This window comes from Channa argus, chromosome 2 (assembly GCF_033026475.1).
Source record: "Channa argus isolate prfri chromosome 2, Channa argus male v1.0, whole genome shotgun sequence".
In the NCBI taxonomy this organism is placed as follows: Eukaryota; Metazoa; Chordata; class Actinopteri; order Anabantiformes; family Channidae; genus Channa; species Channa argus.
In genome coordinates, this window is record NC_090198.1 from 21,209,055 (window position 1) to 21,330,950 (window position 121,896).

Genomic DNA, 121,896 nt, shown 5'->3' on the forward strand with positions numbered 1-121,896 from the left:
CCAGTGCCAAAAATAATTCTTTCTCAACTTAATTTACAGTAAAAGTCAAAATATTGTTTCTTTTGGAGATTACACTCGTTTCTGGCATTTTAAATATATTATTATAGTAAGGTTTCAGTTTTAGTATATAAACATAATCTTATTTGCAGTAGTTATAATACTTAGTCAGTCTAATCACCAAACTACAATAAAAATGACATAAATAAATAATCACCTATAGGGCAGCAACAAGGTCCTGGTTTTTATTAAATACAAATAAAAAAGTCTTATTAAAACATTTAAAAACCATAAAATGTAATAATAAACTGGTTATTAAACATAAATTACTTGTGCTCAGATCCACATAGGCCGCAGGCAGGGATAAACTAGCCAAAAAACTGAAGCCAATGCAGCTGAACCAACAGGTTGTCTGCTGCTCCCTTCAATATGGAAAACTGGCAACCCTTTTATTACATGAAGAGAGTGCTTACACCTGCTCTCCTGAAGGACTAGGTGGACTTTGAATCAAGTGATTATGATCAAAGACATGACTGACAGTATAAGCAGGAATAAGTGAGTTTTTGTGCTACATGTATGAGTGCGTTTTACATGTTGCAGTGGCTGTAAGGTACACATTGGTGTCCTTTATGGTTTTTGACTCATAATATTGAGCAGTTGATGCTGTGAAAAGAAACCCAGAATCGAATCCATGCCATTTACAGATTTTTTTCTCCAAGTGGTGGTGTCCTTCCATGTTCTCTCTGACAGCTTTTAATATTTACCTCAGCATATATATATATATATATATATATATATATATATATATATATATATATATATATATATATATATATATATATATATATATATATATATATATATATATATATATATATATATATATATATATATATATTTTCCCATGCTATTCTTTTTCCATTTAATACTAATAGCTATTGTTATAACACCCACTGCATTTATAAATTTCTCTCTATTCTAGTTTACACTTTACGCACTCGTATGGCAACATGGTCAATGAGCATCTATATCTGCCTTTGTGCAGATATCGAATGTAGTATACCTCAACATCCATGTTGGATTACACATGACCTTTCTTCAGGAGCTCTAATAATTTTTTAAAATTTAAAGTTGTTCTGCTCACACTGATTTCAAATGGCTAAATACATATGCGAAGCCCCTCAGGAGGTTATCAACCGTTAAAATCCTTGCCACAGACTTCAGCTATTCCATACTTTATTTATCACTGGCCACATCAGCTGGGATTGTACAAAAAGGCCGGAGAGGTCTTGATTCAATCTAAATTTGAGTCACAAGTCATTAACTGCAGTTTAGGCAGGAATAAACATGACACATATATAGTTTTCAGTAGAGCTGTCTTGATCCAGTACTAAGCATTGGTTATTGGTGCTTATCCAGACACATTTAAAAGAATCCATATTGGCCAAATAAGCCCGATTCACTTTTGATCCATTACATTTATTGTCATTTATTTGAGTAGGCTTTGCTTTGTATAGGTCTCTGAATCTATCCCTGACATGCTAACAGTCATTAACGTTCTGGGAGAGGATTTCTCAGACCAGCTAATTTCTGTGGTCTAACATGTTGAGTGTTATAAGAAGCCACCGTATGAAGTACTAAAAATGAAAAAGGAATAAATAAGGGATGTTAGTGATTCTTTTTGGAACTCCAAAACAAACTGAAATAAAGATACTACTAACGCGCTTGCAGCACGATGAATAGGTTAGACAGAAGAGTAGTTTCATCATTACAAAGGAGAGCCTATCAAAGTTTAGCAATGGCAGTATTTCTCAGTGTTATTGAGTTTATTTCAGTTTCAGCAGCACCATCATGTCAGTTTCAGATGTGATTTTTGCCTTCGTCTTATCAGTAGTTCAAGATGATAAACTTGATTTTGTTTTTTATTTTTAGTCTATTTTAAACCTAAAAAAAAAAAATACACATACATACATATATATATATATACATATATACACACACACATATATATATATATATATATATATATATATATATATATATATATATATATATATATATATATATATATATATATATATATATACACACACACACACATATATATATATATATACACACATATATATATATACACACACACACATATACATATATATATATATACACACACACACACATATACATATATATATATATATATATATATATATATATATATATATATATATATATATATATATATATATATATATATATATATATATATATATATATATATATATATATATATGTGTGTGTGTGTGAGTACTAGAGTTTGGTTCAAGTAAACCTTTGATCAGACACATATTTAATACCTTTTGCTGTAGTTAAGTATGAGATCAAAATTGAAGTTGGCCAATACTGTCAAGATCTCTATCGGTAAAACAACAACAAAAAACACAACAAAACAAACAAAAAATAAAAAGACAACAAATGGATAGGCACATCCGTAGTTTTCAAGGACAGAAATGTACGTTATAAAACAATAAATACTATCCAAAATAAAGCTTTTTAGCCTGTTATTTTCTTTTTTGTTGAAGTTTATAAGATGAAGTTTATAAATTTGATACTGAAAAAAGTATCATTCAAGTATTGAAGTCAAGGTATCAGTACTGTGACTGGTATTAAAATTGTCTTAATGTTACAGAGCCCAAGCAACCAGGCTGCATTCTCTAGCTTTTAAACTGTTTACTGTGCCATTTAGAATAAACATAAGCTGTTTGACTCTGACGCAGATTTGTAAAGAAAACAACCGTCTCTGACTGGTATGGTCATCTCTCTACTCAAGAAAATGCCATTGATAAAAGGAACCCCCCAAAAAATCTTGAATGGCTGGAAAACATGTTAAATGGGGACTGTCATTCTAGGTTAGAATAGTGGTAAGTAGAACTGCCAATTCCTTTCTCTGCAGTGCCAAAAACAAAACTTTGGAACCAAACATGAATATATTCCCCTCTGTCTTCCACTAAACACATCCTCTCCCTAAAAAGTAATCCAGTTCACGTACTAATTTACAAGGTAGTTCATGACAATTTAAAAGCTGCCCTAACTAATATTAAGACAAAAATCAGACAAAAGTCTTAACTATATTTGCGAAAACTGTCACAACTGAGTGATTTCTAAATACTTACTCATAGTAACCTAATGACGCATTATTAGTTCATATTATTGTGCAATAACAACATTACTTTCCCCTGAGACAATATGCCAACACACCCACACCTGTTACTGTTTTCCTGAAAGGCAGTAAGAACCACAACATTTTATGAGAGTTTATCATTAACTGTAGCTTTACATATGAGTACCGCTAGTGTTTCAACAGTTTATCATATCAGGTGTAAGTAAATATATGGACCTTGAGTGATAAACCACAGAGAAAGCTAATTCAGTAAAGGTTTTCTGATGCTTAGCCTGCTGTCTTTGCACTGTTAGCTATTGCTAATGAGTGTAGTGACCCCTGGCAACTTGGTCTTTGTGTAAAAATAAAACTAGGAGGACCTTCTTCCTATATTGCAATATTACAGGATATTTGTTCATGTGATAAATTCCCCTATGAAAACCTCGAGTGTTGCAGTTTTACTATGCTAACAAAGCGTTTTTTATTTTTTTAAAAATGTAAACAAAGTTGAATTATGACATATGCTAACACAATATTGCGTAGCATTTTGTATTATGTAGTATTTGTATTCAAGATAACAAGAAATAAACTGGACATAAAATGTATGGTTTGATATGGACAAGTGGAACAAAGAATAGATTTAAAAGAGGACAAGATACAGTCAAAAAAACATTTATGTGATCATGAGAGTTGTCTTCAAACTTCCTATCACTTCTACTTTACAAACCATAACAGTCAGCATGCTGGGCAGACACATTGACTTCTTCCAGTCCAACATTCCTATATTTACCTAACGATGCGTTCTCATTCATGCTGTACAAGTGCCCATTTTACCACAGAGACTTCATGAATGCTTTGCCGACTGGAGGAAAGGCACCCAGGAATTATGGTTTCAGTTTTATTTCAGAGCAAATGACTATCTTTCAAAGTCCTGCCAACTGTATAGGGAATAAAAAAACTAAAAAAAAACAAAAACACTAATCTCAATAGGAAACACCTGAATTACTAATAAGCACATAAAACAACTTTGGTTCATAATCAGCAAAAAGGACAATATAGCAGTACATTTTATGTCAAGGTGTGACCAAGGCCATCATAATCAGTACAGCATAACGTCACCCACTGACAAGGTTTCATCAAACTGGAATAACCGCCCAAACCTGAATATTAACAGACAAACACAGCACATTCCTCACTTGTCAGAGTGAAAATATTAAATCCCTCATGTAGAAAAAATAAAGTAAAATACTGAAAACACAGTAAATAAATATTCCACTCTAATATCTGGACTGACCCCGTGAAATTCAATTCATTTAATTAACACGTAAATTATTGTTATTAAATTCATTAATTTTAAAGTCATCACAGTGTCATGGTGGATACGTGGAGATGTAGACTTTACCTACTGTGAAAAAGTACAGTACATGCTTAAAGCGTTTTTCCCCCAATCATTTCTGCAAAAAAAGCTTAACTGATGACGCAGAATCTTAAATATATTAGAAACATTAGAAAATATGCAAAGCTTGATAAATATGCATCAAGCTATTTTTAAATGGGCAGCAATCCCACACACAGCCGGTAAAGCATTGTGACAAAAATGCACATTTTGAACTATCAAAAAGAATTTTGTGACCTGGCAGGAAAAAAATAATAGAGTGGTGTTTTGAATCATTATAATCACCGTAATAATACTAGTGTTTAGAGAATACAATATACAAGGAAATACGCCATAAAACGAAATATTCTCAATATTGGCTTCAGTAAGTTAACGTTCATCAAATGCAATTCGTGACCTGGGTGTCTGATATGCCAAACGTTGATCACTGCTGAGGTAACGTTACTTATTGGATTCGTACGTTTCCTGACTCTGCTTTAATAAACAATTAAGTCAGGGTATATCGATATCAACAGGTTGAGACCTACAATGAAAAGCTTTTCAATGCAGGATTATCTATGGTATCAACCAGTGTAAGGGAAATTACCTTGAAACTTTTTGAAAACAGCATGGCTGGGTTTTTGCCTATGTTACGTCTACGTGCATTTCAGGATTACACCGAACTACTATACTCTCACTCTCTCCCTCTCCCTCTCCCTCTCTCTCTCTCTCACACGCACACACACACACACACAAAACACCACCACCATTAGCCGTACTATATCACCACTATCTTGCCAATCGTCAATCTACACAGCTACTCTCCACTGCAGTTAACCACCTTTCGTATTTCAACCTTAGTTCGCTTTTTTGTTGATCACATGAACGTTACACGTTGTCCAGCAGCGTAATATTGGAACGAAACACTGCGATTGTACCCACCTTATTTGACGCTTTTGAGGACATTTCTCTGTGCTATTCCGCTTCAAAAGTGGCAGGTTCAAGAGTTGTTAGTGTCCTTATATTTATAATCACTTGGGTGAGTGCGCTTTGGTCCTTCCAGTTGAATTTTCGCCCAGCTGCCGCCACGCCGGGCTACGCTGTTATTTTATTTTATCCAGTACGACGGGAAACATGTCACGAAAAGCCGTGTGGAAAGTCCAAAGTTCATTATCTTATCGTCGCTGCCCGATACCCTAACGTTAGCCCAGGCAGGTGTCGAACCGTGGGACAAATTCAGGAATGAAAAAGTGAAATAAGACCACCTCGCTCTGTCTTTTAGTCGCAAACCGCTGGATGAAAAGTTGGAAATAGTAGGCATCCCTCGGACGGTGAACAGCAATGGAAGGCTGAGGAAACCTCTCCCTGCTCTCGCCTCTGTGGGCAACGGCCCTGTCGTGTCTATGCGGAGCGGACCATTTCACGGGAGGAGGGGTGTCTGCGTTTGATAAAATGGGGCCAAACTTATTTAACCCATAAACGTCTCCTCTGATAAGTATTTTTTTGCCGAACACGTCTCCACTATATAATAAGGTTTTTAAAAATTTTAAGCTTAAGTCCTATGTTATATTTTTCCCATGATGGCCAAAAACGCTCCACCCCTGTTATCCCGTGAAATAAACAGTCCAGGACACAATTAGGAGAAGCAACGCTGTCCCTCCTGATGCTGAATGCTCACTTTGACCGGGACGCGATACTGTATTGTGGGCTGGTATGTTACATTAGGACTACAGCAGAATTCAAAATCTCCAAAAGGGAGGGAAAAAATAAGCTGCATTGCCTTATGCTGCTTCTCTATCAATTCAGTTAAAAATATGTTCCACAAAGCATTCCCACAAAAACAAAACAGCATGAGGAGAATATTTTTGAAGTTACTAAACTCTTTCCAGAAACACTGCTACTGTAGGTCATTCTGGGTGTCGTGCATGTGGTAGATTACAAAAAAGGATTCACCACACCAAAGAGAGACCCTTTTAACATTTCTTAGAACAGAGAAATTGGTGTTTGTGGGTGATAAGTCCCCTCACAGGAAACCACAAAAGCCATTCAGTTAAGTTCCTATGACTTCCTAAACCAAATCCCACCCACAGGATGCAACAATTTCAGCTTGTATTGTTCCACAGCTTACTTCTGTTTCCAGAAAACAATGTACACACCATTAAACTGGACCACAGGAGAAACAAAATGATGAAGCACTGTGACCTAATGAAACTTAAAGTTTCATCCAAGCAGTATTACTTTGTAATACTGCTTGGTGATTGTATGCTTATAAACAGAGACACACCCTGTCTTTTCCAAATAAACTGAGCAATCACATTCCTTCAATCTAGCTCCTCTAATGAGTACTTCCTTCTTGCCTTACTAGCTCAGAGCAGCTTTGCAGCAATGTAGGTGGTCTAGGGGTTAAGTCCCACCAGCCGTAACTGCACAAGGCTAAAATAGTGCCAGTCAGGAGTAGTAGACATGTACTGAGGGTTGCAAGCAGAGGCTGACCTCCAGTAAGGCTAGTTCACGAGGAGAAGAGGATCAAGGCAGATGAACAGCCAAACTGAATCAAATCTAAAACCTGCAGCCATACAACCATAAAAATTCTAATATCTTAAGTATGTTTAAAGAAGACCTTGACTGGGTTATACTATTTTCATAGAAAGTGTTCACCAAAACCGTCTGAAACAAATGCATGGACAAAATGACAGAACACCGTGAAAAATTCTCTGGGAAATGATACATACTAGTATTGATACAAGTCGTTCGCTCCTCCTGAAGCTCCTCAAATGCCTCTCAGGATCAAGCAGTGCAGACAGCAGGATGTTTAACATGATCACTCAGCTGTTAACTAGCAATAATTTGCAAAATAACCAAACTTGGGCTCCAAAATATTGCTAATTACATTTAAAATTTACACTAAGCAGAAATTATTCCTTTGCGGCTCGCCTTTAACTCTCATCTATGCCTGTATTGGCACTTCAGATATTCTGACAGTGAGGAGCGAGACATTAGTGACACTCCAACATGATCAAAGCTGCTCTTGTCCTCTACGCTTGCATCCCTGCTCCTCTCTTTCACTCTTAACTCTCTCACAAAGACACACACGCGCATGCATATAGTCAAGCAGAGAGACACAGCTCTTTTGGGCATCGGGCAGCTTCAAAGATCAGGTGCGCTCATGGAAGAGTAGGCACATGAAAAACAAAGGCAAACATGCAGGCCCACATTTGGTTGGAGCACATCACAAGGTTCACTCAACCCATCTCTTCCTGCAGGGAAAAGACTAATGTGGAGTGAAACAGGATAATGTGCACAACTTTAACATGTAAAGCTGGTTGTTGATGCAAGATGTTCATGTAAGCAAACACACAAGATAGTATACATTGTATACATTGTTAAATGTGAATCAGTTCTGTATTGGTGGGTGTTTTAGGCAGATGTTTTCATCTGTCCTGAATTAGGTGTGTGAGGCTATGTGACCCTTCCTGTGTGCTTATGGCTGCCCCCGCAGATCTAGCAAAGGCTCTGTTTCTACTTACTAATAGAAACCTTCTGGAGGCACATGATCAACTGAAGTTCTAGATCAATCTTTGTCACATTATTGTAGACCAATAAAACTACACTGAGCAGCTATTCGTCTGCGAATTATCATTGTTCTGTATGCGAAACATTGGTAAACAACTTGCCTTAAACAGTCTAAATTATTAGGCCTTCTTATTATTCTACATTTCTTCACTGAAAGGTTAAAATCAACAATGACTTGACCATATTAATACTTTAAGACAACCCTCACCAACCCTACCTGTGTCCTACTTAAGATGTTGATCTATAAAAATGTACTTTCAATTACTCTTTTGAACAGCTGCATAACTAGGATTTGTTTACGATATGAATATTAAATATCATCAGCCTTACACTTTCCATGTAATTTTGACCTAGATTTTACCTTGAGAAACCTTCACTAATGGGAATGGCTGTGGTGTAACCGCTGTGGTTAGTATACACGTCACACCTTGTTGTTTAAGAGGCCAAGTGTTTGCGACCAGATTAGTATCATATAGCAGGATTAGCAGGCATGTCTCAGATTCACTCGTTACCTTCCAGGTCAATAGTGTTTGGGTTTTTGTGGTTTTTGGGATTTCAAGAAACACGGAGTTTACATGTGTTAAGATATATGTTTTAAAGCCAAGGTGTTGTATCTATAAAAATCAATCTATTATAGAGTAGAGGTCTCTCTTGAAACTGAGATCTTGTGTCACAATGAGGCTATCTGCATAAATAAAGATTAATAAAAACAATCACCAATTATAAATAAAAATGTATAGATCTACATTCCGCTATACAAACTGTGCAAGAGAACCTTTGCATGAAACATGGCCTGAAATTTTTAACTTAAATCTCAGGTTGAACATATCAGCTTCAGTACTGACTGTGCAAACATACTCCCTGAGTGCAACTTCACATCGGAGAGGGCTTTCAGGAAGTGCAAACATGGCCAGCAGGGTGGAGAATGTATGCTCTATGCTTATGATAATAACTCATGTCTCCATACTCTAAGAGAGCTTGTAAACCTGATCTTCCTCTAAACCTGTCAACTTCTGTTATGCAGTTGCTCTCTTCCATGTGCATTAATAGCACTGGTGAATTATCAATCATACCCCCTCACATTAAGCATCGCCGTTTTCAGCAGTACGAGTGCAGGTGAGCTGTTGAGCATCCTCTTGCTAAAATGAGGCTTGCAAATAGATTAAATAAAGAGGTTTAGAAAGCAAAAAAACAGACTGTCTACAGGCATTAGGTGGCTCTGACAGGCTGTACTTAGCTAAACACTAGTGTCAGCATGTTGATCTTTAGGAGATATATAACATTTACCATTATAAAGTTTTGATAAAATAGTACATAGTATAATATTGGGCAAATAAACAGACCTGATGAGGTCAGGAGTTTATTATAATTTAAACAGAATGGGACAAACATCAATCAGCACTCAATAAAATGTAATTATAAATAAGGCAAAAACAATTTTTTTTAAACCACAAATGTGAAATTTGCAGCGTTATTACGGTAGACAAAGTCTTTCACCACAGTTAAACGTTTGCACTTGAATTAAGAAAGTACATAATTCACAGCAAACCATTGAACCCTGGCACTATGTGGCTGATGGTGACAGAGGGAAAGTTACCAATGGCCAAAATTCAGTGGGACAGATCCACTTGGGACGAAGAATATCTGTACAAAACTTTATGGTAATGTTAACAGCTCAACTCACTAATAAAATCACTGGAGTCAAACTGCTAAAAAGGACAACTAGATTAGCATTTCCAAATTTAACCTTGCTGTGTGTCCTGTCTTTCACAGTTTCATAAATTGCATTAGCTATTTTGATTTTCACAGAGCAAACAAACTTCACATAGATAACATGCCAGTTACATTTTCAGGGTCTTATGTTTTTATGTGACTTTTACACAATTGCGGTAAAATTCCTTTTTTAAATAATTTGAGTTTATATTCTTGATATTGCATTTCTGTTCTTCCTAATTCATTCACAAACCCAGGGAATAAAGTAAGAATTGTTTGAAGTGTTGTTATTTTGGCGGGCGTTTATTTCCACTTAGATTTCATGACTAAGTGAGAGGCTTTTAGAGTACTAAATTTACCACAGTGATTCTTCGGTCACCGAAACCATTTACTCCAAGAGGCAGCCTGTGATCAGCCAACCAAAAGAATCTCTCATTTTCCTGTTTCTGTGCCTTTCTCTTCCTTTTTCTCTTCTCAACAGACAATGATTGCTGAGCCTTTTATATCAGAGAACAGAGACCATGCTGCTTTGAACCTGGCTGAACTCAACTCTGCTTCCCAGCGATATCTCAAGTAGCTTAACAAGTAATGACCACAGCTGCAGAGCAGCATAGCAGGTCTACTTGAAATTCCACCACTTTCCTACTTCTGTGATTATTTCTTATTAAAGTGAACAGCCTGCCACGATTTTCCCTTCTACGAACCAATCTGAATACTAAACGTTAAAGTTATTTTTTTTATGTTGCATGAAACCCACACCCATTAACAGTGAGCATACAGTAGGCTACAAATCTGGCAAGGAAAACCTAGCCATTACATCATGCTTTCCATCCACGTAATGACCCCATTGTCTGCTGCAGAATTAGACTGTAAATTAAAATATATTACAAATCCCAAGGTACAATCCAGAGTGCACCCGGCTCAATCTCAATCTTTGTGTGTATGAGTGTGTGATGTGCCAGTAAACACTTTGTGAAAAACTATTCAACCTTTTCCCTTCATTGCTGTCATGGCATATCACACAAGGCAAATGTAACTATTGTTGTTATTGTCTTATTCGTTTAGAAAGATAATTGTATTACACCATGTCAGGGCTGTGGTAGTGTGTCCTCCAACTCATGACACAGAAGACAAAGTACACACTGTTCTCCAAAGTTTTATATCGCTCTGTGCATAATCATGTTCTTTTTCCCACTGATGCTGATCCACTTTCTAGGACTGATAACAAAACCTTGCATAAATGATTACAACAAACTAGAGTTTGCAATATAATAAAGACATTTGGGATTTTCATTTGTAAGGAAAACAGAAAACAACTATTGCTATTATAGTTCTGTTAAGTAATCTGCGTCCAGGCTGCACTGATATGTGATTGTTATCACCCAATTACACCAATGTGCACTAAATGACAGACTGGTGAAAATATTTTGCTGGTATGTTAATATCAAATTTAACTAGATCTCTAACGTGCACTCTAACTTGATTAAATAGTGTTGTGTTTTCCCATTTGTCTTATTACATTACCAGATATTCACAATCACATGTTAAATAGCATTCAAAGGACAAATGCAATGTGCCTCAACTCACATATACAGTATGTAAAGGATGCTCGATTGAAAAAATGAGTAACAGATTTGCCACAGATAACAAGCATGTCCCAAAACACTGTAAAAGCACTGCTGTAGATATGGTTAGGAAACAATCCATACAAACTGACATTTCCCTGGGTTCAAGAAACAAACATTAAAAATAATTTATTCCAAAATTGGATCAATCCATGTAGTCATGTAATCTTTCCAGCATGAGTTAAAGAGATAATATTAGCCTTTGTTCAATCTGCTACAATGCATCCCAAGTAGTAGTAATAATAGTAATAATAGTCACACTGCAGGACATGCAATGTCAAGTAATCTCATTGTCCATGAGTCTGACACAGTACCCCTCCCTTGAGCATACGGAGAGTGAGTTCAGAGGACAGGTATGTGTCAGTAATGAGTTGTTGTTACAGCATTGTTTTAACTGTTCAGTTTTGCCTTGCTCTCATGATGTAATTGGCTCAGGAGCAACTGCACAGCCCCTGTATCCACACTACATAGATTTTTAAAACTGAGGCATTTTATATTTTAGCGTGAATGAAGGCAGGAGGACACAAAAGAAGAGGAGAATGCAACAGAAATATGAGTGCTATTATGTGAGTAATATCTTTATATTGTAATATACAGTATATCACAGGGAAAAAAACATTGCAATGACAATTTATTTCCCCATACACAGGAATGTATAGCAAGGTACTGTTACTGCTAACAGGACTATGTGTCACCTCAGACAGTATAAGCGAGGATGTAATAAAAGCAGAAGTTAAACTGTCTGGCAGTTCTTAAAGTAAATGTCCAGCTTATGCTATAATAACAGTACAGAGACACAATCTATAAAAGTTCACTGATGAAACCTTAAGTCTTCTAAACTACCATAAATCACAAGCTCACTCTCTAATACACAGTTGTGGACATACATAGAAAAGTTGGGGTTTCAGAGTATTAGGACGTGGTTCTAATACTTGTTGTTGAATTAAAAAAATAAAACAATAAAACGAGAGTCAATCTCCTGACTCTTAGGGCTGTGACACACCTGCATCAGATCATGTAAACTTGATCTTGGATGAAAAGTGGCGCTGAAACACACAGCAAAGGCAAGAACCAATGAGCACATAGAGTTATATTGTGTGCTTGACTTAGAGGAAGAGAAAGCAGAGGACCTGGGACCACATATACTGTATACAAACTAAACAGGACAGCAATGCCATTTTCACACCACTGTGGTTCACCAAATATGGTTTGTAACTACTTCTAATTGAGGATATGCCTGAAGTTACAACAACAGTATACGAGCTGTACTGGTATTGTTGATACCATGATGTCTTCTCAAGCATTGATTTGCTAACAGTCAATCAGTGTGTTCTCTCTTAACTGATGGACTGATGCTAACCCCTGCTGATTCAACATGTCAAATTGTCCAAAAAACCAACGACAGGTCAACTATCACCAAAAGGGTGCGACACACCACAACAACTCGGCCGACAGATATTCTCCAACAGGCGGCTGATGGCTGATTTTAAGTCTATTAAGAAATCTCTAGTTCTACAGTTTTCTTTACTGCTCTCTCTTATTATTGTATTTACAGCACATGTACACTGTATACAACCTTTTCAGCAGCAAAAAGCTGAAGAAGAGGAACATAGCAGAGCATTTAACAGCCAAATTGGGAATTGGGACCAAACTGAGATGTCTTGGTAAGCACGGCAGCTGCAGCTCAAGTTACAGTGTTGACAGCAAGCAGCAAGCACCCAAACACTATTTGACATATGCCGTAAGTGGCATGTAATTGATTTCCAAGGACAAGTAAAGATTTACAAGTCTTAACATGGGCAGCAACTGCAAATTTTAGGCTCAGGGAATACAATTAACTTCTGTCTGAAGGAAGATTTATTTTGCAGTGGTCTGAAAGCCTATACCTAAAACTCACACTATCACTTAGGCAATGTCAGCTCTAAAGCAATTTGGGCATCCACATAAGTCACAACCAGTATTCAGTCAAACTGGTGTTTTAATACTTTCTGACAATCCAGGTAAATAAAAATTATAGGTTTAACCCTACTTAAGGAAAAACTTGTCACTTGCTGACTTGCCAAGCTGACAAGCAATGTTTTAATTCGGTTCAATTCAACTTTATTTATATTGCACCAAATCACAACAGTCCTCAGACGGCACTTTACATTGTAAAGTCAAGACAAGTATGTGGAGGGAACCCAACAAATCCCCCTTTAGCAAGCTCTAGGCAACAGTGGAGAGGAAAAACTCCCTTCAACGGAAGAAACCTCCAGCACAAAAAGGCTCAGGGTGGGAGGCCATCTGTCTTGACCGGTTGGGGTGAGTGGAAAGTGAAGAGAAAAAAGAAAAGAGCGAAAAAGAAACAACACATTGGGCAGGTTGGTAGGACCAGTAGCTATGCACATGAAAAACACACAGAACTCCTGACTCCTGCAGAAATAGACAGAGAAAAGGAGATAGAGAGGGAGAAGCGCAAATAAAAGTGATGACGAATGTATAAAGAGAAAAGAGAAGCTCATTGTACTTGGGGGGGATCTTATTGTCGTCTTTTAGGTTTGTGATAGTAAGCTTTAATGTACAGACACTTCAGGCAAGCACAATCAAAAAAGGCTATGCATACAATACCTCTGCATTATCCAGTAAATACCTGACTCCATCTTGGTGCACAGGTAGAATTGTTAGTGTTTTATTAGGTCTTGTTAACACTACTGTTACCAAACACAAATTTATGAACTGGTAGTGGTGGCCAGTGTTTTTAGTAAGCTACACTGAACCCCTTATTTTAATGCCCCTGGGTCCAAAAACTAACATGGCACAAAAGATGCAATTTTGGACTTTAAACCAGCTTCAGTTCTAATGAATGGATCGTGATAAACCTTGTGTGTCTATCTTTTTGTATCATCTATGACTACATCACATGATCTGCAGTGTTTCCAGTGTAAACACTTGAGAAAGAACAACCCTGATGTCTTCTTTCTATACATAGCTTGGCAGTGATCTGTGCAGGTACATATGGAAAATATTTCAAAATAGACCTACCGTCAGGTACGGCTCAGCGTGAAATGCTCCTTCGTGATCTTCAATTTAGTGTAAGATTTGTTACTGAAAGTGTAATTACACATTGAGAGCTTGAGCCAAACAAATCACACAGTTTAACACACATGGAAACAAGTCAAGATACGTTTTTTACTACACTGACATGACAATCTTCTTTTGACAATACAGTATGAACAACTTGTCCCACATAAAAGCCACAGTCTATTAAAAAAAACTACTGGTCCAACAGAATTTTATTCTGATATTGCCACTTCTAAATCCCTAAATAAAGATAATGAGTTGCATCGGAGAAACAGCACTCATTTTTCCTACAGTGATAGATTGGGCAATGTGGGATTTCAATTATGAACGAGACAAGTTCATCTCTCACAAGCAGAATGTCTTGTTTTATCGAACCAAAAGTACAACGCCTGCCAAAATAATAACTTGTTCATGTTAGAAAAACAAAACAAGCAACTAATAATCAACTGACAAATAGTTACAAATGGCTGAAGAGAATCGAAGACGAGAGAAAATAACTTAACATAGGAACAAATGATCCAGGGAAAGGTTAATTTTTTGAGAACAACCCAGGATTACACACAGAAAAAGGTTTTCCTCGCTCACTCCACCTGGTATTACCTTTTAAAGGGTCAAAACGTATTTTCTTTTTACCTAGCACAACGGCAACTGCAGCATCACTGGCATCATTGTTCACATACTTCCTTTGTGCGCTTTGCGAGGATTTAAGAGTTTAGCCACAAGGGGCAGACTTGAACCCAACAATCCCTGACCATTAACAACATTTCTTCCTCATTAACTTTCCCAAAAACAATAGCTCAGCCAACACTTGAAAAGGTCAATTTTGACATCACAAAATAGAAAACTGTTATGACAACAGAAATGGGCATATATATATATATATATATATATATATATATATATACTTGAGCAGAGTCTCAGTACAAGTTTAACCAAAACTTTTCATTATTATGGTTGTGATTTGAAGGTCCTGCTGAGATTGTTTGATACTGCCCCACTGGCAGTAGCCAGAACTGCATCTCAGAAAGAAAGAAAGAAGTTTTAGTATGGAAGAAGAACGAGGGGGAATAGAATAAAAGAGAGAAAATTTGACTAGATAACAGGAAGGATGATTAAGCTAAACTACTAAAGTAAAGCTAAAAGTTTCTAAACTCCTCCGACCTCTGTGTTGGCTTGAATAAAGGACATGTATCTCAACCCCCCACTGTCAGAGACCCTTCCCATGGTACAGCCTGTTACTGCTACATTCCAGCAGTATGAAGCTGCTATAGCACTGGGAAAAGGAGTAAAAACAGCAGGAGCTTCCACAGAATCAGGCACTCAACACCCCAGGAGAGGGAAAACTAGTCCAGGCTGTGAAGTGCCAGAGAGACAAAAAACAGCTGTAATTCTGTAAAATAAAATTAATTCAGTTTAAAAGCAAAAGCTGTGGTTATTTTGTGTGCAGTAAATGTGGAGCGTACTTTAGCGATAATTTGGTAAATTGAGTTATAGTAACTATACAGAAAAATAATTTCAGTGATAAACCATCCCTTGTTTTCTTGCTGTATTCAACTGAGGTTTTGTAATTTTAAATATATACATCAAGAAAACAAGCAGTGAACTGAGTCATCATATCTAACATTTCCGTGTATGTGTATGCAGTTGGCAGTTGAAAATATATTTTTGGATCGACTTGCAAATATCACAATACTTTTCAATTTATTTAAAGATTTTCAGCACATATTATATTTCTCTGTGTTACAAAATAACAACTCAAAAAAAAAACAACTATGACACAAATAGATCAAATCCCTCCACTGCCATGGCAAGTTTGTAACATATATGCTCAGCCAATGACAGAAGATGTTGAACGGACGGAGGGGTGAAGGATGGGAACCGGACACAGCCGGCCATAGAAGCGGATGAAGACACAGCGGCCAGAGGGGCTGCCGCAAGCCTGGTGGTGATGAGATGCAATGGGACCCGACCCTGCAGAAGACCCAGCCACTGTGTTAGCTGACTAATCCTCCAGCCATCCAGTGCCAGGATCTAGACTCATGAGCTCTGGTGTTCTCTTGTCAGACTCATTTTTATAACGTCCCACTGGTCAGTTCCAACCACTAATGCCCAACACAATGACCCCTAATGCCAAGTGATTACAGAGTGCTGTTTTAGCACATTTGTCGCCTGAAAAGAAAGAAAGAGCCACAAGGCAGTGGGCTGGCTCACTGGGCAATAGACCAGCCTGATGAACTCAGCAGAAAGGTAGCAGACCTAAAAGCCAGTCTAAGCCACCTATCTTGGTACTGAGGGCACTGTGGGGCCTGAGCTAGGTCATGACTGAGCTGAGTGGTGGGGATGGATTTATGCTGCCCTATTCCACAGCATATAGACAGTTTTTGTGAGCTCATACATAGACTGAATGTGTACACCCAGGCCTGTGCTGCATGCCAGCCAGAGAGATGCAAGTGTAGGTTTGATTCTAAACTTGGTACAGAGGCTGGGACTCCATCATTTTGACTTTAATTGTACATTCAGCAATTAAGCTATAACTATAGCTACTATTACTTTGTGAGTATCAATGCATTTGTATATATAGGTGTATATATTTGGATATACTATCTATTTATTACTCAACATTTTAGTAAGTAAAAAAGATAATATTGGTCAGTATGTCCAGGTATGTGAAGTTTATTCACTGCTCTGTTCTCCATCACTGTTTAATACATTTTGAATCAAAATATAGGACAAATTATGTGGATAAATCTTGTTCCTTGTTATTTTAGAGGTGTTATGGAATAAACATTTATTCATTATTTCACATCCATTAACTATGAAGACAAATGCAAAGCACTGTGCCCCATTATGTTGCAATTTATTAAACTGCTTCCTATTTTAGTCTTGGGATAGCCATATAACAGTGACATCTCACATTAATGCCAACAGGATGTCCTGGTTTTTTGCTCTGGTACACACATCATGCAGTTTAGACAACCCGAGATCAGATTCACCACTAAAGTCTATTGCATGATTTTTGCCCTCTTTTTGTGTCTCTCTTCGAATAAATAAAACAAATTACCCAAACATACAGAATGAGTATTTTGAAATTCTCTTTGCTGCACCACCAACAGAGAACAGAGGTTTGGTAGAGATGTTATCTACTTTTGTTTGCCTACAGCCTTTCTATCACCTATAGGGCCAAACCACGTGACATGTACAGCAAACAACATATGGAAGCTACACTGCTGGAACAACAACAAGGAGAAAAAAATACTAATGCTGCATTACTGTTCAGCTAATGTTTATGCCAAGCAGTCAAGCCAGTTCAGTTTTGCAATCATGGTTATTATAGGTTTTATGCTGCTAATCTGAGCCAAAGTCAGACACACAGGGCAAAGTTGAAGAAGCCTGGCTTATTCAGATATGATATGACACAGTTATGCAATGTTAGAAACATATTTTCAGTTAGACACAAATAGTAGCTAGTAGAGATATAGTAGAGATAGTACAGTAGTAGATAGTATAGTAGAAATAACTGCAAATCCACATTTTCAACCCTATAAAAACTATTTAGAGAAAATTTGCTTGCAAAAAAACAATCGAACTTTTCATGGTCGTAATTTTGTCATAAATTTTCTAAGGTAAAAAATGTGACAAAACAAAAAAGAATATTTAAAAATATGCATGTTCTGTTAGAGTGTATCTGAGAGCTTTATGAAGACCACAGCTACAAGGTGGTGATTAGTTCTGTTGTCATGCTATTAGTCAGTGTGTAATGTGCAAGAGCAGCAGTCCTCCGGGAAGGTCAGACTATATGTCACATTAGGAATCAGCAGGACAACAACATTTTACAGAAAGTATCTGAATCACAGCTGATTCAGATGCTGAGTATATGTTTCACTTTGTGCGAGAAAAGGTGTGAAGAGCCTGAAATCCAGCTCCACCTCTGAGACCAGTGAGAAAATGGTTGGTTAAACAGTAGTATAATATCTGACATGCTTGTTTGTGGGGAGGAATCTGTAAAAACCCCATGCAAACATGGAAGGACATAAAGACTCACTTTTTGATCAGCTGCTGTGGGAAGCATTTGGCTCACCAGCCTGGAATATTTGTCTTTAATTCTTAGTGGATTCATTAATGTTGTGGTAATACGCTTGACACTAATTCCACTCTTATTCGCTATATCTGATCTCCTGCCATCACCAAAAACACTAACTTAACTGAATTAAAGTCAGTTCACATAGTTCAAGTCATACTACCTTCCTACTGTCTGTAATTCTTTTCAGGGCACAGAAAGAAACATCTATTTGTATTTCAGTAAACGTCAAGCACCACTTTTCATCTTTCGATTTTCGATTTGTGTAGCTTAAATGAAACAAGAACATTAAACACAAACAGATAATATATCCAGACAACAAAACTAAACAGTCTCCTTAACAGTGACCCCCTGCTAAACGGCATTTGATCAGCTCTTCGCTCATCATACATTAGCAAACTGTTCACTCACCACACTTGCGTGCATACGCCTTCACACAGTCTGACTCCAGCTACAGTTAACCCAGAGGGAGGCTTTTGTCCCTGTATGTGTCCCTCCTCATGCAAGAGCAGCGCGTTTGCATGTGTGAGTAAAGGCAGGCTGATCCTCAGCAGCACACACTGTGGACTGAGAGCAGAGCCAACCTGGTGTGACATCTATGAAGACCGTGAGATAATCTACAAGACACCGCCACTGATAGCAGAGGAGATATTGATTTAAAAAGCGGCAGTTCTAAAATTAGATTCCCATGCGTTGTGATTGGGCCAGAGGCATGCACCTCGGTGGTAATGTGATCCTGTGGGCAGAGCTGTGTGTAGTGATCAAAGCTTTGATGATGGAAACCCCTACAACTCCAGCAGTCTTGTAGGCCTTTCTGAACTGACCTGCTGTTGCTTTTCTCCCTCCATCCTCTCTCCCTGTGATAGCAGAGACATTCCTGAGCTCGTTCCCTGCCTAGCCAAAAGCCTCTCCCTTAATTCCAGTGGAGTGTGTGGAATGTTAGACTGGAAAGCCACACAGTAAGGAGGCCGGAGGCAAACACACGGGGGGAAATGAACAACATTATTAAGCTCAGGTCTGTTATGTCTCCTAATGTGGGAAGTACCTGGATACAAGCACATATGCCTAAACAACACACTTCAGCAAAAACACAAAAGCAGGGAACGCATCTGCCATAAAATATGCAAATCTGGAGAAACATTTTTCATACATGTGTGGCTAAATCAAATATGTAAATGAATCAGACAGCTGGATAAGAGGAAATGAGGGGATATTTTGAACATGCATCCTGCTTAGGATCCCAGCAATGGATAGTAAATTAATGTATTTTTCTCATAACGTTTTCAATGACGTAAAATGCTGGTTCCACAGTTCTAGATGCTCTGCCTGAAGTTGGAAGCACTGCTTTGATTATAACACTACTGTGATCTGTAGCCTGAGCCAGCAAAATGGAAAATTCCAGAAACTCACAGGGTGGTGTATTAGAGTCTGAGCAATTTTCTTTGGTAAACTAAAAGGTGTGTGTGTGTTAGTGTGTGTGAAAAAGTCAAAGAGAAACACACAGAGCAGAGAGAAATACAAAGCTGCTGCAGGCCAAGTGAGGAGAGCACATGGGTGAATAAAATGAGAAGATAAACCAAGAGAGGATCAAAGGAAAATATTTGGCAAAAGTCATAATCTCATTTTTTTTTTAAAGAGCAAAAAAGAAGGAACGCTTTGTTCTGAGCATTACAGTCAGGGGCATAGTTATGGGGTATAAAAAAGATAAGGGGGGATATAAGGCGCCAACTTCTCCGTGCTTCTGGAAATCAATTCTTTTTCATTGGTTGCTGCTTTATTTATGGGTCGCCATTAGGGATAAACCATCGGCAGCTATGATGGCTGTGAACTTTCGGGGAGCTTGGTGGGGCACAGGGGACTGTCAACAATATATCCAGTTGCAACATTCGACGTTGCAAAACTGAACCGCAACTGTTGCAACTGTGCAGGTTGTTAATCTTAAAGCTGGGACCCAAAGAGTCTAGAACTTCACATCACATTCACTTTTCTCTCTAAGTTAGTGACCCCTTGATTTGGAATTGAGGGACTCAACAGCAAAGGATGTTCACCATTCCAACCACTTTTGCTCCCGACTAAGGCAATGGCTTTCAGTGTGTACGTCTCTGTGTGTGTGGGCCTATGCACATGATTGTGTGAGCTGCTGCCAGTCAGTCTGACAAGACTGTAGACCTTCACAAAGAGAAGACAGGATCAAAAGCGACAATGTCACAGAGATGTCACGTTCACTGTGACTGCACCAAGCAGAGGGGTTTGTAGAACTGTGACCTTTCTCAGCACCTACCTGACATGTCTCCCTCACTCCCACCCATCCTGCCAAACACCATCTCTGCCTGTGATCCCCACCCACCTACTTAGCTTCTCGACTGCTTCTCTGCCAGCCTGCTTCAGAACTAAGGAGGCCAGCCAGTTTTATTAAAAGAAAACAAGCATAACAATAATAAGGGATTCAGGGATGAGGACGGTTAATCTGCTGGCAACGTCACTGAGGTGCTGAGAGAGTCAGAGATTGGTGTGGAGAAATACATAAACACCACTTTTATTCTCTGCAGTGCAACAGGACTGCCAGCTTAGTACAGATGGCACCATGCAGACTGCATTTAATGTTCAAAAGAAGCAAATAAAGGTAGGCCATGCTGTGTGGGCAACAAAACGGAACAGGATAAAACAGAATAGAAAAAAGTGTAGTTTTTGTCTGTCTTAGAGCCTTCTGCAGGCTCCAAGAGAAGGCGCTGACCCATGGACAACAAAATCCCTATCACCTGACTGATCAGTCATCCCCCGCTGCTTTCCTCTCTCCCCCCTCTCATTTTTAATGAAATATCTCCAGCAAAGACTCGACGCCTCCTCATAAATATGAGATTCCATGCTGGGGAGTTCATATCTCCCTTTTCAGTTTCATCAATAAGAAAAAACAACAGATCATTTTTGTACTTATTGTCCATGTAACATCCCTTTTGCATTCCTTTTAAGGGGTCATGCGGATGTTTGGCTCAGACAACATTTAGGTGCTTGATTCTGATCTGATTGCTAAGACTGGCTTTCTAATTAGTTCTCATCAGCCAGTAGATGGTACAGTATTTGATGGTAAAGTCTTCACAACACTGAAGTGCAGATGGATCTGTGTCTGATACTATCTGATACTAGACAGAGTTGCCACTCTGCTTCGCAGTGAGATCCCCAGTGGGCTTTTCTGGAATGTCGATTTCAGTTAATTACATTTTCTGGCTTCTGCTTTGCCCATGAAGTCACACAGGGAGACATAACAGCGCAGGCATCTGCAGAGGATCTGTCGCAAGTTTTACTGTGAGTGAAATATACATACACATGACATTAATCTGACTGCTTACTTGATTCGGTAACCACATATGTTATTCATATAAACATGCAACAGTCTAACAAAATGAAGAGATCCACCATCTTTTGACTCATGATTTATGGAAGCTCAGCTGACAATAAATCTCCAGTTATCTCTCTGACTCATCTTTATCTCTCCACATTGTAAAGTCGGTTCTGCTTGAAAAGCTTTTCATACAAATGTGAGAGGACATGAGCGTTAACTATAATGGCACACATATAACATATGGAAAACAATACAAACTCCATCTATGCTGAAGATCAAAATCACCTTCTTCCACTGAGACAGGTAGAGCGGAAACCAGTGTTGATGGGGCCCACTGGTGTTTTCGTCAGCAGAGTTAATATGGTTAGTGGTGAAACTCTGCCCTCTGCAGGACAAAGCCTCACATTGACCTGTTTTTCAGATAGACTGAATAGAGAGGAGCTTCAGCTCTCTGTTCATCATTTCAGTGTAGCAAAAGCACCAATAGTGGTCACACAGATGTACTGCACCATAAAAAGAATAAATAGTTTGTGTGTTGTCTTCATGCAAGGGATGCAACCAGCAGATACACTCACTGGCCACTTCATTAGGCACATCTGCATCAGCTCTGCCATGACTCTTTCTAAAAGGTGAATTCATGGCAGAGCTCCTGTATTGGATTTCAGTAGATTGTCCATGTGTACCTAAAAATTGGCTGGTGAGTGTATATAGTGATGTTTTCCTAGGCTTTGAGTTTCTAACACTATAAATTCTTAGTTCAGTATGTTGTACAAATATACCACATTATAATTGTAATAATTTATTTATAACTGTTACTAAACTTGTAGCCATTCATAAGACCTAAACAATATAAACAGATGAATGATGATATAGTTAAAACAGTTATAATACTATTAAGTAACTTCAACAATATAATACACTTACATACCTAAATAAATGTAATTACTATAAGTTTTTAAATGTGATCACAATAAAATAGATGGCATTTCATTGTATTTTGGATAAAGTCATACCACTCCTTTAAGTAAATATGTAAATAACTGAACTGACTTTGGCTGGAGATGACTTTTAACCCCAAAAGGCAACAGAGGTCAGATTGCATCCCTGTGCTGTGGAAGTCCAAAGGGTGCTGACTCATTTTTCTCAAAAACAAACACACACAAAAAAAGAAACACACACACATACACACACACACTTTATTGCTATGACATATACTCATTTTACCACCACATATATGAGGCAGCAGGTTACTTATTACCTAAAGATTATAAGAGCATTTTAGATGAAAATACTTTACTTCTTTATTGTTTTACTTCATTATTCAAAGCAAAGAAGTGAAAAAGTACTATAGCTTTGCTCTCTGTACTGTTGTTATAGGCTCACCTACACTATAAACAGTTGATACAAAACTTGATCAAACGTGTGAAAAAGTCTTTAATTGCCACACAATTCAATACCAAGTGACGTTGTGAACATATACACAGATCAGCCACAACATTAGCACATATTATCAGCATCAGCATTTATTAGTTTATAAATTTTACAAAAAACTGACAACATTCTTCAATAAATACTACATAGTGTTAATATCATGGCTGATGGGTGTTAAAGTGGTCAGTTTATGAAAATAGATTCCATCACAGTTACTCAGCAGAAGCACCAACAGGGCCTCTCTGCCTCTTTTAAAGGGACGTGGGCAGAGGGGGCATCAATACCGTGAGCAGAGTACATCTCTCAGCAGGTAGGATCCTGAAATAGCAGCCTTGATACTAATGGTGCACAGCACCACCCCTGGCTTCTGCTGAATCCATCCTGAGAGCCCCCCTATCCGAGAGCAAGCAGTCCTCTTGAGGAGCGTGCACACGCACACACACACACACACACACACACACATAATAATGGACAGAAACACACACATATCTCTATGCACCCATCGGCTCTGATTAACCTATTTCAACTTTTTTTTTGTCACTTGCTTTACTCTTTTCTGCAGACAGACGACACATAGCCAAGCTGCAGGTTGGCACCATGACTCCCCCTGAGGCATCTCGCTTTACAAAGTCTCACATTTCTGGTCGTCAATTTAGTCGCAAGGGAAAATAAAAGTCAAACATGAAATGAGAGCCTCTGGAGGTGCCTGCATGGAGAGGGAGGTTAGAGATGGAGAGATCTTTCTGTACACCACTCAGGAGAATGACACTGTTGAATGAAGTGCAGGGACAAAGGTGACACTAAAGTTTGAAATTCCGCTTATATGACAAAGACATTAGATAAGTGAGAACAACATTCAATTTATTACATTTTAAGATCTATGATCTGTTCAAGATGACTGACTTGACAAAACCAACCATCCTCTATACTTTAAAAGGCTACATGAAGATTTAATTGTCTCCTTTATCTATTGTCTATTGCAGCCTGTGGTTTAAGTATGAAGATGCTATTGTAAATATTATGAATTCAATGAACCTTTGAGACTCAGCACCATGTGTCTCTCACAACCATTGTAGTGATCACACAGATGATCTTAGGTGAGGTAAACATATTGCTCAACTAATTAATTAGTTGATACAGAAAACGAATCTGCAACTTTGTAAAATGAATATTTGTTAATAAATTAATACCAAATACTTGTTGGTTCCAGGCTCTGAAATGTGAGGAATGTGAGGACATGACACTAAGCTGAAAATATTTTGGTTTTACAATTTTAGTCTGACAAAATAATAATAACAATAATATAATATAATAATATAAAATAATAGGCCGCTGGAAATCACATTTTTTACAATTTTTTGACACATGTATTGACTGATTATTTGAGATCAATCAATAATCAGAAAATTATAATTAGTTTCAGCCTTAAATGGCTAAATTACATACATTCTGCTACATAATAGTCGTCCTTGATGCAGACATAGCTTGTAGTTTGAGGATAGAATTTGTTGGATGAGGAGAAAAAAGGCTCTCTACTGAAGCTATGACAAAGAAGACATTCACACACACACACACACAAAAAATGTTGATATACCTGCACACTACAACTTGTTTTGTTTGTCTGCCCTCTCAACATAAAATCTGCCCATTCACATTACTTTAACCTGTGTGCATTACCGCCCTAACCTCCCACACCCGGGGCAAAGTAATTGTGTTGCCATGGAAACAGAGGAGAGGGCCTAAATCCTAAGCTGCCAAGGATCCATGCCATTTCGTCAGACAAGGTTGCTGCTGCCGCTGCTGCCACGTGGTACGAGATGAATGTTGAAGTCATAATTTAACCCAATGTTCTCTTTCATAATCCAACACATCCTTACCAGGAGCCAAGAACCATGTGTTCACAACTGACACAAAAGGGTTTCTGTCACAGTCTATAAACCACAGCGCCCCCTCCCCCCCAAAAATAAATAAATAAAAATAAATAAATAAATAAATGCAAAAATCCACCACTATTACAGAAAATGGACAAGACTACAAGGTGTTGTAATTGCTTTTAAGTGTGATAAATTATTCAGACTAAAAACATTTCAGCACTGAGCCTTGCACTAGAAATCGAGCTGGGAACTAAACAGAGATGGGTGTGAAAGCAAAGCTAAAATTACATCACAACACCAGAGATGCTGAAAGTCAGTGAGAAAACACTGTCATTCAGTGAGGCTAAATGTCTATTATATCTCTAGTGATGGAATAACATGTTACCTTGACTAAATTCAAGCTCATTTGGCACAAGCACTTTGATATCCCACAGGACAGCAACAGGGCTACAGTATAGTTTAGTTGTTTCAGATGGTCTGATTTGATCAATAAAATCATTTCTGCTGCTCTTAACTAAACATCACGGAGTACAGTATGTAGTATTGACCGGTACTGTACCTACATAGTGGTAAACAACTATGAAGATAAATATAGTGTAAACAGCCTTGTAAACAATGAGCATGACGGCGAAAACAGGTCATCATCAACCAGCTGTGGCCCATTCAATCAATACTATAGGGTCATTATGACCATGTGAGTAAAACAACACCTCTGCCGCTACTTTTCTTCAATCAATCGTCCCATCAGTCACCTCTCTTTTAATTTTCCGTCCTTCCATTACTCCGGTAATTCCTGTCAGCCCTCCTCTTCTTCTGTCCCTGTTTGAGAAGTGCTGATCTGCACACTCCCTAATGACCAATCAATATCACATGGAGGACAGAGCCGCCAGACACACTAATATGACAGTTCACCTCCTGCAATGTATGCAGCCAGGCATCCCTGTAGCCACTTCTCCTAAGATCTTATACTCCACAAACCAAGAGTGAGCGATTCATTTAATTTAATTTCATGTGAACTGTTGCATTTTACTCTGTATTACACACGACTTCTCACTTATCAACGTGGATGTCACAGATCATTGCTTCATCTATCGATAGAACCACCATTGATCTGGCCTGCCCTTCCTGTCTGACATTACAGATGCATGGTGCAGGGGGATGAGCTAACAAAGAGAACAGCATCATTATGCAGAGAGTTCCATGTCTTTAAACAGCTAATGAATCACACCGATCAAAATCAAAGCCAGAGGGAACCTTAAAGCTCCCGCCTATAGATTTGCTGCTGGTTAATGGCGAATGCAATTAATGAGAGGCTTCAGCAGCTGTCTCCGGGGGGGTGAACCCGCAGCTCGTGTGACACATGGTAAGCACACAGAGCATGTAAAGTGCAGTGTAATACTTAATATTCCTTTACTTTATGCAACTTCATAAATGTATCCTTTTCACTACTTTTACTCTATCTACTCTATTAATGGTCGGTCACTGGAGTAAAAATACTCTTTACAAGTATGACCTCATTAATATTAATTTAATCTCATGATTTGTTCACATGAATTGTTTAATCTATGAACATTAAAAATGTTGCTGAGCTGATGTCTTCAAATTATGTTTTATTTATTTTTCATATTTTACTTCCTAAAAACACCCAAATAGTCACTTCACAATATGCATAAAAAACTAAATTAGCTGATGTCTTAACATTTTTTTTCTTGAAAGATTGATGAAAAAAAAAACAATGACTCCTTTATCCAAAAGCTCTTTAGTGGTTATTAGTTTTTTTGCTGTTGATGGATTAATGCTATACACTTATTGTTTCAGCTCTGGTTAATAGGACTCACGCATTTAAAATTTCACTTGTTATTATTAACAGCAAAATGTGTGCCACTTTTATGTCATTATATAGTATATTGACTTTTCTTCTTAAATGAAAAAAAAAAGATTAAATGAGCAGCAGTTTAATTTTGTGTTTAATGTTGTACACAAACTAATATCCTTATCCAGCATCACTGTTATCTGCTTTAAGTTTTACTTCTTATACATGGAAGTGGAAGTGAAACAATTCAACTTAGAAATTCAGCTACTTTTGGCTGATGTCTGATGTTCCTCTCCCACACTGACTATAAGTATGTGGATTTCATAACACAACATTCAGTATTATGTGCAACACAGTGTACATGTGTACTTCACGTTGAACCTTGAGAACCATGAATGAAGAGATGTGTTATAAGATGGCTGTGGGGCCTCTTGTCTATCCATGGAAAATATACTCATCTAATCAGAAGATCCTGCACACTGCTGTCAAACCATTCTCTCATCTGTCATACGGCCCATCCATGTCATAACCTACACTCCTCCCTCACATTTATCATTCTGTAGTCTCTCTTTTCCACTCTCACTGTCTGTTGGTGTTTGAGTGTCTGCAATTGCGACCATCAGCCGAGCGCTGAACTGAGAAGTCGGCCTCACCACTGAGTACATGATGAAGTAACACTACTCTGAAAATGTTTGGATGATGCATGTGAAGAGTGCAGCAAGACATTATGCCTTAAATACAACAAATTGTACTGATTTTTATATTTACTTAGACACACAACATTTACAAAAAAGCTTTCATTGTCCAACTTAACTGTACTTTGTAAATACAAGCAAATTTTCAGCTTGATGCTTGCAACACATTGCTATCTGGGACACAGGCAAAATATGACTTAAATACTTATAAAACATTCAAGGAACATTCAGCATTACAAAATTAGCAAGTTAAGGGGAAACAGGTGAGGGTATCATCCAGAGAGGTGTCACTAATATAACTGTAGTTATATGATTGATTTTTTTTTTTTAGCTACAGTATCAGGTATTCTCAGGTGAAGGTGAACCACAGACAAAATAAATATTCTGTAATCAAAATCAATATGTTCTGATTTCGTTTCTGAGCTCACTAATCATATAGAAATCCCACCTCTGAAGCGAGGTCACTTCATGTACTGAGTAGTTCTCCAAGGTTGACTGTATAATGAGTTGCAATCTTAGTGAATACAACACTGAATAAAGACGGTCGCAAACTCAGTGAAAACTGTAGTGCACATGTGCAAAAAAGCGTTTTTTTGCCCTTATGTACAATAAACTGTACAGGTCCCACTTTATATCAACATGCACACCCATCCACCTACATTACTGTAAAGAATCGATCATTTGCTCCACAGTGAAGTACACATCGGCAGCTATTTTGCATCAGGAGACAAACAGAAGAGAGCAGCTATCAGACTGTACTGAATAAATAATAGCTATAGTCCCAGATGAATTCACCCAATTTAACCACAGACTTTTTTTTTTTTTATTCTCAACAGCCTTCACTGTGTTGTTTTTTTTTGTACCACATAAAAATAGCTGCAAGTCAAGGAAAGAAAACACTGCATTATGAAGAAGATCATTTCTTACATGTATTATTCATGCTTCAGACTTTCACTCTTGGACATCTTGTGATAGTCCACAGCAGGGCAAGAGAAAAGGAGCTCATATATTTGTGTAACATTGTCTAAGCAGCTGATACTGTTACACAGAGTGAGAGCATGGTGAGGTCTTTTTTTCAGTCTGCATCTTACATGCTCTGGATGAAAAAAAAAAAGAAGCGTAATTAGGAATCAGTGCTTGAAAGTCACATGCAAGTTTTAACCTCAGTTGAATATTGTATAGGATTAAATCCATTGTTTATGTACTGAGATTTATTGCATCTGCTGCAATACTTCAGTTTGGCGAGAGAACGAGTGAGAAGTACAGTTACATCTGATTTCACAGGTTCTGTTAAAGCTATGTTTGATGAGTATCCTTACTGATGAATGGTCTTCAGAGATAATACTGTACAAGTATCACAGTGATGTTTAAAATGCAGTATTTACATTAAGTTATCATCGTAACATTGTATGTGAAACTGCACTCTTAAACATGTTTGACAAATTGCCAAGCTTTTAATTGCATCTTTCCTACAATTAAAATAGTTGTGTTTGTATTTATAATGGTGACAATAGTCAATTTTGATAACTGTGAGTCTGCCTGTAGATAAACAGTCTTGTAGATGACTTTACATCAGTTTAATAGGAGTAGAAACCATGTGGGGTGCTTACATTTACATTACATTTAGTCATTTAGCAGACGCTTTTATCCAAAGCGACTTACAAGTGAGGTACAAGGCAAGCAAAATTGTAGACAGTGTTAATTGTAGACAGAACTTGCCAAGTGGCTTGAAAACAATGCCGAGACTTCTATGTGTGGACAAAATGAAATCCCTCTCTTCTTGTCATAAGTGGACTTAATGTATGCCTTGCGCACTTGTTTTGGTGAAAGCCTTACGTTGTAGTTTAACTCTATATGAATGTGGCCTTAGCCATAAATATGACTATCAGACAATTTTCCTCAAACTGTTCAGCCCTGCTTTTATCCACGTACCAGTTATTCTATCAATGCATCTCCCTCTCAGCACAAAGTGCTCCATGTGTGGTACAAGTTTTTGTTCTCATAAATGACTTGGCAAAGTCATAAGGTATCTGCTTGTACAGCTGCAAGTATAATCCACCTCTACTATTGTCTAGTCTTAGCTCAATTACGTTTGTAAAAGTAGAAAAAGACAAGCCCAAACATCTTTTCTGATGTAGGCCAGATGGCTCACTGCCAAGTGTTACACAGCAGAGCACTCAAGGTTGTTTTAAAAATCTATGAGATATTTTTGCCTCTGTCTCAAAATTAGAGACTGACGGGAAACTTCATGCCAGCAGTCAATCAAACTGACAAACACGTCAAACAGATCTGTGTGTGTGCGTGTGTGTTTGTGTGTGCAAGCATCACTAGAGTTGCCAAGGCTGTGCTGTGTCATCTCAGAGCACGCGCCTGACTGTCACCCCCTCCCTGTGACTTTCTCTGTTAACCTTCAACCCTCCTTCACATCAATAATGGATTAACTTGTTTCAACTGCAAATGCTGCCTCACTTAAACGTAATCATAACAAGTCCCACTCCTGCTCTGACGACAGGCTGGCTGCTGTGCAGGGGAAGCATAATGACTCCTTACACAGACACACCAGGCAGCTCCCAATTAGGGCTCGCTAAAATACTGAACACCCAGCGAGCACCCACACAAACACACACTTTCGAGTGTCAACAAGGAGAGGAAGGACGGGGGTGGATGAGGAAACATCACACTGTGAACATTTATTAAAGGAGACATCTACAGAGGGTCAAGACATAAAGAAAGAAGTTGGCGTGAGATAATCAGTAGTTTGTTGCAGGAGGGAGGTTTATCTGTATTTGTGTGTCCACCGCATCCCATGCCATAAAAAAAACAGCCGTACCAAGTATGCATTAGTAGCAGGTTGGCATGATTTTATATAATAAACTCTTGGTTGGTTTCCCAAAAGCCACAATATTCACACACAAATACACACAGGAAAATGCAAGTACGCATGAGTTGAACAGTTGTGAGAGTGGGCCAAACGCGGTTCTCAGCTCAATGGACAATCCCAGAGTTAGTGAGGCTTTTTAGGTTCAAGCAGCTTACCCAATCATTTATCAGATTAATTCTTTACATGAGAATAAACCAGTCATAGAGAGAGACATATGGAACGTGTTAAACTGTGCTCATCTGAAAACTAAAGTAATATTGCGTAACCAAAGGTCATTCATCCTGTGTGTATGTGCGTGTGAATATTTCTGTTGTAGCCTGTGAAAAAATTAAATATGAATTAAACCTCTAGGATAAAAAATGTGTTGGATACTTCTTCCACATATATTCTCCCTTGAAATCGCAGTAACTGTAATTAGTAATGGTAAGCACAATAACTAAAATATCATTGCTGCAGCACTCAAACTAGAAAGTTGGTGAGATCTTACATTGGAATCGAGCAGATCGATGCTGTCTAGGCTCTTGCTGCGGTGAATGCGGCCTTTGATGCGGCGCAGAGAAGGTTTACCCTGGCTCATGGGCAATGAGAGAGTGGAGGTGGCAGGTATTGCCATAGCACCAGTGCCACCTGTAGCACCTAAAAGCCCATCTGAACAGCCGGGAGCACCTGAGGGAGATGTATCTCCATCTGGGGGAGTAACCCTGCAAAAATAAGACAAACACACATGACATTGAAAATGATGTAGGCAAAATATGTGAAAGCACTAATGGCAACAAGGAAATCTAAAATTCCTTCATTCTTAAAATTATTGCAGCAGCCATATGATCCACACCTCACATGATGAAAATCTAGTGGAGCAAACCAATTTCAACCACTAAATGTTTGAGATCTTCACCACCATGACAGAAAAACACAGTTAGCAAGTAGGTGGCAAACACTGTGGGGTTGGGGGAGGCTAAAACTGAGCTAAAAGCCTCGTCTTTTGGGTGCAGATATGGTATACAAAATCAGTTACTGCATGCTAATATACTGCACAGTATATCACCTAAATGCATCTGATATTTTTATTTAAAGCTGTAATCTTGAATATTCCTGGTATTGTGCAGCCTGTGGGTGCAGTACATTTGACATAACTGCATCCATTAAATACCAAACGATTCACAATGTCCACGTTTTCTCCAAAGAGCAATCCACATTGCATGCAGCACTAGCAGGCACTCCTGCATATTTAAGGGAAAACATAAAGATGCCTGGAGGATCAAAGTGACATAACTTTCCTATTGCTGTCTTTACTTTTGAAAGGACACCCTCTCCTGTTGGCTGTAGTGGCATTCAAGCAAGTGTGAATAATTGGGCTGAATGTCAGCGGGCAGCCTGCAGATGGAGACTAGGTATGGAGCACCCACTTGTCTTCTATTATTAAGCAACAATGAAGCTGGTTTGCCTCTTACATGCATGGCAGCAAAGAGAGAGGATTTCCAAAGTAATCTGGGGTGAACTGCCAGGGGAAATGACCACCCCATTGTAATTCGGATGATTAAAAGAAAAGTTAATAAGATACAAATAAAAACAAACAAGATGGAGCAAAGTTATTTGAAAGTGCAAAGAGAGAAAGGTTTTAAGATTAATGTGTACAGTATAATGCTACATACATTTGACTTAAAGACAAAAAATTTAATTTCACCAGTCATGTCAACTGAATAAAATGGCAATACAATTTCAATTTACAAGCCAAAATTCCCAAAATCTGTGAGTGTTTGTATTATTGGAAATCTAATAGAACTAGCATTTAGTTGCACGGGATGATTTTAAAAATTATTAAATCGGTAAATCTGACTATGGAAACTAAAACAATCATTAGCTGCAGCCCTGTAACTAGCTCGGCATTCCGTTGTGCATCATAAATGGGTTGACTTAGATGGGACTGGAAGTTTTACAAAGATGCCGAGGCTGTTTCCACGTTCCACTAACAGATCAACTTGATGAGTCATGATAGCTGATGAATTGACCCTTGGCAAAACAACTTCATCGTCATTTGTTACTGTTTTTTAAAAGTGCAGGGTGCTTAAGGACCCTTACTATTACCTGTAGCTGCTCACCTGTTGTCACTGCACGTATGGTTGTCTCCACCTGCATTTAACCTGACATTTGTCAATATTTATTACCTTTAGCTTTAATGTCCATTAGAGGACACAGATTTCAAAATGGCAACAGAAGGTTCAATTAAGGCGATGGAAACCATACTTCAATTGGAGCCTTTGCTTAGCTGGAAACTAGTTACACTTTCACTATATTTATCTAATTATGTTTTTCACTTTTTCCTCTGCTGTTTTGATGTGGAAAAGCATAGAAACTCAACATTAAACAACATTATGACCAATGTTTACAAACATTATAAACTAACAAGTTTAAGACATACTCAAATCTTAACCCCGCGATGGCCCTTAATGAACTGCTTATGGGGAACCAAGGTTATCAACACTTTATCCAAAGTAAAACAGGAATATCTGTGAACTTACCAATGCGATCCATCTATTTTACTCAAAACCCCAAATATATGTCCAGGGATCAGGTCATTAGTATTTATTCTCTGGGGATCATAAAAATTTGTACCAAATTTCACAGATATTCATCAAAAGTTGATCATTATTCCAGTCTCAACCAAAGCGATGGTCCACTGAGAACAAGGCAAAGCAATGTTGATCTCTTAACACTATAAATGAGAAATTTACAAACCACCTCTCTATTGTGACCTGTACACAAACAGCCAGGACCTCTACCACTGTAATCCTATAGTGTTATTTATACAAGAGGATTCCATTCACACATCCAGCAGCAGCTTATGAAGCTCTGTGGGTTTTAACAGCACCATTTCTAAGGATGAAAAGTTCAGTCATGGACTGTCTCAATATGACTTTAGGAGGGCGGTTCACAACCCGTAGTTCGCTCAGCCCATCCTACAGAAAACACCACAAAAGAGAAACATTAATTTGGCTCAATAAACTAGTGCTACCATGAGACTGAGGTCATGGAAAATGTGTTTATTAAGTTTCATTTTAAAATAACTACTTTCGTCTTTCTCTGTATTTTACAGTTAATGCACTATAATGAACATGCATCGGAGTTGAACTATCCACATGTGAAAATGGGTTTTTTTGGGTGTAGTCTGGTCTAGACAAGCAGTATAAACATCAGGCTACAAAAAACTGAAACTATAAAAAAAACACCAGTGGGAGCAAAAAGTATGACAGCTCACTTGCTGGTGGCCTATGAATGATTTATGATCTTTGATGCTTCAGGATTTGAGGAAGATATATACTTGGAAATGCAAGCCAGTGGATTAGACAGTCTGACTGACTGTGCAGACAGAAGTTTGTTTCATTTTTTTTACTGCCTCTGGATAAATATGGAGAAACTCGTAAACAGGCTGGAGTGCACTCACAGAGTGACCCTTCAGTGCAAGCAACAGACAATGCCAGCGTCTTACACAACACAAACAAAGAAATAACAAGAAACATTAGGCACTGGCTGCAGTGAGAAGTGAAGTTTATGAATATTACATGAGATTTCAGCCCAAAATAGAGAATTTCCCTCCTGCCCTGGATTTGTGAGGTCACAGGCAAATCGTTCTAGATTACCTCATCTCAGAATCCCAGCAATGTGCAAACATTGTCAGCTAATTATTAAAACAAATCATTGAAGTCAATACTTTACTGCAGCAAACAATCGCTATCTAAAAGCATCTTAAAAAACCAAATGCTATGCAAGGACCTGTGGAAGATCATTATTCTGCAGTAAAAATACATCATGGTACTGTGATTGGATATTTTAAAATATATACAAAAAGTATCAGGTCATATTACAATACTAATCCCATATCGTCATATAAATGACCTCAGAATAAGAGTTTTAAATGTCCATACTTTATCCACATTGATACGTATTATAGTGTGTATTATATAAAACCACAGTCAAATTAATTCAAACTTTGATTCAGGCCAATTAATATATATCTCTTACATATTTGAAAAAAAAGTTTAAATATAAACCAGTGAAATGCCACCAATTCATTTTTCCTCTTCTGCTGGTTTAAAAGGGGATAAGGTAGGGGTTGAGGGTCACCAGACTACATCCTCCTGGGTATTATGTTATGATAGATCTTCACATGGAAGCATTTTGCTGTTCAGTGAGGACTACAGGGCTAAAGCAGGTAAGGCATTTTCACCTAAGCAGCAGGGCTGCCAGTGTCACACACACACACTGTGTCTTGATACAAATCTTAAACACAGCCTAATCGGGCAACAACTATGCAACCAAAATAACTCCACAGACTTCTCTTCTTCCTATTTATAATGCTAGACCTTTTCAAAGAAGCTTTTATCCAGCCAGGATGTTATTCGCTTTCCATATAAGCTCACACGCTTGCCAAGGCCACTATCACAAAGGCAGGAATAATAAAAGTAACAGCAAAAAGACAAAGAGAGAGAAACCGCGTCCAAGCACTTGTCCTCAAACCAACTTAAGCGCTAAGAGATAGTAAAGAGAAGTTAAAACAAACAATTAAAACTGTGTTGGACCATAATTGCATCATGTGGCAAGCTTATTATCAATGTAAGTTCAACTTAAAATAAATACAAAACTAAAATACAAAAATGTAAAAACATTCCACAAAGAGTTTTTACACGTTTTGCCATTGTTGTTTCTGTGTGGTGTGTTGCGCCGCCTCTGTGCCTGAGATCTATGGTGCGGTGGAGAGGGAGCACTTTTAAAGTTTTAATTTATTTAAACAAAACATGCAGCACACTCAAGATACATGCAACGATACATGGAAGTATGCCTTCACGTCAGTAATGCACTGGGTTTGATCTTCTCTGATCAGTTGGAAGAACATTTAGCAAAGACTGTGTCATTATTGCTGTTTTGTGAGTTTGTGTCATGCAGCATCATATTTTCAAAATAAAAGTTACATCTGTAGCCTTAAGTATCTTTTTTTTTTCCATTTGTATCTAAGGCAATTTTAAAATAGATAATACTGTTTTAAAAAAAAATACTAAAATATCAGACATTAAAAACACACAATTTCTCAAACATGTTATAAACACGTTTCATGTTATATGTGATCCACACAAAGCCTTGATGTCATTTAGAGGAAGGTGAAAAAAGCATGACGACACATGGTGCTGAGGTAGAAGAAAAAGTGCCAAAGGACAGAAGAAGAAAATAATGCAAAGGGACAAAGGACAGAGGGACACTGTCAGCATATGCCTCGAAGGTTTCCTTGACTGCTTTGTAATGCTTGACTGTTCAGCCGGAAGTGATGGCAGCTGATGAACATGCATCATTCTGCTACTGGGCGTCCCCCGTCCTACTTCGGGGGACAAATGGTGACAAGAGGTGCATGACACATGAACTAAGTAACCTCACCGAACCTCCCAAACAGAAGAGTGAAACAATGACTAACATAATGGCTGGTTAAAAGCACCCTTGAAAATGTCTGAGGACAAAGACAACAAACACACGTTGTTTATTAGTTGCAGTCTGTAAAGCATTTGAAAGCCACCTGGGCAGAAGAAGTTGGGACTAAATATCTGTGTGAAGGATCAAGACTTTGATGAGTACAGACAGGCCTAACAGATGGACAGACCAGATTAGGCATAAACGGTAGACGTGCATCAAACAAGGCGGGACAATGGTTATGTCCAAATGTTGTCTGACCCCTGTGGAGATTGGGGTGGGGGGTAACAGACAGATCAACGGCTAGTTTCAAGATCCAATCCATCCACAATCAAGGAACATTTGATTCCAACCTTCAGGTTCATTACTTGATTCTATGACCCATGTTGGTCATATTATCCAAATTCTTCACACCTGGTCATACAAACTCAAGTTACCCTACGAGACAGATAATATACATCTGTCCGAAGCCTTAAAACCTCTTCAGGAGCAGTTGGTGGGAAATTTGCAATGTTGCAATTAAATAAAGCAAGTATCTTTTTAAAAGTTGTTATTTATCCCTAGGTATCTCAGTTTCAAAAGTCATCCTTAAAGGCCCCTGCTCACAGACAAACTTGCACTGGCACAGACACCCACAAATCTTTGCTCACACACAGACCGACAACACACCCACAGGACACTCGTGGAGGGGGTGGGAGTAAGGGGGTGAGCCACGAGTCAATAAACCCTGTGTAATCTGTTCCCTTTAGTGGCATAAACCATCTGAGAGGAGATTACAACCGTTCTGCCAAAGTAAGAACATGCGAGTTCCTAATGGACAGAAACACAGAATACAAACACAAACACAAACACACACACACACGTACGTGGACCTTCACATTTATTCAACAAAAAGGACTTTGAGGAGTAACAGTAGTACGTTACAAGCCTGTGAGACACTTGTGGCTGCTGTTTTTAGGATCTGACTTCATTACTTTAATACAAAAAGGCTTTTTGACTTCAGGGAGAGTGGGGCAGAGAGCTACTCAGAGAAAAGGAGAAAAAAAGACAGTATTTCTGGATTTTTTTTGGAAAAGTACTGATTATTATGACAGGCCAACCCTGGACTTAGGCTCCCACTGAGGTAACTAATGCGCTGCATTGTCAGTTTGTGTGAGATTATGCATCATGTCCTCCACAAGTGGAACTTGAAGGGGGGGTATACTGAATAGGAGTTACTGAATATGCTTGTGTCTGTGTGTCTGTGTTCCTCTGAAGAGCTGGGAGGTTGGATATGGGGACAAGTCAATCAGGGGCAGACGGGCTGCTACATGTTTGTGTATTTTTTGAGGTGGGGGGTCGCTGACTTTATATTGTGTCCAATTTTATGAAGATGGACTGAGAACACCAGGTGGAGCTGTCACTGGGGAGGGGAGCGGGGTAGACATCTGGTACACAATACAGGACAATACACCCACATGTTGGGAAGAGCCAGTTTAAAACACACGTCATCAGGCTAATTATTATTTATGGGTCATCTCAAACTAATTACAGATCATTGTGTGTTTTGTGTAATAATGTGTTCCTGTTTCATGCAGTGAATGGAGTCTTATACTGGAGAGACCTCTGTGATGTTTCAATTACATTATCTGCAGCAATAAATAAGTCACTGAAGATAATCTATGGAAGCACTGTATCTGTAAAGTATGTGTATTATATGTTGGGAGCACCTGTTCAGGATACACACTGAACACCTTTTAGCCTTAGTGAACTTAGTGAATGAATGAGGTTTTTATTATGTTAATCTAAAGAAACCACTAAACCTGCATCATCCTTCATGTATAAAATGCATGTTACACAAAGACGTGGTGACATTAATGATGTCAGGAGGAGACACTCATTTACTACATTGCCCATGCTATAAAGTGCTCTTTAAACATAACAGATGTATGGATGGAATGACGGAGATTATTAATGAAGGGGGCTGAATATTTGTAAGAGCATGAAACCATGTGGTGCACAACCACTTCATCATCTGTCACACGTCTCCTATCTGTGTCCGTGTGTGGACAGAGGGAACAACCCAGACAATTTGAGCATTATCACGCCATTTAATGGTAGTTATCAGTCACTAAAAGCCCAAAGTTATGGTTTGATACCTGATACCTACTGGCATAGCTCTTATAAGGGAAACATGCTGACATCCACTGTAGCAGTAACTTTGACACGCACCAGAGCTGCATTAAGGCGCAGCAATTTAAAGTTTAAAAGTCTTTGTAGGTAGGAGATCAGAAGGATGGATGAGTGACGAAGCACAGGACTTTGTCTCGTTCATCTCTGTATTTGTTCTCCAAACACAAACCATTGCAGAAAGTAAATTGGACATTTGCACCCAGTCTTACGCAACAGATAGTGAGAACAAGCCACATTTGACCCCAAACAAAATGTAGTATTTACTCAACAATTGGTACTCTGCTACTGTACCCAGTTTCTTTCTACTGCACTGATTTCATCAAAATGCCACATAAGTAGAGAAGAGAAAGACAAAGTTAAATAGATATCAGAGGCAAAAAGTCTTCTAGAACTAGCAATGATTGCAAAGATGCTCTGTTCTATCGAGTTGAATCTTGTCACACATCTGGATTTGAACTTGTACTACCAAACAACTGATTAGCACCTCAATTCGAGCATTCGGGTTAATTGAGTTGCATGCAAACCTCCTGATTCTGAGATCTGACTTCACACTGAATAAACACAGGCATTGCATGCAAGTGAGTGCAAGGGGTGACTCCATGAAATGCACACTGCAGGCACACGCTGGCTCAGCTTCGCTTCATTAGAGTGCCTGTCAGAGGCGATACAGTAATCCCGTTTTAATGGCCGTGCCTTTTCCCCCACCACGATATGATGGCCCTAGACATACCGCCCTGCCTCTCTTAAGGCAGATGTGTCAAAACTAAAACCTCGCTATGTCCTCTGCACATTTGCCAGCAGACACACAAAGAGGAGAAAACCTACACTGTGTGACTTCTCATTCAGTCAGGTGTGTTACTACGGGCAATGTTGTAGTTCAAGTTTTATAGTCTTTTATAGATCTATAGATAGGAAAAAGTCCCCAGAAATAGACATCCATTACAATAAACCCATGTTTGTCTTCTCACCAAAAGTAATGCCAATCTGGAAGGATTATGGTTCATGCTTAATGTTATCTGTGTGGATTACAGAAGAACAAATGAATGTCCCCATTGTAACAAGAGCCCATAATTAGACTGAAAACTACTCTGCTGTGTCATGGTTTTTGATTTTCCTATTTTTGTTTCTTATTAATGAAGCTCCTGAAATTACTGTAACCTATGCTGTCATAAGCTGCATCCCTGATATCAATGAACTATTTTACAAAATGCTTCACTTATTCCTTCATCTTATTTCAGTACGGCCACAACTAGTGATTGTTTTTATCATTGATTAATGGTTCTCTACTGACTAGTGTTTGGTCTATTAAACATCATAAAACTAACAAAAACTGCATCAGGTGTCTTGTTTTGTCTGACCAACAGTCCAGACCCCTATAAATACACACGTTATCATATACACCATGAAAAGCAAAAATCTTCCCATAGGCAAAGCTATTGTAGAACCAGAGATGTTTTGCTTCAAAAGCAAATGATGAGTGCATTACTATAACAGTTGTAGATTTCCTCTTCGTCACTGCGAAACGATGTGTTTGGATGTTAGTCTGTTAGCTGTAAAAACATTTTAGATATGGGCAACATTAAAAGAATGAAATGAGAGAACATATGCAACAAATATCCATGCCGGGACATGTGGTTGGTGGTGAGCACTTTAAACCCTTCTGTTTCTCTACAGGCTGATAATTTATGGACCAAATGACTTGCAGATTAGCTGCAAAAATATTTAGCAGTTTAAATGATGATCAAAATAAATCTCGGCAGCAATTGATGTGAACAGACCAATAGATATAATGTTAGTGTAAGTTTAGATGCAGGTAATGTGGATGCATGGTGAAAAATACTATATAGATTGATCGATAAATTAATTACTTTGACACAGACATAAGCAGACAATGGCAAGCAACCACTTAACTTACTCCTATATGATGCACTTTAAATGCAGGTGGCACGAGGCGACCGATAGTAGAGAAATAAGTGGACACTATTTTACTACACAAAATCCCAGAAAAAGAAACAAAACGGAGAAGCTTCACAGACAGGTCTGAATAGGGACAACATGTCAGCACTGTTTCCTACACTGTTGTTGTGAATTCACCTGCGCCGGGTTGCTGAAACTCACCCTCTCACCAGCGGATCACAACAAAAACACAGTCCACCGAGCCAAACATCAACACGCACGGCTGCACGCAGAGCTGCTGAGCTGCAGCCCCTGCTCTCTTCGGCCAAACGCCGGCTGTGTGTGGTTATCTGTCATCGGTGTGAATATGAAACAGCTTTTCTTGTGAGCAGAGAAGAGATGGAGGCGGCCGACCACCGCCAACAACTGCTCAGTCTTTTAACCTTACACGGGGAGAAGCAATAACAAAAAAAAACAAAAACAAAAAAAAAGGTGTGGGGGGGGTCCTCTCTAGTGACAGCAAAGCAACACGAGGGCGATTTGAAAGCAGTTTTCTCCACACGGAGTCAAGCCATGTTTACGCACGCACCCACACACGCTCCCATCCACGCGCGCACCTCCTCCTTCTTTTTACTTACCATAGCTGTCTCTTCACAGGGAGGCAGTCTTTGTTGGAGGCTGTCACTCCCATGGCCATCTGCATCACCGTGATATATTTCTGATACTTCATTGTGTCCCTCCTTTACTACTACAACTGCACTAACTACTGCTGCTTCTACTACTTCTAGGAATCTGCGCGCCACAGAAGCGGCACAGGTGAGCGTGCATTCAAATGTCTGTTATTGTCCCGTGGCATCCGCGGCATCTTCAGTATAAAAAAGCGTCATTTCCATGTCTGGAGGACCGCTGACAGGGAAAACGTTTTCCGAGAAGCTCAACGAAAGGTGCCTCGCCGCCGCGACCCATGTCTGCGCTGACTCGCTAATCTCATTAGAGCTCAGAATAGATTGGCTAATCCATTCATTTTTAGTCAGGACCGGGTCATTGTTGGGGTTCACCCCGAAGCGACCACTTTTCTCCCCACCCAACCTGTTTTTCACCCGGTTTGTCTCGGTGGAGTAAACGACAGACAGCCAGCGAAAGGATGCAGCGGCGGTGGCACCCAAACGTCTGCGAGGTAGGAAAGAGAGTGAGCGAGAGCAGGGAGCGACAGAGGAAGAGGGAGGAGGAGGAGCAGGAGGAGGAGGAAGAGGAGGGAGGCTTGAGAGGGGGGAACCTGACTGATGCTGAGAGAAATCTCAGTATTTTAAAGCTGGTCTCTAAACATCAGCGCGAGGAAGAGGAGGGAGAAACGCATGAATAAAAACTACAGATAAATAATAAACGTAGAGGAAATCACAAATACAGTCTAATAAACGTTCTTTAATGCCTGATGGTGAAGGGAAACTTAAAAATGTTCCAAAGCTGCTGACTGCAGAAGGTTACCACTACAAATTGTTGAAGCTCGGGCAGTGATGTTGATGCAAACGCACCTTATTCAGCTGTATTTTACATCACAAAAGACCTGTCTTTATACCTTTATATCCTTTTACTTGTGAAAGTATATGTATACATGTAAAGTATGCATATAACAAGCCAGTGTTTTCATTAAGATATCAGTTAATATACAACAGTTTAAATACAGTTGTTTGTGGTTTTCACCTGTGTGTACTTTCTACTGTATGTATATATTAATTTTACCTGATGTTTTGAGCATTTTGGGTACAAACGTTTCCTTCGGGAAGATTAAAGTATCTTGTCTCATGTAGGTGTATGTTATCTTCTCTACTGTAAAACATTACAGGGTTGTCTGTCATCTCATATACTCTAACTAGTGACCTATGGCTTAAATCGCAATCTCCTTAAGTAGCCCCACAGTCCTGATCTGCAGGTTTGACTGAACAGGGAGGCGAGTCAACATGATCTCACTGGCAGCTTAGTGAAACTGAGCCAAGCAAAGGTAATCAGGAAACAGTTATGAGAGGGAAAGTAATAGTAGTGTTTTATTTAAAAAAAATATAAACTCTCTCTGTCTCACTGATAAACCAAAGAGCAAAGTCTGGCTCAGGCTACCTTTAGAGTCCGGCAGGTCCCAGAGTCTCTGCAGATGCTAATTCAGGGATTGATTGGGTATCAAATTCAAATGGCCAGTAAACACAACTCTTAATTGAGTCCTCAAGGTTGATGGGGACATCAGAGGAGCCTCTGTGCACAAGCTAAAGTGACTCCCTGTCTGCTGGCATGTTTATGTCTGAATGTGTCCGTCAAAGAGTCAAATCAATGTTTTTGTTAAGACTGTAGAGTGATTAGGAGATGTAACAATAAAAATGTTTACAGGACCCTTCTGTATAAACCCCAATGGCAGGACTATTAACCTTTCAACACGTTGGCAGTGAAGCTGGAGACCATCTCACTTTTTTTTCCAGCACCATGAGGTGAAACAGCACATCACTGTCACTGTATTTACATATTTGTTCAGACTAATAAACATAACGAAGGAAGGGAGAACTCCAGTGTATAAAGCAAAGTCCTCTTGATATGGCCCATGCACTGGAAAAAGTAAGATCTAGATATAAACTCCATCAGGAGTGAATAACGCCACAATAAATTTGCCACGGAGAAACGTCAGAGAGCCAGTGCAAATGCAGGTAACTCTTGTTGGATGGGACAGGCTGTTGAGCAGCTGGTGGGGAAGGTCAGAGGCAAAGTGCTGTTATCAGCACTGTTTGATATTGGCAGCTATGAAAACAACAGAAATTTCACCAAAAATAATCTCAGCACAGCCCATTTCACCTTTTCTCCCACTCCTCTGATGTTTGTTAAGTGAGGTTTAAGTAAACACTCGCACACATGAGTGGCTTGAGGGAGACTAAGGTCAACTGATATAGTCTTAATGATGTCTACACACCATTCAGTGGGGCCTTATCAGTCATTCTCAGCCCATAATTAGGAAGCAGTAGGTGACCTTCCACCTTCCAGAGGCCTGATGAAGAGGCAACATCTAGCTGCAGTGATTATAGCAGAAGAACGGGGAGGTGGCAGGACCCGACATATTTAACAGACAGAAAAAGTCTGCTTAAGGTGGGAACAAGGTAAATGACTTTAGAGACACTTAGGAATGTGTTTTGCTTGTGACGACTGGTCAGATAAAGTTGGTCTGGCTCAGTGCTGAGAGTCGATAGAGAAAATCGTTAAGGGTGTGATGTGTGAAGATATTGGTCTTTATAGTCTTAACACCAAGCCGCTGCCAGTGAATCTCAAAGGCTTTTTAATCATGTTCAATATTTATGACCAATGTCAGTGATTGATGAGGTCACAACCAAGGAAGACCCACAATAACTACTGCTTTACCTCCTGAAGTCAACTTCCTTCCACAAAGCTATTTCACCTCCAATTTTCTCTATAATCTCTGTAGCCTGCATTGTGCTCATCTGTCCGTCCTGGCTCTTGCCACATTTTTCTTTTAGGGGGTTGTCAGCCGGTAGGCAAAGCATAGCATATTGTGAACCTACGGGTATGCCATAGGGCATCTACTAAACCAAAATTGTGGGCAGATGAGGACTGATAACTATTGAATAACTTCCCAGTCAGGTGTGATAACTAGCGAGAATGTGAATGGTGCACGTTCAGCAGATGGGCAATATCATTGGTATTAAAAAAATCACAAATACTTCAGAAATACTGCCTTGGCAATCACCATCATCATAAATACAGAAATACATTCTTTAGGATACGATTCTAAAGTTCTTTCTATTTAGCATGTGTCCACTTCTTCTGTGGTCAGTTTTTGGCCTCATTGTTCATACACAGGCTTTTGAGCCACAAGCAAATATCTTCATGGATTTTGAAACTTCACACATCTGCATAACAGAACTACAGCAAGAGTCTATTAAATCATCTTCATAGTCGCAGATTAAATGGTTGCCATGCCCAAAACCCAGCTGTCACACATGTGATATTACACTGAGTTAGGGAGATATGGAGAAGAATACTGGATTGGTTTAAGAGTGAGATTTCCCTCAGGAGCTGCAACCATCCAAATGTGTTGATCCCCCCTCGCCATAAATTACACTATCCCCTGGCCCTTGGCCACAATTAATCACATGACCACAGCAGCCAGATTAAATCTGTAGCCTTGGACGGTTCTCCTGTCTCACTCTTGCTCTGCCTCCTTTCCAAGCACAAGGCATACAAATGATCAACAAGCACACAACAAGAGTAGATGCATTGAAAACAAAAAGAAAAGTGAGTAATGGTAGCGTACACACACAGAGAGATTAAATATGACTGTACTAGAAATAAGTCACTGAGTGGCTGGTGTGTCCATCCACCTGTTATCTGTCACTACCCATCCTGAAGATTGTCTGTAGGCTACAGCTCTCAGTCAGTGATACATGGATGCTGCATGCATCCTGTAACTCAACACTTCACTGCAGAGCTTTAATGTCTCACTGCCAGACCTGCATCTCCACGGCAACACTGTCTCTGGGCTTGGCTATGGTGGCCCTGACACATGATATGCCTCCATATTCAAAAGGGCAATTATGTAGCCCAAAAAATTATAATGAAAAAAGACCTTTGCTTAAATGTAGAACTGAAACTGTTTCTCAGTTTAACAGCAAATCAAGAGAAAATTAATCAAAAACCATTTTGATAAATAAGATAAAAAGAATATTGGGGTCAGGATTTACTGATTAATCAATACAATAAAACAGTAAATGAATTGATAATGACCATCATATGCAGCCCGACTTTCGTGATTGTTCAACGGAAAAACATTTATAGTTGTGGAAAGAAATCTGTCAGAAACAAATATATTTGGACTAGTCTAATTTTGGAATAACATACATGGAAAACATCATAAAGTAATAATTACAAAAATAGTTTCAGATGCCTATCCAGAAACAACTAATTCTGTACATGAAGCTTATAAATTCAGTGTTACCATGAACTGTAGAAGCAGTAGCAGAATGTGACAATGGAGGACGTCCTGCTTTAATTTGGATTGTAAATGATGAGCTAAATTTAGATCTAAGACGGCACTGCGTCCATTTTCAAATAGATTTGGAATGTTTTAAATACTGTAGTATAACACAGAGGTAAATGTAGCACATATGGTTTATCATTTATGGTTTGTTATTTATTAATTAATAACAGACATTTACATAAAGGAACAGATGTATGGCATGTAGCTGGTGTAATTTGTGCTAATATGTATGGGTGCATGTACAAAATAAAGGAACATGTGAAGAAAATTGTTGATACTACAACAGAAAAACTGGAGCAGAGGTATGTGCTGCAATATACAGTTGAACCAGCTGTACATACCTGCATAACAACCCACCTGTGATGTGTGTAAAACCTGCCAGAGAGCAGTGGAGTGATAATAAGCTGCACACGGTCTGCCAAACATGCATCTGCAGAGGATGCATCAAGCATATGAATCCAACCAAGGGTAATGCAATATGTAAATGGAACAGTTGTTGAAATGAATTTGCCTGCTGCTGTTTCTACAAGATTGCACATAAAATGCACAGGACACAACTCTGGGAAAACACAAGCTCACGCTGTGCTGCGTTTCTCTGAGTTTACTTCTGTCTAGTTCCTGTCTGGGCTTTATCTCGGGTCATATCGACACAGAGGAATGTAAAAACATGGGGAAAACTTTCCTGTGCTGCTATGTTAGTTTTAAGTCCACAAGACAAAATCTGGTGCTAAGTAACAGGTGAAAACAGCTGGCTTGTTTTTAAAAAAGTCAGCAACGCAGATTTAGGGTAAGCTGAGCACCACGTGAAGTGGTGGAGGTTGAGCGGAGGACTAACAGAGAGATAGACGAGGAATGAGTACCGGGAGTCCTGGATACTAAATGACTGCTGCTGCTGCTCGGACAGTGATTTATGGTACAGCATCAGGGGCATGGGGGGTGTAAAGGAAAACAAGGACGATACTATGTGAAGAGGATCTACTGTTCATGTAGATATTGACATATGCATGGAAAACTGAATTTGAACATGTGAGTCCGTGTACTGGTATGTATTTACAGAAAGTATTACTTTACAGTCGTTGTGCTCCTGTGGCTGCAGTCAGCAGGGTTTGACACCAGCAGCTCCCTTCCCTCCTGCCCTCCCACTGTCACCTTTATTAACAGTCTGCCAGGTGGAGATTTCTTCTCCTAAGTATCCCGCTGTAGCATCAGATTTGTTGAGGAGCGTGATGAACAGAAGCACAGAGAGCCTGTGGGAGGGAGCAGCTATCACCTCCCGTTAAAAGGCCACTGTTTACCAGTAACACAAAGTAGCAAAATCCACACTACAATAAAAACACCAACATTTTGGGTGGTCTGCTCTGTATCTGTGATCCTGTTTAACGGATGATAACTTTTGACTAAGAAATGAATGGATATCTTCTCGATCACATGGTAATAATATCTACTAAGTTAATAGTTTAGACGAAAGCCTATACCAGATCGTGTACTTGAAGAAGCACAACTCTGGGGTCTGTCTAGCTAAATGAAGTATCATTTTTATTACTAGACCCTTGTGATGGATTTGACTTTACATTTTTGTACTGCCATTCTGCTTTTAAGTAGGTATGTCACAATACCACTTTTTCCCAAACTGAGTACAAGTATTAGTACTTACATTTTAGTACTTGCCAATACCGAGTATTAATACAAGTACTAAACTGTCTTGCTTCTAGTATGTGTTTCTGGACAGTATACTCCTCCAATGCAGTGTATTGTGGAAGACATATTCTTGCACGTCCTTCTACCAAAACATAAACGACGACTAGTGTTTAATAAGCAGAGCAACTATTGAGATCCAGGATGGAGAAGCGTAGATAACAAAGACTCCTGAATCTAAATGGAAATGGAATATGAAGGTAAAAGAACTTTTTAAAACACAGCGAAGTTCAGGTAACATTCAGCTTACTCGTTGTTGCAGAGGTCAGTTGCAAATAAGGTTTTCAAAATAGTTTTTGTGTATGAAAGTCTGCATTCGGCTTTACTTTTGTTGTCATCAATTATCTTAAAAACAGCCCAAAACCATAGACATTTTCGAAGCTTCACCTACCCATGGATGCTGGTATCGGGTCCAGTATAGAAGAAGTTTTACGAGTAAGACTACAAGTACACAAAGGCAGGATCAGGTCCACTGCCTGATACTGGTATCTGCCTCCCTGCTTACTTTTCAGATTCACATTAATAAAACAAAACACAGCATAATCCTCCATCCATCCATTATCTTCCACTTGTCTTGAGTCGGGCCTTGGTGCCAGCAGGTTTAGCAAGCCTTTCCAGTAATGTTTTCCAGCTCCTCTTGCAGGGTTCTGAGGCGTTCCCAGGCCAGATGGGATATATAATCTCTCCAAGGTGTTCTGGGTCTACCATGGGGTCTCTTACCAGTTGGGCGTGCCTGTCACCCCCCCACTCCTTCCATCACTGGAAGGTTAAAAAAGCTGTGTGAGTATGGGTATATAAATTTGTTTCTTCGACAGTTTCTTTTCAGTTGTCAGAGAGCTTGCTGCACATTAAGTTTATGGCCACAGTAATTTAACTCCTGATTGGGTTTTAATGATGCAGCACTTTAAATATAAAGTCATGACAGCTCCTTATTTAGTATCAATGTGCTGCTCCTGGGAGGTATATAAGATCTACACAAGCATGAGAAAAAAAGACAAGGGCTAGAGTAATAATAGACACATTGTAGGATAAGCTCCCCAGTCTTTAGTTAAACCCCCTTCAAATGACACTCATGAGGTATTAAACATCTGCTGAAAGAGAACATCTCAAAAGAGATCCATGGATTCTTGTTACTTACTGATGATCAAAATAGCAAACTTGCTTTTTCTTTTTAAATAATACCCACCATGGTATTCCCACAGCTTCACAGGTGCATACAGTATCTGGGAGATGCACATTAAAACTATAGTCTTCAGACGGCATGTAGTGTTTTCTTAAAGGGATTTTCGTAGAATACAGTATCGTTGTATTTTTGTCCAATTTTTTTTTTATTTGTTGCCATTTGCTTTAGTGTAAAATTATACAATAACCATGTTAATCATCAACATGAGATATTAATGTGGTTGGCTCTGTGTGTGTGTGTATGTGTGTGTATACAGTACAGTGTTGTAGGTGCTGCCATGCAGCATTACATGTGTGTGCCCTGTAGTCTGCATCAAATTACAGAAATCTCAGAAAAGAGTGAAAATAGAGTTTTATGCCATCTGTGCATGTCTACAGTTATCTATGAAATGCATATAGTGAGCAATCTGCTCTAATTGTGCTGTAGTGCTTCAAGTGTAAAGCAAGTAAAATATATCCTGGTCAGTTTGTGAAAATATATTCTATAGGAAAAGCATCAGTGCTCTGATTTTTTTACTATTCATTTACTGTGTCAAATCTCATTTAGAGACCTCCAAGCATCATGTCTTGAAGGCTTTATATGGTGGAAGAAGGACTCTACTTGAATTTGGCTGAATAAACTGGTGTTTGTCCAATACACTTTGTTGAACATTGCTAGATAAAATCATAATTCAACTAATAATTATACCTAAAACTAACTAGAGGCTTAAGGTAGTGGCAACCATTTAAGCAGCAGTTTTTGTTAAGGTGCATCACCCACTAAACTTGTGTTAGTATCATGTAATGACTTTTGTTGTAATTTCTTATATAAATCTAATGTGAAAAGCAAAATAAGTAACTGTAATAACAAATACAAACACCACTGCATATTGTGTTTTTCTCTTTTCAGAAAAGAAACAAACATAACATACAGGTCCACATTTTGCTTTCTTCCGAGAGTTTGCAAGCATATTAACAAAGTGGAGAGGAAAACCAAACCACAGAGAGCCCAGTCAGCCTGTGGGTCAGAAACACTGGACAGGAGTGGGCAAGCTTCTGAAGTATCTATGTGCATCATAGAGTCATTTGCCTTTTATTGCTATGGGTGCACTGTGTCATGCACTTCTTACATAACAACACTTTAAAATTACTCTTAAAGAGAGAAACACGCTTCTTTAAGAGCAGTGTTCTCAGGCCTTTGCTTATTTTCTTGCACATATGACTTCCCTGGGTCAAGTTAGTATTAAGATGCATTCCCATGTTCTTTTATTTGGTTTAAATTTACTTCATTCCTACATACAATAGAAACAGTCGGCTTTGGGCTGCAGCCACAACCAAATGCATTTTTGGCAAATATGATATACAATTTTCAAACTGCAAGTATCAACGCTATTGATTAATTATAATTCCCTGATTTAGGAAAGTCAGTGTAACCAAGTGAAAATGTGGGTGGATGTTTGCTACACCACATTTTAGGGTCTCCTCTTAGATCAACATATTTCAAATACAGGCAGGAAACTTCTAAATGTATATATGGGTGGGTAGTGGGTCAGTACATATGCATATATCCGCCATAGTGAGAACCATGCTGCACTGAGCAGAACTGCAGGATCAAGGTCAAGGTCACAGCAGGCTCACTTCCTGCCAGAGGCAGAGGTAACCTGAACCAACAACTGCAAAACAAGAGAGCACTCCCAATCCCCAGCAAGGTGTGAAATGAAGAGTAACAGTCCTTCTGCTGGTGTGAAGGGAGATATGAGAGGTGCTAATGCTAATTTAAAAAAAATTATAATAATCATACCACAAATGTCTACAGTCATATGTATATCACAAGAAGTACCCCACTTAAACATTTCTAAGCTCATCTATGTGCTTTCTGGATGGGCAGGCCACACCTGGTGGAGTGCGATTCAGACCTACGGCCATCTGCATCTCAACCCAATGCTCTACCCCCTACTAGTAAATGATTATTAAGGAGTTAAACCCAGAATATTAAAGTTTACATGTCAATGTTGCACCAAAGTGAATTATTCCCTCATAATAAAAAACATATATCCATATACTTTAAACAAAAAAACTAAAAAAAGGTGGTGCTTCAAAATAGCCTCACCATATTTCTTTATAAACCCTTTAAAAGAGTTTACAATGTGCCACCGATCCTACGCCTTTGTCCAGATGTGCTTCCAGACAAGCTTGAGGATATACACTAATCACTTTAGGCAAGGCTCTACCTTTATGAGACGGAGGCACATCATCCATCTCCTCTCAACTGGGGGAAACAGCTGCTACGCAACAAGGTTTCACTAAATCACTGAACCTGAACTCAGAGTGAGACTAGACATCCTGCTGATGGAATAATTTCATCTTCTATCTTATTCTTTTAGTTTGGTTATTGACCACAAGTGAGATTTGCCTGTGCTTTGCTGCAGGCGATCTATATGTTATACGAAGCATTAAGAAAAGCAAAGACAATGAGGACATGACAGCAAATACATTTGCGGTAAAAACTTAAAGCTACTATATGCAACTTCTGTTGGTGCTAACACAAGCCTTGGAATCAATCTCTGCACCTCCGAGCACCTCTTCTCCATGCTCTATTGTGCACCAACACAATTGGGCAGCACTTAAGAAAGTCATCCATCTATTATCTGTAACCTGTTATGTTGTTCAGAGCCAGGGGGTGGGGTAGGGGATAGAGACTATCCCAGCCATGAGGGTACACGCTGGACAGGTCACCAGTCTATCTCAGGGGCCTGAGATACATCTACAGACAATTAACCTGACAAGCATGCCTTCTGGACAATGCATGTGTGGTGTACACCAAGTACAGGAGAGAATCCCTCATATCTACTATGATGGGATCTGGTGGCTTTACACTGCGAGGGCCATTTTGGTGGCATGGGTAGGGTCAATGTGGTCCCTGCAAATTATTATTTGTACTTACAAATGAATAATTCCAATCCTGATGGGAGTGGTCTCTTCGGGCCATGACAATGCCCCTATGATGGAAATGAAAAGGATGTCAAACATATGTGATGGCCATTATAGTCATCAAATCTCAACCCAAGTGAATACAGCTGAGGGGTTTGAACCAATTGGTCAGACAGTGCCCTCCACCACCTTCAAATCACCAAATAATGGAATATCTTTTGGAAGAATGGGGTTACATCTTTCCAATAGCGGCCGAGAGACTTGTAGAATCTATGTCAATATGCTCCGAATGTGTTGTGAACTTATTGAAACACTTTAAGTTTTTTTCTTTAATCTGTCACCTGTGTGTATATAACAGACGCCTGCCAGTGTAGGTGTCAGCCTTCTAACTGATGAGCTTCCTGACGATCTCGGCACACAGGAAACAGGCAATGCCAACCTGCTGTCACATCTCTTTTTCTCACTCTTAAGTGTATGAGATACCTGGAAGCCTTTTGAGGTAGCAGTTAAATACAACTTGATGTAGGAAGGGACCTCAGGAACTCAGACTCTTGCTGACAGCCTCCCGCTCAACTACAAACAACCCCATCACATACTGGAGATGACAGAACTGTGTAGTAAAACCAAAAACAACATCATCAACGAATAGCAGTGATACAACATAAAGCTACTTGTCTCAAGGAGTGAACTGAGCCCCCTTGTTGAGACTCATCCTGCATATTTAGGACATGTTTGACTTCATGCAGAATGCAAACTTAAGTTGTCACAACAGATACAGCATCTCACTGGTTTGTAAATATAATCTTAAAACCCCCAAAACACAGAAATTATATAATTTAAAAAAAATTAAATCAGTTTAACTATTTTGTTATGAAATTATGTTGTATTTGTTGTTGTTTTCGTATATACCCTGATGTTTAATATTTTAGGTTTCGGACTAACAGTTGAAAACATCCCCATGGTCCCTTGGAAATTGTGTATTTCTTTCAAATTTTAATGGCACAAACCATTAAATTATTAATAGTTTAAAAACGTACACTCTAAGATTCTTGTGCAGAGGTAGATGAGAGGACTAAAACCACAGCCATGTCTCATTATCTCAACCACTTAGCGTTGCATGGAAAACAAGGAAACGCCAAGTCCAGGTCTGTCTGAACATGATAAAATCTAGCTCTTCTAAAACTACACATTAACATAACACAGTATGATTTATTAGTTTAATCTACAAAAAAAAAAAGCATCCCAACAATAAATGGATACCGATTTTAATTTTTAATCTAAATAATAATTTTTGAATACTAGAACACCAACAGAGCTGTCCTTACTGGAGTGTACCAACTTCTTCATCATCACTGAGGTCATCAACAAACAGACAGAGTGGCAGATTACTAATGAAATAATACATGACCCCAGGTAAATTAGTGGACCAATTCAGTCAGGGATTTTTCAGAGTGGAGTGACTCACGTTGTATGTTCATGCCCCGAAAAGGCACGCAGAGCAACATTCAAACACACAAATGGCATTCCGCTTTGCCAAACCCCAGTCGGCTTGTCCCCTACTTTCGCTGCCTCTTAGGGGAGATTTACAACAGTAACACAACCTGGCAGATTAGTCTCAACAGTTTACACTTTGCCACAATAATGATAGTCTCAGCCTTCCTACTATTTGGCCCTGGCAAGGAAGAGAAGAGTCATAAAATAAGCAGCCTTATGCACGCCAGAGCCCATTTTTAAACAATACATATCAACTTTTAATGTAAGCTTTGGACATTCCTTTTACATAACTGTGTTGCTGTTATTATAAATCATCTAGGCCCTTAAATGCTTGTGCCAGTTTCGCACTAATAGCCCATGGAAGACAGCTTAAACAACATGGACTGCAAATGAAGAGATTCCCTTTAGCTTGGTTTCCTTTCCTTTGTGACAGCGGTTTACAGAAAACAGAATTACAAGTTCGAGGGACACTGCCAAAACACAAGTTGTATGTGATTACTATAAGAAGAGGAAGGGGCCTGTGTTTAGACAGGGGCATCCTGAGCTGGTAAAACAAGAAGCCTAAGAACAAGAAGCTGTGATCCAGCAAAGAGAAAGAAGCCAGACATCCAGTAATATTCTTTAAGCTGTTCATGTCTGTCATGTGTTTACACTGTTTTATAATAAATGAAAAAAAAGACACTGACACTGTTTTGGTGATGTATGTAGACTTTTCAAATATTTACGTGGCTAGAAATTTATAATAAGGGTTACAATCCTCAAGCAGCCGATGTGGCTATGAATAACAGGAAAGTCAAGAAACACCAATGTAAAGATATATGTAATTAGCCCTCTGCGGTACTTGTACTTCACTTGGTTACCTGTATTTCATGTAATTTTATATATCACGCGCCTACATTGAAGAGGACAATATTTCAGCCTTAAAACTGACATTTTGATTAGTGGAATAGCAATGATGATAAATATCATATGTACAACTGACAAAAGTCATTCTGCTGCATAGTTTAAACTTTAAGGACAATCTTCTGATAACACATACTGTACAGTACTCCAGCAATTTACTAGGTTACTTGATTACAGCTGGGGAACACAGGAGACAAGTTACAAAAAGAAAGGTCAAAGTCAAAGCATTCAGAACATCAAAGAGAAACCATCACATCAATGTTCACTCCTCCCAGTGCAATGTGCAACACTGGTGGAGATTTTTAATTGTGACTTTTACATTGTAGTATTGCTACTATGTGGTGCACGTGGTTTGTCTTTTACCTGTTTCCTGCAAATGCAAAGGGATGCACATATGCATGTACGTGTAAGCGAGTGGCGTAATAAATAGACCTGCCAATGGTTTCACATTACTCCACTGATCAACAGGCGGTGGTAATGCACCAATATATGCTGCAAAGTGACCACATAGCAGTGAAAAGAAGATCAGATTCAATTAAACCATATTGTTCCCCTGTAGGAAAACTCACCATCAGAATACCAAAAAACGATCAGTAAAAAATACACTCACACATACACACACACAAAAAAAGAGAAACACAATTAAAATCTAGTATCCATTATTAGACTTATTTAGATGCTCCACACCAGACTGCACAAAAACAGTCTCTAATGAATGAGGAGTAAATTAAATAATAGAGCAAACCTGAATTAACTTGTTGATCCTATTCCTGTCGCCGGCAGTGATGGTATTACCCCAGCATGTGACTGCATAGAACAGGACTGAAGAGAGACCCACCGTGGTAACCAATTCCTTTGATAATGAGTTTCGGCTAGTTGTCATTACACCAACTGACAAATCTACTAAGTAAACGTTGGTGTAAACCATGCAGGTCTCAAAAAGAATAAAAAAAACAAAACAAACAAACAAAAACGAAATCAGCTTTGCAAATCATAAGAAGGACAATGTATTTAACATGTTTGCTGGATCTCAAGAATCAACACATTGTGTTTTGGTGAGAACCACTGCAAACGTAAATTTCTCTACATGAAACCTCCATGCCAGACATTAAAGTACAGGATATGAACACGACTGTCCACAGGGGAAAACGGACAAGCTTCATAAACTAACAGGGCAAACTTAGAGAAGGCAGTTAGGGAAGTGAAGGAACAAAGTCAGGTCATTAATCTAGATGTCTGGTGCTCAGCAGGATGCTGACCCCAGGGAGCAGTCATTTCTTAGTGATGACATTCTCCAAACTCCAAATGATGACTCACTGTGGACCCAAGTAACTCACAGGGCAAATAACACACACATAACATTCACACATCGTCTGGCTTAGCAGCACGACAGTCCTTGGTGAGACACAAACTTGGCCACAGTCATTCAAAACTTTGATTCTGTTGGCAGGTTTTGTCTCGCAGGTGTCCCCTGTTCAAGTTCATCTTTCACTCTGCGTGTTGCCTAACCGATACCTCTGTGCAGATTTTTGACTGCATAAACACATGTGTGTGCATGTGAATATGATGGCTATCTGAGTCTACAGAATTTACTCTTCTAAGACTAAGGCTGGTCCCCTAAAGGTAAGCCTGTGGACCCTGTGACATTTCCTCTTACCCCACTGTCAGATGCTGCTCAGCTGTTGCCTGCATGACTTCTTAACGGTCCAGGGAGCAATGTACCCTGCTGTCCCTCCTCAGCACACAAACACACCCCGGTGACCCAGTCGGGGTTAAAGGTCAGCGTAGGCCCTAAAGCTAGTACCAGAGCGGTCACTTTAGAGAAGTTCACTTGTCTCCTCTGATTCACCTTCACGGAGACACAAATGTTAGTTTACAGAGCTGTATATTTGTGATAATTTGCAGTGATAATTTGCAGTTTTACACATTTTCACATTTAATTTGGGTTTAATTCTTTATGAGATTAAGTATATAATTAGCTCAGAGTAGAGTGAATTAGGAAAAGAAAAAGATGTGTCTGTCCATGGCAGAACCTGATGTTGTGTTTTGCAGTGGTTTCCATGTTCTCATAGCAGTGTTTCTGCCATGCAAAAAAAGAATGTTCTCCGATTTAATTTGACCAACTGTCCAGTAAATCGTCAACAGAATCAAAATGGGTTTGATTTTGAAAGCAATTTGAAATTGCTGGGAGGACATTTTAGCGATGAAATGTGCATGTGCCTTGAAGAGACTGTTTTCAGAGCTCTGGCCTAAATATTTATCACGCCTTCGACACAAAGCCACCAACACCTCTCTGTAGCTAATGCTGTGCGGCAGCTGCCTTCCTACATCTTAATTTTTGTTTTAACACAACATAAACAGCAGGACACTAGTATTACAACGTGCAACATTACTATTATTACTACATCAATTTAAAAATGAGTTTTCAAATGAGCTCAACTGAGGCTATTACAGTAATTGTGAGACACATGAATCCCTGACAGCTCGCAATGGAAATCCTATAATATATAATGTCACGATACCGATATATATTACTATACAGGGATAACTAGAATCAGTAGGGAAATGGGTTTTCTGCTTATTTGGCAAATCCAGAAATGCAAATACCTCCCAAATCAAAGAACTTCATCAAGCTGGTGCAAAGATCATCTAACAAGTCGACAGCCTGCTAGTATGCTAACTACATCAAAGATAAGGCTGAGAATAAAACCCCATCCTGCGGTGGCCTTAATCCTTCAACACCTGAGATTTGAAGCGCGCTCCTTTGATGTTGTTGGTTCAGCTGGAGAGAAAGAGACGTAAAAGGGAGACAGAGAGAGAAATATGGAGATGACAGACTGCTCATTTAACACAGAACTAAACTGAAAGCAAGTTAACGTGACAGACTGGTGCAGATAGCAAATCGTCTCTTCTATAACTCTTATATAATTTTTCTCTGATATGTTTTACTGCTCCATTTCGCTGACAAAGTACTGTATGAAAATGCTGATTTGTTCTCTTGTCATGTCTAGAAGCAGTAAATTCAAAGACATGGGTTGCCATTGAGCACGTTGTGGAGCACTGGACATGATTTTAAATACGTCTGGATACCGTCCTCCCTAAACTGGAGGTGCCTGCAGACCTGATATTATAAGAATATAAATGAATGTAGCATTTGCTTGACCAAACCATAGAGTCATGTAGGCAATATCCATCTAAAACAAAGAAAAAAATCAAGATGTCTTTCAGTGACAATTAATTAATTTGCTGTACCAACTTAAATACTATCGTCTTACGGATTGCTTCTGGATAAAACTAGTTTTGGCCCTGAAAACCCTATTATTTTCTAAAGGTTATAGAGCAAACAATCAATCAAGTAAAGAATCATCAGATTAAATGAAGACAAAAATAATCTTTAGCTGCAGGCCTAAAAAATATTATTATCAACAGCAACAACACAAGCACAATGGCGGTACAATAATCTAGGTTGGCACACAATAGAACAATAACGTAAAGGACAGAGGGGAGATGGATGAGGCGGCGGCATCCAGCTCTGCCATATTTTCTCTCCAGCAAGAGGGAGGTTGAAAGCACAAAATCAGCACAACAAATGAAATGCAGGAAGAGGACAGATCGTGTAATTTTTGCATAATTGGGATTAGATGAATGATTCCTGGACATCACAGGATACATACACACACACACACACAAACACACAAACACACACAGCATACCAGAACTAAAACAAATTACAGAAATCTTACACTAAACACTTTATTCATATGTTCCAGACTAAGTGATTAATTATCTTTAAAATATATCCCAATGTGACATCTTCATATTGCCTATCCTGTCCTAACAAGCCGAAGATGTGCAATTTAGTACAAATGTATAAAACAGAAAAAGTCTCATATCCTCACAGTTAGGGTGGATCTAAAGTTTGACATTTTTGCTTGATAATTAACAAATGACTATTATTGTTGTTGATTCAATATATGTCACTCCACCAGTCAATTAAGTAAAAGTATTTGTTTAAGTACTGCATTACATTTTATTTTGCCAAAGAAAAACATTCTAATGTTTTACTATTATTTAGAGAGAAATCAGTTTCCACAGATAGTGAAATGTTAAAAAGAATACATTTTGTGGAATTATTTTACAGGACAAATCAAAGAATAAGCAACAAATTAAATTAATCTTATCATATTATAATAAAAGTCATAATGATCCCACTGCTAAAGTCAATTAGCAACTGATACATTAAATGTGCCTCATATTGAACCAGCCCCACTGCTTTGCTCTGAATAAAGCTCGTTGGGGGGTTGGGTACAAGAAACAGGGTGTGGCTTTGCTGTTGTCATGGCAACACAGTCACTGCTGCTTTCACCGCACACAGTCACTGTATGGCGTGGAGGAACTCACTCAGTATATGCCTGACCAAAACATTTCTAATAAACAGGCAGCTGTCTCACTGATCTTCTGTCTTTGTGAATGCCAATGCTGTTCTGCCACACAAAAGCTCACAGAGCTGAGTGGCTGCGCTTAGATAAACAGTATCGGTGTACTCACTGTTTTTCAAGTAATTCCTGTGTGTAGCAGAACTATAATAGCATGAGATGCAGCCTGTTACATTGTGTTCCAACAAGTAGAGTCCATCATGGTACAGCAAAAGTGCTGTAAGACAACATCTTCCTTTATAGGCTGCTCCTGTTATAAAACACAAGGTTATATGACATTGAGGTTTTCAAACATGAGCCAATGGGTTTTATGTGTGGCTGTATGATAGCAATGAGTGCCTGACCTGCAGGTGACCCCACCAAGGAGGTTATAGGAGATAAAGCAAAAGTGCTGATGTCCAAAACTATGTAAGTGAATCTATTAGACAGTGAACACCTCACGGTTGCTGTGAACAGGTCAAAACTGACAGTGCAAAGCTGTAACACCAGCTTTTACTTGCTTCTAGATGATACCTTTACCTATTTCTGATGAATGGAAATGAGGTTAATGTTATGATAGTTTAATAGTAAAGCCCCTATGCAATTTTATTAGATGAAAGCTTCCCATAAGGGCCCAGTGTTTCTCTAATATAAGGTCACAATCATTATAGATTTGCTTTACAGCTGCTGCTGCATTTAGAAGATTTAGTAAGTTCTTTCTTTCACTTTCTGTCAAGCTTCTTACAGATACTCAATAGCTGCTGTACTGTGCATAATGAAAATCCCTTAAACGGACACTGGTTGACTAATACTGGAGTTTACTACTTGAAATATATTGCAAGATATATTGCAAAAAGGCTATTCAGTTTAAAAAGGGACTATGGCTTATGGATTAAATGTATGATATGTTACAAAATATTACCATCTGATGGTGAAATGTAGTACTGCAGCAACTTCTGCCAGTTGCAAGTGATAAACTGGAGGAAAAAATCTCATAAATACAGAAACATAAATGCAAATGCTACCATATTTGACACATTGGGGTCACTGAAGAGTTTAATGTGAATCTTATGCTGTGGGACTCACAGTTCTCAGATCTCAACCCAACCGAACACATTTAGACACATTTTAAACAGCGTTCGCTACCAAAGTGTGACAGCGTTCTCTACTTGCATCCATTCTAATCACTTATCGATTAATATTTATAACTACCACAAGCAGGAATTGTTGCTCACAACTTGTCTTTAAAACATGACTACTGATTAACCAGTCATAAAAACCAGTACATACTGCTTAAACCCCATATCAGAATGTAGTATCAGAAAATCTAGAGCCACTCCAACTCCCTGCAGCTTTGAAATGTTAGGTTTACCCTGACCTCACGTCGCATAAGAAATCCTTTGATTTGTGCACACTTACTTCAATCAGAAACTTCCATGTGTGACAATTCAATTTTCCGCTTTGTGCCATCAGTCAGTTGGATTGCCTCTCTCCATCCACAGGGGGCATTTCTGAAGAAATGTATTGAACAAGTAATGATTCATTTTCATTCATAAAGTTGCATGGGATATTATTGTAAATGAAATAGACAGGATATATTTCCATCCACAGTTTGTGACCAAGTTTGATTTGAAAGAATGTTCCTGTTTCCCCCTCCATCCTTCGAACAGCTGGTAGCTAACAAACTATCAGACTGTGAGTTTGCAAATAGATGAAGTCCAACAAATAAAGACTCGATATCAACCAGAAAGGCTGGCCATGGTCTGGCTAGTGACAAGGTACCCGGGAGTATCTCCTGGAGATAGAAACCTGGTACCTCTAGGTGAGCTGAGATTGTCTGAGGTAGCAGTAGACAGGGAATCAAGATGCAGGGAGTAACAGCATATGCCAAAGAACACAAAGAAGTAAATGAGCTTGCATGCAGGAAAACCTGTACTGACTGGAGGCTAGACCCTCCCTGGTCCAGATGGGAAATGCCTTGGAGGAGAACAGGGCAAATAACCTGTTGGACTTCTAGATCCACCTGGACAAGATACTGGCTAACTAAACCAGAGAGTTTTATTTATAACCAGAGACCTAGAGGGGCCTGAAGGAGGAACTGGACAGTCTATGGAAGGAGTTCTTTCTCCAAAGGTGCAGTATTGGCTGAGCAGAACCATCAAAAACCCAGATTTTTTGAAGAGGACCCAGTAGTTTAGTACAGTCTATACATTTTACTAAAGCTAAAAAATAATTACTTAAGGTATAAATTTAATACTGGCCTAATGTTTTCAAACTTGCACCCTGTTTCTGCTCAATAATGGTTTCTATTGATTATGGCCGCAGAATTCACGACTAGCCATTTGCGTTTAGTATGTAAGTTGAGATGCACCGATAACTGTTACTGAATTACTTTGATCCTTAGCAAAATGCAAAAACATGATAATTCTGAGGTCATTTCTGTTTTTATAAGGAATCGAGAAATATGGGCTTCCTAAATTCAGATTAGATCCACTGAGGTTTGATTTCTGACACAAACGTCTAGCTAATGCCAGATTAAGCAGGAGCCTGCGTTAGGGGTTTTAAAGCGGCCTACCTTTATCGCCTCCACCTGTGAGTTGATAAGCAACCGAAAATACATGTGTTTCTACACCACCAACATACAGCGGTCTCTTTCGCCTCACACATGATCTTGACCTCACGTCTCCCGTTGCTTGACTTTCCCGCAAAACGCCCCGGCTGGAACAACAGCGTAACGCCAACTGCATTCCGGTTGCTTGTTGTCCTTCCCGAGTTCGTAAAAGTTCTACATTCCGACACTTTCCGACAGCGCCTGAAAGCAGCAGAGACGTTTGAGCGCCAAAAGACGCGTGTGTAGGCAGAAAAGAAAAGACAGAAAACCAGAAACGTAGCCGCATGTAGCAATGTTTAGGGAAAGGTCTGGCTGGTTTTCAAGCAGTGTGCCACAGGTCTGTCAGGATTTCTGGAGTAAGTAGTTGACCTTTTAGGCAGGTCAAGGTTTGGTACATCAAACATCTGCTAAATACTGTTAGCTAGCTGTACTCATTAGCTTCTCCGATTGGTAGGCACTAAGTAACATTACTGAAATAGCCTTAACTCCTTTGTGTGTTATGAGAGACATACAACGTTTGAAATGTCAAGTAGTGTTATAACCTATTTGTTAAAAAATATTTTAACTAAAAGTGTAGGTTCATTATATTCCCATATAGAGTAGGATCAGCATATACTGCATATAGTCAGTCTTTGCCGCATGTCTCTTTTTCTCTCTGTCAGCTGTTATTTGTGTGGTTCAACCTCCTTCCAACTGCTCATCAGATCAACATTCCTTTGGTTCTTAACTATGTTCATCGTTTCTTGCTCCATCATCAGACACTCTCGAAGCCTTATGGCCAAAGACATATCGAAGACTATTCATTTTCTCTTGGCCACTATTCAAATAAAATACCTAATGCTTCAATTTTACTTTTGTTTCTCTCCTGTTTTGATATAAAATCAATGCAAAATAAATGATTGTATAAATGCAAAATATGCAACATATAGATAAATACAAATACCCGGTGTATCACATAAGACAAAAATCATATATGTTATTTAAAATTCAACACCCAATTTATTCTGTTTAAAGAGTTTAATATACTGGAGGTTTTTTGGTTTTTTTTTTCAGTTTCATGTGTTAGGCTTTTGCTGTCTTTGACACGATAAGTTAAAAGACACTACTAAAACACATACTATCTTAAATGAACTGGTGTATTCACTAAGTGTTGTTTCGAGACCTTTTGGTCATAATACGTTTTTTTCTTGTAGCTTTGGAGGGTGGCACTGTTGCTGGGTGGAGGACGGCAGATTATCTTTTCAGTGCGGATGCTGCTTCTCCAGATACTCTGAGGTGAAGAGAAGAATAAGACAAAAAAGCTGCACATTCATTATTCACTAAATGAATGTATCTGCAATCTGTTTAAAGCTATAATGTCTTTTTTAGGATTTTTGAGAGCAAAGATTACCTCTGGAACAAGGTGACAGTTTTTCACAGTTTTTTTCTCTGCGCCTGTGACAAACGCCAGAGTGTAACGTCTGTGTGCATTGGTCATTATGTGCTGCCTCCGGCCTCAGTACAGCACGGTGAGGACGACTGAATCTTTACTGATTTGTTTAAGCCATATTAAATATGAAGTTCATGGTGTCAAGATTTTCAATAACATAAATCTAAGGGTTTGCAAGATAATTACGACAAAGGTAATAGCACATGTTTCTACTACACAATACATTTTTTAAATTATAAATTAAAGATTCTTATTTTTTTTTTTTTTTTAGATTAATTGAACCTCACTCTACCACTCACGCAGTATGATATGCTTCCAGCACACGAATAATGAGTACAGGTATCAATGTGAAGTAGGAGACATTTTGTTTTGAGCAGAAAGGGAAAAGGGACTTCACTGATTTTAAACATGCTTCTTTTGGTTCTAGCTTGAATAGTACACAAACATAAATGCCATTAAATTTCTCCCTGACTTCCCTATATTAAAATATCTCTCTACTTCTAGCTGAAAAACTCCAGATGACATCACTTGGAAGAACCTAACTCATTTGTATTCATGTTCTCCCTGCTTTTCCAGAGCTCCATTACATCATCTGAACTCCTAATGATGAAAACTCAGCTATAAGCAGAGGAATATTCTAATTTGGAGAAGTCAGAGGGACGTTTAAAAGCATTAATGTACATTTACACCCTAAACTAAAACCATAGATAGTCCTTTGATGCATGGCTGTAGGGGAGCTTTAATCTGCCTTTTTACAATTAAAATCAGCATTGTTTTATCTTTCCAGGCCTCTAAAAATTATTCAGAGGAACCAGTGACACCTAGTTGAACCATGGTTGAAGACATAATCAGTGTGTGATTTGAAGGGTCAAGCAAAAAAAACATTGCAAACCATAATAATGAATGACATTTAATTGAAGGCAAACTCTAAGTTACAGCTCATTCCGCTTTCTCCTAATTATTATTTCAGAGGTGAGAAATGTGGTTGGGCGGTTCATTTGGGAGCATGAAGATAACCAGTCAGTACAGGTTAGTACTCAAGCACAATATAATTCACACAAAGGGCAGATAATATAAAAAATTATACTTATAAATTATTAAAATTATACAGTAGTTAGAGTGATTTCTGGCTTACAGGGTTCCCATAAGACTTTTCACACAGAAGATGAGTACATTAAAGAAGGAGTCTGCAAGTATGTTATATTTTCACTGTATTTTCACATATATTTATAATTAGACTCGTTCAGTTGTTACTTCATGAAGTCCCTGTTCTCTTTTGAGTCCCGAGCCATCAGACACAGACTCATCAGAAAATGAAGCTCCTCTTTCTGGTCATATACAGGATTATCTAGTCAGCGACATGCTTACAGGTGAAATCTTTGTCAGCATTTACTGTGTGTGTTTTTTGGCCGGAGCTGAAGCTTCAGTTCTATGTTCATATAATGAGACAATCCTAAACATCTGCTGGAGGACCGTTTCTTTTGTTGGCCTTTTCACTCTAGGATACCTCAGCATGGACAACCTGCAGAAATATTCAGGGGATCTGTGTGATTTCCATCCTGTGTGTTTTCGATGCTCCAACTCTAAAGCCCACACATAAGCAAATGCCCACCAAGACAAAAGCACGTTAAACAAACAGTACGTGCAGGTGCATGTTGCAGATAAACGAGTTAATGTGTTTATGTTTGCTTGACCTAACTGCAGTTGTGTACTGTATGAATATACGTTAATACTGTGGCATAAAATAAACACGTGTAACAAAGCAGATGCTAATCTCATTTTGTAATTGTGCAATGTCCTTTTAATAATTTAATCATTTATCATGTTTCCTAACTAATGAACCATGTCTGAAAGAGGCAAATGGTATAAGTGGGTCCACATTTATTATTCTGGTCCATCTCTAGATTCTGTACCATAAGAGGACATGGACATACATTATTCTGACACAATGCCCATTTTTTATAGACTGAAAGTGACACAAAAGAACTTTTTGTCATTGCCTTTGGATTTGTATTGAGTCCTACAAGGAATGAGGGACTAAAACAAGACTAACATGTCAGTCATGTTTTCTTCATATCCTACTACTCATAAAACATTTTAATTTAAAATCATTATTTATGTGCAATACACTGCTATAAAATTAAATGGGTCCATTGCCTTAACTATTATTAAATGCACTTTATCACAACTGTTAATTGCATTGTTAATATTTTCATAATATTACCTTTTCACCTTTAGGTTTTCTTTGTTATAGTCAGATATCAGAGTTTTTCATACAATTGTGTTTTTTTTCCCTTTTGAGCAGAGAGCAAGTAATTTTCTTTGGATAACGTAGTTTTAAAAAAAATCTAAAAACACACCATTTAATTAGATGCATGCTGTATTCACCTCTAGACACTTTTGCTATATATTGCTTTAGTGGTGTCCATGTTTCCCAGAGCCAAATGTAATAATAGTGGGAATTTAGTAGATGTGAACTATGGAACATGGTAAATTCTGACAATAATGCATAAATAAACAGCCTCCTGGGAATAGTATGCTTATAGAAATGTTGCAAATCCACCCCTGAGATAGATTGGTGACCTGTGCAGGTTGTACCATGCTCGGGAGGTGTGGTGGGGCTGGTGGTTCAATAGAACTAGTTAAAAAAAAAAAACACTGCTAGCTAACACATAAGAAAACACACTGAAAAAGCAGTGCATCAAATGGTATGAGTAAATATTTTGTGGCAGTCCACTGTATTATAGGACCAAAATTTTTTTGCATTTGAAATGTAAGATACATTTAAACTCTGTCACACAGTAAACATTTTAACATTTAATTCCAAAGTGTGATAATTGATTATAATGTAATTTTTCAGAAGCTGCACTTCCTAATCGTTGGCATTAGGTGGAACCAGAGGCTCAAAGTGAAATAGCTGGCAGGACGTCTCTTACATGTATAACATACTAATAATTAATTCCCATAACATAATTGTTTTGCCATTAGTAAAATGGGATGTTAATTTAATTTACAGGAAACTCAAAATGTTGCAATACATACAGAAAGACTTGTGAATAAATCGTCAGTGTAACTAACCAAAAATGGAGCGCACTATGACAGACGTTAAGGGGGTTTGTATTTACATCACAGAATTTCAATAACATGGACTCAATATTAACTCATAATTGATAACACCATAACGTAAGCATGTTTTCGAATAATATAAAGCGGCACTAGGCGTTGCATGTAATTTCCAGAGGGTAACTACATTTCTTTGCTCGGCTTCTTTGGCCAACCCTGCAAAGTGGTCTGTTCCGCGTGTCTTTGTCCAACCACAGGCTTTGTTTTGGTACCAGCCCACAATAAGGAAGTTCCCTGCAGCGTGTGCACTTACTGTACTTTGAGACTGACAGATAACAACGTGACATTCTATTTCGCCGGGGGATTTGTTTGTGTGTTTTGTTATCGCACTTTTGACATCTGTGTGTTGTATCTGTCATGGCGCAGGAAAATCTGTCTGTGGTGCTGCATTCTCAAGGAGACCTCCGGCTGGTAGGAGATCTATATCAAACTTAAACAATGTCCATTTTACTTGCATTAAACTGACGGCAGCCTTTTTGCATTCTGTCCTGTTCTTGAAGGAAAAGCGCCCTGTCCCGGAGCCAGGACCTTGTGGTAAAAATAAGCTATGTAGAAAAGCATATTATACAATTTATAAAGTAGGCTATTTTAAGAAACATTGCAAAACATTTGTAGGGGTGGTTATAGAAGGTTACTCTATTTTTAGTGCATTAAAAAATCCTTTTATTATCTCAGGATGACAATTACATTTTGAAAACCAATGCACTAGTGGCAAAAATTTATATTTATTACATATCCTTCCTGCATTGTCCCTAGTTAGCCTAAAATCAAACTTTATTTCCTTTAATCATGTTTGTAATGTTGAACAAATCTGAGATGTTGGTTTTAATTTTTAAATTTGGGATCAGCTTATTTTCAATTGTCCTTTAGTGACAAATTAACAAGTCAGTAACATCCTCACTGTGTATATCATGTTTTGTACCCAGATGTTTTGGTACAGATGCACTCTGTTGGAATTTGTGGATCAGATGTTCACTACTGGCAGCACGGCCGAATCGGGGACTTTGTGGTTAAAAAACCAATGGTATTGGGGCATGAGGCATCGGGGCGGGTGGTAAAGGTTGGCTCAGCAGTCACGCACCTTAAAGTAGGTAAGTGGTCGAGAAGAGTGTGTGTCAGAGGTTGGGAAACACAAAAGGCAGTTTCCCATGCAGGTGCACTGCAGGGAGGCTGGGATGCTTTTACATTTGACAGAGTATCCATTGATTTCGGACATCAATAGGTATAGTTCAACATCAGCTGTTGCAAGCATTCATAGCAGTCTAATGTCACTGTCATGTGTTGTCACTAAAGCAAACATTAAATCACTGGTGGCCGCAATGATACCTGAACTACCACAACAAGTGCTTTGAATCTGAATTGTGTTTTTTTAGGTGACAGAGTGGCTATTGAACCTGGTGTGCCCCGTGAGACAGACGAATTCTTTAAAAATGGACGTTATAACTTGTCGCCCACAATCTTCTTCTGCGCCACACCTCCTGATGATGGAAACCTGTGCCGATTCTACAAGCACAGTGCCAACTTCTGTTATAAGTAACAATTGTTCAGTCTCACATGGTTTTTTACCAGAGATTACTTAACTGCCTGATCTTTGTCCCCTAACTGACTCTCTTGCCTCACCTTTGCATATATCATTCTGTTTCTTTCTTCTTCTTTCTTTGTCTTTCCATTAATTGTTCAGGTTACCTGACAATGTGACATTTGAGGAAGGAGCTTTAATTGAGCCTCTATCTGTGGGGATCCATGCCTGTCGCAGAGCTGGTGTAACCCTAGGAAGCACAGTGCTCATCTGTGGTTCTGGTAATGATTTAGCCAAAATTATTAAACCCACACGAGAAAAATCTATATTTGTAGCAATATTTAACAAACAAGAGTGTGCATCACAGGACATGCTGCATACTCATTTAGAAGAGATGATAGTCTGGGTATAGCCACTAAAATGAATCATACTGACTCAGCAAAACGCAATACATGGAAAAACCGCTGAACCTTACAACCGTTTGTTAAATATTAAATCATTTACAAAGTTCTTGGGTCAAAAACAATCTAATGAACACTTCAAACACTTGTGTGAAAATACATGAATACAAAATTAAATTATTGTTTGGTATAAAAGTAATGGTATCGGTTGAACGGATCTTTATGGTACTGATATTTGCCTTGTACAACAGCCGAACCTTTTAACTGCAAGCATATAGAGACGGTGCACTTTCCACAGTAGATATTTGTTTGTTTCTACAGGACCTATTGGGTTATGCTCTTTGCTTGCGGCCAAGGCAATGGGGGCCTCGCAGGTCGTAATAACCGGTAACACACGTGGTTCAACACTTTCCTTAACTGACATGGCATGATATAATTTTGGTATCGCCTTCTTTGTAGTATTTTCTCTTTAATCCAGTACATTTTCTGTGTTCAGATCTGTTCTCAGAGCGTTTGACTGTGGCCAAAGAGTTGGGTGCTGACTTCCAGCTGAATGTGAAGAGAGGAGACGAACCCCAGCAGCTTGCCAAGAGTGTAACAGACCTGCTTGGAGCTCAGCCTCAAATTACCATCGAATGCACTGGTTCTGAGAGCAGCATCCAAACTGCCATCTATGTATGAGACCTCCCTCAGTAAAGACCATTCAAAGCTGTTTTCAGAGCTATGCAATAGCCCATCACAAACTCTGTATTGACAAATTAACTATATTTACTGTACTTTAGTACAGTTTAGAGCTACTTGTACTTTTTCTAATGTACAATTTGTTTCATCAACTTCATCACAACCCACTAAAACAGAGACATGCTACCTACATCTAAATGTATTGAAATTCAAATCATTTATTGTGAATCAAGCAACACAAAGTTTTGGGACAACTGACTCTTATTAATTAGCTATTGAGTTTTATTTTCTCCCTATAGGCAACATGTTCAGGAGGTGTGGTGGTGCTGGTGGGTCTCGGCTCTGAGATGGCCACTGTTCCTCTGGTTAATGCTGCTGTAAGAGAGGTGGACATCAGAGGAGTCTTCCGCTACTGCAACACGTAAGAAAGTAATTCATTGCACTTATGATAGAATAGGTGTCTGCTTGTAAGTGAAATCTAAACATCTACAAAATGTCCATGACTAAAGCTTGAACCATAAAGTTCAGTGCAAAAGTCTGCATCTCTTTATTTTGAAATGTCAAAAACAGTAATAATGTTTTTATCAACATAATAAAAGTCCATTTAACTAGTACAAATTATCTATCATAAATTAAGGTACATTTTTAATTAATGTAAAGATTTGCAGACTTTTGGACTGATTTTATTTTCATTATCTTACTACAGTGAGACTTTCTTTTCATACATTCTTTCTTTCTTTTTATACATTCCTCAACCCTTTTTGTTATTTCTGATGATGAAAGAACATTTGTACTAGCTGAATGTTTATAGTTAAGTTAATTTTGCATCTTCTTACATTTCAAAAACCTTTTTGCACCCAATTATTATGTATCATAGTGATTTAACTGCTCAGTAAAATATGTGACATGTGTTGCAGTTGGCCGATGGCCATAGCCATGTTGGCATCTGGTAAAGTGAATGTGAAGCCCCTTGTGACCCATCGTTTCCCTCTGGAGGAAGCTGTCCAAGCCTTTGAGACTACACGCCAGGGTGTTGGGATAAAAGTTATGCTGAAGTGTGACCGCAATGACCAGAACCCCTGATGTGAGCTGTTGCAGTGAAACTAAACAGACAGAACATAGCAACTCAGCATGATGTTCACAAACTGGACATTAACCCTTAGAAAGAAAGAAAAACAACTCTGTAAAAGATAACTGACTGCTATGTTGCCTACAGGCCAAACTTAGGTGACGTCAAATGGTACATTAATGGTCAACAGTTAAATTACTGTATGATTGCTTACAATTTAGTTTCTGTGTAACCTAAGATAATTTAAAAAGTTACCATAGTAAAAATATTTAAACAATAAAGTTTTATTTAAACACTGGTGGATTTAGGTTATTTTTGTGTGTGTGAAACCCTGCACTTCCCATTTGTTACCATTAGGGGGAACCAGAGATTCGAAGTGCATTTATTATATATGTGTATATATGTTACTCCCATGGTATAATGGATTTGTAGTTAGTAAAAACAAAAATATATTTTAATACTGGAAACAGAAAAAGTAAAATACAAGCACAGATGCTTGTTAATGAAAAGACTTGATAATCATTTTGTTTATTTTTAAACATTTCTAGAGTGATACATTAACATTTTTGAGTGTGTATTGTGTAGGACTGTGACAGCTCCTTCTACACAACATATTTGTGCTTCCATGAACAAAATGATAACTGTAATGGTAAACAATTTGTTATTAATATGCAGGACAAAAAACAAAGCAAAACAATGGACTTCACATTTTGGTCTAACACATAAAAATACTAGACAAACTTTATAAAAAGGTTTTTTTTCCAAGATTTGTATATTTCTATTGGATCCCCAGGAAACGGCACACAGCAGGTCGTGGCAGACAGTATTACTTCGCACAGCTTACTGACGCACATAATGGAATGGATTCATTCTTAATGTTTTCTTGCTTGGTGTCTGCTATGTGTTTTGTATTGTACACATACAGACATCAAAGTCTGAAATGCTAAAGTTCACCAGTTTTGTTTTTAAGATTTAGTTTGCGGTTTGATCAAGTCCAACAAAACCAGCCAGGTTTAGCTCAGATTTTATTATCTTGCCACACACGATACTACTTTACAAGGCATGCACACAGATTATGTTCATATGGTTAAATTTTACTACAATGCATGTAAAACCATTACTCAGTGGTAAGGCTTTTTTTCTGTCACAGTGTGTGATTCACAGTTGACTCTTTCCCTTTCAAAATTGCAAGCCAACATAAAAGGTGGGAAAATGTTTGCAGTGACCAAACCCGTGTTTTGTTTTCTTAAACATGAGCACAACACTAGACAAGTTTCTCATTATGTACAGACATTCTAATACTGCTTATGGCAATGGGACAGCTCACACGACACAGTTACATTCACAGTCCACTCACAGTATGCATGAGTTTCAGTCAGGAACACTAAAGATGAACAAACAGTAGAGTAGCACACAAAAGAAACATAATTTTCCGTACATGTGACTTTAATATCAAAAGCATCATGAATGCATGTTAATAGTTTAATTCAGCTGCTTATTATTTAAATGTGTGTGTGTTTGTACATGAGATTTAGAAAAGAGTTATTTTGCCATACAGTGGTTGAACTTGTGTATTGCCATAAAATGAAGTAAATCAAAACGATATGGCATTTCTTCCAAAAACCCTGCTGCAAGCAACAGTTTGAGTCACGTGTGCATTTTATCAACTTAACATATTTAAACGCATATTTAACATATTTAAACGCAACTTTTCAAACTTTAAAGTAATTCCAATTTTTCCAATTTAATTCCAATTTTTACTGGTAAGTACTATGATACTAACATTTCTATGTGTTTTTGCCCTCATTCCAGCCTGCCTTCAATTCAACAGTTAAATTCAATAAATATTTACAGTGCAGCCGTGGCACATTCCTCCTCACTGCCCCATTCACAATATTAGCAAAATATGTATTTACACGAGAAATAAATTAACAGAGAAGAAAAATGAATCTATACAAGATGTATAGTAGAAGTATCATATTGCATTACCAGAATATAAAAAAATAAATTGTGATGCATTCACTCGATAAGTCCATTTACTCAATCACGAACAAAAAAGCACTGAGAAATAAATAACATTATCTATACCCACACACACATACACACATACACGCACACACATACTTGATCTCTTCAGCTGTTCAGATGGAAAAAGCATCTCATGTTAATCAAATGGCCATTGCATGTTAAGCACAGATAAGGGAGAAGGGTGAAGTCATGAAGTCATCAGCTCAAAAAAAAACAAAAAAATAGGAGAAGCAATCTTCCCCCCGGGCACTGGTCAGCCTGGTTGTCCCCATAAGATTACCAATCACAGCCTGTCCTGGGGAGCGGCCCCAGGTCATCATTTATATGTACATGGGTGTCTCCTGTCCTGTTAGAAGTCTGAACATGGCTGCTGGCATCGTCTTCATGTGAATCTGGCAGTGAGAGAAGTAACAGCACAATCACAATGAAATGAAGATTTATGTAAGTATTTGTTACTTCACACCACAAACCTGCTGGTGATTGTGTGCGTCACTATGCCTTTATAAATGCTCTGAGTTTTTTTCTTACCCAATTTGAAGTGTCCAAAAAATAGTTTATTATCATCAGTTTATTATTTTACAGTTTGCCGTCCATCTTTCAGCTCAAGCAGTGACCACCGATGACTGGTGCACCCACAAAGAATAGCGTCTTTTAGGCTAATGTTCAACAAATGAGAACTTTTGGGTGCAACACCACTGTACTTGGCTCACTGCAAACGTCACAATGCAGCTCATGGACAACAACAAAGGCCCAAGTAATGTGACGTAAGTCCACCTGACAAATTGTTAAATTTCATATCGAATCTGTTTTTACACATTCATGTAAAAGTGAGGCAAGTGGTTCTGACAAGTCCACCGCTCCAGTATTGTGTCACTGAAAGACGCGCTCCAATTCCAGAACTGTTAAATTAATTCTAACCGTCCTGACTTTTAGTTTTGAAACATGCCAGATTATAAAATATAGATAATGATACTGACTATTTCCATCAGTCCTGCCCTGGCAGGTAATTGCCCTTTTCTGTCAAACTCATTACCCCAGTTTGTTGAGGAGGTTTTCTGTTAAAGCGGTAGCAAACCAAGCTGAAGTAAAGTTACTTTCTTAAAATTTCTTTAGAGCCACAAAAGGAAATGGACAACTGTTTACAGTCTGAGCAGAATAAATGACAATGAGTAAAAATAGCTTGATGTGTAAAATCAGTGGAGTGACTCTTTATTCTTATATGGTTCTTTTTTCTCAAGACAGGGCAAGTTTACTGATATTATAAACATTATAAAACAAAAGTGATAATAAAAATCACATATATTTGCCAAGCATCTGCAGACAGGCATTTGTGTGTGTTCATTAGTCTAACCTCGCCAACGGAATTTGAGAGAGCCTGGACAATCTTCTCGTGTGCCGTTGCCACCACACTCTGCCCATTGATCTCAATGATCCTGTGACCCACACGGACACCACCTCGCTCAGCAATACCACCTCGCATCAGGCTGCATATCTGAAAGGAAAAATGCACACAGAAAGTATAGTTGTCATGTTTTGCAAGAATGTGGAACCAGGTACAAGATGAATGCTACTGCAGTGTTGCAGTGTGACATCCAACACTGAACAATGAACAAAGACAATGATAAAATGATACCAAAATAAATGATAGCTAGAGATCCACTTTTTTATTTTCCTGAACTGAGGTGGGTTGATAAATATTGTACAAGCCCCCATAGCAATTTATCACAATAAAGAGAAAATAAAATGGAATAATGAGCAGATTAATCTTAGGTGTGACAGGATTGTGGAACATGCACAGAAGCAGGAAACTGTAAGATACACTAAACAGTAAAGTTCACAACTTGTCCGTAAGAAATAATGCAGCAAAGCCAAACATTTTAATTATTATTTTTAAGGTTTTGTTCATGGCACTGATGACAAAGAAGTGGGGTTGACAGGCAGATGTCAGGTTTGTACTTACTATGCCATTCTGGACGCTGAAGCCGAGCTGGTATTTGAGATCTGGTCTCTTTATAAGGACGGTGGTAACAGGAGGGCAGCTGACAATGTTCATTTTGACCTGGACCTGGTTCTTTAAGCCCTTTAACAAAAACATAAAGAAATATATTTTTCAAAGAAATAATTGTCCCGACGCTGACGCTGATCTGTGTCGCCCTGGAAACCTTAACCTTAACCCTATCTCTCCCCTCTGCTCTCACTCTCTCTCCCGGCGTTGTCTAATTAGCAGCCATTCGTCTCACCTGCGCCGCTCCCTTTATACACCAGTCACCGACTTGTCTCTTCCAGGTCGTCTTCCTGTGCACTGGGAATTTCACTGCCTGTTTGTGCCTGCGTTGTGCTCATCCTCCCGATTCCTTGCCTGCCTGGTTATTTTGTTCCCATCCTGCCCCTGGAGCCTTGTCTTTTGTTTTATTCTCTGGCCTCTGGGTCCAGTGAGAGACTTTTATTTCAGACTATCATCTCTGATTGATCTCTCTGTTATGGATTCTACTGACTTCTTTGGATTTTGCTTTAGTCTCTAGTGAATCGCTACAAGGATGTTTTCTGCTCTTGGGCTCTTGCATAATTCATTCAGGTAATTTGTTACTTTAGTTGCTACTTTCTGTTCATTTGTTACTTTGTTTTTGTGTTGCCTAACCTGATATTTTCAACCGCCTTTAGTTGCCCCGTTTTGTCCTCTGCCTGGTCTCCGATACCTAGCTGTCTCCCATCTCCACTTCCTCACAGTAAGACCCTAGCTAGTTGTATTAGTTTATTTCTGTGTCTCATCCATAACTCACCTGTCTTCCCTGAATAGTTTCCACCTGCCCCCTCTCTATCTCCACCACATACCCTACTTAATAAAGTGCATTTCCATTTTCAGTTGCTGCAGGTGCCTCTTTCAGGCCACACACAGGTGCACATAGGCAGCATCTCTGTACCTTAATGATTCCCTGACAGGTGGCGAGTGGCAGCCCCACTAGGCTGGTGTTGTTGATGGACATGATCTGGTCTCCGATGCTGAGCTTGCCAGAGCGAGCTGCTGGCCCGCCGTTCATCATGTTGGCTAAGATAACAGTGGGCAGAATGGAGCCCCAGCCAGACTCCACAATCACCACACCCAGGATCTCCCCTTTACTTTTCTCTAGCTGCAGCTGTGGAGAGGGAAGAGGAAACACAAACCATGCTACCATTACTGAAATCATGAGTGGAGTGTGCCGATTAATTTGTGCCTAAAACAGTTTGAAGAGGTGAATATTTTCAACACCACTGTCTTCAGAAAAAAGAAACTATAGTTTTTTCCCTCAGTGTGCTTCAGACTTTTTTTTTCCCCTCAGGAGTTTGCTGTACTAAAGTGTGTGTGAGTCTGCTACAAATTGCTGAAGAATGCACAGAGCACTTTTTTTGAGTTAAAATTATAGGATTTCTCGTTGAAACCTGTCAAAAAAAATTCCCTTGTTCCAGCTTCCTTCCATGGATCAGAGCAAAAATCTGTGGTTTAACAGGCCCCATGCTGTGAGGGTGGGGGCTGAGAAATATAATGGTATAAACAGTGTTGTGTAACAATAGAAAATGCCTCACTTTATTTTTTATCTCAAACTATTTAGCATTTACAAGAAGTGTATAATTTAATCAGTTAATGTCCCTGACTAGACAGGGCAGAAATGTTTTCCCATCTCGGTCTGAACATTTCATGTTTATTAAAATTGACAGATGATCAAAAACTGTTTTATAGATAATGTTTATTATAATATAAACTTTACTTTAACACTTGAAACTAGTTGGAGAGGGGATGATTTGTAACTATCCTATTCAAGCCCTGATATAAAAAAGTTATGTTTATTATGGATGAATCTGGATATTATATTCAGTAGTGATAAGTGCACAATACAAATGTTTTTGTTTTTGTATGAAAGGGGGCTTAAATGGCCATTAACTTATTCAAATCTCTAATATTCCATAATAAACAACTGTTTAACTAATTGTTAAAGCTCAATTTGAATGTAAACATAAGTGGTTTAAATTTTTACAATGTATCATAGTTTGTGTCTTTGTATGTCTTGTAAGGCTTTGATGATGTATAGGGGGTTTTGAAGGCTCATCCTATTTCTCAGGGAGCTACTTCAGTTAGTACCTTTTATAAATGAGGGGAAACTCAAAAATGAGGGAGCTTAAAAACAAGGGGCAGGGCTATAAACTGTAAACTGAAACCTTCTCCAATTCCTATTTCAGCCAGCAGATGCTACTGGTACATTCATTTTTGTCCACACTATTGGTTAGGCTTTAGTGTGTTAATAAATTCCAGTTTCCCCATCACTACCAATGACATGTGTCTCTAATGTACTGTATAGTAGCAGTGATACCCTTGCAGCCTCTCTGCTCATTCACCTAAAACTGTTTCACTAGTGCTCTTAAAACCTCTAGTAATGCTTTAAGGGCACAGTGTTAACTAAGGAGGAAATGCTGCAAGTCAGTTTCACTGTACCACCTGCCTCTGAATCTGTGTAATTAGTTTCTGTTTACTTGTGTGTTTCTCTACTGGCCCTGCAGCATGAATGCATTTTGTGGCCAACATCTTAAGTCTCGCAGTGTTTATTTCTTTTGTTTCTGACACAAACCAAAAAAAGTTGAGACAAAATGTTAAAATGTTATCTTTAGTCGCAAGGTGTTATGCTTGTACAGTTTATTTAATTTACTGTAGACCAACCTCTTTGCAATTTTCAGAGTTGGAGAAGTGGATAAGATCATCATTGTACATCTCCTGTGTGTTTATGATGTCGCTGTACTCCTTCTGGCTCAGGTCCTCGGGGTTAATGCCATTGGCTCTAAGGAATTCCTGGTAAGCTACGCTAAATGCCTGGCCGATGGACTGAGCAATAAGTTGGGCCTGCAGACAAAAAACAAAACAAAAACATGTTTCATAAACATGTTTGCATATAAACAAACATCAAGGGAAATAAAACATCTAGTTGCATCAAAACAATAGTGGCACTGAGTTTGCCAAGAATATGTAAATTGGAAACAGTTTGTTTCCAATGAAATGGCAGCAGTAAAGAAACAGCAAAATGTCAAGTTTGGAATAATTTCTAATAAAACCTTTTTAATCTAATGGGGTGTTAATAAAGTGGCACTTGAGCTCCTCTTTTAAAGTCTGAGCCTTACTTAACTCATCTGAACAGTACCTCTGAATATGCTGCATTGAAGCACCCTGCACCCTAAATTAATGACATTAGCTACCAACGAAGCTAAAACTGGCAAAAAAGTGACAGTCAAAAAAATTTAAATAACACTTAGTTTGGCTGTAAGAGCTATTATAGAAAAAGAGTAGGGAGGGTATACCTTTCTACAAGGTGTATTTTCTCCAACTTTTCAAATTAATGAAATGGTAAAATTTGCAGTAATGGTTAAATTCTCTAAATCAACAAACACGGCAACCACTACATATCCAGTGGAGCTATGATAACAGAAACAGTTTAACGTTGATGGATGAGCAGCTGAATTCTTCTGTTATAACTGGCCGGCCTTTAAAACCTGGCAGCGAAATTAGGAAAGAGGACAGATTGGAGTCCAGCCTTTAAACTGATTGGCGCAGACATTCAGTTGCCAACTTCTCTCTGCCACACTGCTAATGTTGCCAAGTTTTACTGAACCTGCTTCAACAACAGCTCTGTGGTAAAAATGAATAAATCGCAAGTTAAGACTGCACAGACTATTCTATATTCTATCCATATTTGTGTTTAAAACATAAAAGCTAAACAGCTTTCTTAAAGCCAAATGGAGGAAAACACCTATTTAGATGACTCCACAGAAGCTAAACATGTTTTGAGAATCTAAAAACTGTGAGGATTGTACGTTAGGTTAATATTCCAAACAATGACAGAAAAGTAAAAATGGGACTTCCTGTTGCAGCTGTCATGTGTAACATGTGTTCCACTTGCTCCCAGCCAGGGGAGGAATTAAATCCTCTTGTAAAAGACACAGCAGCTTTAAGAATTCGACAACACATGAAGTACTTACATCTTCAGACTCAAAGACATGGCATATCATCTTGTACTGCTTCTTTGCCTCGGGTGCCCCAGGTGTGGTTTCGATACAGTCCTGTGAGGCTGTACGTGGCATTCGGCGTCTTGCCATCAGGACCACAATGTTCCCAATATCAGCAATGTAGGATATAGTACGAAGTGCATTGTCCATCATTGTTTCCTGTGGACCAGAATAACATATGTCTAAGGAAAAAAAATATTATGTGTGCAATATTTTAAAGATAAATACAGTTACAAAAATATGACACATTTTTCCATAAAGAATTATTCAGATTAGTTTTTAATTTTTGTTTTTAACTGTGAAATTAAATGGTGCTTGGAGAACTCAATAACTACACACACGTGCACGCACACACACAAAAACTGCAACTGCATCAGACTGTATGAAGTGTAGGTTTAGATTGTACAGTATGTGTTCTAACTACATGCTGGATGCTGAAGCCATTAAGGAGAGACCTCAAATGTTCTGGACTAATACAGCAGCTTTATACCTTATTGATACTCAAAGCAGTTTACAATGTTGCTTCCCATTTACCCATTCTCACACAAACACTCTGATGACAGCATTTGACATCAAAGGAGTTCGTATAATGTGATAATGGCCCAATAGCGCCTGGTAAATTTGATCTTAAGCACATGATTATCAAGAAACAATGAACACGTGCACAAAAACTCAGAAGGGGTTTGCGTTGATGAAACGGCCATTGAACACTGTAATCTTGTTTGTTCACTCAGCCTAATAATTGTTGTGTCATAATGTAGATTTTATAAGACACTGGCTCTGAGCACAACTATGAAACAGCAATTTAGAGAAGATATTTACTTTAAAGGTGAATCTGTGGGTTTGCTGAAGGAATTATTTGTTCATGTTTTATTTCAGCTCCTACAGCTAAAGGTATTTTCACTTGTGTTAATGCCACTTCATTAACTGTTTCTCTTGGTTTTATGATGTTAGCCTAATTGGTGTTGTTGTTCCAACCCACCCTTGGAGTAGTTTTTGTTGTGTATCAATGTCAGAACCCACATGCAAGCTGCATTGAGCCTTTTAGTTGCAAATAGAAGGCTTTTTACTCAGAATCTCTCTCAAGAGTGCCAGGACCAGTGGCAACCAGATGGAAAAAGGAGGAAGATAGACACTGCATTGCAGCACGTTAGTTTCTGCCAGGCTGCAGCCCACACACACACACACACACACACACACACACACACACACACACACTAATCTGGCACTCTGCTCAGACAGCAGCTAAAACAGAAAGAAAATGCAAATGAATCATCCATCACATATACATTTAACTGTTGCTGTGAGCACAAAGCTCTATTCATGATCTCAAGAACTGAAAAATCTCCCAGTAGCATTTCTGCTTCTATCAAAGGCTCCATCTCTTGTGAAGACTCATAATGGTGCTTCACACAGCGGTGGGCTGTAGAGCTACAAGGCAAGTAAACTTTTGTAAAGCTTTTACAAGAGTGGAAAGAGACTTTGTTAAAAAAGAAAAAAAACTTTAATAAGAAGAATTCTGACACTTAAAAGTATTTTGACTTTTTAACTGGGTATGTCTGTAAAATTACTGAAGAAAACATAGTCCATATTATAACGCTGACAGCAATTTAACAGCAACTCAGTACAAGTGTGGTAATTACAATATTTTAATATTCATACTAACATTTGTACACTAAAAGCAAAGAGGGCAGATTGTGCTGCAGTCAAACAGCTTGCACAGTACACGCTCTCTGACTCATCCTCCATACACAGATGATTGTGCAGCATTTTTTAAAGAGTCTAATATCCTCAGTAAAGAGAAATTCTGATCAAACAACTAACAATCAGCAGTGGAGGGTTAATGAGGAGCAATGTGTGTCACTGGTTAAGCTGCAGTTACGACAGCGATGAAACAACACTTCTCTGATCTGTAGCTTAGAGTAGCTTGGCGGGTGGTGGAGGTACCGTCACGGTAACGAGGTGGGAAAAAACAGAATACCTTGGACAGAAACACTGAGTACACTGTTTGCTGGTCCTCACCTGTGAATCTGCGTTAAGGACTTTGATCCTCTGGGTAGAGATGAACAGATCAACCTCAGTGAGGGTTTGAGCGTCTCCATCTGCACTCTGGGAAAAAACATATATATATGGAGGAGTTGGTCAGATCGTCTCTTCGACTTTGATCGTTCAAAATCTTTGCAAAACTCTACTGATTTTAGTAAACAGTGATTGACAACTGCCTGAAGGGTCTCTGTTAAATGTAGGAAAGTGTTAGTTTAGATATCGAAAAAAGCAAATGCGTTAAGTATAATTCAGGGTTAAGATAGAGGAATGAGTTGTTGAGACTGGAGGTGAGGTGAAAAAGGCAGATAAGGAAAGCATTTGGCAGTGGGGTTAAGTTTATATCATCTGTCCTGGCACGAGGATGGCGAGCTGGCAGGGAACCAAAACACAGCTTAATACTAAACCCGCACCAGCTGGCTGTTACACCATTACAAGCAATACAGTACAGCTCCAAAACAGAACAAGCCAGTACACATTTTGCTCTAATCACTGTGTGCTCTGGACTAATGATTTTATTTAGTTTAATTAAAATTACCTGATCTGCCATTTTAAAATAAGGCACCAGAAACACACAGCTGTAATAAAATGCACTCAGTGGCAACCTCATTTGGTGTACCTGTACACAATAATGCAAGTTACTGTATAATTAAACTGCAGTATTTTAGATTAAGAGATGGTTCTACTGTTTTGGCCACTCTATTTAAAATGAACAAGGGGGCCAAAACCTTATAACCACCTCTCGATTCAATGCCCTCCACCCCCCACTAAGACCTCAATAATAAACATATAGTAGAATTATCACCTTTTTGACAGTTTTAACTTAAAAGCCGAGAAATTATATCATTGTAAAAGAAAAACTCATGGCAGAGTTGCTGTATTGGATTGGATTAAATAGTACAAGTGTACCTAATGAAGTGGCCAGTGAGTGTATTTCTTGTAATAAATGGTGAACCATTCATTTGTAATTACATTTATATTCCTAAAAGTGCCTAAAAATTATTAAATTAAAAAATGTTGTGTTTAGGCAGAGACCCTCTTTCTTTTCTCTATTTTTATTTCACAGTTACAAGTTTCCAGGGGCCTCTTTTCTTTGAGAGATGCAATGAACTTGTAGTTTTCAATCTGAATTTATGATGTGGGCACAGCTAGCATATTTGTACACAGAGCATTTGTGATTGCAAAAGTCCAACTTGTCTTGGGGATTTAATTTGGAACAATATTGGTTGTTATTACAAAAGGAATGAGATTCAAAATGATACTGTTGGAAGGATGCAATTCTTTGTACTACAATCTGATGTGCACCATTGACGTGTTTCACTAAAGCTAAACTGTGATTTCAAGTTACATGAAGTAACAAGAGAAATCTACGCACCCACAAATTACAATTTCATTTATTTGTATGGAACAGTTTGATTATTTTTTGTCACATTAAGCCTTAAATTGATGCAGATTATCATTTTCTCAACTGTATCGCAGAACCCCCAGAGTGAAAACAAGCCAATGTAAACTGAAAATTAGAGCACAGATTATTTGCTGTTTTAGCTGGCCTAGCTGCATTGCATTAATAGCACAAAAGATTAAAAAATTAGTATGCACATTTCCCTATCTACTGTATATACTCTAACTTACTAACAGAAATGTATGTACACAAGCTGTTAACATGAGTGTTTCAAATGGTTATGTAAAGCTTTTTATTGCTCTTAAATAAAATCAATTTCTTTTGGCTTCGGCCCTGAGATTGATATTTATTATATTGACTATGTTGTGCTTGACTTATTCATAGTGTAAAGAAACTGTCAGTTGTCTTTACTTGTTGAAAATCCTCCATGTGTCTGTTTCTTTAGCATTAAAGAAAAAATTAAATTGACTGACAATGGCTTATAGTTCTTGAAAATACTTCCTGTACTCAAGAGATTAATTACGCAAAATTATTTATATATCACACAAAACTGACATATTGAAGTTTGGGTGACTCGTATCCCAAATGTGTTTTGTCCTTACTCTGTGTCATTACACATGTAAACATGTACGTGAACAGTATGATAATGGCACTGTATTAAGAGAAACCCTAGAAAAAGCTTCTCCCATAGTTTGCTGCTGACAAGTTTTATTCAAGACACTTTACAGGACTTTATTCTTTAAAGTGCCTTGAGAGGACTCTGTTGTGAACTGGTGCTATATAAATAAAGTTGTATTGATTAATGTGGTTTCAGAAGTTGTGCCTCTTCTATTGCGCCTCACATCACAAATTCAGTCAGTAAAAGTCCTTTTTTAATGTGTCTGTTGTAGGTTACCTGATACTAAGACATTTGAACTGGCAATATTTTAAAATATTACAGGTGTATATATATTATATATAATTGTATTAGTGTGACCACAATTAAAAAAAAATCTACCACCTTTAGGCTAATGGAAGACTCTCACTGCCAAAATGCATAATCACTGACATAAAACAAAGCATAACCAAAAATTAGTTCAAATTATAAACAAACTTGAAAATGTGCGAGACACAGGTGGGAGAGGATTCACAGACTGACATAGGCACAAATAAAATGAAAAGGGGACAGTGGAGGGAAGAATAGCTTAAGGGTTTTTTGTTTTTGCTCTATTTGTTACACACCGCCTTTTTCTTGATTTTGGCAGCCTTCTGTACCCTCTGGCAGGCGGGCGGGCGGGCAGGCAGGCGTTGGGACAGGACAAGGTCAGCGGATACGGAAGCACAAAAAACAGGAGGAAGAGGAGGAGGAAATAAAGAAGGTAAATAAATGAAGGTAAGACAGTAAAGCCCCAAACCAAACAGCAGGTGTGCGATTGCTGCTCTCAGAAACAGACACAGTGGCAGAGACGGAGAAAGAGAGAGAGGTGTGCACGTGTGTGTGTTTTGTGTGTGAGCGTCTGTGTGTGTTTGTGCATGAGAGTGATTGTGTCTATGCGTAAGTGTTTATGAATATAGCATTTGCACAGCCCTGTTGGTTATCAGATACAAATCAAAACAGCAATTACACAGAGTAATAATTGCTATTTCTCTTTTTAAACAGCAAGTTACAAGCATGCAGACATGAACTGACATGGATCTTGCATTCTTGACATCTATATAAGGCTCAACTGAGACCGTCCATGGGGAGCGTGTTTGGACGGCATTTATTTTTTCCTAACATTTCAAGTGTCAGTTTTGTTAAACATTTGCCAATAAAAGACAGATTCTAAAATCATCACAGCTTATAAAGACAATACAGTCAACCCCACTTGTGTGTAGAGGCACTGCTTTTAACACAATCCACGTCCATGTCACAGTCTACAAACCACTTTTATGAAAAAAATAATCAACACTCACAGGCAGGGAAAGGAACAAAGCCCCGAGCAAGTTGTTCTTTGGCCTTTCTTTAAAAAATAAAAGGCCATTTGATTGGCTCTGCTGTAATAGTGTTCTTGGTGTAGAGTTGTCTAGCTTAGATGAATAATCTTTTGGAGTACTCTAAGCACTAGAAATCTTCAGATTCAAATCTATGCTGCTCTGTAGGGCTTTGACCTGAGCTACTGCTCGTCTCTCCATCTGCCGTCGATCAGAGGACACTATCTTTACCTCTGCACCCTTATTACATTTCCAAGTGTGAAACTGGCTGTTTTTCCAGGCTACTTTGCCAAAGCTGTAACTGCTTAGACCAGTGTAAGTTAAAAAAAAAAGTGTTAAGCTAACAGCTCAAAGGAAAGAGTTGACTTTAATTTTGTAAATTTCCTGATCTGTGATCAGTGCTCATACGTGATAGACATCTGAAGCTTTCAGCAACATCTACCGCTCTGCTGAGGTGGTGCTGAGCAAGGTGGGGACAGACAGCAGGGAAGAGTGAGTTGGGGGTGGAAAAGCATCAATATTACATCAAACAGAGTGAACATCAAGGCAAAACAAACAGACAAGCAAGATTCCATGAAACCAATTGTCTGGTTGGGTTTATGTGCAGCTGACTGTGTCCATTTCAATGTCAAAGATTAAATGTGGTTTGCAAAACAGCTATTCATTTGCCGATGAGGCACAAATCAAGCAGATAATGAACAAACCCTTCTTCAGTGGACTTGCTCCAAGCAGTTGAAAGAGCTAAGAGGTGAGGAACTGTTGCCATGGTTTCATCTTGAGAGGACTTTATGCGGGGAATGCAATTGTGCATGACAGAGAAGGTGAGCGAGAGAAGAACCAAGGAGATTGGTCAAATGTGAAATGACACCATCTTCCTTGGCACAAAAAGGCTTTTAGACTGAAATGGACAAAAAGGATTTTAGACTCTGCATCTTCATCATTTTCGCGGTGACTCTTTGTTTCAGAGTGTGCTTTCACTGGGTTGGGACCCTTCATAATGATGCCATTTGAGATTAGTTGAATGTTTATACTACTTTGTCATCCGTAATATAGAGTGATATTACTTTCTACACAGCTTTATGCCCGTTATAACAGATTTTTACTTTTCATTTTTTGCACAAATAAAAAAATGCATGGACAAACAATTTTGTCATGCCCCCTTTTGTGCAATGACATTAAAGTCTATTCTATAATATTAATCTTTGCACGCATCAGTAGCCATTTTATAATCCCAATTCCAAAAAAGTTAAGTGTGTAAAACGTAAATAAAACAGAATGCAATGATTTGCAAATCTCATCAACCTATATGTTATTCACACTAGTATATAAACAACATATCAGATGTTGAAACTGAGAAAACTTAACATTTAATGGAAAATATTAGCTCATTTTGAATTTGATGGCAGCAACACATCTCGAAAATTTGGGAGAGGGTGTTATGTAGTAACAACAACTGTCAACTGTAAATGTCTTGGTAGTTAGGAGACCAGTTGTTAGAGTTTTACAAGAGGAATGTTATGTGTAAAGCTAATTTTTGCATGAGGACCCCTGGTTGTATTTGAAAGTTGAAGAAATTACACTTGATCGAAGCATGTAAGATTAAAAAAATAGGGCATAGTGGTTGGAGTATCAAAGTATTATGAAAAGCCCTAAAAATCTCATCTGGGTCCATCCATCCATCATCTGTAACTGCTTATCCTCCTCTCCCAGCTGTCATTGGGCAAGAGGCACAGTGCAACCTGGACAGGTTGCCAGTCTATCTCAGGACTAACACAGAGAGACAAACACAGACAGGCAATCATTCACACTGACATTCCCACCTACGAGCAATTTAGAGTCACCAACTAACCTAAAATGCATGACTTTGGACTATGGGTAGACCTGATACCCACTCAAGCATGGGTAAAAGAGGCAAAATTCACACAAAAAGGCTGCAGCCGGCAAGCAGATTCCACTCCACTCAATCTGAGTCTGTCCCCTAAATAAAGGAATAAACTCACAATCTTCATTTATTGAACAAACACAATGTGCTAAGAACACACAATTAGTTAGGGAGTAAAGGCCTGAGATCATGGCCCCCGCCATTTTTTTCTGGGTGGGGGGTGTAGGTTTGAGTACTGTAGATCCACTCAAGCACTTTGGGGCAGTGATGAGTAAAGCAATGAACCTCATCAAAAATAATGAGTCAAGCTCCTCTACTCTGCACTGGTACCATCCACATTATTTCTCTGAAACTGAACTGGACAATCATCATCACAACAATATTAGATAACAGCAGGGAGTGAGTGTCAACAAGGGAAATATAAGGGGAAGATGCCAACATTCCCATTATCCCAAAGGCTGTGTCAAATAAATGCCCTGAGGTCCAATCGGGCCAAGTTCTTTACCACTGATGGGCAATATGACTATAATGCTTTTGCTATAAAACCAAACTGCACTCGTCCAAGCAATTTCTCTTATTCTCAGCAATGTGGACCTGAACTAAAAATACCTCATGATAACTATTAACAACAAATGATGTAGCATTAAAAGAAAACATGCTGAAAGCCTATTTCACTCATATTTATTTTCCGTTCCAGATATGTATCGTAATGTGTGAAATGTATTCAAACGCTGCATGAAATTTGTGATCAAACATGCAGCATTAGTCATGTAAAGCCCTTGGACATACAGTATTTCCTGCGTACCATCTGTATATTTTGTGTTACAAATGCAGGTAAAGCAGCAACAAGCTGACTGTAACATTATGCTGAGTGGAACAGCAACAGGACTGATCCGATGCTGTATTCTGCAGTGTGAACAAACACATCTGAAAACCACTTTCAGAAGCCCAGAAGAAGTTAGAAGGGAATAGACTTTCAAATAGCTTTTTTCCATTGCACAGAATTCTTCAGAAAACAGGAAACCATTGAAGACCTCATGATGCACAATCTAAATTTAGCCTGACACTCAGAGAGTCCCAGCTTTGGTAAAAGTACTTTCTGAAGATCCAAAAACTCCTTTTTTGATACTGTCACTGATGAAACAGGAACCTCAACAGACCTACAGCTTGTGTTCCAAACTCTTTTGTACAGAATGAACACATCTTTAGATGTGATCCTTTAACATTACCGCTGATAAGGCCCTTCAAAGATTTTTAGTGGAAAAACCGTGTTTTTAGTTCCTGGGGCTTTCTGAGCAGAGTCTGTACGTGTGTTTGCATGTGTGAGTCAGTGGGGCTGGGTGTGGGGGCGTGTGCATTTAAGTACCTTGACCCTGCTGACAGCCTCCTGGGCTTGCATCATGCGTATGTTCTTGGATGGGTTCCTCTCAGACAGCAGCTGAGTGGAGCCCAGGTAATTAGCAGCAAAGATAATTCCATCAATTAGGTCTTCCGGCTCACAGGGTCCTGGGACTGGGCAAGGCACAGGCAGAAAAGATGGTGATTAATGAGACACAACGAAGGACAGAGAGCAGTTAGATTGAAAGGGTTGTGTGTGCAGTGGAGACGGTATTGTAATCACTGCGCTCAACAAAATTAGAGCCAAACACTGAGATAGAGAGATGGTGATATCAGGCTTGGTGAGACCGAGCAGTGAGATGGCTGCTGGCTGTGAGCTGATGAAGGTGCTGTGCTAGTTGGAGGCTGGGATGAGATTAATCTGCGTCTGTGATATGTAGATGTGGACTCTCAGACACCCACTCAGGGACATGATGTGTTGCGATGTGCTGCCATGATCTGAAGGAGCTGACAGGCAACCCAGCCCCTCACTTTTTATTAGGCTTAGCATCTGCCCAAAGTTAGTAAAAGAGCACTGGAAAGACTGAATATCAGGCCTTTGAGGGACAAACGGAAGGAAAAACAATATTTGGAATTGTTCCATGCAATTACAATATTTTGATTTCATCACCAAACAGGTGTGCAGACAGATTAGCTTACCATCGACAAAGCTGGGGAACGATGGAGCCTTCTTTGTTGGCTGCAAAGCAAAATCAGAATGATTGTGACAGATTTTGTGACAGAATGATTATGACAGATTTTTGTGAATAGTTTATGAAGTATTAAGCATGTCGACACAGTTTCAAATAAACCAACAGGAACCTAAAGTTTGATTTTGTTTGTGCAATGTTATTGGATGCTTGGCTATGATCTGCTGGCTTCCTTAATGTGTAATATTGCATTCAAACGATGTTTCAAGTAACACATCCTGTAAGAAAAATGTAAATTACAAGATAAGCTGTACATGCAGATGCATGCATTTACACCAGACTACTTCTACTGCTGCTGTTACTGAATTTTTTAATACTACTGAATATAACTTCCTCAAGGACATTGCAACAGTGGGTGTAGAGAAAGCGCAAAGTGTTACTCATCAATGTTAACCTTGACACAACTGTGGGAGGTGGAAGCTACAGGGTGTACAGGAGAGGAGAAGAAAGATGTAGTCGAGAGATGTCCACAAAAAGAGCTGTGAATTGTAAAGTGATTCATAGGATTTAAAGACTCATCCCACTAGATCTACTGGATCTCCTAACCTGCTCATTGAATATTCTGAAAATGTAATCAGGCCAAGGACAAAATGATTTGGGTGGAGCCTGTAACATAGCATCCACTATAGCCATCTCTCTGAAAAATGGCTCTCATAAAACCTCAAGCACACATGGTGCTCAATTACCAGGATGCTATCATGCTGCAGGCAGAGGACATGAACTGAGGATGTAATTACACAATTACTCATTTACATGGACAGTCACACACGTGTATACACACACACACACAAACAATAAAATCCCATGTTTTAAGTGTGGACCCTGTTGCAACCGCATGAACGCAAGCACTGCAACAGAATTTTCGGCAACATCTTACCTCTGGTACATTGTTGTTCTCCAGGGGAACGTTGAGGTCGGAGCGCTGCTGTTTTCTGGGTTGCTCTGCACCATTGCTCACCTGGCAGGTCAACACAGAGGAACAGGTGCAAGTGGATAAGAATAAGATTAGAGTAGAACAGGAAAACGCAAAGAGTACAAACTGATTTTTTGTGTTTGTGAAGTTGAATACACAGAAAACTTGTTTTTGTCAAAATGGGCTGCAGGGAAAAATATTGCTTGAGAAATCATGTGATTGACGTGTGAGGTTTGGAAGTGTAGGCAGATTATTGCTGCAAATGATGACGAATGATGTGTGTGAAAGACCTGCAGTGTGGAAACCCTTAGGATTCATAATAAAAGGACACATTTGTCTGCTTGTGCATTTCAGTGTCGGCGTCGCTAAAAATACAAACACAATCCCCTTAACTGCAAAATCTTCCTTAGAAGAATCCAAACAGTCTTAGTTTACATTTATGTTGGATACCTCAGTCTTTCATTTGTCCTCTAACTTGCAAAGTCTTTTGTTTCATCTCATGTATGGAGCTATACAGTACATCTACCATCTAATCACCCATAGGGAGGATTATATTTATTCCCCTGGGTTTCCATAGCTGCTCATTAACATTTAACTGTATTACATGCTGAAATAAACCCTTGTGCCAATAAAACCATGTCCTCCTAGGTGAGGCTGTGAAATTCAGAGGGACAGCCCATGCTGCTGTGTATCTGAAATACATTTCTACAAACACGACAGTAGTGGCTTGCTTTACAAAAAAGAACTAAATGTAAAGTCCTGATCAGTATTCATTGTGTTTCCCAGCTCAGTTGTGCAAACAACCATTAAATTTATGAATTTCTTGTTGGTATTTCATTAGAATGCTAAAATGTTTGTAGATTTGTAGAACAATTCAACAGAGACAAGACAGGTTTAGCTCTTTTTATAACTGGGTGTCATATACTGCATTGCTGTAACTAGTTAATAAATAAGCCACAAAATAAGAAACAAAAATCCATCCAGATCCACATCCATCCAATCCAGATCCATCCACCACAACGATGAGTTGTGGTGAGAGAAAGGCTACAAGCTCAAGAGAAATTCTTCACTCATATTTACTGTATCTTAATTTGGGTCACCTAAAAAGAGTCATTAGATTTATTTAATGTGTAATACTGAAGACCTAATTATCACATTGTTTGAGACATAAGCCACACAAAACATATAACAGAACAAAGTCAGGTACACACTCAGGTACAGGCCTAAGTCAGACACCAAAGTGTCATGGTTCTTAAACAGACCTCATGGTTCATGAAAGAAATGTCTAACATAGGATTTTCTGATGCTTGAGCTAATGCAGTATATCTAATCAGAAATATAGAATCACCTGTTGTTGGTTCCACAAGATGGATAAATCATACCACCATCTAAAATTCAATTACATATACAATAATTATAATTTGATTTCCTCTAATGTATCACACCAACAGTATATGTGTATTAGTGACCAAAAGTGAGAGAACACACATTTCAACCGATAACAAAAGTTAATATCTTGAAACCATATGAATCTGCAGTGTACTGTACATTCTTGCAATTTAATCTAGTTACACTCTCCGACCCAGTTCTGTACTACACATAATGAAATGTACTAGTGCATGTTCACGGTGTGGAGCAGGTGTGTATCAGCAAGCTGCCCACAGGGGACGATCCATGTTCTCCTTTTACCATCTGACATTTAGAAAATGGGGGAGCTCTGCTGTTTTCTAGTCCATTGATGTGTCTGTACAGTGTGTGTGCATCATCCAAGCATGTGAGAGAAAGGAGGGGGGTAGCTCAAGGTAATATGGGGGAGGGAAGAGATTCCAGCTGTTCTCTGGATGGCACTGAGCAATGTGTCACCTGTAACTCATCTCTAACGTCTCTTTAATCACCTCCAGCAGCAAGAGTTTCTGTTGCAGTGCATTATTGTCAAAATATACAGTAAAGTTTCTGCAAAGGCTTTGACCACATAAAAGTGTTGTGCTAATGTTTGGATGTCATGTTTTTCCTTTTCCTGTTCTTCCAATAAGTGCACTTTTACTTGAGTATTGATTTTGTGCACTACCAACTCTGCACACACTTCTTTCTGGATATTTTAGTATAGAAAAGACAGAGGGACATTTATTAGCCTTTCTTTACATGTACTTTACTCCCCGAAATAAAGCCATAGGATGTGATGTAGGATGTTGCCCTGAAGTTGTCCTAAATTAAAATAATTGCAAATAACTTTTAGTTTTTGGTATTTTTTTGATAGGAAGCAGCAAAGACACAGACCTGGCACTCCTACAAGTAACTTTATAAAATAGAACTGTATGGCATTATCTTTAACTGTAATGTTATGTGGAGAAAATGGAGAAAGATTATCTTCATTGTTAATTGAATGGACTTTAGTCCGTAGATTCCAGATTCCGTGAAAACTGTTGTAAACCAAACTAAAGGCCACAGCATGAAAAGCTTCACCAGAATTATTGATGATGATGAATGATTATCTCCTTTTCAGTAAAATTTAAAAACAATCTACCAAACAAATTTTCATTGCAAACTGTTCACCATAGTAAAGAATTTCAACATGATTATAGTTCTGTTCTTTGCAGGTAGCTAAACAACACAAACATTCCCACTGTTGCTGGAAGGTACACAATACAGTGAATGAAAGAATGTAGACACTTCTACACTGGGGAATATAATTATGAAACAATGCAGCCTGATAATGCACAACACATTATTTGATTTTGTGGTGCTTCATCCAAGAGATGACTTCAAATGCTAAATCATAAATCAATCCCAGTCAGGAGACACGGCAGTCCTGTCATACACTGTAAAATAATAATAAGTGACCTCACAACGTTTCTGCTTAGAAAACAGCTCACCTGCTCCTGAGGCCATCTCTGCCTGTCTTCGGGGGAGCGGGAATGTGCCTTAATATCCCTCTGGAGGTCAGAGTTGTGGTGATGCATGGAGGGAAGGTTTAGGGACTTGGGCCTGCTGTCATGGCGGTGGTGAGCTGGTGGGTAAGGTGCTGCATCAGGTTTTGCGTGATGGTAGTCACTTGGTGGGGGGTCGTGTGCCAACTCCTCTGGGCTTTGGTCAGTGCTGCTGCTTAGACTCCCCATACTCATACTCATCTTTATTTCGGCAACAATTTGATCAATGTCCTCCTCTGCCTCCTCCCCTGTCTCACCCTCAACAACTAGGACTTTACGGCCACGGTAAGGAGAGACTCGCACTGAGTTCCCATTGTCCTCAGGGGTGTAGTAGTCCCCAGTATAACCCCTTCCATGTCTCTCTTCCTCATCACATTCCTCATCTTCTTCCTCATTAGGGCAATATTCCTCACTTTCTGCCTCCTCTTCCTCTCGGGGGTGCAGGGTGTCTTTAAGGGGGGGTTGGTGTTGGTGATGATGGTGATGGTCCAGTATAGGTTCTGGTCTTCCGTTGTATATCTGTTCATCTGGATCTTGCTCCACCACCTCACAGCGAACCTCACCCTCTCCCTCAGTCCACTCTTCCACTCTGTGTCTCTCTCGTCCTGCCCACTGCTCCTGCCTGACCTGGGCCACCTCTCTCCACTCTTCCCTCACCTCCTCATCTTCTTCCCTCCAATCTTCCCTTACCGGTTCCTCCTCTTCCCTCCACTCTTCCCTTACTGCACCCTCTCCCTCTTCATCTTCCACCCATTCTTCCTCTCTAACTTCCTCTTCTCCCTCTCCCTCGTTGGTCCACCCTTTCACAAGCTCCTGGCATTCGTCAGCGTGGGCCCCACCTGGTGGCACGGTGCTAGCACATTCCCCCTGGCTGTGGCTGTGATTGCAGTCTCCCTGGCTGGTGCAGTCCATACCTTCCAGGTAGCTGTCATCCTCTGGGCAGTAGCGGATGTAATATGTTACACCCTCATCCTCCTCTGCCAGTCCTGGAATTATGATAACAAAGATAAAAAATTCTTAATTCCCAATGATTATTCATTAAAATGCAGAAGTAATGCTAAATCACTGTGTTAAAATATATATGTATGTCAAAGATCAACAGCTTTTGGCGGAACACGTTCTGCACGTTAATTTTTTGTCTGGGCTTGGGACCGGCATCAAGGTTGCCCTTGGTGGGATTTGAGCCTGCTGCCTACTGCACCCCAACCCAATGCACTGAATTACACTGCAGTTATACAACTCTAATAAATGATAAATTGGTTTTTAGCTTGACAACAAAGCTTGGTTCCTATCGGCCCCAAAAACCCGCCCTGACACAAGACCAGCAAAGGACAGATGCTGGTTCCCTTTTAAATTTTTATAAAAAAAAAAAGCTTGTTGGAAATGTAGGTATTAAGCAGGTAGTAATGAAATTTGCCAATGACAAAAAAATCTTACTGTTGCAATGACATGACACTCACCGTCATCGTAGTCTTCCTCCTCATCTGAAGTGTTATTTATATAGTCAGAGCTACAGTCATCATCCAGGCTGTCAGCGCCACCGTGGCCATCCACCTGATCACGGTCATGTTCTGGTGTGGAGGGTGTTGCTGTCCGCTGATCCTCCAGTTCTGCCTCTGCTTGGTTGCTGTACCGCTTCACATCCACCTCTGCGTCTAAATCCACATCTGGATGATTGTGACCCACATCTTGAGATTTGGGAGAAGAATATTGAGCCTTACAGGGATGGGAAAGGGGTTTTGTATCATTTGACCCTTTAGGGTAGCGCACTGGGCGTTGTCGTGGGGGAGGGGCTTTCAGATCACATGACTCGGTAGAATGAGCGGTGGGACAGGAGGGATGGCCTGGAGATGCCATACTGTTTCCTCCACTGGTCCCGGGCCTCTTCCTGTGCGCCATGATTGGCGGCTTACAGGCCATGCATTGTCACTGGTTTAAACCTAGGAGACAGATGAAAATACAGGGGCACAGCTTTAGAGCAACATCGGATTCAGCAGTTAATCTGCCTGTGCCAGTGCAATATTGGAACATTGAAATAAAATGTCAAGGTTAAATACTGCTAACTTTTAGGTTTAGCAGACAACCACGTGTTAGTGTGTTTCAGCAGGCCAAGAAAATAGTTCTCATTAAAAGGGCAAATGTGGTATAGATTGCAATCATCAAACACATTCATTGTCAGCACCATGAATGCAGCTGAAACATATTTTAGTCCCTAAAAAACAATTTCTTAGTGTAACTGAACATATCAGACTCTGGCACATTTTTCTAGATCCAAAGCAACAGTTTTGTGCTTACTTAGAAAACATTGCCTTCAAATACACAACATTGGACCTTCACATAAACATATTGGGACACTGCCAGTCAAAGAGTCAATATTTAAGTCAAGGTCATCTTCACATTTGTGTTCCACATGTGCACTTATGATGTAACAATACAGATGATATCAATCAAGGCCTTTATTGATTTTTAAGTAGTTGCCTATTTAGAATGGTCAAACTTTCCTTCTATAGAAGACCTAATTAAACATTACATAGGACTGTGTAGCAAAGTTTTACTGCTTCAATCCTATGTAGTATGTACACAAGTTGGATGCTTAAGCAGCATTTCGTGCATATGCAACTGAAAATGAAAGCGCAAATGTAAAAAACTGTTTGGCTGACACTGGTGTGACTCAGAGTAGTAATGTCAACTGATTCTTAGCATTGGTTTCTCACAGTGAGTGAAATTAGTGAATATGTTACTGGTGCAGTCTGTCCTCTGTTTGTCTGTGTGGCTGAATGGGAAACTGAGCTCCTCACAGACTGATGAGCTGCATGACGAGAGAGGGGGCACAAGTGGTGAGCGTGGGGAGAAGGAGCCCAGCTGAGGTGAAACATTTAGCTTCTATTTTTGCACAATCGAAGCTTCATGACTAAAAAAATCAAGAAAGTTTTTCAAAACACAAGCAATAATGTAAGCTTTCCCTGCAATATACCATCACTATGTACACACTAAAACGAAAGCTGTGAGTACACAAACATTCAGCAGTAACATATTACCTTTAAACTAAGCAAGAGGCCCCTCTGGAACCAGTACTGGTGAGCCATAATAATCTCCAGGTAGATCCCACTTGTAAACAAACCCTTAGACATAACTCAAAACAAACAATTTACTACTTTCTGATAATATTGCTAAATGTGCTAAATGCAGCAAAAGCATGTAGTGACCACCCCTGGTGCAAGCTCTGCTAGAATCAGAAGGAGTTAGGAATAGTATTATTCCAATATGACTGTCAATTTATGTAAAATCTTCCGCTTCAGTAGAAGTAAGCAAATTTAAGACAATAAATAACTCATTGCTATTAAAAAAATAATTATATATTTTTTTACATTTAATGTTTATTCATGCTTTTTGTGCAGATTTCGTGCAGATTATCCCCGCATGAGCTGAATTTACTTCTGCCCATTTCTGTATTACTATTTAGAGAAAACTGATAATTTCTGAGATTTTCTAATGGTTTTGTAATATTATACAGATACTAAAATCAACATTGAATTGTCTCTACTCACCCCTTTTTATTGTCCAAACTACTGAACTCCTTTCCTCCTTTTGACCCTCTCTCCTCTCAACCCACAACTGTCAGCACTGTATGACATTAACTCTGTGTTTTCTCCAATAGTTGTCTTTCTCCTTCTTTGTCTCTCTCTCTCTGTCCATTTCTGCAGGTGTGTTTTCCATATCAAAACACACACAAACAGCTATTAGAAACAACTAATCTACAATATATGTTCTTAATTTTTGTGTCACGCTTTCTCTGTACGCTGTCACCCATTTTGTCACGATCTCCACTCAGTTGCCATCCAGTTGCCATGAACGACTGCCCTCAGAGGGGTCTTGTTGCTGCTTTCTCCTTATTTCCTCCACCATAATTACATTTTCCATCACGAGTGATTACACTGGTTAATTAGCTCTGCACAACCTACCACACACACAAAGATACTCAAACAAGCACACACTGTTGGTTGTTTCTGATTTAGCCAAGCCACAGTGCTGGTAATTATCAGGAGTAGCATGAAAGTTACTGGTCACCTAGTATTGTCAATGTGTACACGCCTTCCTTACACCTGATCAAATAGAGAAATATGTCTATTCAATTAAGCAACGGCTCTTTACCTCCTTCCCTACAATCTTCCCTAAATAGCTCCTAAAAGGTTTTTTAGTCCAAACCTTTTCCAGTTTCCTCAGCTTCTTGACATCTAGAAACTGTGTATTGACTGTTACCTGAGGGCCTGAGCTGAGAATAGTGGAGTATACAATAGTGCTGGGATCTGCTCCAACAACAGCCCCATCATCCCCCCTTTCCTTTCTTCCATTGCTCCTCGCTTCTCCCTTCCCCCTCCAGATGCTACACGTCGTGCACTTCCCTGACTCCACCCTCTCTCTTCCTCCACAATATATTAAAGAATCCTCCTGTAGGAGCTCAGCCCCGCCTTGATCATGTTCGGGGAGCTGAGGATAAGGCCTGGTAACTACGAGTAACTGCATCCCCTGGGGACTGACCTCCTCGTTTGGTAGTCGTCCTTTCTGGTGTGCTATTACCCATACTGTATTTGTATTTATTTTGTCTTTATTTGTTTCCCTGGCCAGGTGGGTTTTCTCAAATCTGCTTTGTCTGGTATGTATGCTTAGATTTGACTGTGTTTAATAAATTTGCATACATTTGTATAAAAATAGTAATGCTGACATAAGACACACAGCAGCTTTGTTCCACCTATGTAGTATCATTAGGACAAGCATACAGTAAGTACACCAGTGCCTATAGACCAAGTTTGAACTTTCGCTTTTAGGATTATTCCAATTTGGTTTTCCTTTTGCCCATTTAGCAACAATCCTTAGCTCCCACTTTAACTGTTGGGGCTAATTTCTGGAATTTCTTTTTAAATTTTAACTCATAAAATCCCTATACAAAAATGTTGTTTCTTGTACACTGCATTTGACTTTGCATATGAGCTCCACTGCATTTGCCAATAAATAAAGAATATCATGTATTAAGTGATGCGTAATATAATTTACTTGGTAAGCAGATTAGTATAATAGCAGATACAAAAGTTGAGGACGATGGAAGTTGTGACATGACCCTCGCTGCCTGCTGCTTGTTCTTTTTTGTTTTAGCAACGTAGCTCCTGAGCTAATAAGCAAAGAGGGCAGAGTCATCAGGAAAAGGCTTCATCTCTAAACTCTCTTCATTTTTTCCCAGGCCTCCACCACCTGTCTTGTACTTTTATTGGACATCATTTGTCTCATTCACATGTACCTTTTAAATTTACAATAAACTAAATGTTTGATTAGGTTTCATTGAAGGATAAGCTGCTTTGGAAGTTTTCAGTATTAGGTAGTCAGTCAGGTGCCACTGAGCCACAAAGGTAGCTGTATCAGTCTAACACAGCAGCTGCTGATGTTGAATTGCTTTGGTAGGCAGTTGGAGAGGGAAAGAAAACTACCTCATACCTACCATACGCTGCACATTATAGAAATTTCACAATATAAATTTTTTTCTGAGATTGATTAGAGCCAGAGAATTCCTCTTAGGTAAAGATATATGTGGTCATCTGGCCCTTAGCTGTAGGCTTTGTGGTGTGGAAATTTGGGAAGTTCGACTTTAACTATGACTAGGCCAACCTGACATCCATTTGTATCTGTTCACATATCTGATCTCTATTTTTTCCATTAACTTTCCAAGACTGCAGTTAGATAATTTTAGACCGTTTGATGTTAACTTTAATTACAAACAAATTAGAACTTGCAGAGTCAAACTAAGGTCATTGTAATTACATGATCAGCACTTTAAAAACAGTCCACCAGGACTCCTCTTTCCCTTTCAAAGAAAAAGCTTTATTAGTGCGGCATTCGTAAAGATATTCACATTCTCCACGTGAGTTTGCACGGCCGCTTCTGAATGACTCACTGCTACACAAGTTGTTTCTCTCTTCTTGCTAATGTATGCGAAGACATTCTCCGGTCCAATGGGGACCTGAGTAGAAACAGAGTGACTAAAGAAAACAAATCAATGATTGGGACAAAAAGAAATCAGAATCGAGCACCTCTATCACTTTACACTTCTTTCTACATCCCATCTGCACACACAAACACACACAAAGTATCTCTCACATAAATGCACTGAAATGTAGGCAGTGATGCAAGCTATTACCTTCATGACTAAAAAAAGGCTTGTCACACAAGCACACAGACACACACAAACATACACAGTGGCAGTAATAACAGCAACATAGCAGCATACCAATTGTCTGTTTTGAACTGCAGCTGGGGACCACTTGTACAGGGCTGTCTCAGCGGGCACACCTATTCATATTAGCTGCAAAACACTTCAATTACAGTAAGAGAAAACTTTAAATTACCATCAGACACTCTCCTTGTTTGGTAGACATATGTTCTCAAACTGTGTGTGTCTGTGCCTAGAGTGTATGTGCTTAAAAGAAGGGCAGAGGAGAGGACAAAGGGCAAAGGAAATAGCACGAAAGCAGCAGACGCCTTGGTTGAAGCGTAGGCTTCGGGAATACTAATGTCACTATGCCTTGAAATCTATGTTACGAGCTCTGATCACAGCAGGCTTTGATATGGAAAAGGCAACACAAACACATGACTGACTATGAAGATAGATTATAAGGACTATATCAGAGGGGAAAATAAACATAATCACTCTCTCACACCCCAACGCTCTGATGTTTAGTTTTATTTTAAAACTCATCAGAATTGTTAATTCCAGGGGCCACTGTGGTGCAGGAGGGTAGAGCGGTTGTCTACCAGTCTCACAGTTGTTGGTTCAATCCCCGGCTCCTCCTGTCACATGTCAAAGTGTCCTTGAGCAAAACACTGAACCCCAACTTAGATTCTCCCGGTGAGCGTTGGCCAGCTGCATAAAAGCTTATACACCCATCGGTATGAGTCTACATGTTATTGTGAGTGTGATAAGAAGCAGTGTAAAGTGCTTTGAGTGCCAAAAGGTAGAAAAAGCACTATATAAGTGCAGACCATTTAATCCTGTCCAAAGTTTATTTTTCATAGCATTTTTCTTCAAAAATGTACATCTTTGATTTTTTAAATCATTGACATAAATTAACTTCCAATATCTCATTTTTTAAAGCCTCAGCTGTTTAGTAATTTTAATTTACCCATAAAAGGGTACAATATGAGAGTTTAGCAGAGTGTGATCAAGATGTTGGGATGCTGAAGCATTTTACAAACAAAAGACTGCATGTCAGGAATTACTTGCCATAATGTAAAAAAAAAATTTTCTACATCATGACTGAACCCCAGGTTCTTTCCCAGTCACTGAGGCTGCAACTTTCCTGTGATCTCTACCGCTTCTGCTCTGCCTGTGATACATATTTTATCTTGTACAGGGTATAGGTAACACAGGTCACCAAGAATTGGAAATCCAGTTCCTTCACTGTTATATAATATTGTTCTAAGCTGGGGAAGCAGGCAAGACCACTCTACACTAACTGACATTGAATATGTTCTGCTTTATTTCTCCAGGTGGCTAAACATTACTTTATGCATCTTCACTCTATGCATCTTGGGTTAAATCTTACCTTTACTTGCAACTCATTTTTTCACAGTGAAAATAAAAAGTGAGACCTGCATGCTGAGTTTAAAGTTAAAGGCTGGTGGTTTACTGTCTTTCCAGGCAGATCGAGAGAAAGGAGAACATTCTATTTAGGTTTTTAATGGAAACCTGGCTGCTTGCTGATACTGAGCAAAAAGAAAATAGCTGTTTCTTTTCTCTTGCCCAAACAGACACATACTTGTTTGAGGATGTTTATATTTAAATTTGAATTTAACTGTTTTAAATCTTCTTGTACTTTAAGGGTCTACATGGATGTAGTGGTGTATAAATTCTTCCAAACTAAGTTAAACTTTATCTAATTTGTGCAGAATGGAGGAAGTGGTTATTTAAGACTGACGTTGATTCACGTTAAACATCATATTAATATTAAATGACATGAGTCAGTTAAAATACGTTCATAGGGACACAGTACTTGGGCTCAGCTGTGGCTGTACTGAAGTCAGTTTTGTTTTGCTGCTCAACCAAGTGATGCTAGGATAGTTTCCAGATCCTGGAACAAAATGATGAAGGAAAGACATCTGAGATGAACAGGTATTGGGTTAGACAAAATGTTAAATACAATTTAAAGTGTGAAAAGCATTAGGCCTGTAACAATTCCAGAATAAGATAAGAGTAGCATATTGTATAAATCAGTCACTGTTATCATCATTTGAGCCCAGTGCTTAAATCTACGGCGACTAACTGGCACCATATACTACTGCAACTGCATGCTTATTACTAAGCAATGGTTTGATCTATGGTCATCAGTAGAGGGGCAGTGTATCAACCAGGTTATGAAGTATGCATTCAATAACTCTTTGAATTATTATTATTAATATTATAATATTTTTACAGCTAAAGCAAAACTGGGAAACAAGCACATTTTGACATACTTGAAGAGTACCCTAAAGCACGATAAGGGGAATTACATTTCTGACATACTAAGCGTGTAACAAATGGTCCATGGTCCACGCAATAATCCATGCTGCCTGTCATCCATCATCTTTACTGGGGTTAACCCTGATCATCCTGTTCTTATAAACATCTAACTGTAAAACATTAAACTTCCGCTACAACAACACTTCCACATCATTACACATATGCTGATAGATTGTGTAATAACCTGACACCGCAGCGGTATGCATTGCTGGTAGTAAATAATGACTAAAAGCTCTATAAGAGAGACAAAGCGAGAAAATGAGTTCCCTCTCAGCTGTCTCATTGAGATGCAGCGTTTGTTCTCATTACAGCCTCCCACTCACTTCACAACGACAACAAGAGAGCGAGGCAGGAGACAGGAAGAGAAGGGACGCAGAGGCTTGGTGAGCTGCGGGAATGGCAGAGGACCCCGGAATGCATCGTTCGCTCCCCCGCCATTCTGCCTGCCAATGTCCATCTCACCACTTCAAACACAACACCAAAGACACACCCTCCTCCTTCACCCTTGACTGTTACCATGGCAACCCTTTGTTTTCCAGAACAGTGTCTTAAAGGGGTCCTGTTCCAGCCAATCAAATCACCCTTTCGACAGAAAACTCATACACACAAACACACACACACTATTAACACAATGCCACTTTGGAAATGTAGACTTGTTTTTAGCACTTTTTTAAACAAATGAAAAAGCAGCACTTTTGGTGTCAGCTGTCTTGAGTACATTTCGCCACAACAATAAAAGGTAGTAATAATCCACCAAATGGTCTTGTTTGTGGGCTAGCATCACAGGGCCACTTTTTTTTTTTTAATTCAGGAGCAAGCCTCCCTACATGCCTACAGCAAAAACATTATCAAAGAAAAGTTTATAGGGAACAAGTATGCTACTACCTTATATTTGTCATTCTGTGATGTAGTTTGGACGGCAGCTATAAAGAAACTAATCCTTCACTTTCACAAATGTAGCAGAGAGTGAGAATACACAGAATAAGAACCGCTTTTTAAAACCTGTTGCACGTGACCATTGGATGCAACCAGAGCAAACCTGATTCCAGGTTAACCTGCAGTATGACCACACACTTCGGTATGTGTAGGCTCTGATGCTGGCCAGGTGGCACATGAGGTTAGGCAGGCCTAGACTTTAAGAAGAAACGTGAAACATTTTCTAAAGCTTGCCTGGCAACAAGCCTTGGTTGCAGAGAGCTAAACACAGCTAAATGGCCCCAGAGGGAGACAAATACTGGGGCGATTTCACAGAGTTTAATTGAAGCTGTCAACTAGGTTTGGTTACTGATGAGAGGGAATGAGTGAAAGAGTGCAAGACAGATAAAAACATGGAGTTATTTTAATATAGGGACGGTAGAAGTAGCCACTTAATTAGACTAAGACCCTTTCATTTTCAACACAGCCACGATTGCAAAGACAACATGTTAACAACAGGGAAAACGTTTTGGTTTTGGATATAATGAGAAATCCTTCCACACTCCTCTCCACTAACCAGGGCAAAATCTGACACCAAAATAAATGGGTAATAATCCAATAGTCAAATATAAAAGGAAGGAGATTATAAAGATTATGAAGATATTGCTAATTAAAAACTAGAAGCGTTTGGTTTGTCAGTTAATAAAATAATATGCAATGAGAAGATAGGACAAAAAAGGATCCTATATTTAGTTCAGTTTGTTTTTGAGAGAAAGTCCCTGAAATTAAAAGACTGAGGATTAATATTAGCAAAAAGTTTTTTTATAAACCTTTCTAATTGGTAATTTCAATAATCAACATAAATCCAAGTTTTAATAAGAAAAAATGTGTCTTTAGTTAATATTCTATACTTAGTAATTTGAGAATATGATGATCAGAATACAAGAAATGTCACATTCTTTAAAAGCAAAAAGTTTTTATTCATAAAAAAATATTTATTCCGTTGATACAGAAATATAAATTAAGGTGTGAAGACCAAAGGAGCAATAAGTGGGAACTGTAGAGCTTGAAGGTGCAGAACTACTTCGACACAGTCATCATTTCTTTAAAAGATCCACAGTAATGAAAGGCAATAGGATTAGACTTAAAATCAGAACCAGATCCCACAGTTTTTACTATAAAGCTGAAACAATGGCTGGAAAAACAACAGCAATGTGAACACTGAACAGCTTTGGTTGGATTGTTGGGTTCACACTGGTCAAGTTTAAATACTTTTATTGTGTGTACACAGAAATATCTGTAAATACATGTTGACATACATACATGTTTTTGTTTTTACCTTTTATGATTTACATAGATTAGATTTCTAATCTGTTTTCATGTATAAGCATAGAAGTGTTAAGTGTAGAAATTAATTTTAAAAGACACTGCCTCATACATAAATGATGACTTGATAATCATTATCCCCCCTGTCTTCGGTTAAAGTTATCATGGCAGTGTCATGAAATTTTGTGTTACTATTTAATCATTCAAGTGTCCTCACTCCTGTCAAAATGACAGTGTTGTCATTTGACTGATGAATTCTGGGACAGTGTAACATCATCTACCATAACTTTAAGAATAAGTAAAACAGCAACAAGTAGTGACCACAAAATGAACAGTAGTTTCCTTTATCCTGTATGGACCTTTGCGAACACCCACAGAACAGAACGGACAGTAGAATGAACCCACACTACTCTGCTACATGGTATGTCACTCCTCCTAAATTATCACCTAACATCTGGACAGATGGTGAGAATTCCTCCCTGGCTGATACAATGGCCCACCTGATCCCTCAGTTATCTTTCACAATACTGCTTCTTACTGACCGCTCTCCAGAGACAGCTCTCTCCTCAGGCTTCTAATGTTCATTCCTTGTCAACTTTTAATCAACAGCAGTCTTTACTCGTCTCTGTCAGGTCCTTTAAAACCAGAATAGCAGTAACAGCTTGAAACTGCTGAGAACAGTGACTCCTTGTTAATGACTGACAATAGTGGAGATTCGACAGCTGCCTCATAATTGAATTTAGATTGGACGATACACTGCAGCATCGACTCTCCTCTCTAAAAGTCAGCTGAGATGTTAGACCACGGCAAATACAGAATGTACTTCTACTCGCACAGAGCTGTCTTCCACATTGACAAAATCCTCTGAAAAATGCTAATAATATTCATTGGATGTGGTGATGGTCATTGTATTCAGTGACAGCAAAGAACAGAGCAAGCAATATCTGGCTGGGAAATATGCCCCCATCTTGGTGAGAGACAGGCAGGCTGAGCGATAACAACCAGGCTTGCTAATACGGTTCGGTGGCAGGCACATGAAATAACTTTTGGGGTGGGTCATTTACACAACCCCTCAGGGGAAACAAGCGCAAAATATTAATCAGGTTTTACATCAGACAAGTGAGCACACGTAAACCTTAAGCACGCTCTATCAGTCCTAGCCTGCCTTTGTCTACATCTATACTTGAGTAGTAAGGCTGAACACATTTGTGCCTTGAAAACAAAGCGTGCTTGATTCGTAGGTTCTCATCAGGGTCAGTGTTTGCCCCTTTAAAAAAAAAAAAAAAAATGTTGTATCATCTTTGCTTTGCAGTAATGGTTTCTGCCAGTCCAACCGGGCACAACTGTCTTCAAACAGACAGTGAGAGGAAGCACACTTCTAATCTTTGCGTGAGCTGTTGTTTGGTTTTAGTATCAGTGCTGGCCAGCTGACACACTGAGGATTAATCACACAGACAGTACCTGCTTGACCAAAGGGAGGAGCAGCACTGCTACGGACAACAAACAAAGACAGAAAGACAGACAGATAAAAAGAGCCTCGGATTTTCAATTTTTTTTTATCTTCAGTCTGGTCCCAAGGTGCACTGTGCACTTTGCTGATCGCTACTCGTGAATATGTGCATGAGTGTGTATTTTTGTCTTGGACCTGTATGACAATGTTTGCCAGTCGACACGGTGTCTCTAGTTTGTTGCATCTGAATGTCTGACTGTAGTGTGTGCATGCCTGTGTGGCTGTAAGTGTGGACTTGTCACATCCATCCTCCTGAAGCAGTGGCAGGTTCAGGAAAGTGCAATACACCTCCCAGCATTCTTTACGCTTTACTGAACCCAAGGATACACACTGAGTCAGGCTGGAAGATTGAAATCACCTCTACACACACACACACGCACATATATAAATAGACATCGACCAGGCCTAACATTATGACCACCTCTGCAATTTAATCCAATCTAATACAGCAGCTCTGCCATTGATTCTACTCTTACAATATGTGATAATTTTACTCCCTGTTTATCATCTCTGGTTAATTAGCCATCACCAGTGTGTCGGTCTGAATCCGGAAGTACCACATGATGTCAACCTCTCAACCTCCTTTAGAGGTGTTTACCATTTCGACCTTGGGACATCCAACCCCTGCTTGGCACAGATGTTTCTGTACATTATGTTGCATAATCAACAAAGTTTATTTTCCTTTTTAGTTGCATTTACTTTTGAGAGACAGAAAAGCCATCCGTGAGTCTCTTCATATCAACTCTAAAGCTATGCTAATGAGGTTGGGGAGACTTTTTAAATGGAAAATCTTTAAGAAAACGAGGAGACAATAGTCCCAGCAGCAGTGCAGTTTGACAGAGGAGGCAGGCCTGCTTTGTAATAATGTATGATTCAAAGCTATTTTAAGATAGCGGTTTGCTAAACCTAGATTTCTTTAGGGAAATCTCGCTCACATTGCTCACTGGAAACTGTGCCAAGCAAGAACACAGTACTTGCCTTGGTTTGGTAATGAGGCTGGCTCTGGCGCAATGTTATACCCAGAAAAGGTGCATCTGTTCACATTGTAGCGTCATCACACTTCATCCGTTCCTGTTTGCCATGCTTTCAATAGTAAAAGTCAAAGCAACACATGCAGGTATCTCACAAGAGAGTGCAAGGACAGGGTCTGACAGGGCTCAGCAGTGCTGGATGACCAAACAGAGCCAACAGCAGTACTGACCACATGACGACAGAAATCTGGATTATTGCAGCTTCAATTTAATCCCCTTACATCACATTACTCTTGATCTGGCCTCTTTGCATTTCACTAAACCTACACTGTGAACCTTTCCCAATTTAGTAATAAGAGTCAGTATATGCTCTGAATAAAAAGGCATTCCTTCAGCTGTAGCTGTACTTTTACTCTGGCCTTGCACTCTGACCTGCTCATCGACCTACAAGAGTGAATGATGAGGTAACATTATCATAACTCCATTATAAGAACCTCTGAGTACCCTGTGCAGCTAAGGTAATGCAAACAGCCACTGTTCCAGTTTGCTTCTAGTTAATAACATAACAGGAGATCATTGCTTTTCCAGCTAATTTTTAGTAATTATTTTTGCTCTTTTAATATTTTAATACATTGCAGCCAACTATCACTGTCCAAGATAATTTACATTAAATTTTCTATACATTAGGTTTATATACATTAAATTTGAAATTCTATGCCACAAAAATGCAGCACTGTTTGAGCTGGTTTAATGATGCAATATAGTATACTGCATAGTATATTCCTGCATGCTAGAGGACTATAAGCTGGGCAGGGGGGTGACTGACAATTAGCTTTCAATTGATTTTGTTCACTGCTTCCTCAGATGAGTTCATATTTATGGGAACCTCATATTTTGTTCTTGTGGTTTTGGAAATGTTTAATTTTCACACTATATTATAACACAAACACACACAGAGAAAGCAGATACAGTGATCAGATGAAAGGGAAAGTACAGATAGGTACTCACACATTAGATGGCACATATGATGACAGAAATCATAGCAGGGTATCGCATTTCACCATTACTGAGAGAGTAAATTCACAGAATGATATCTGAGAACCAGTGTTCACGTTAATGGTTCCTTCGTTGATTGAATTGAATAAATCGTCAAAGATTTAATCAGAAAAAGTAAAGCATAACAGCTGGCAGACTGATTACACATCACTGCACAGTCTGACTCAAATTCCAATTGCAGCCATCCTCAAAATTGGTCTGCCTCAAAAGTTCCTGTATGAATGCTAACAGCTATGGATTTTCAATAAAAACTATCAGTGACATGCAGATGGATGAGGACCTATTTTTAGGCCGATTACAGATGGACTCAAGTGAGAGTATGGTTGTGAGGCTCATGGCAGTAATCTTGCACTGAACTCAGCCCTGTTCTGGCTCTCTTCAGTCGCTTTAAAAAAGCATAAAGTCAAAATAAAGAGTAAATATGAAACAAGCAGATAAGTGGGAACGGATGGAAGAAGCAGGTTGATGACTGATGATGAAGTGATTACAATAACAAAGCCAACACTGTTTATTGTGAGGATTATGCTAAGCTTTATTACAGTATTTCTCTCTCTAAAAGGAAGGTGATGTACTAGCATGGATGAATATTCTAGCAGAAGATTAATAAATGATGAGAGGAGGCAGTATTGAGATGCTCACAACACTTTGCTCAGCTGTTGTTTTTGTATGCTTTTCCTCCACCACTATACAGTACAGTATTTCTTCAGTTCAGTAGTCCCATGATGCTCGTCCTCATCCTTCATCAGCACACATCCTGCCTGTTTTCACCATTTCTCCACTTTATCTTACCTTGTGCTGGTGCTTATTAAGTTAGGTGATGCCACCAACAGCTATCACAATATTTTTGATTAAAATGTTAATTTAAGTAATGTAACTAATAGTAGTTTCTTATGTACCAGAAGTTACAAACTGCAAAAAAATTGCAGCATAGTGATATGCAAGCTAGGTACATGGTATCACTTAATAGGGTTTGAGTGTGAGAGACTCCATCTGAAAAGATGTTCACTAAAGAAGAAATGGTCCATGAAAAACTGCACAAATCAGTATTACTAAACAGGAGATTTGTTCTCAATTCTTCACCATACACAATATATAGATATCGTGAGAAAATACATGAAACTTCCATTTGAAAAATCAAGCACCAACTGCACTCACCTTGCTAAAAAAATTCTCTACACAATGAAACGCTTCTCTTCCACATTTTTCTAAACATTTTAGTCCTTACTAAATCTGAAAATCATCCTCCTTCACAATTTGTTTGTGTGGCACACTGCCATGACTCAGTGGACAGCCAGGAAAGTTAAGGAGTTCCCTGGGGGCCAGTGGTTGCTACATCTGTAAGTTCAGTACCTAGCAACAGGTCTGAGTGTACTAGAACACAAAACAGCGTGTTACAGCAACTCCTCATCATATCATCATTATTGTCACTGTGCTCAAGTTTAAACTGTCTCTACACATTGGAAGGATTGACATTTTTCATGTGGTACAAATCACACACATGTGGCACACTCCTCGGTTTACCATTATACTTTACTGACCTGCCACAGTAAAGATCAGCTCATGATGATGGAAACTGGAATTGTAGGGTCATAGTGAAGAGATTCTATTTAGAGAAGAAGACAATGAGAATGACTGCTGCCCACATCATCAGTGCAGGCAAGTTGTGAAATAAAGACTTAAAATCTTTATTTCTGTCTGCCAACAAACAACGTCTGGTGGTCCTACCACTGCACAGAAGACATGAAGCAAACCTCTTCAGCGTAATGACCCCACAGTGGTGGAACGAGCTACCAAACTCTCTGCACGCTCAGCAAACTCACTCCCAATATTCAAAATACTGCTGAAAGCAGAACTCTTTCGCACTTAAAACTATTCTATTACAAAAAAAAACAAAATCCTTCCTGCTCTTTCTCGCACTTGATAGGACTTTGCTTTGAAGTTTTCTCCTTGACTTAGATTTTTTGCTTGCCTCTTACCTCACTTGTAAGTTGCTTTGGATAAAAGCGTCTGCTAAAAAATGACTAAATGTAAAAATGCAAATGTAAAATCTTAAAAGATGTTTTCTGGGACGTTTTCTGTACAAAGATGGAATATTTTACTATTAAAAATCAGTCATACATCTTTAATAATATTTTATTCAATTAGCATAATGCGCTTGAAAGTCTGGAAAAAGCTGAAGTGAGATGTGCTTTGTGACTTGTAATCAGATTAAACAAAATGCAGTGCTCCCTTCCTAATAGAATTTTCATTGCAACATTTTTAGGATGAAGTTTTTTGTTTTATAATGATAATTCTTTTTATAGAATTATTATTCTTTTTATACTATACTTTAGTATAGTAGTATAGTTTTTATAGAATGAGATGTGGTTACATGAGTGACAGGGCTACACAAGATTTCAGAGCAGTAAAATCTAGTGATGGAACATTAGCTCAGCTACTGTATTTTCTCCCAAACTCTGACAGACTTCACCATCTGCCACTAAGCCAAGGCCACATGTCACAGCTCATCCTCATGGCCGGAGTCCCCTTGTGACAACCTCAAGGTTGCTGTCCCCACTCAGCAGTTGAATCAGATCAGCCAGAAAACATACCAGCAGCCTACACACTGTTGGTGTCAGTATGATAGGTCTTGTAGTATAGCCAGTGGGGGTTGTGTTTCAGTGAAGTGATAGAATCCGAAAGGGGTGGAAAAACTACCAGGTGAAAGATGTGGAGGCAGCAACATTGACAGATAGCTAATCTGTCATATATAACAAAATAGTATTTCCAGTTGGCTGTGAAATAATAACTGATTAAAGTGAAAGAAAATTAAAAAAAATATATTTATAAACAGCTAGTTTAAATGAGGATGGTCCTCAGCATTTATGGGTTTATCTATTCTAATACTGGTGAGACAGAACATCAATAGTAACAAAATGGTGGTGTGAACTGCAAGTGATCAACAATCCCTGACTCATTCGTCTAAGGGAATACAAAGTTTGATAAATACATAGGAGAATACATGAGCAAAACAAAAGACAAAGCAACAACAGAAACCTGTTGTGAGGGAAGGCAGCTGTTTGCTTCTCTAGAAATGCTCAAACACAAGAAAATAAATATTTTCAAAAAGCCTCTGGAGGCTTAGCCTACAACAAGTTGACCATGGAATAACTGAATCATTGTTGTTAACCTTTACTCAACATTAAGTCTCAAGTAAGGTAACTTGTGGATTCAAATATTTTAACCTTGACATTCGACTGTTTTATTTTCAGGTGGTACTGTAGGTATGCTCCAAAAAGGTGACAAATACAGTATTTAACATGTAGGGATTGTGTTAAAAGTTGTTACTCTGACAGTGTCTCTCCCATCAAATCACTCGTAGTACATTATGACTCCCCTCCTCCTACTTGCATACAGCCCTGAGGCTTATGATGGTCCCACAGGTCTAACTCACTGCACCACACTGCAGCCATACAGTGTTAAAGACAAAACAGTCAGCAGATACCACTTACGACCGAAAAAAAATAGAAAACATGCAGACAAGAGATATCAATACGTCTAGTTGCAAACTAAAAATATTAGATTCATTTTATATTTATATTTTTATCATCGATAATCATATTGACTTATAGGAGCTATAAAACAACTGTGGCAACATCATATTTGTTGAACAGATTCTGTGTATTGCTCATTTAGACTGTATTTCCACATGTGTGCACACAACTATACAGCACACATGTATGCAAACCTTTAGTACATCTCATTTCATCTGAGCCTGTCTCGAGGAAGAAATCCAAACTTTAACTTGAATTTTAACTAAAATCTTGCTTAAACTGTTCCTCTACCTCTCTTTCCTGAATTACAGGACCCAAGGCACCTAAAGGGGAGCGGGCTTAATGCAGAACATAAGCCGCTACGTGTTAACTTTTGAATTAGAATGTCTCCTTGGCAATCTGTGTTAAAACCAACACACTCAATGCAACAAATGCATCATTCCATTGATTCTCTAAGTTTTATTTATGTTGCATCGTATAAGTGCACTGATAATAAAGCAATACACCAGCACAAGAGACTGTGTTGTTATTTTAAAACCCAACTCTGTTAATTCTGTCATTGTCATTGTGTAAGCACTAATTCAACCAAAGCTGAGAAGTCAGCACAGAGGCCTCCAATTACAGCAAGTAAGAGCAAACAAACTAATTGTTTTTGATTTTATAGCTGAGTCTTGAAGCCTCTCATCTGACTTTTTAAAAGTCAGAACTAACCCTGACCCTAATCAGAAAGTACATGAAACTGTTATGCAGTGGTGTTGTCTGTTTTTGTGTCCAGAGATGTTCAGAGGGTCACAGAATCATCTGAATACATTACAAATATGCTCATCCGGCTGCTTAGTTAAAGTACACAGCACACAAAGCTTATGTACTTCCTGTCATCTAGGAGTGCACACAAATGAAATTTCATTTTAAAACAATTTCGGGACAAGAGCTGGGGGAAAACAATTATACACCCTTTACAAGAGCAGATCATATACAATTCATTTGCATACACACTTTAAGCTGTTAAGTATATTTTCACCTTCTCCTAAAACAAACTATATATACTAAGCATCCACAAAGCTGCTCTATAAATCCTGATGTAGTGTTATGTCATTCATGTTTGACCTCATATCCAGAGACCTACAAAACTCGGAACGGGGACACAAATAGAAGGCAAATCCTGTGTTGCTTTTTGTCAGAGCCAAGGTGTTACAATATCTTTACTGCAATATAATTTAACCTATAAGGTCTGTGAATAATAGCAAGAGAAGGATGGCCTACCTAATACTGTGGAAAAAAGGGGGTTTAGGCCAGAGATACAAAGACATCTGCTAAATCCATTTTTTATCTTTTTTTGGTGTTATTTCCTACGCTTTCATAAGAACACACAACAGCATGGCAGCGAAGACGAATGACTGGATCTATCTCTTCAGCCTGTCTTTCAATACGTTCATGTAATATGCATATGCTAACATCATATGAATATTACATGAACGTATTGCAAGACAGTCAGAGAGGCTATGGGTCAAATGCAAGCTGTAGGTAACCAGTGGATAAAAGTACTATAGAAACACTGGTTCCATTATCCAAGGCTCTGAAATAGCCTTTTGTCCCAGATGCAAACTGTAAAGTTAGAAACAGTTATAAAATGAATTGTTTATATTTACGATTTGCCTTCTTTCTCTTGTAATTTTCAACCATGTGGTCCCCTTTTTCGCTGCTCCTCTGAGAAACCATCAAACTGTAGATAAAACATCCATCTGGTTTCTCACAATCAACTTTATCACACAAATGATGAACAATCATTGCTGCTGTCAGTCAACAAACATGTCTGACTGAAGAAATAAAGGCCTAGAGGCTGGTACTTCAAAGCAATTCAAGATTGTGCCTGACTCACATTCGTCATGCTTGAATAACAACATCATATTGCATTTTATATGGAAATACATCTACCTCTGTATTCCACAGACAACATTGTTTCTTCCATAGCAGCAATCTCTCACAGTTGAGAAACGAAATTTACCAGATATGAATGTCACTGCACGCCAACAATGACAGCAGCAGGTGAGGCTCTCTGCACATCTAAATGCTAATGTCATGCTGCTCCTCAAACAAATGTGGTAGCTAATGAGCTGGCTTGGTGAATGCATCTTAAGCCTAAGTAATGACATAAGTGACAGCATACCGAGAGAGCAAGTCATCTTATGACTCACAGCTCAGCAGGTGGCTAGGTAAAATGGATATATTAGGGTCACACGTACACACACTAGCACCAAACCCACCCTTCCCATACACACACACACCTACAGACCGGAAAACTGACAAGGCTACAAAGACATTACTTCTTTTGAAACTCCATGTTTTTTATTCGAATTTCTGCATATTAAATACCTGCATCTTTCTCCGTTGTTTGCATTATTCTCAAATTCTTATGGCATAAAAAAGAGGAATTCTGAAAGACCAATCCAAAGTATGTTGGATTGTTATTATCTAGTAATGTGGTAATTCTTAGGAAGTGTAGAAGATGAGAACAATAATGGCTGTTAACTTTTACATTTAGCAGCACAACAGCATGTGTCCCTAGATGATCAGGTCAGCAACACCATCTGCAGCTTATACTTTCAGTACCCTGTTAGCATAAATGCATTGCATCTGTAGTTATGATGTTTGTCATGTTGTAATGTCTGATCTTCGGTAACCAAAAAGTTCACAAAATAAATATGAGAGTTGGGTTCTGCTTTGGATCCAATTCTTTAGTGATAGTTTACTCAAGATAAGCTAAGTCCTTAAATTTAATCTAAGAATTTTTGTGTCGTTTTTATTTTAAATGGGAATGACACCAATTTTACACATTCAAAAGAGTTTAGGCTCTACTTATCACAAGGAATATTACATAACATGTGGAAACTATAGTTCTGGAAGGAGCTTTCTATGGTCTGAGAAATTAACCCCCGCGATGTTAAAGTGTAAAAGAAAATGTCACTTTAGTACAACTGTACATGAGTGGAGGGTGGCATATTAAATCAACATTTCAAATTTACTGCACTTTAGCATATTATCAAGTTGTTTGCCACAGATTGTGATCATTGAAAACAAAATTGTACAGCAAATCTCAAAAGTGAATCTGTGAAATTTTGTCATTTAAACATTGGAATAGTAAGCTCCTAGCCATTTTTGCTTATTGTTAACAATAAAGATGATTTATTATTCAATTTTAACAAGCAAATTTAATAAGCCCTATTTTCATGAACAATAAAGTAGGTAGCCTTAATATGAAAATAAAATATGCTAGATAAGATTTCAAAGTGTTACAGAAGAATTCTTTGTATTATCTGGTGTAACAGCTGTTAAGAAGACGGTAGCTACTCATTGGAAAGCCACTCACTATCGAAGAAATTAACTGCGTCGTTGGTGGCTTTGTGTACATGGTACCCTCAAAAGTCCGTGAGCACATATCTTCACAAAAATTAAAAAACATTTAATAACAAAGAGAGTTTGTACAAAAGATGCAATAGCGCTATGTACATTTACATTTAGTCACTGAGCGACACTTTTATCAAAAGCGACTTACAAGTGATGTACAAGGCAAGCAAGAATCTAAGTCAAGGACAAAACATCCCATCAGAAGAAGTGTTTAGGTTTCATGAGATGCAAGTGCAAGAAAAAGCAGAAAGGAAGTTTTTTATTTTTTTAAATAGATTTAAGTGCTTAGGAAGGTGCAGAAGAGTTCAGTTTTCAGCAGTTTTTTTGAATATTGGGAGTGAGCTTGCTGAGCTAGCAGAGTTGAATAGCTCGTTCCACCACCATAGGATCACTGGGCTGAAGATTTGAAGAGTTATTTAAATTATATTGAGTCAGACCACAGAGGACATACTGCTACTTTGAAGGGAAAGCAGACAAGTATCATTCAGACAAATCCAGTTAATAAATAAGGCTGTTTCAATGCCTCTCTCTCTCTCTCTCTCTCTCTCTCTCTCTCTCTCTCTCTCTCTCCTTGGGTGTCACCTCAGAGCAATTCTTTAGTGCCACCCATGATTAATGCAGCTATGAATGGCTTTCTCTGTGGGAGAAGGGCTTCTTTAGGCCTTTCTCCCGCTTTCATTCTTTGCCACTTTGCTTTTCTCCCTATGTGACCTGATTTGGTCCAAGAGTGTGAAACTGATTTGGGCTCATTTACATGTTAAATCCATTAAAAGAGGGGAAATGATGTGTACATATCACCTAATTGACACTAGGTGACACCATTGCACTTTCAAAATTACAATTCCAAATTATCTGCAGATAATAAACTACACATATTCTACTTGCTATTCATAAATGTGACTAGGTAATAATACAAGATATTCATGTTGCGCCAGAAAATGGCAATCCATATTTTCACACTGACATCCATGAAACAAAAATATATTGGGTCGGCAACACAAGGGTAAGACATTTCTTGGTTAACATCCAGGAAATCAAAGACATCCAGAAACATAAGTAGTAAATGGCAAGGGCAGCAGAACAGATCAGAAACAACAGAAAACACCTATTAAGACCCATTGAGTCTGATTGTGTAACGTATGAAAATTAATATTAAAGATTACAGTATTGAAAGGTTAATATCCTTTATTCTGTAGTAGTGAAAACAATATCATCCATGTGTAGTCAGGTCATTAGTTACATCTGTATGGTTTGGGGTCTTTAGGATAGAGAAAAGTGTGGCCTTCACACTTGACTCAGAAAAGTGTCATTTTGGACACTGAATGTGTAATGGACAATTTCTGCTGAACTGCAACATCTCTTATAAACAACGTCATGCCTCAACTAGTCATTGCTTCAGTATTGATTACCTGAAGGTTTGGGTCACGGATGAGTTGAAGAATGTCAAGGGAATAAAGGAGGGTAATTCATGCAGACTGTGTGCAGACTGCCTTTCCCCAACCATGAAGTACAGCAAGACCAGAGCAGAAGGACAGAGGGACAATAAGAGGGGTTTATCAAAAGAAAACCAACATATCATGAAGACAGTCGTTTCATGCTTTTGAAGCTAGCTTGTTCACTCGCGCAGAGGTGAATTTCTCTCTTCCTTTCTCCTTTGTCTCTGAACATAAAGTACAATAAAAGTGACGCTGCACAGTATCTACTGTATACACCAACTGAGGCATCAGAGCTTGCTAACCTCTTGGAAAACCAGCCCTCAGAAAAAACGGCAAATCAAAAACCTGTTTGAAGGATTTCTGTATGTTTTTTTGACCTGTACAGATAAAATAATTATGTCTTTCAAACAAAAGCCCTCACAAGTAAAATGCTTTGGGCTTTAATAACAGATAAAGCCACTTAAGATCAATATCAACCAGGGAAGAAAAGCTATAGGTGATAGCTTTGTCTGCAAACACAGACATCTATTAAGTGTAAGTAAAACATGACACAGCCAGAAACACAGTTCACACATTAAAAAAAAACAGAAATTGAATGAGACAGGGCTGTCAGAACAGCTTGAATAACACTGATATGGCAGTCATATTCATGCATGTGACACTACAACAATCTCAAGAGTTGGACAACAAGCACTGACCCAACTCCCTCTGGATCTTAAAGCTTTATTTGGAGTCAGTGACTGTAGAGGCATTATCATCTGATAGGTGATGATCTTCACAGCTTTAACTAAACTTTATGCTGTAATCAAGTCTACACGTAAACTAGAAAACTATTTACTCCAGTGAACAGTGGATTGTGATTAGTCTATAAACAGGGAAAATTTGCTCCTGGGGACCTGAAACCCAAAGATTAACATTTCTACTGTGCAAACAGGACAGCCAGCAAAGCTATGTAGTGAAAGATGATGTACTGAAGATTTACTGCAGAAAATACTCTGTAGATATATTAGATTGTAGAGTTATTTTAAGTTACCTTATGAAACACAACCAGCAGGGATAAAAAGGTTCAGCCTTTTTTCAATCAGCACATGTACTGGAGCAATGAAATGCTTCTGTCAGCTCCAAATTTGTTCTTGCTATTGACCAATCTAGCTGGCTATAACAACATTTTTGCCAAGGTTTTATTCCAAATCAGGCTTGATATGGCTGACTGCACACAGTCTGAAAGAGCATATATTCTTTTGCAAACTTTTACAGCTTACCAAAACTGATAGTAGAAAAGATCGATATTTGTCTATTTGCATCTTGTTTCAGTTCTGAGTAATTACAGAAAGGGCAACGATTTGTTTGTAAAAATGTTCATATGCTGACAAGCTCTCTATCATTTTCTAAATTGATGATGTTGTCTATATTATCAAACAACAATACAGAATTCTTCTACTCACGTTTGGTCAGTTATCAGCCGAAAGCCTAGATTACCTTGCCAGTTTGTGCCATTGGCCTTCATTATTGTCCAAAAACTAATAAAAACACGTATACCTGTACAATGTAATACCATCTAATACAGCAGCTATACCATGAATTTTACTTTTACAAGTTTATAATTTCTTCGTTTTTAAGTTAAATCTGTGAAAAAAGTTTTTATTTGTGAGGTCATATTGGGTAGTGCTCGTAGGCGATTCAAAGGTTTTGTCTCCCTTATTTGTTTAAAATCGATTGGCAGAAAAAATATTATACTTTAAAATCGATTGGCTTTAGGTTGTGCTGCTGTAGAATCAAATTTTTTGAAGGCTCTTGTTTTAGACTGCATTATTTTAACTAGGTGTACTAAATAACTTCCAAATTAGTATCTGTTTTCTGCCCAAATATCCAAAGTTGCAGTACAATATTTATAGTTCTTTTAATGACTACTGCATTAAACTTCTACATGGTTGTCTGGGCAAGAGGCAGCACTAATGTGAGTAATATTGTTTTCTAAAAAGTTACCTTAGACAAAACTTAGCATTGCATAAAGGTTGTTAACGGGATTGACAATCTTTCCCTATTCTTAACCCAAGGGCTTTCATTGAATAAATCTTTGCACAGACAAGAATCAGAGTTTGAATCACAGGCTCGTGTGTGACAGTTGTGTGATCCGTATGGGTGCTATACCCACAACTACCTCCGAGCAACTCCAATGTAGTTCATTAGTTTTGTTCCTAATTAAATAAGTGTTTCCTCTAAACACCAAAGATCAAAAGCTCTACCCGTTGGGCCATCAGGTCCCCTACATATTTCCTCTAAATATAATTTAGTAATACAGTCAGTTCTTGAAGACATAGTTGAAACTATTGACTGTGTTTGTAGACGTTTATTCTACAGGGTTGAAACAATCAGTTGATTACTAGGACGTTAGTGAACAACTGTTCTGATAATAAAATAATTTAGTCATCTATTAAGAAAAAAATCATGCTGGTTTCACCTTCTGATAAGCAAGAATTGTGATTGGTTCTTAAATTAAATAAGCAATCGAATGAAAGCATAATTGCGGTCTAGGAAGATTTTATTTGAATTGATTGTGATTTAAATAACTGGAAAAAATGTAAGAACATGTAACAATAAACAAAACAATATCCAATCCCTACAGTAGTCCAAACATGCAATGTTTTCTGTTAAAGTAATCTTTAATCTGTAACTACAAGTCAAAAGTATATTCACATTAATTCATTTACAGTGAATTAATTTACAATAGGATGCAAGGTGTAAATTAGAAATAGCCCTGATCATCTGTAACTCCCCAGCTAGTTAACACAGTAACAGTGTGGTTCGCTAAAACCTGTAATAAACAAAAATATACTCACTTTCATTGCTCACACAAAATAAACCGTCTAAACAACACTGCATTGCCATTAATCCTACAAATGCCCTATTATCATTTACATTTGCATTTTTGCCTTATAACAATTTTGCAACATGAAAACCAACTCCTACCCAGCTATACATTTTTTTAATGTTGGAATCTTTTGTCTTTCCCAAAGGTCATATTAGTCTGTTACTTTACCTCCGCCCACACCAAAGCTATGAACAGACAAGAACATGTTAATATTTGGAATGTGAAACCCATAGCTTGTACAGCAAAGCTTTTAAGCAGATCTTACAAATGACATTATATAATAGATAACTGATTTCCCTGTGGCAATGCCCGCCACAACACTAAGTCAGTTTTATTTCTACTACTGACAGGATATTGTTGTTATTTGGTTAAACCTTGTAACAACTATGTTTAGGCCAATGATGATTTACTGTACACAAATAAGCAAAAAATTATACCTTTCATAATTTCTGCAACAGGCCTAAAGGCTTTGCCCTTATTTCTTTTCTCCCCCTAGAGTCCAATTTAGTATCCTACTTCTGCATTATGAATAGGATCCCAGCAAGGTCCAGGGAGGGTGTTTGTCCTTCAGTGCAGGTGCTACATAAAATAAAACCATCCAAGGCCAGACAGTTGAGACAAAGCCCAGGAGTGAAACAGATATACACGAGACTGCAGAGAAAATGAGAACAAATATAGCAAAAATTGGGGCAGGTGAAGGGAAATAACGACAAAAACTTAGCATCAACAAGTTTTTTTTTAATCGTGAATTTCCAGCGCCCCTTCCTTTCTCTAATATGCATTATGAACCTCTATTTGTCCACATATCTCTGGTCATCACTCTTCTCCTGCATCACAGCCATTGTTCTGCTCTTCCTTTCTGTCTGTTCTCCACTCCCTACTGTACAATCCCTTTTTATCAATCTTAACCCCTGTCTACTTTCCTTTTACTACATATTGTCTATTAACAAACCCATTTTAGCATGACATTATTGAATGTAAAATATGTTGGGTTTTTTTTATTGTGCATATTTCAGTTGGGTATAAAGAGGTTCAATGCAGGAGCTGCGAAATGTTTTTGTGAATCATTCACTTACATGTCATTTTAGTGGAACACCAACGTAATTGTTTTCTGTTCACTTCTATCATGTTAAATAATCTGAAATATAGCCAAATGTTGAAGTCTTAAAAATGTAATCTTGCTGTATCACAGCAATACCAATAAGGTTTACACAACTCCACTTAACCTAATACTTAAATATACTGTATATTCAACTGTGATCTGCATCAGCTCATTATTGTATTTGTGATAAAAACCAACAATGTAAAACCATCAGCCTGCCGGAAGAGGTCACAGTCGGTGAAGGCTACTAAAATGCACTATGCCTGACTGGATGAGGACGGTCACTAAGGGCACAACATTGTGTGATGCTAAACAGACCCTATGAGCCTGTCCCAAGCTCCCTCTGAACAATGAACAGCTAGACACAACCCTTGTCAGCAACTCTCCCCCCCTGGGGCAGGGACTGGCACAGAGCGGTACACTCTACGTAGACACTGAAGTATACACAAATCCTGCACCAAATATTAGATTCACATATCTAATATTAGCTATATGCAATGCTTAGGTCTTAACTTAAAACCGGTAGCCGCTTGTTATCCAGGTTATTGTGGAGAAGATGAAAGAGTGCTGTGTACCTCACACAGTTTTCAACTTCATTCTTGTGGAAGGTGAATAAATAGAAGGCATTAAACACATAAGGAATTAAACTGAATGTCCTTAGCATGTTAGTCAAGTACCGGGTAATATGATGTATATTATAGGAAATTACCTGATATCTGGGTTGAATAGGTAATTTCCACAAAGAGGATTTGGGGTAGCCTGCACATGCCTAAGGTGTCGTTTAATAAAACGACAGACGAAATAAACTGCACCGTTGAAGGCATTTGAAAATTAACAACCTTCCACATCTGATGAGACACTAAAGGCCTGTGGCAATATAACTACAATCGATCATTTTAGGCGTAGACTGGGCAGTGCAGCGATGAATCACCGAGAACTGAAACATAGGTGTGAACACGGTTAAGAAAGCAGCTCCAGTCTGTTCCCACGAACACCACCTAAATCATACCGCCGACTTTTAATACAAGAAACGTGTTTGGTCAACGCTCGTCGCTCTGGTATTAACACTGATGCTGAGGTCAAATCCACAGGCTGAGCGATCAGCATCCGTCCACCGCTCCCCCGGATAAATGAGAGGAGCGACACTACAGCCTAACTAGCTCATCGACGTCTCGTTAACACATTTTTAATAAAACTGCTACTTACCTGGATAATTTCATATGCTGATCAAGTCACCTCCTTTTGAGATTTGTGAGGGATGATGTTGAATGGTCGCGCATCACTCAGTGTGTGCTTCGCCGACAGAAAGCGTACGGAGCTCCGTGCCTGACAGCAGCACCCCGGAACGAGTATAACGTAACACCAGCCCACTGCAGCTGTCTGCTGGGTGAATACACCGCCCGCTACCGCTACCCCACCCGAGCAGCACCAGCTTCACGTTACTTAACATCAGACAAAGAGTTACTCTCCCGTTACCACAATCACACTTCTTCTAAAATATAGGGGATTATGAATATGATCACCGATGCATTCAACATCTAAGGTTCTAAGAAAACAAGTAGCACAATATCCCAGCTGTATTGATATTTTAACGCAACAATACTCTGTTTTGTATTTGCTGCACTAAACATAAATGTATAAAGGAAATTGTGTTAAAGCTAAAGACACATGGATATGTTATTATTAGCACTAGCTAGATATTAGCTGTAAGCTAACAGCTTGCCAGTCCCACTTGATGTAGCTTATTACCATAGTAATGTTAACATTAATGCTAGCGTTACATTTCCACAGTTAACCATTAAGAGCCATTAATTAAAATATAATTAACCAGTTAATCGCTAGCTCCGTTTGAAAATCTGGGAAAGTGAACACCTAACCTAGTTAACAGCTAACATAAGCGCTCATTCACCTTCAACATGGATTAAATGGATTTATTTTTATTATGACTTTTTAAGGGGTCTTTAAGAGTCACTGAATCAGCAGCAAGTTTGTAAGATAACTTATGGGTCCGTTTACAAAATGTATTAAAAAATATATTTTCTCATGTTATCTTTGAAGCAAGTATGAAATACTCTTTAATTTACCTAATATTACAGAGGTAACTAATTTCATTTCAATTATACTTCATTTGAGTGTTTAAAAAAGAAAAGCACATTATGGTCGCTTTTTTCTTTAGAAATTGATTGTAATATATATATATATATATATATATATATATATATTTGCTCTATGTTTTGTGTATATTCAAGATTAACAATGGCCCTGTTTTGACCTTGTTTCATGATGGAATTTAGTTGTAATGTCTTATTAACATACCTCTGGTGCAAACTGTATCAACCACAATGGGAGACAATGAATCAGTGCTTTGTCTTTATAAGTGCTAAAGCTAAAGTCAAGTTTTTAATGTCAGATTAAAGTGTTACATTGCCTCCTCAGATTGTCTTCTAAGCTTTCACCCTGATGTGTCAGATGAAGGCCGGCACTGCCACAGAGTGGCAATGCCTACACATTACAGATAAATGAATTATGAAGCGCATCACTGCAAATAGACAGCCATAATAATGACTTAGTACTGCTACATGACAGTACAGCTGTACAGTATACAGCTATCTTTGCACATCATGCATCAATCTTCCTGTGAACCTACTGTTCAAAATAAATCTTGATCTTGTTCTTTAGCAAATTTGGGCTAGATAAAAAACAGTTTCTCATATGGACCAGTGTATGTAATAGGATCTTTTATTTGGGAGCCAATAAAGTTACGGCAGGGTAAAATCAAATTCAAAAACGTTGTGTTTTAACACCAACATCCTTATAATTCTTTCAATAGTTTTATTAGAAATCCGTAGCTTTTGTCCTTAGTATTTGTCAGGAAGTCCTGCTGGCCTAAAATGGTTAGGATCTCCTCCTTCCCGTCCCCAACGGTTTGCATGTTGATCAGCCTCGGAGTCTTCAGCACCATGACCCATTTTTTCCTGCACCCACTCCCTTGCATTACTGAAATGGGAAAACAATGAATATTAGCTTAAGCAGTTGTGAAAACAAGTACTTTTCAAAGTTCAGGAAGTAAATGAAGAATACACACTGAGTAGAGTAAAAAACAGAGAGGGATATTTAAAACTATTATTGCCCAGCCATGACCACTGCATCTGTAACAAACAGCAAGAATCTGGACTATAGGACTAATTGAATTTACATAAACATTGTTAGAGGATATCGAGCTAAAATGTGACAGACTGAGGCTGTAGGAAGAGTTTGGAAGATCCCCAGCTTTATTATGGGTTTCTCTAAAAAGGTCCTGGGATGGAGCCTCATGAAGATAAGCCCCCAGGCTGCTTAAGTGGATGAAGTTATTGTAAGAAGATGACCCAGATCTGGTTGTCATCTGCATAGGAATGACAATGAATATCATCTTTGAGATATGTGATCTATAGGTAGCATTTTATTCAAGAAGGATAAAAGATCCAAAAAGTGAGGGGCTTCACAATCTGCCAATAGCAAAACGTCAGGGTCTTTTGTAGAAAACATTGGCTGTTAGATTCATCTGCAGCTTTCTTCATACAAAGTTGCCATTGAAAATGAAAAGAGAAACTATTCTTCTTACCTGATAACCTCAGCTGCCAATCTGCCCCCTGATCCCCTCTGGGCAGCATCATAGTTTCCTCTTGCGTGAAAGTATTTGTCGGAATTCTTATAGTTGGCCTCCCTCATGTCACCGTATGCTCGCCACATATCACCAGCCCCTGATAAGAAAAACAGAGTTCAGCACAAAAAAACAAATGAACAAGAGTATAGAAAAACAAAATATAGTCATAAAACATGCAGTACATGTAAATAAAAATAAAAAAGGGACATTTCTAACCCTGAGCAGCTTCAACGGGGAACTTGTACCACTGAGCATTGGTTCCCACAATAAGAATCAAACCTATTCCTGCTAGAATCAACTTCATGGTTTTAGAATTCTAAAAAGGAAAAAACATTAAATATTAAACATTTAAAAAATGGATACATGCATTGATATTCTTCAGATTAATGTTCAGATCACCATATTAAAACTTACTTTTAGTCCTTGTAAAGTGTAGAGTAGGCGTTAATAGAACAGATTATCTTTTCACTGAGGATTGTCCTTATATTGTATCGTCAGGCAGGCTGGGTTTTTGGGTTTTCCAAATTATGCAAAGACTCAGTCCATGTGTAAACATGCTGAGGACATTCCCTAGTTGTGCAATGGCATGTATCAAATGCAAGGCCAACTGCAAACTTTAAACAGATTTTCACCGCATTTCATCTGGTTCTATTGGACAATAGAACATTTTTACATTCATATGCTATAATAAAATACAATGATTTGTGGTTATTGTGATCCTGTGCAGTTGCTCATGCACTGAGTTAGTGGTGTGATTCTTTGTTCCTGGACACATGTTGACATTCATTACATGTAATGACTGCCAAATCACAAAATATGAATGCCAATGCTGCTGGTTTTTCTTTCATGTGTTGCTGTTGCACCACTGCTATATGAAAGAATTGAGAGGTAATTAAAATGCATATTACTACCTGCCTGTGTTAAAAGGATTATCGTGAAAATAAACCTGTATCTGGTAAGTCCTGTGTTTGGTGAATCACTATCTCGGCCACAACTACACCATGAAAACAATAAAAATTGTGATCAACCCTGAAAAGATTATTGAAAGCAGAACTCACTGAGCTTTTTTGGTGAGACTAGAGGCTCTGACTGGTAAAGACCCTGGGCTGGTAAAGACCCTGGGCATTCTCCTTTAATAAGAATTTACATGTTAGTAACTCCCACTTGGTTATGTAAGTAAATATACATGTAAATAAAGATTTAAAGATATGGACCATGAACAATTCACCCTCATTTACAGTGAAGGTATTCTGAATTAAAAAAACAAAACAAAACCAACACATTCCAGACATCCGTTTGTCCGTCATTGTACTGTGTCTCCATTTCCTTTATAGAAGGAAAAGTGGTTTACCTCTGGTGTAATATTTCATGCATGTTTCAATTAGAAACTCTTAAAGCACATTATCCATTATGGCCATTTGCTAAGCCACTGAAACTGCAGCCTGATAAACAAAACTGACCTCTGTGTACTCTAAGCCTCTTATCACACCCTGACTAAAACTGCTCTTTGTGCAGGCTGCGATGTAGCAGCTCCCTGAGCTTTTAACATTGATTTTCTTTTCATTAGAGGACCATCTTTGATAGCTAAAATACCACTGCATTACATAGATGGTAAAGATTTATTGTTAGGGGAGATTTGAAACATTGATACGATTCACATTTGCAAATGTGTAATAGCAAGCCAGCATTGTAAAGCACATGGGAATACATTTTGTCTGCAGCTGA

The 121,896-nt window shown here is 38.7% G+C and overlaps 5 protein-coding genes across 19 annotated transcripts in view; 2 read left to right on the forward strand and 3 right to left on the reverse strand.

The window, feature by feature from the left end:
- tjp1a (tight junction protein 1a) overlaps positions 1-41,293 on the reverse strand; it is an 83,176-nt gene extending 41,883 nt beyond the window's left edge. For 3 of the 10 annotated variants that reach the window (XM_067496333.1, XM_067496335.1, XM_067496332.1), the window contains exons 1-2: positions 40,776-41,292; positions 31,103-31,316 (exon numbers count right to left, since the gene is read on the reverse strand). In XM_067496333.1, the coding sequence (XP_067352434.1) occupies positions 31,103-31,316; positions 40,776-40,867 (306 nt within the window). In that variant the 5' untranslated portion in view covers positions 40,868-41,292. Of the gene's footprint in view, positions 1-5,474; positions 5,919-18,992; positions 19,023-31,102; positions 31,317-40,775 lie in introns of those variants that run through there. The other 7 variants (XM_067496342.1, XM_067496341.1, XM_067496334.1 and 4 more) reach the window with 4 other exon arrangements.
- A 19,294-nt stretch (positions 41,294-60,587) lies between these two features.
- terb2 (telomere repeat binding bouquet formation protein 2) lies at positions 60,588-63,561 on the forward strand. The gene is made up of 7 exons (XM_067493260.1): positions 60,588-60,729; positions 61,567-61,648; positions 61,742-61,881; positions 62,773-62,831; positions 62,940-62,995; positions 63,084-63,172; positions 63,305-63,561. Exons 1-7 carry the CDS (start codon positions 60,666-60,668, stop codon positions 63,400-63,402), a joined length of 588 nt encoding a protein of 195 aa, XP_067349361.1. The 5' UTR covers positions 60,588-60,665; the 3' UTR covers positions 63,403-63,561.
- Positions 63,562-65,138: 1,577 nt separating this feature from the next.
- sord (sorbitol dehydrogenase) lies at positions 65,139-68,893 on the forward strand. 2 transcript variants are annotated; one of them, XM_067496351.1, is made up of 9 exons: positions 65,141-65,336; positions 65,426-65,459; positions 65,852-66,016; positions 66,299-66,458; positions 66,607-66,725; positions 67,167-67,232; positions 67,342-67,520; positions 67,826-67,947; positions 68,444-68,893. In XM_067496351.1, the coding sequence occupies exons 1-9, from the start codon at positions 65,283-65,285 to the stop codon at positions 68,607-68,609; spliced, it is 1,065 nt and encodes a 354-aa protein (XP_067352452.1). In that variant the 5' UTR covers positions 65,141-65,282; the 3' UTR covers positions 68,610-68,893. The 2 variants fall into 2 exon arrangements, with proteins under 2 accessions (XP_067352453.1, XP_067352452.1); XM_067496352.1 differs by lacking the exon at positions 65,852-66,016 and having other exon boundaries at positions 65,139-65,336.
- Positions 68,894-69,090: 197 nt separating this feature from the next.
- On the reverse strand, positions 69,091-117,888 carry apba2b (amyloid beta (A4) precursor protein-binding, family A, member 2b). Of its 5 annotated transcripts, XM_067496346.1 has the most exons (15): positions 117,732-117,885; positions 112,525-112,601; positions 91,315-91,794; positions 89,801-90,840; positions 86,892-86,972; positions 85,965-86,004; positions 85,294-85,439; positions 81,314-81,349; positions 78,670-78,756; positions 76,621-76,806; positions 75,311-75,490; positions 73,545-73,757; positions 72,584-72,703; positions 71,975-72,115; positions 69,091-71,015 (listed from the first exon to the last, which is right to left on the reverse strand). In XM_067496346.1, exons 3-15 carry the CDS (start codon positions 91,772-91,774, stop codon positions 70,944-70,946), a joined length of 2,802 nt encoding a protein of 933 aa, XP_067352447.1. In that variant the 5' UTR covers positions 91,775-91,794; positions 112,525-112,601; positions 117,732-117,885; the 3' UTR covers positions 69,091-70,943. The 5 variants fall into 5 exon arrangements, with proteins under 5 accessions (XP_067352447.1, XP_067352446.1, XP_067352449.1 ...); XM_067496345.1 differs by lacking the exon at positions 112,525-112,601 and having other exon boundaries at positions 117,732-117,888; XM_067496348.1 differs by lacking the exons at positions 112,525-112,601; positions 117,732-117,885 and adding an exon at positions 95,757-95,776.
- Positions 117,889-119,246: 1,358 nt separating this feature from the next.
- On the reverse strand, positions 119,247-120,737 carry saa (serum amyloid A). The gene is made up of 4 exons (XM_067496364.1): positions 120,586-120,737; positions 120,388-120,487; positions 120,130-120,268; positions 119,247-119,522 (listed from the first exon to the last, which is right to left on the reverse strand). The coding sequence occupies exons 2-4, from the start codon at positions 120,473-120,475 to the stop codon at positions 119,384-119,386; spliced, it is 366 nt and encodes a 121-aa protein (XP_067352465.1). The 5' UTR covers positions 120,476-120,487; positions 120,586-120,737; the 3' UTR covers positions 119,247-119,383.
- Between the last annotated feature and the right edge of the window lie 1,159 nt (positions 120,738-121,896).

What these genes read in the sequence shown, in the direction of transcription:
- sord (XM_067496351.1), top strand. Translation starts at nt 65,283, where the DNA reads ATGGCGCAGGAAAATCTGTCTGTGGTGCTGCATTCTCAAGGAGACCTC. An exon ending in AGTGCTCATCTGTGGTTCTG is followed by an intron (nt 66,726 to 67,166) that starts GTAATGATTTAG and finishes TTGTTTCTACAG; the next exon opens with GACCTATTGGGTTATGCTCT. An exon ending in CTCGCAGGTCGTAATAACCG is followed by an intron (nt 67,233 to 67,341) that starts GTAACACACGTG and finishes TTCTGTGTTCAG; the next exon opens with ATCTGTTCTCAGAGCGTTTG.
- apba2b (XM_067496345.1), bottom strand. Translation starts at nt 91,774, where the DNA reads ATGGCCTGTAAGCCGCCAATCATGGCGCACAGGAAGAGGCCCGGGACC. An exon ending in AGAACAACAATGTACCAGAG is followed by an intron (nt 86,005 to 86,891) that starts GTAAGATGTTGC and finishes TTTGCTTTGCAG; the next exon opens with CCAACAAAGAAGGCTCCATC. An exon ending in TCTCAAATTCCGTTGGCGAG is followed by an intron (nt 71,016 to 71,974) that starts GTTAGACTAATG and finishes TCTCACTGCCAG; the next exon opens with ATTCACATGAAGACGATGCC.
- terb2 (XM_067493260.1), top strand. Translation starts at nt 60,666, where the DNA reads ATGTTTAGGGAAAGGTCTGGCTGGTTTTCAAGCAGTGTGCCACAGGTC. An exon ending in GCTTCTCCAGATACTCTGAG is followed by an intron (nt 61,649 to 61,741) that starts GTGAAGAGAAGA and finishes TGTCTTTTTTAG; the next exon opens with GATTTTTGAGAGCAAAGATT. An exon ending in AAGATAACCAGTCAGTACAG is followed by an intron (nt 62,832 to 62,939) that starts GTTAGTACTCAA and finishes TCTGGCTTACAG; the next exon opens with GGTTCCCATAAGACTTTTCA.
- saa (XM_067496364.1), bottom strand. Translation starts at nt 120,475, where the DNA reads ATGAAGTTGATTCTAGCAGGAATAGGTTTGATTCTTATTGTGGGAACC. An exon ending in CCCCGTTGAAGCTGCTCAGG is followed by an intron (nt 120,269 to 120,387) that starts GTTAGAAATGTC and finishes TTTTCTTATCAG; the next exon opens with GGGCTGGTGATATGTGGCGA. An exon ending in TTGGCAGCTGAGGTTATCAG is followed by an intron (nt 119,523 to 120,129) that starts GTAAGAAGAATA and finishes TTCCCATTTCAG; the next exon opens with TAATGCAAGGGAGTGGGTGC.